General features: G+C 39.1%; 1 protein-coding gene and 3 pseudogenes across 5 annotated transcripts; 2 read left to right on the forward strand and 2 right to left on the reverse strand.

Moving 5' to 3' along the window:
* Nucleotides 1-6,291: 6,291 nt before the first annotated feature.
* Nucleotides 6,292-6,752, forward strand: LOC139007341 (ubiquitin-ribosomal protein eS31 fusion protein-like; annotated as a pseudogene).
* Nucleotides 6,753-15,043: 8,291 nt separating this feature from the next.
* Nucleotides 15,044-121,121, forward strand: PDS5A (PDS5 cohesin associated factor A). 5 transcript variants are annotated; one of them, XM_070397714.1, is made up of 33 exons: nt 15,067-15,370; nt 16,244-16,421; nt 40,395-40,598; nt 42,821-42,907; nt 43,412-43,509; nt 44,912-45,038; nt 48,275-48,355; nt 49,461-49,601; nt 58,992-59,107; nt 61,630-61,724; nt 62,839-62,984; nt 68,336-68,487; nt 70,064-70,177; nt 71,699-71,780; nt 73,251-73,299; nt 73,725-73,864; nt 80,305-80,420; nt 81,792-81,897; nt 85,411-85,571; nt 88,485-88,608; nt 89,376-89,534; nt 92,718-92,786; nt 93,970-94,106; nt 99,001-99,124; nt 99,264-99,468; nt 100,682-100,796; nt 105,362-105,494; nt 105,997-106,116; nt 109,198-109,260; nt 110,229-110,374; nt 113,115-113,223; nt 116,339-116,691; nt 118,465-121,121. In XM_070397714.1, the coding sequence occupies exons 2-33, from the start codon at nt 16,284-16,286 to the stop codon at nt 118,466-118,468; spliced, it is 4,014 nt and encodes a 1,337-aa protein (XP_070253815.1). In that variant the 5' UTR covers nt 15,067-15,370; nt 16,244-16,283; the 3' UTR covers nt 118,469-121,121. The 5 variants fall into 5 exon arrangements, with proteins under 5 accessions (XP_070253822.1, XP_070253815.1, XP_070253817.1 ...); XM_070397715.1 differs by lacking the exon at nt 15,067-15,370 and adding an exon at nt 15,484-15,584; XM_070397716.1 differs by lacking the exon at nt 49,461-49,601 and having other exon boundaries at nt 15,068-15,370.
* Nucleotides 41,974-42,557, reverse strand: LOC139007349 (small ribosomal subunit protein eS7-like; annotated as a pseudogene).
* A 4,707-nt stretch (nt 121,122-125,828) lies between the features above and the next one.
* LOC139007357 (ferritin light chain-like) lies at nt 125,829-127,183 on the reverse strand (annotated as a pseudogene).
* Between the last annotated feature and the right edge of the window lie 4,218 nt (nt 127,184-131,401).

A 131,401-nucleotide genomic window follows, 5' to 3' on the forward strand; every position in this document is an offset into this window, starting at 1 on the left:
GTCAAGGGCATGTACCTGGGTTGTGGGCACATCCCCAGTGGGAGATGTGCAGGAGGCAGCTGATCGATGTTTCTCTCTCATCGATGTTTCTAACTCTCTATCTCTCTCCCTTCCTCTCTGTAAAAAATCAATAAAATATATTTTTTTAAAAAAAGAATCTATTTATTTATATGCATTTGAGGCACAAGATTACAAGGCATAATTAAAGCAACAATATTTTTATTAAAACATTTTTAAGTTGGTGTGTAACATTCTTCTCAGTCTTACATTGGGCCAATCCATTTTCAGGTTGACACAATTAGCTAAATACTGGGAAAAGGAAAAAACATCAATAATGAGAGAGAATCATTGATTGGCTACCTCCTCCTGCATGCCACACTGGTGATCGAGCCTGCAACCCGGGAATCGAACCATAACCTTTTGGTTCATTGGTCGACACTCAACCATTGAGCCACACCAGCCAGGCTTTAATAATATTTTTAAAAATCTAATTCTGCTCCATTGTTGACCTTAATTCCTTCTATATCTGGAATGGAATTCAGGATAATAGCCATTAACATCTAATACTATTAATTGTGGCCCTTAAAGTATCTCCTGTTTTTATGCACATCACTTAACAAATGATTTGGTTCATTTCTAATGAAGCACCAGCACTATGCCTTGAATAGGGAAGGCAGGAGTGGTACAGTCCAATATTAAATAACCATCACTGTTAGCCAGTCAAACATATACACAGAGTCCAGAATCTTTTTATTTAATTGAACAAATATTTATTGAGTTCCTATAGATGCCGGGCATTTTCCCAAGCATGTGGGATACATCAGTGAACAAAATAAACAAAGATCCCTGCTTACACAGAGCTTATATTCTTTTTAAAAAATATGTATATTTTTATTGATTTCAGAGAGGAAGAAAGACACAGAAAATCAATGATGAGAGAGAATCATTGATAGGCTGCCTCCAGCACACCCCACGCTGGGGATTGAGCCTGCAACCCTGACATGTGCCTTTACCCATATGCCCTTGACCAGAATCAAACCTGGGACCCTTCGGTCTGCAGGCCAATGCTCTATCCACTTAGCCGAACTGGCTAGGGCCACAGAACTTATATTCTAGCAGAGTGAACACCATAGTGCCTTGCTTCAAGTGTGGTTCAAGTTAATGTCAGATCTCTTAACTCAGAATGACAAGGAATAAAAGTTTGGAAAGGGTTCCTCTACTCTTCATATCAACCTCACCAACCCTCAAAGGGCAGGGGTCCTGCTATCTAGACTCACTTCACTGCTCTACTTGGCTATCCCCCTCCCTCCCTCTCTCAGCCAGCACAGAAAAAACATCCTCCCCTTTAGCCCTTCCCTTGCTTTTCTCCTCCTTCCATGACACCTGCATACTTTCTCCAGGATCCTATCTCTTCTTCTATGCCTCTGGCACATTCAGCTCTATTCCGCTTTAGATGAGATCTGGGTGTGTGAAATCCTATCAGTGGAGTATATACAGAGTTCTTACATTGCAAAGACTGACCTCCCTCCTGTGTCAATATTCTTTTTCTTATTAAATTTATTGGGGTGATGTTGGTTAAAAAAATTATATATATTTCAGGTATACAATTCTACAACATGTCATCTGTATATTGTATTGTGTGTTCACCACCCCAAATCAAGTTTCCTTCCATCACCATTTATGCCCCCTTTACCCGCTCCTACCTCCCCCACTCCTCATTCTAAAAGTCTCTGTTTCTTCCTCTGCATTCAGTCACCCTGTCAAATGCCCTTTCTGTTTCCTGCAATAGGTGCTATGTTCCTTGCAACCAAAGAGAACCAACTTACAGCAATAATTAAAATAATATTAACAATAGTAGTCAATGTCATTAAGCACATACTATGTGCCAGCCATTGTGCTAAACACTTTAGGTACTTTATCTCATTAGCTGTAGATTTTGTCTGTAACGTGTTTTGTAGTTGTTGTGGTGGTGGTTGTTTTTTAATATATTTTTATTGATTACAGAGAGGAAGGGAGAGGGAGAGATAGATAACACATGCCCTACTGGGGAGTGAGCCCGCCACCCAGGCAAGTGCGCTGACAGAGAATCGAACTGTGACCTCCTGGTTCATAGGTCGATGCTCAGCCACTGAGCCACGCCAGCTAGGCACGTTTTTTAAAATAAATTTATTTTCCAATTTTAAATATTTTGGAATTATTTTATCTGGATGAACTTTTCAGAAAGTTTGGAAAGCCTATGAAAGTACAAAGAAATCCCTGTCCCATAATCCAGTTAACAAGAGATCAATGGTTGACATTTTCTTCTTGCTTACATCTAAGAAAATTTTTAATTCCCCACTATCACCCCAATTCCCTCGTCTTCCATCCATACGTCTGCTTCAAATTAGTAAATTAAGAGCACAGATACTTGGAAATATAGTAATAACATAGCAAAAACACAAGAAACTTCAAATTGCCTGTTGAATACAGGTATAATATCTTGTCTGTATCTTCATCCTCAACATTTAGTATAGAACCTGCCAGATAGTAAGTGCTAAATGAATCGATGTATCAAAACCCAGTTTGACTATTTCCACCATTTTAGAGACTGGGGAGGCCTGCAGGGAACAGGACTTCTATAATAATAAATGTGTCTGGAAGGCTGTGGTCCGAGGCCACTTTTGCTGGCTATAACCAGAACCAGAGAAAGTACATTGCTCTTCCTTTCTATCTAGGCAAAAGATGTGCTTATGTGTACAAAGCAAAGAATAACACAGTGACTCCCAGTGTCAAACCGAACAAAACCAGAGTCATCTGGGGAAAGGTAATTTGTGTTCATGGAAACAGTGGCATGGTCCGTGCCAAATTCCGAAGCAACCTTCCTGCTAAGGTCATTGGTCGCAGAATCCTTGTAATACTATACCCCTAAAGGATTTAAACTTACTGAAAAGTAAATACAAGTGGATTTGTTCTCTTGTATTTTTGTTAAAAAGAAAAACCCAATTTTAAGAGGTTCTTAACTGGCCTTTCCCCATTGTATTTTTTAAAAACCCAATACACTTGGAGACAAAACTAACTTCCATGGAAAGTTCTAGTCGCAGCAGCTGTTAGGCTCAATCAATCTCTGATTCTACAACAACAGTTTTGCAAATTTAAAGTGGCTTTCAGATTGACAAGTCCTGAGGCACTGGGGTATGTTCAAACACCCAACATTTCCTATTATGTTCACTATCTTGTGCTTTAGAAAGACTGAAAAGAGAACTGATGTAGACTAGAAATATTTTCAATAGAGTGGAAAGAAAAGAGTTTTCTGGGTAAGTTTCAATTTGTCAAAAATTCAATTAACAGGAAACTTCTTATTCCCTGAAAATCATGACAAATCTGTTATGATTAGAAGCTGAAACTGTTCTTATTATTAAATTTCCTGCAGATTCGCTGCTTAATTTTCTTTAGTCTCTGAGCAAGTCTATGAACATTTGAACTCTGAACAGTTTTTCTAAAATAGTATTTATCTAGGTACTCCACATCCAAGAACTATTTAGTTTCTGGAATTACTTGGAAAAATTCAGAAGACAGAAGTTGCGCAAATTCAGCACATTCCTTGGACAAGTCAGATAGTGCTGGCTACCAGTTCTGATATGGTTACATTTCTAGTTAAACCAGAAATTCAAAGTTCAGCTACTGGTTCTTAAAATCTGATATAGTTATTATAATGTTACTTGATGGTTATAGAGATAGAAAATATTGCACTTATAACAAATTCTTAGTTAATAAAATGAACATAAAATAATTACTTGATTATTAAATCAGCTAACTCTGCCTTTAGTGCATTGAATTTTGCACAGTCTCATTTAGAACATTACATATTCTCATTCCTAAAGTGCTTTTAAAATTCCAGTTTGGGACTTTTATATATCAGCTGACAAGTAAATACTTTGAGCCAAAGCTTGGTGGAGCTGTGTGCCAACCAACAGTTCCATTTTTTCAGTTTCTCCAATTTGCATATTGTTCTTTTCTTTTAACTTTACAACAGGTTTTTATTTTTGCTTTATTTATATTACAGCATTTGAAACCTAAAGAAATACATTTTCTCTTCAAATTTGGATGTGTATATAAATATTTGTCTGGACTTAGCACACTCAATGTCATGGTTTTTTGGCCTATGTCTGCTCTGAATTCAAGCTTTGTCGTCTACCCAGAAGCCCCGAGAACATAGAAAATAGCCAGAGTTTACAGTTCTTGGAAAATGAAAAGCAAATGAAGTTGGAAAGGAAAACCAGTGAGAAAAAGTTTTCAATTCACCTTTACAGGATCTGTACTGGGAACCGAAGTTGCTGTTGAGGGACATCTGGTTTGTCTTGGGTGGCTGGGACCTCACACCACCTTCGCTTCTGTAGTGGCTCATTCAAAGGCAGTTCCCACACAAGTTGGCTAAAAGAGTCAATACCCAACTACAGGGCTTGAGGGTTCTCATAGAGGTGGACTCTTTAAGGCCATCCTCTGAGCCAGAGGTTCCCAGTCTCAGGATCTGAGGTTTAACTTCCTTTACTACCCCCAGGGCGTGGCAAGTTGTTCTGTCCTAAAACCCAGGGGCTGAAAATCTGATCTATACAGGGGAGCAGGGCTCTAGCATTTAGCAGAGGGGCTCAGGTATGTGCTAATGTGAATATCAGCAGTCAGGCGGGCCCAGAAATAGCGAGATAGGCCCAAACTACACACTACACAAACCTTTCTTCTGTAGTGTTCTGAGCCTAAAATTTAATGCTGCAAATAGCTCAGGCCTGAGGCAAAATGCCTCCAGAAGAAATATAACAGCTTTAATTCAGACTTGGTTGGTGCCGACCTCAAATTCTTCTCTTGCTATGGTCTTAATCTGGGGCTGGAGGATAGACAAAAGGATTACTGAATCATTTATGAAGGCCTTGGTCAAAGAGCAGCTAGTGCCTATGACATGAATCCCCACAGGGTCAAAATCTCAGCTTGTTGTTTTAACAAAAGAATCTAAAAGTTAAGAAACAAAAAAAATACTGGACAAGATTGGTCTAGAATCCTAAAACGGCTATGGAAGAAACTTACTCTGAGCAATTTCTCAGTCTCACACTCACTTCTAGGAAGATGTTGCTACTGGTTATGAGCATTTTCCTGTGGTTCGATGTGGGCCTTGCACCCTTCCCCAGCCTGCCAGGGAGGCAGGCAGGCACACACATTCCTGAGGTCCCCAGCCAGCCTGTTTACCCTATAGGTCCCTGTGGGGCCTATAGGGACCTGGAGAATCTGGCTTCCTGCCTTCAATTGAGAATCCAGAATCTGAACCCACAAGACGAATCTACAGAGGAATACCCAAGATGATGGACACCAAGCTGAGGGAGTCTCAGGAGAGATGTAGCTCCAACATATGAGCTGAGGCATTCAAACAGGGGTATGTGGAATGAGGAGGGAAGTACTGCCAGGCATTCATCTTCCCTTCTAGTAAGCTAGAAACAGGAGTAACTCTAGGATGCAGGGGGAAGGCAGGCAGACACGAGAAAATGGAAACCCATTTCATTCTGTAGACCGTTTTTCCTTTTAAGCTGGTTTGGCTTGAGAGAATAAGTCTGTGCCTGAGAGCTTGCTTTTGCTCTTCCTTGACTAATTATAGTAGCAGCTATAGTCTGTGCAGTTCAGCTCCAAAAAACTGGGCTTCTGGAAAGTAGCTTCCAGGGCAAGGAGAATAAGTAGCAGGAGGTAGACCTAAGGGTCCTGGGTAATGGGGAACACCAAGGGCTCCTGAAAGCGGAGTCATTAACACCTGCTCCTTGGAAAGGCCATTTGTACCCAATGATCTAAGTAACCAGGCTGGCCAGCTGAGGTGGAACCCATGTGGTTCTATCAGAAGGTGCAGCCAACACTAAGACCAGGTAGTCACTGGGGATACCTCCGAAATGTGGTCAGGCTTCTAGGACAAGAGGCCCTGTTAGTACTGGAAGATGAATTGGGGATGGGACGCCCAGAGGAGCTGGCAATAAAGAAAAGCTAGCACTGTTCAAAACAGCATTTGAATACTATAGCTAAGAAAAAGGCTCCTTATCCCCTTAATCCACACCTAGAATTGCATATTGTTCTTCTTTCATAAGAATATGAGTAAGTGAAAAAATGAAAATGCAGATCCTAGAGATAAATTGAGATTCACAAACTTAACACAATTGAGAAAAATGTAGAAATAAGATAAGTTGTTGGTCACAGCTTTATACATGTTCTATAGGTCTTTCTCAAAGGCAAAAATGTAGGTTTTTTTCCTTTCTGATCCGCATCTGCGGTGGAGTCGCTGCCAAGATGTAGGTTTTCGTGAAAACCCTCATAGGGAAGACCACTCTTGAGGGTGAACCTACGGATAGGATAGAAAATGTAAAGGCCAAGATCCAGGATAAGGAAGGAATTCCTCCTGATCAGCAAAGACTGATCTTTGCTGGTAAGCAATTGGAAGATGGATGTCCTTTGACTACAACATTCAAACGGAGTCCACTCTTCACCTTGTGTTGAGACTTTGTGGTGGTGCTAAGAAAAGGAAGAAGAAGTCTTACACCATTCCCAAGAAGAATAAGCATAAGAGAAAGGTTAAGCTGGCTGTCCTGAAATACCACAAAGTGAATGAGAAAGGCAAAATCAGTCACCTTCTTCGGGAGTGCCGCTCAGATGAATGTGGTGCTGGAGTTTCTATGGCCAGCCGCTTTGACAGACATTATTGCGGCAAGTGTTGTCTGACCTATTGCTTCAACAAACCAGAAGACAAGTAATCGTATTTGGGTTAATAAAAGACACAAACTAACATTTGATTGTTGAATTTTATTCCAGTGAATGTTTTTTAAGCATCAAAAGTTGATGGATCAAATTAATAAACTATACTTCGGCAGAATAATTCCATTATATTTAATATCAGCTGTCTAGATAATAAACCAGTTTGTGGTTCTGTCAAAAAAAAAAAAGCAAAACTTTAGCTTCAAAAATGAGAATGATGAAATTTGTCTCTCAGAAGGCAAAATGTTTTGCTTTCTTATTGCTACTAACCAACCCATTTTAAGACAAATGGCAAGTATGGCTGGTGTATTTGTTTCCCAGAGGTGTTGTAACAAAGTACCACAAAACACAGTGGCTAAAAGAACAGAAATTCATTCTCTTACTGTTCTGGAGGCCAAAAGTCCGAAATCAAGGTGTCAGTAGAGCCCCCTTCCCTCTGAAGGCTAAAGGAAAGATCCTTTCCTTGCTTCTGATGCTTGCTGGTAGTCCTTGCTGTTCTTTGGCTTGCTGCTTCATCACTGCAAGCTCTGACTCTGTTTTTACCTGGCCTTCTTCCCTGCAGGTCTTCTTATAAGGACACCAACTATTGATTTAGGGCCCACCCTCAGTATGACTCCATTCTAACTAATTACATCTGCAAAGACCCAAATAAGGTCACATCTGGAGGCTCCAGGTGGACAGGAATTTGGAGGGCACTATTCATCCCCCTAAAGCTGGGTTCATGGGTCATGGGTGCGATTTCTTGAAGTCCAATTGTTAACTTTAAATCAAGTCTTCGGAAATTTGCTCAGATTAGGTCAAGTAAAAGGGTCTTTTAGTGTAAGGAAATAATTATGTGGAGTCCAAGGAAAACTGAACATTCAAGACAAAAATTAGGGCAACGCAAGTTTCCATAGCATATACGTATGTAGAGAGTTAAAGGCCTTTACCATTTTGCACTGTTAAAATTCAGCGGAAAGTTCCATCTGTTGCTGAGTCTTAGTTCCCAGACAGCCTCTCTCATGATATTTTGTTTGGCTCAGCTCAGCCTGTGAATGGCATTTTCCTGGTTCAGGTATCACTGCAGGCTCAGTCGGCTCTGTGCGTGTGTGTGTGTGTGTGTGTGTGAGAGAGAGAGAGAGAGAGAGAGAGAGAGAGAGAGAGAGAGAGAGAGAGAATATACAGTACAGGGCTGGGATAAGAACAACTCTCTTAAAAGCGTTTGCAGGCCCTGGACAGGTACAACCAATGAAAAGATAAATAAGTGGAACAACAAATCTGTCTTTCTCTCTCATATCAGTAAATAATTTTTTTGTTGTTAATCCTCACCAGAGGAGATTTTTCCATTGCATTTTAGAGAGAGTGGAAGGGGAGACAGAGAGAGAGAAACATCAATGTATTGGTTGTCTCCCGCATGGGTCAGGGCCGGGGATCCAGCCTACAGCCAAGGTATGTACCCTTGGCTGGAATCTGACCCAGAATCCTTCAGTCCACAGGCCGATGTTCTATCTACTAAGTCAAACCAGGTAGGGCCAGTAAATAAAAATTTTTATAAAAAGAGTTTGCAGAGGGGAGACAATGATTATCCTCTCTAATACATTTTGATAAATGAATCTCTTTTGCATTTAATGTAATATCTGTCATAAGTTTTACTCTAATTAGTTTAATCATATAAAACAATGGTTTGACACCCCAAGCTTTATAATAAAAATATGCTATAATGTGATTATTCAAAGTTTAATTACCCTGAAAATTCTTTCAGTTCTATAACTATTTATTGTCCTAACACTGACAACTTGAGAAAGGGATGCAAAGTGGCATCCATATAAAATATAACTCCAAATAATTTCTAACTTTGCTAACACAATTAGAAAAAAAGTCAGACGTTGGGGGATATTACTTCAAAAATATTAAAGTCTAATTTTTTGGAAAATTTTTGAATTTGTCTTATTATTGTTTTTTCTCTTCTAGACCTCAGGTGCCCTTAATTGGATTAATCATAATTCTTAGGTTATAATGAACATATGAGAAGTCACTAATCTGCCCCAAAATAAAGCTTTAATAAGAATATATCAGTTCAGCCGAAACCGGTTTGGCTCAGTGGATAGAGCGTCGGCCTGTGGACTGAGGGGTCCCAGGTTCAGTTCCGGTCTGGGGCATGTACCTGGGTTGCAGGCACATCCCCAGTGGGAGATGTGCGGGAGGCAGCTGATCGATGTTTCTCTCTCATCGATGTTTCTCTCTATCTCTCTCTCTTCCTCTCGGTAAAAAATCAATAAAATATATTAAAAAAAAAAAAAAAGAATATATCAGTTCAGCTGGCATGGCTCAGTGGTTGAGCATCGACCTTTGAACCAGGAGATCATGGTTTGAATCCCGGTGAGGACTCAATCCCCAGTAAGGGGCATGCAGGAGGCAGCAGATCAATGATTCTCTCTCATCATTGATGTTTCTATCTCTCCTTCTTCCTTCCTCTCTGAAATCAATAAAAATATATTTTAAGAAATATATAAATTGTTATGCCCAGATTTCAGGATCCCCAAAAGGCCATCAGGGAGCCAGCCGAGTCCGATGCAAAAGCATAAGAGTCTTTATTCGAGCTAGCTCGGGCTCCTCGTCCACCACACTCGCCGACGCAGTGGCAGGGGGCAGAGAGAGAGAGCTTTGTGGGTAGAGGGGTTTATAGGGGGGTTGGAGTAAGGGGAGGAGAGAGGACTGTGGGCCTTGCCGATTGGCCAGGTGCAAGTCGGTGTCTTGTTACACAGGATGTGGTCGTATCTATGGCGTGCACTTCCCTTGATTATCATTGGTTAGTTTAAAGAACTCCTAGGTGTGGCTAGCAGAGGCTTGGGCTTCCGGGAAGAAGCTCCTTGCTGAGCACATGGCTGCTGCCCACAAATGGAGGATTCGGGGCAAGATGGAGGGTGTAGCCCTCGCCCTTTCATAAATATCTACCCATGGCCCTGGCAGGGTAGTTTAGCTGGTTAGAGCATCATCCTGATACACCAAGGTTGCAGGGTCAACCCTTGGTCAGGGCACATACAAGAATCAACTAATGGATGCATAAATAAGTGGAACAACAAATCGATCTTTCTCTCTCTCTCTCTCTCTAAATCTCTTTCTCTCCCTTCCTCTCTCTAAAATCAATACTAAAAAAAGGATTATATCTACCTATGTATTCAGTTTCTCATCTTGTCCCCCTGTGTTTCCTGTTCCCCCTTGTACTTCAGGGTTAACCACAACCCTGAGCCTTGTTTTTGGATTTTATGAGCAGGTTATCATATTATGTCACTAAGACTTACCCATGTTGCTTGTACTGGTAGTTTCTTTCATATTTGAAAATATTTAGTTTTAGTTTGCTGCCCTTGCTTGTTAAATAATACTTAATTTTGATTGAATAACTCTAAGAAAGTTAATATAACTTATAAAGCATTTCAGACTTCACACTTTAAATTGAAAAAAGATGGCTCAGTTGGTTGGAGCATCATCCCATGAACCAAAAGATGATAGGTTCAATTCCCAATCAGGCACCCAGGATTCGGGTTCAATCCGAGTTGGGGCACATGTATTGATGTTTCTCTCACTCACATCAATGTTTCTCTCTCTCTCCCTCCCTTCCTCTCTCTAATATCAATTTTTTAAAAGTAATTAAAAAATAAATAAATTGAAGAGATATGCATGGAGACCAGGATATTAGACAGAATTCAAATAAAATCTTTAAATTACTATGACAAACAAGTTAATCATTAACATCTTGGTCATACTCGACCAAAATGATTCAGACTTCTTTTTTTTTCTTTAGCAGTCATGTCATTTTATTCAATACAGATAGATATGTTATTATCACATGCCTAAATATATTTAACTTTTAACAAATGTAAGCCAAGATGTCAGTGATATCTGGAACAACTTTAAAATTAAAGTATAAATTTTTTTTAGTTTCACTGTGAATATGACATATTGTTAAAATTTCTCTGTGACCAGTGGTACATGGATGATTCATATTTATAGTTTGTAAAATTACTCAGGATAGATTTAGCAAGTTACATTTCAAACTGAAAATCAAGTAAGTAATTTCAGAAAAATAGAATAAACACATTTTTATTTTTTATTTTTTATTATTATTTTTTTAAATATATTTTTTATTGATTTTTTACAGAGAGGAAGGGAGAGAGAGATAGAGAGTTAGAAACATCGATGAGAGAGAAACATCGACCAGCTGCCTCCTGCACATCTCCCACTGGGGATGTGCCCGCAACCCAGGCACATGCCCTTGACCGGAATCGAACCTGGGACCCTTCAGTCCGCAGGCCGACGCTCTATCCACTGAGCCAAACCGGTTTCGGCAAATAAACACATTTTTAAAAATTGCTTTAAATATCTTAAATATTTTTGCAATTTTACCTGTTTGGTTATATTTGTACCTTAGTTCACTTTCACTATAAATCACTTTAGTCTCCTAGTACCCCAATTCAGCTTTTCAATTTATCAATGTGCTCAGTATCTATAGCATTCAGTATGAACATAATTTATCTTCTACCTTCATCTTCTCTCAGTCACTCCTACAAACTCTATACCCTAGAACTGCACTGTTCAATGCAGTACCCTCTAGCCACATATGGCTGTTTAGATTTTAAAACTCGAATTAGATTAAAACTTCAGTAGCCACTTTTCAAGTATTACAGAGTCACATGTGGCTAGTGGCCACTGTATTGGACAATGCAAGTATGGAACATTCCCACTGTTCCAGAAATTTCTATTGGACAGAACTGCCCTAGAGTTTGGATCTAGAATTTCTATATAGTTAGAATTTGTGGTTAGCAACATGGTTGAAATATGGGTTTAGGGATTTATTCTGAAACTGCATTAGATGCCATTCTGTACATAAATTGTATGCTTGGATGTGTGAATATGGGTGGGAGGTCTGATAATAATTATGTGGGAGTCGAATAAGGCTCACAAAGCCATTCTTTTATTCAATCATTGTTCTAACCACACCAAACTCCACTCCGCCCCCCCTCTCAAAAATATTGCACTTAATTTCCTTCAGACCTTTGTTCACCTTGTGGTGATTTCTATTAGCTATTGCCCTTCCCACAACAACTACTCATCAAAATAACTCACCATTCAAGGCCCAGCCTCAGATGATCCTTCCTTTGGGAAGCTACCATAGCACTTCTTTTCTAGGCTCACAGACAATGTAGTTCAAAACTCTATTATCTATATATAAAAGCCTAAGCAACCATTACAACCAAAGGACCGGTCAACCAGCCGCTATGACGTGCACTGACCACCAGGGGCCAGACGCTCAAAGCAGGAGCTGCTCCTTGGTGGTCAGTGCATTCCCACAGCCCACCTTCCGCGGTCCCTCTCCCCAGCAGGCTGGCCCCAATCAGTCCCAATTGGCACTGGGCAAGATGGCCCTGATTGGCTCCAATTGCCGGCCAGGCCGAGGGACCCCACCAGTGCATGAATTCGTGCACCGGGCCTCTAGTAGAATATATTACAGACTTGCCTCATTATATGTCTGATTCCTCCAGTAGATCCCAATACTGTCAAGAGCACGGACTTTGTCTTTGTTTTTTAAATATTTCCCCAGTGCTTAGTACAATGCCTTACCCCTTGCAGGAGCTCAGTAACTGTTCGTTAAACTAACTTTTAAAAAGCTTGGATGTCTAAAAGATATCCTAACACTAAATCTGCTGCACGCATAGTCCCCCCTCCTCTCAGTTAGTGGTTACTTTATCTTAGTTACTCAGGTCTAAACTTTCTAGGCACTTTACAAATGTTAACTTATTTATTCCTCATAATGGCCCTCTGAAATAAAAACTATTATCCCTGTTTTACAGATGGGGAAAATGAGGCACAGAAAGATGAAGAAATTTGTGCAAGGTTGCCTAGCTCATAGAACCTAAATCATATCATGTCTCTTCTCTGTTTGAAACACTCCAATAATTCCTCCATTTCAGTCACAGTACAAGCCAAAGGCTTAAAAGGCTATATGTGATCTGCATCTCCCCAACCCCCCGCTCTATTTTCCTCCATAGCAATTTATTTATTTATTTATTTATTTATTTACGTTATCTCTCCCCAAACAAATTAAACTCCATGAAAGCAGGCCGGGATTTTTGTCCCCTTCCCCACTGACGATTTTTTTTCTCAGTGCCCAAAACAATGCCTTGAATACTAGGCCCCCTTAAAATAATTGTTGCACAAACTATTCTATCTCATTTACTGTAAGTGAAAACAAATGTTTAAGAAGTAAAAACAGGAATTTCAAAATTCCTGAATTTTAGAATGATACAAACTTATGTGTTGTAATTCTTGGGGATTACTATCTTTTGAGTTCATAAAAATCAAACAATATTAACAAAACAATACATTGTATAAAATTGAAATTTGTGTTCCTGGCTGGTGTGACTCAGTGGTTGCGCATGGGCCCATGAATCAGGTTATCGTTTGATACCTGGTCAGAGCACATGCCCAGGTTGCCAGATGGATCCCCAGTAGGGGGCGTGCAGGAGGCAGCTGATGGGTGTCTCTCTCTCAATATTTCTGTCTCTCTATCCCTCCCTCTTCCTCTCTCCAAAATCAATAAAAATATATTTTAAACAATAATAATAAAATTTGTGTACATATACAAACTCCATTTAATGGGTAAATTACTTACTGCAAGAATGAAAATGAAAAGCATCAGTCTTTTTAAAAAATATATATTTTTATTGATTTCAGAGAAAAAGGGAAAGGGAAAGAGAAACATCAATGATGAGAGAGAATCATTGATCAGCTGCCTCCTGCATGCCCCCTATGGGGATCGAGCCTGCAACCTGGGCATATGCCCTTGACCGGAATTGAACCTACCACCCTTCAGTCTGCAGGGGGATGATCTATCCACTGAGCCAAACCAGCTAGGGCAAAGCAGCACTCTTCATTAGCGCCCCGCTCGTTAACCAACTGAGCTAACCGGCCACCCAACAAAAACATCACTCTAGTTATTTAAATTACATAAAAAACAACACAGTGAAAGGGACAGGGTAAAACGAGTAGGTTTGGGGAAATTTAATAGTTTGGATAAAAACAATCTTGAATGGAGTCTGCCTGCTACTCTATCTAGATGCCCAAGAAAAAGCACAGACTTTTAGGCTGAATTCTAGCAAATCAGCAACTGTAGCAAGATCACTGGGGTCTCCCTTGTGAAATACCGGAAAAACAATTCAGTGAGTGCAGTACCTTTAACATTTAAGACCAAGTAGTAAAGGATGTGGGGAAGCCCAATGGATATCCACCAAGAATAATTTAAACAAATAATCGCATATCATTTTAAACTATGGCCGTTGTCAGTTTCAAGAGCTGAAAGCTATTTCATCTTACTGTGGTTTTTTTCAAGACCAGCTTCTGAAATGATGTGCTTCTCAGGTTCCTTCGCTCAACTTTGTACATTAAATTGCTCAAAGCCTGTGCATTGGGTTTTCCTCTGGATGGAAGAAAAGGTCATTCTTTGGCATATTTATCACATTTTTTTTAAAAAAAAAATGAATTCTTCCATATTCACGAGAACCATCTAGCTAACTTGTAAACCTGCTCATGTCTGGGTTCTACGGTTTGGGAGTGGAGCCCAGGAACCTAGGTTTGGACCATTCTTCGAGAAACACTCCACTCTGATATTCTTTATACTTTACAGCTTTCACAATATTAATTTTAGAAATCTAAAGAAGAGAGGGCTCAACGCCGGTGGTTGTCAGAAGGCACAAGAATGAGCAGCCCACGTTGTGCCAAGTTGCAAAACTTTTGCTCCGTTTGCCGACCGCCTGTCCCTCGGGGAGAAAAGCGGTTCCTTTTCACCGAGCAATGAACCGTTTTCCACCAGTTCCGTCCACGTCCCTCAGGACGACCCCCAAAAGCCATGCACTCGTTTCCGCGCCCCAAGTTACAGCCCTGTGCGCCCTGCGCGCCCTCGCCGGGCCGCGGGGACCCGGCGCTTCCCGCCACCCGGCTCCTCGGCTCGCCCTCTGGGCCGCGTCCGCCCCGAGGCGCTCGGCGCGGCAGGTCTTGGCGCCAACCGGCTGGCGGCGCTGTCCGCCCCACGCGCGGCGCCCGGGCCCGAGGGAGGCGGGGGCTCGGCGGGCGGAGGAAGGGGCGGGAGCGAGCGCGCGCCCTGCTCTCGCGTGCTCTCGCTCCGCTCGCGCGACCGGCCGGCGTGTGTGTGCGCGGCGTCGGATCCGGGGGCTCGGGCGTCCGGGCGCGCGCCGCTGCGAGGGGCGTCCGGGTCCGGGTCCGGGTCCGGGTCCGGGTCGGCGGGCCCGGCCGGCGCGAGGGGCGGGCGGGCGGTCGCGCCGCGGGGGTTCCGGGCGGACACACGCGCACACGGTCCCGGAGGAGCCTTCTCCGAGGCTGCTCTTCCCCGGCCGGACGGAGAGCGGCAGTGTCTCCCCGCCCAGCGCACACTCGCCCCGCGTCTCCCCCCGCGGCGGCGGCTCCTCCTCGGCACCGCCAGCCCCAGCGCCGCTCCGGGGCGGGAGGCGGCGGCGGCGGGACCCACGGAGCCGCTTTGTGTGCAGCCCGACCAGGGGCGGCGGCGCAACCACCTGACAGAGGCCCGGGCGCTCGATGCACCTTCCGCCCGCATGAGGAGGAGGAGGTAAAGGCGGCGGCGCGGCTCCCGCCCTCGGCGGGTGGAGGGAGGGGACGGAAGGGGAGATCGGAGGGGGGGGGGGGCGCGCGGGACCGAGGCCCGGCGGGGCCGCCCGGAGGTGCCGGTGAGGCCTGGGCGGCGCGGGACCCGGCGCTCAGGGGCCGGGGGCGACCGCAGCCGCCGGGGTCCCTGAGCCCAAGTTGAAGGAACAAAATGTGAAGTGCGGGGCCGCGTCAGCCTCTTCTCGGCGCGGGACTCGGGGGGGAGGGCGGCTGGTTTCCCCTCCCGCGAGGGTGGGGAGCGGGGCAGCGGAGGGGCGGCAGCGCGGCGGGGGCGCCGGGGGTCCAGAAGCGCGGCCGGGCGAGGGCGATCGTCCCTGGGAGCCGCCGCTGCGTGCGGGGCCGGTCGGGCCCCTAGTTCTGCGGCCTAAGCCGAGCCCGATAGGCCTCGCGTCTCCTTTCCCGAAGGCGGCCGGCCGTGCGGGGGGACCCCGCGTGCCTCTCCGGTGGAGCCGGGGCCTCGGGGGGCCTCGCCGGACTCCCGAGGCCGCCAAACTTGGGACCTCGGTGCTCGGGGACGGGTTTCATTGTGAGGGAAGGAACGGGGAACTCCTGGCGCTGCTCGGCGCTTCCCCGGCCGCAGCGGCGGCTGCCGGGAGGAGCCCCGTGGGCTCGGGGCTCGGGGCGCCCGCGTGGGTGGGGGCGGCGGGGCGGCCGCCACACGCTCCCAGCCCCGGGGAAGGCGCGCGTTGGCGGGGCGGCCGCCGCGTCCCCGGCCTCCGGTGCGAGAGGGCCCTTTGCAGATGAGAGGTTTTTGAAATGAAAAAAGAGGTTACAAAGTCGCCCCTTGGCCGCTGAACTTTTGTTTTCTGACCGATAGAGGCCGGTAGAGGACTGCGAGAGAAAAGTTGTCCCCCAGGATGGACTTCGCGGCGCAGCCCAAGCCCGCCGCTGCCCTCGGCGGCGTGGGGAGTGCCGATGGGAAGATCGCCTACCCCCCGGGGGTCAAGGAGATCACCGACAAGATCACCACCGACGAGATGATCAAGCGGCTGAAGGTGAGTGTCGGCGGGGCGGCGGGTCCGCCTTCCCCGGAGCGAGGGGGGAGGTGCCCTCGCGGGGCGTCCACGCGGCTAGGCCTGCCGTGGGTTCACCTCCCGGGGGTCTCTAAGAGCTCATCGCCTTCTCCCCCCCCCCTCCACGGTATTGTTCTCTCCTGGCATATCTTCGTTTTTCTGTTTTTGTGTGTTTGTTTTTTGGCTTATCTTTGAATAATAAGTTGGGGAGGGGGGCAGGGATATAGCCATTATGGGAAATTAAAAGGAGTGTTATGTGTGTGTTTTAATCTTGATTTTTTTTAAAGCATAAGAATTCAACTTTTAAAGGTTTTTTCCCCCCCTAGAAATGTTTATGAGAATACTGTTTAAAGTAGCTTGCAACCTTAAGTGTAGGTAATAATTAGTCTAAGAAGTCCCATTTTCATCAACTTCTGAAGAGACTTGATTTAAGTAAGAAAGGTATTTTTTTTTAAATTGTCACAATTTCCTAATTTCCACAAACTTAAGTGTGTATATAGTATGGTTAAACTTTGACAGAAGGTACTGACTTCAGAATTCAGGCTTGAAGTAAGGTGATGTTTTAGGTCCATATGTTCAAAGGGGTTGTAAGAAAAAGTGTTATGGCTTCTTTTATAAAGAATCATTTTTATTTAGTTTAGCAAGGGGAGGGGGGAGACCTTTTTTCCTCCCGAGGGCCATTTGGATATTTATAACATCATTCTCGTGGGCCATACAAAATTATCAACTTAAAGATTAGCCTGCTATATTTGCTCAAACGTTTAATTAACTCACCACCAGTGCCGTGGCAGGGCCAGACCAAGTGACTTCTCGGGCTGGTTGTTCTCCACCCCTGGTTTAAAGCACGGTGGTCTTAAAATCCAGGGCGTAAGTTTCAGCTTTATGTTGGCCAGTTTTTTGCTGTGTTGCATGGCTAGATTGTGGCCACAGCCTTACAAAGTAAGTTCCATTCTTGTTAAGGGATCGGCTTGATGCAGTGGTTCTCAACCAGGGCATCTTTGAAATGAAAAAAAGAGGACATTTGCCAATACTGAAAACATTTTGGTTGTCAAAATTGAGGCTAGATTGAAGCAGGGACTCCAGCTAGGAAACTGTTAATAGTAGTCTAGGTGAAAGGTATTAAAATCTTGAAGTAGGGCTATGACAGTGGGAATAAAGAAGTAGGGAATGATCCAAGAGACAATTCAGAGTTAGAATCAGACGTGGTGGGAGGTGAGAGAAGAAACACTGTTGATAGTGTTTGTACCTTGAGCAACTTGGTGAAATGTATTTTTAGGGAATGATCTTGCCCCTTTGCTCTTAGAGCTTGGTATAGTGCCTAGTAAATGTTTACAATGTTGTGAGTGTTTAATGAATACTTTAAGTATTCTTTTAGTTCATGTTTAAAATCTAATAATTTGTTACCTCTTTGGAAGAAATGGGACACAATACCTTCCATTGAAATAACTCTTGCCCTGGCCAGGTAGCTCAGTTGGTTAGAACATGGTCCCGAGATGCCAAAATTATGGGTTTGATCCGCGGTCAGGGCACATGCAAGTATCAACTAGTGGATGAATAAATAGAATAACAAATCAATCTACCTCTCTCTCCCTCCCTCCTTCCCTTCCTCCTTCCCTCCCTTGATTTATAGAGAGAGTGGAAGGGACAGGGAGAGACAGAGAGAAACATTGATGTGAGAGAGACATATTGATTGGTTGCCTCCTGCATATACCCTGACCAGGGCAGGTACATGCCCTTGACTGGAATCGAACCTGGATCCTTCAGTCCATGGGCCTGAAGTTCTGTAACTTAAAAGAAGTTCTGTAACTCCCCTGTTTTACAGATGACAAAAAGGCACAAAGTGGCCTAGTAACATTTACCAAGATCAATAGTCATAAGGCAGTTTAGTGGCACAGCCAGGGCAATAGCATTATATTTATTTTTATTCTTAGAGCTGCCTTTGTCTAAGAAATCTAAGTAGAACTAAGAAGTTGTTGCTCTATCCACTGAGCAAGACCAGTTAGGGGTATTTGTTCTTCTTAAGAGAAGTCTTTTAGATTTTCCATTATATACTCTTTTACCCCTTTCATATCACTTATAGTTAGGATATTACCCTTATGCAAATGTTTGATTTGTTTCCCCAACTTCTCTGTAAGTTTCGTGAATCAAGGTATTTATTTTTGTATCCTCCCAGTGCCATGTTTAATGCTTGGTACATAATCAGGTGCTCAACAAGTATTAGTTGAATGAACAAATGAATACTTTGTATTAATACTGGATTAGAGAAATATTTTTATTTTTGAAAATGAAAGATAATTTGAAAATATTTTGAATTACAGCTAAGTACTTTATCTGTATACCAGAGATGATAACATGAATACTTAAAATTTTAGAACTAAAAGGTAGCTTAGAGTTTATTGGATTTTGTTCTAATTTTCCACATGAAAAAACCGAGTCTGAGAGGCTGTGACCAACCCTAGTCACAGAAAGCTGAAAACTGTCATTAACAGTTTTGTTACTTAGATAAGTTCCAATTATATATTAACTAGAGGCCCAGTGCACGAAATTCGTGCATGGGTAGGGTCCCTAGCGGCTGCTGGCTGTGGGATGGGGCCTTCCTTCCCTCAGTTGGCCACCCAGCCCCGCCCCCTGGTCGAACTCCCTGTCACGGGGACAATCTGCATATTAGGCTTTTATTATATAGGAATGACAGAAATAGCCATACTAAAATTAGTTGGCTGTTGGAAGGACAGCAAATCATTTGCTACCAATGTTAGATTAAGTGTGAAGATCTATAGTTCACAAATAGCCTCCCTTTTATATAGCTAAGCATTCTGAAACTAATGCAGAGGTCATGTCTGGTAAGTTTTGTAACATTCAAAATATACCTATAAACAATGTAATACAAAGTTCCATTATTGATTTGAGAGAGGAAGGTGGAGAGAGAAAAACATTAATTTGTTGAGCCTCTTATTTATGTATTCACTGGTTGATTCTTGTATGTGCCCTGACTAGGATCAATCCTGAAACTGGTGTGTCAGGACGACACTCTAACCAACTGAGCCAGGGCAGCAGCAACTTTTTTTGTGTGGTAAATAAAAATAGATATATACTTAAATATATAGAAGTATTTATTAAATATATAAATATTTATTAAATAGAACATTTAAATATACATAATTATTTATTAAATATAAATATATAATAAAATGTACCATTTTAATCATTTTTAAGTGTGCAGTCTGTGGCATTCACATTGTTGTACAACCATCACCACTATTCTCCTCCTGAACTTTTTTGTATTTCCCAACTGAAACTTTGTACCCACTAACTTTAACAATAACTTTGTGTTGTAGTCTTAGAGCTTCTTCACATGATCTCTCCAATAAGGTAGTTGGACTCAGGGCTCTAAGACAGACAGTATGGAGGAAGTTGCCAGTACTTTTAAAGGCTTGGTTCAGAATTGGCAGTGTCACTTCTAACTTACTCTACTAGTTAAAGTAGTCATAGCCCAAAAAAGTTTTAAAAAGACAAGAACAAGCAAAAATAGTCATAGCCCATCCCACATTCAAGGGAAGAAAAATTAACCCTACTTCTTAATCTAAGAGAGAGAAAAAAATTTGTAGCCATCTTTTATTTACCACTGCAACTCTCATGCCAAGTCAAAGAATACCTTCTGTACACTTTGTAGAATACCTAAAAACTTGAAAAACATTTAATTTCCAAAACAACAGTATAGCCTGGCAGGTGTGGTTGAGCATCAACCTGTGAACCAAGAGATCCCCAGTTTAATTCTCGGTCAGGGCGCATGCCTGGGTTTTAGGCTTGATCCCCAATATGGGACGTGCAGGAGGCAGCCAATCTATGTATCCCTCTCATCCATGTTTCTCTCTATCCCTTTCCCTACCCCCTCTCTAAAATTAATAAAAACATTAAAAAAACCCAATATATATTTGCAACCAACTGGCTAGATTTGTAAAATTTATTTTAAAAACTGTATGAAAAACATTGTAGTACTTTTTTTATGTGCTAGTTAGGAAAAATTATGGGGGAGACTTATGATTTGATCTCAGAATTGTTTCTTATAGTTGAATTTTTATTGGAAATTATTACTGGCTGATTATAATGAAGATTTTTTTCATCCCCTCCTTTTTAAAAAAACTGTTACTCTCTCAACTTTTTATTTTTGAGACTTTTTTTGCCTTTAGAAAAATAGGAAAAATTTTACCTTTAACACTCATATCCTTTTTCTCAGATAGCATTTGTCACCTTTGCTTGCTTTTTTAAAAAAATATATATTTTATTGATTTTTTTACAGAGAGTAAGGGAGAGGGATAGAGAGTTAGAAACATAGATGAGAGAGAAACATCGATCAGCTGCCTCCTTCACACCCCTCACCAGGGATGTGCCCGCAACCAAGGTACATGCCCTTGACTGGAATCAAACCCGGGACCCTTCAGTCCCCAGGCCAACGCTCTATCCACTGAGCCAAGCTGGTCAGGGCACCTTTGCTTGCTTTTATGTTTCTACACATAAATACATACACACACACACAGCATACTTTTTTGTTTGAGAGTCACTTGAGACATCATGACATTTCACCTCATTCTTCTTAGAACAAAGATATTCTACTTTAGCACACTCAAGAAATTTAACATTGATTCAGTAGCATCTATTATACTGTCTATAATAAAATTCTCCCAGTTGTCCTTAAAAAAGTTGTCCTTCAGCATAGGATCACATGCTTTTATCTTGTCTTTAGTCTTCTCAATCTAGAAAGCCTTTCACTGTTTTGGGGTAGTGGAGGGGGGATTGTTCATAGCATGATATTTTGAAGCATTTGTCTTATAGGACTTCCATAATCCTTTATATTTATATATATATAATACATTTTTTTTATATCATTTCCTCATGCTTAGATTCAGGTTGAACTTTTATGGGGGCAAGTATACTATGCAAGTGGTGGTGTATAATTAGTTTCCTTTGCATTATATCATGAGGCACATAATGTTATTTTGTCCAGTTGGTTATGCTAAGTTTTATCACTTGGTTACAGTTGGCCAGCACTCTCCATTGTAAAGGTACCTTTTCCCCTTTGCAATTAATAAGTAATGTTTAAGGTGACAGCTTGTAAAAATAACTTGTTTTTAAACAATTCATAATTAACCATTTTAGCATCCACTCTAATGATTATAAAATGTTGACTTTGTTTATACTATCATTCCTTCTACATGTATTAGCTGACATTCTGTAAAGAAGAGCCTGCCCCTCATCCTAGCTAGTTTGGCTCAGTGGATAGAGCATTGGCCTGTGGACTGAAGGGTCCCAGGTTCAATTCCAGTCAAGGGCACATGCCCTAGTTGCCCATTGGATCCCCAGTAGGGGCATGCAGGAGATGGCTGATCAATGATTCTCTCATCATTGATGTTTCTATCTATCTTTCCCTGTCCCTTCCCCTATGAAATCAACAAAATATATTAAAAGAAAAAAAGAAGAGCCTGCCCCCATTTAAAAAGAAATTGCTCATGGATTCTTCATTCAGTGTATTATTATCCACTTCTGTCTTTATTTCTTTTGAGAGTCAAATTGCACCAAATGAGCATGCTGGGTTTGGGTGACTTTTTGAAACTTCTTATATCTTTTTGATGTGTCTCTCTGAGTCTTTGAGCATTTCTTTGTTTTCTGGTACAAGATGGTCACCTCGTACTTCCCTGCCCCAGATTTGGATAGGTCATTTTCTCCAAAGAGCCCTATTTCCATTTTAGTAGGGAGTGGTGTTTATAAACCAAGATCTGGGCATGGACATTGTGTTCACATTGTCACTAGGATGTGATTTCTTCAGACCCTTTCAGTATATAGAGCTAGGAAATACACACATATACTTTAAATCATGAGTTCGTTCTGTTACCTTCAGTTGAAAAGTAGCACCACAAAGTTTATCCTAAACTTCCTCCATTCCATATTTGTATTCTTCTCATACAGTGTAAACCCTGCTTATCCTTAACTTTGATAAATTTATTTGCACTACCTACTGTTAAGTAAAAAAATTCAGACCTATACCAGTATCCCTTGCAAGATTTTTTTGTAGTTCTTTCTGTCCCATTAAGGTTATATGGCGCAGTGGTCGGCCAACCTTTTGGACCTCATGGACCACCAATGGTCCATGGACCAACAGTTGGCGACTGCTGCTCCAAAGGTTTCCTTAAAACCAGCAGTCGCGTCCTGGCCGGTTTGGCTCAGTGGATAGAGGGTCGGCCTGCGGACTGAAAGGTCCCAGGTTCGATTCCGGTCAAGGGCATGTACCTTGGTTGCAGGCACCTTCCCAGTAGGGAGTGTGCAGGAGGCAGCTGGTCAGTGTTTCTCTGATTGATGTTTCTTACTCTCTGTCCCTCTCCCTTCCTCTCTGTAAAAAAATCAATAAAATATATTTAAAAACAAAAAAAAAAAACCAGCAGTCGCCAGCCTTTCAGACCTGGCAGACCACTGGTTGGCGACCGCTGGTATAGAGTACCATGTTTGTTAGTTACTTGAATTTGAATTCTTTTGTCTGAGTGGCTATGTTATTAATTTATAGGCAGTTTATTTCTTTCTGTTTGTATTCTATCAACTTTTTATTTCCACTGACAAATATATCCTTGCTTGATTTTTTTACTGTAAAAACACATAATATAAAATTTATCACAGCCATTTTTTTAAATCACAGAGCTATTTTATTTTATTTTTATACTTAAACTAGAGGCCCGGTGCACAAAAATTTGTGCACTGGGAGGGGGAAGGGGAGGGGGTCCCTCAGCCCGGCCTGTGCCCTCTCGAAGTCTGGGACCCCTCAGGAGATAACGACCTGCTGGCTTAGGCCTGCTCCCGGGTGGCAGAGGGCAGGCCCAATCCCTAGGTGCAGCCCCTGGTCGGGCTCAGAGCAGGGCTGATTGGGGAGCTGGGGCGCCGCCCCCTGTCATGCACAGAGCAGGGCGGATTGGGAGGTTGTGATGCCACCCCTAGTCATGCTCAGGGTATGGCGGGTTGGGGGGGGGTTGGGGCACCGCCCCCTGTCACACTCAAGGCAGGGTCAATGCGGAGGTTGCGGCGCTACCCCCTGTCACGCACAGAACAGGGCCAATAAGGGGGTTGGGGCGCTGCCCCCTGTCACTCACAGAGCAGGGCCCATCAGGGGGTTGGGGAGCTCCCCCCTGTCATGCACAGAGCAGGGCCGATCAGGGGGTTGAGGAGCTCCCCCCTGTCACGCACAGACCAGGGCCCATCAGGGGGTTGGGGTGCCGCCACTGTCACACTCAGGGCAGGGCTGATGGGGAGGTTATGGCTCTACCCTGTCACACACAGAGCAGGGCCTGGGGGGCGGGGGGGGGGGGGGGGGGCGCCGCACCCTGTCACACACAGAGCTGCAGGGCGATCAGGGGATTTGGGTGCTGCCCCCTGTCATGCTGATCTGGTGCCAGGAGGCCTCGCGGCTCCGCTGATCCCAGGGCTGGGAGGCATATTACCCTTTTACTATATAGGATAGAGGCCTGGGGGCTGGCTGGTTTGCCCTGAAGGGTGTCCTGGATCAGGGTGGGGGTCCCCACTGGGGTGCCTGGCCAGCCTGGATGAGGGGATGATGGCTGTTTGCAGCCGGTCACACACCCTTCAGGGTGGGGGTCCCCACTGGGGTGCCTGGCCAGTCTGGGTGAGGGGCTGAGGGCTGCTTTCAGGCTGGCGGTTGTTGACTGAAGCTCCCAACTGCTCCTTTTTTTCTTTTTTTTATTCTGGGCCAGCTTTAGCTCTGGCTCTAGCTCTGAGGCTTCCGCTGCTGATTGTGTTCTATAATCGAAACAATGTGTAACTCCAGCTCTGAGATCCCGGCTGGCTGAAAGCTGGTTTCTGGGGTTTTGTTTAGCTTCTATATTTGTTACAAAGTTTCTTAGAGTTGCAGCTCAGAGGCCGGCAAGTCAGGCGGGGAACGTTGGAGTCTGCAGTCACTGGAGCAAGCAAGCCTTCTAGCTGCCTGGCTGCCGGCCGCCATCTTGGCTGACAGTTAATTTGCATAAGGATATGCTGAGTAGGTAATGGGAAGGGTAGTGGTCGTATGCTAATTACCATGTTTCTCTTTTATTAGTGTAGATAATTTATTAAGTTTTTGAAAAGTCTGTTTTATATTCATTTGATAGTCAACTTTCCAGTAAGAATTTCTATCAGCTTTGATTTTATCTCTGAAGCATACTCTATTTCTCTTTACTACTTCTTTTAAGTGGATATATTAATTTTCTACTTTAGATTTAATTACATTCTTCTTTTTTTAATTAAATCTTTATTGTGAGGATTATTACAGTTGTTCCTCTTTTTTCCCCCCATAGCTCCCCTCCACCCGGTTCCCCTCCCACCCTCCGCCCTCACTCCCCCACCACTGTCCTCATTCATAGGTGCATGATTTTTGTCCAGTCTCTTCCCGCATCCCCCACAACCCTTTCCCCCCCAAGAATAGTCAGTCCACTCCCTTTCTATGCCCCTGATTCTATTATAATCACCAGTTTATTCTGATATCAGATTATTTATTCACTTGATTTTTAGATTCACTTGTTGATGGATGTGTATTTGTTGTTTATAGTTTGTATCTTTACCATTTTCTTCTTCTTCCTCTTCTTAAAGAATACCTTTCAGCATTTCATATAATAGTGGTTTAGTGGTGATGAACTCCTTTAGCTTTTTCTTATCTGTGAAGCTCTTTATCTGACCTTCAATTCTGAGTGATAGCTTTGCTGGATAAAGTAATCTTGGTTGTAGGTTCTTGGTATTCATTGCTTTGAATATTTCTTGCCACTCCCTTCTGGCCTGCAAAGTTTCTGTTGAGAAATCAGCTGACAGTCGTATGGGTACTCCCTTGTAGGTAATTGAGTTTCTTTCTCTTACTGCTTTTAAGATTCTCTCTTTGTCTTTTGCCGCACTGCACCTCCTCTGAGTCTCGGTATGCTTTTCTCTTTCCTTGTAGTTGTAGAATTTCCACTCAGCCAGCCTTCCTGTGGTTCTGGATGATGTCCGTTCCGTCTTTTAGTTGTATTTTTGAAGTGGTTGTGTGAGGCAGCAATCTCCGGTGTTCACCTATGCCGCCATCTTGGTTTCTCCCCTATCACAGCCATTTTTAAGTGTACAGTATAGTAGTGTTAAGTATATGCTCATTGTTAATGCAGTAGATATCTAGAACTTTTTCATTTTGCAAAACTGAAAGTATATACATTGAACAACTGCCCCTTTTGCCCTCCCAGTCCCTGGTAACCACCATTCTATTTCTAAGAGTTTGCCTACTTTAGATCCCCCTCATATAAGTGGAATCACAAGGTATTTGTCTTTTTCTGACTGGCATATTTCACTTAGCATAATATCCTTAAGATGTATCCATGTTGTAAGCATACGACAGGATTTCCTTCTCTTTTTAAGACTGTATAATATTACATTGTGTATATATACATATCACACTCTCTTTATTGATCAGTCCATTGATGGATGCTAGGTTGCTTTCACTTCTTGGCTATTGTGAATAATACCTCAGTGAACATGGGTATGCATACATTTCTTTAAGATCCTATTTGAATTCTTTTTCATATAGCCATACTATATATTGCTGGGAGGGTTGTTGGATCATATGATAATTTTATTTTTAATTGGATTTTGGGACCCAATTCTACAGTGGCAGGGGCGGATTGGTTCCCCCACACCAACAAACAATTCTTAGATACCAGCCAGGTGTCCCAAAATTCAACTCAATTCTGATTCTATCTACATGTAGGTAACATCAGACTCCACAGGTTGCAGTGGTTCTCAACCTTCCTAATGCCGCGACCCTTTAATACAGTTCCTCATGTTGTGGTGACCCCCAACCAGAAAATTATTTTCGTTGCTAATTCATAACTGTAATTTTGCTACTGTTATGAATCCTAATGTAAATATCTGATATGCAGGATGTATTTTCAGGGGTCGCGACCCACAGGTTGAGAACCGCTGAAGGGTTCAGTCCTACAAGATTGTCTCCTCCCTCCCCAGATAAACACTTTAGATGCCATACACAAAACCAGGTTATCTGTACTTCTGACCAACTGGCTGAAAATCAGTGGTTCCCCAAACCCCCTCCTTGGGTTCAATTAAGTTATTAGAATGGCTCACAGAACTCAAGAGAAACGAGTTGCTTACTAGATCACTGGTTTATTGTAAAAGGATATAACTCAGGAACCCCAGATGAAAGAGATGCTTAGGGCATGTATGTGGGATGGGGCGTGGAACTTCATGATTTTATACCACCACAACATACTGTTTTTCTGTAGCAGTTGCATCATGTTGTATTCCCACCAGTGCACAAGGACTCCAACTTCTCCACATCCTCACTAATGCTCGTTATTTTCTGTTTTTGATAATGACTGTTCTAAATGGTGTGGGGTAGTATTTCATTGTGTGTTTGGTTTGCAATTCCTTGATGATGAAATTTTTATGCTTATTGGCAAATATTTGTATATCTGTGGAGAAATGTCTGTTGAAGTTATTTGTTCATTTTTAAATCGGGTTATTTTGTTGTTTAGTTATAGGAGTATTTGTATTCAGGGTTAGGGATTACTTTTCCATCCTTTTTAATTTTATATGGTTCAATAGTCAGAACTATATACAAACTTACAGTTTTCAGATGTCTTACTCCCATCTTATCCCTTATCCCTTCCACTCCATTTCCACCCACCAGCCACTACAGATGATCATTTTCATTAATTTCTGGTTTATCCTTTCTGGGTTATCTGCTTTCTTACTCAAAAAATAGACTACTGCAACAGATGAGTGGATTAAAAAATTGTGGTGCATCTATATAATGGAATACTACGCTGCTGTAAAAAGGAAAGAACTCTTTACCATTTGCAATAGCATGGATGGGCCTGGAGAACATTATGCTAAGTGAAATAAGCCAGTTAGAGAAAGATAAATACCACATGATCTCACTCATTTGTGGAATATAATGAACAACATAAAACTGATGAACAAAAGTGGATACAGAGACATAGAAGCATCGAACCGATTGACAAACCTCAGAGGGACGGCAAGGGAGGCTTGAAGGGGGTGGTAAGAGACCAACCAAGGGACTTGTATGCATGCATATAATCATAACCAATGGACACAGACAGTAGGGGGGTGAGGGCATGTGCTGGGGAGCGGGAGTGGGAGGGGAGAGGTCAATGGGGGGAAAAAGATATCTGTAATACTCAACAATAAAGAATTTAAATTTTAAAAATGGACAGCTGTATGTACTCTCTTGCACTTTGATTTCTTCACAACATATCTTGGAAATCACTTCATGTCTGGAAATCTTTTTTCATTCTTTTATCGTGGTTTTATAGTATTCCATGTATAGATGTACCATAGTTTATTTAACCTGTCTCTCATTGTTTCATTTGAGACTGTTTCTAATGTTTTGCTATTACAAATAATGCTAAAGGGAATAACCTTTTTCACAGGTTGTTTTGTATTTGTGGAGGTATATCTTTAGGGTAGGCGTGGGATTATCGGGTTAAAAGGGTAAATCTGTGAGTGATTATGTTAGAGGTGGCCAAATTCCCCTTCCGTGGATTACTAAGTAATACCTACTTTTAAATTAGCAGTCAAATTGGAAAATTAGTATGTTGGAAATAAAGCCATTTTATTGCCTCCTAGCAACAAGAGAAATTCTTCATGTGAATGATTAAATAAATGTGTCACATGAAGTTCAGAGGGGTAAGAAGTCTATTTAGATTTTCCTAAAAACTCAAAAGAAATTGAGTGATTTTTTTTTTAGTTTGTTTAACAAAATGCGGCGGGTGGAGATGGAGACAAAATGTTAGTAGCAGATGATGTTGGAATCAAGCCTTACCTAGGGTCTTAATTCAAGACCTTGAGTTGAATAGAAGTTACGTGAGGGCTTATTAAAAACTAGAGGCCCAATGCATGAAGATTCATGCAAGATAGGCCTTCCTTCCCCTGGCTGCTGGCACCACCTTCGCTCCTGCCAGAGCTGCCTTTCCGCCTTCCCACGCTACCCAGAGGCCTGGAGCAGCTGGGCTGTGTGAGACACCTGTGCCATTCAATGCCTGCGTATGCAAATTAATCCACCATCTTTGTTGGGTTAATTTGCATACTCCTGATTGGTTGGTTGCGAAGGTAAGGGTGTCACAAAGGTGCAATCAATTTGCATCTTTCTCTTTTATTAGTGTAGATAATATATGAAATAAGTAACATTGGCAAATAGAACACCAATAACAGATTTATTTTCCCTATATCAGAAATCTGTAGTTGTCCAAGGAAAAACCGATTGGTGCTCATAGGAGAATAGATTTAAGGACATTATGAATTTTATTCTATTATCTTCTATTTTCAGAATTAATTGTTTAATTTAAACACTACTTCAGCTGAGGTTGTTGGCACCTGGAAGTATGTCTAGTTGAATCCTCTGCTCAGAAAGATAAAATGAGTGGAGTTTACACATTATATGAAAACCTAGCAACAAATCAGGACGTTTCTATATAACATTTTCAATGGAAGACCAAACACAAACATAACAAAGGAATTTACTAAATTTATTTTCCTTGCTGTTGCTGTTTGGTCTTTTACATTAAAGCAGAGTTCTTCCCAACTTGTGTGCTTCTACATAGTTATAGGTGTGCCTAAATAGAGAAACCCTCAGCCTTTGAAGGTTACAAATATATCATTTTTTGAATATTATGTGGTAGTTTAAAAGTTGGGAACTGCCATAGTATTTGTTGGTTTGTGTGTGTGTGTGTGTGTTTTACTGTTTTTCATGTTATAAAGTTATTGTTAAATCACATTTAAAACTCTACTATACAGCCGTAACCGGTTTGGCTCAGTGGATGGAGCGTCGGCCTGCGGACTGAAAGGTCCCAGGTTCGATTCCAGTCAAGGGCATGTACCTTGGTTGCAGGCACATCCCCAGTGGGGGGTGTGTAGGAGGCAGCTGGTCGATGTTTCTCTCTCATTGATGTTTCTGACTCTCTGTCCATATCCCTTCCTCTCTGTAAAAAATCAATAAAATATATTTTTAAAAAAACAACTCTACTATAGTAGGGATACTATAAATGGTATTGATAAAGACAACTTTTATTTTTATTTATTTTTTTATATTTTTATTGATTTCAGAGAGGAAGGGAGAAGGAGAGAGATAGAAACATCAATGATAAGAGAGAATCATTGATTGGCTGAGAGAATCATTGATTGGCTGCCTCCTGCAGGCCCCACACTAGGGATCCAGCCCACAACCCAGGCATGTGCCCAGACCAGAAATCGAACCGTGACCTCCTGGTTCATAGGTAGATGCTTAATCATCGAGCCCTGCAGCCAGGCTAAGACAATTTTTAAATAGCATTTTTTAAATAGTTCACAGGGGAAATTGAATTTATACTAGACTAGCACTGAAATGGATTTCCATTTATATGAACAATGTTTGAAATGATATAACTTATAAGTTAAATGCCAATTATGTGCTAGTATTGCAGCTTTTTCTTTGGATAAACAAATACTAAGAATTTTGATGGTCAAGAAAAGTTTCATGGAAAAGGTGATGGTTGGACTGGGATTTGAAGGCTCAGACTTTGATAGGCAAATGGGTGGTAAAGCAGGCCAGACAGATGAATAGCAAAACAAAGATTGAGAGGCCATAGCAGCTTGGTGTGTTTGAAGAAAATGAATAGAACAGTTTTGCCAAAACATCTTAAAAGAGAGTAGTTTGGGAGAAAAAAAGAGGATAGTACCTATGATACTAAAGTCTTTAAATGTCAAAGAAACAAATTTATATTTTAAAAAAATCTCTCAGGTATTTGAACTGAAGAGTAATGTGTCTAAGCATGACCAAGCAGTTTCTAAAGCACATGAATAAACCACTTTCTTTGTAGTTAATTTGTGGAGTCTTTTTATCCTCATGTCTAGACCAGATAGGATCTTCGGTTGAACAGTAATCCATTTCTAAATGATACAGTCTGAAGAGTTTCGTCACATGACATTAGCCTTGAAGGCTGCAGATGAATAAAATTTAAAAGCATGGTAGGCCCAGCCGGCGTGGCTCAGTGGTTGAGCATCGACCTAAGAACCAGGAGGTCATGGTTCCATTCCTGGTCAGGACACATTCTTGGGTTTCGGGCTTGATCCCCAGTGTAGGTCATGCAGGAGCAGCCAATCAATGATTTTCTCTTATCGCTGATGTTTCTATCTCTCTCTTCCTCTCCCTCTGTGAAATCAATAAAAATATATTTTTTAAAAAGTTTGGATTCTGATGAGGATTACATTGAATGTGTATGTCAACTTGAGGGTTATTGCTGTCTTTTAAGAATATGTGTTTATTGATTTTTAGAGAGAGAGGAAGGGAGAAGGGGAGAGAGAAACATCAATGTGAGACAGAAATACAAATCAGTTGCCTTCCATATGCATCCTGACTGGGGGATTGAACCTGAAACCCTGGCATGTGCTCTGATCAGGAATCCAACCAGCAACCCTTTGGTGAATGGGATGAAGCTCAGCCGACTGAGCCACACCAGCCAGGGTGGGACTGATGTTGTCATAATAATGCTAAGTCTTTTTGTCCAAGAAGATGGGATGTTTTTCCATTTATGTAGATCTTATTTTGTTTCTTTCAACAGTATTTTGTAGTTTTCAGGGTATAAGTTTTATACTTATTTTGTTAAATTTATTCCTAATTTATTCTTTGATGCTATTGTAAATTGAATTGTTTTCTTTATTTCATTTTCAGATTGTTCATTCCACATATTTAGAAATTTGATTGAGTATTGTATATTGATCTTGTATCCTGTAACTTTGCTAAACTTATTTATCATTAATTCTAATTGGCTTAAATAGATTTCTTATGAGTTTTTATGTGTAAGAGCATATAATCTATGAATAGAGGTAACTTCTTTTCTAATCTGGATGCCTTTTATGTCTTTAATATGCCTAATTGCCCTGGCTAGAACCTTCAGTATAACATTAAATAGAAGTGTTGAAAGCATATATCCTTGTTTTGTTCCTGATCTTAGTGGAAAAGCATCCAATTTTCTACCATTAAGTATTATGTTGGCTGTGGATTTTTCACAAATGCCCTTGAACATATTGAGAAATTTCCCTTCTAGTCCTAGTTTCTTTCTTTTGTTTTGTTTTGTTTGTTTGTTTAACTCTTTATTGTTGAAAGTATTGCATATGCCCCCTTTTCCCCTTCCAGTCCTCCCCCACCCCAAGCCTTCAGCATCCTATTGTCTGTGTCCATAGCTATGCATATACGCATACAAGGTTTTGGTTAATTACCTCCCACCCTCCCCTGCCTACCCTCCAAGATTCCACAGTCTGTTCCATGCTTCCATGTCTCTGGATCTACTCTGTTCATCAGTTTATTTTATTACTTAGATTCCACATATGAATGCGATCATGTGATACTTGTCTTTCTCTGACTGGCTTATTTCATTTAGCATGATACTTTCCAGGTCCCTCCAGGCTATCTCAAGGGGTAAGAGATACTTCTTTTTTACTGCTGCATAGTATTCCATGGTATAAATGTACCACAGCTTTTTTATCCACTCATCTACTAATGGGCACTTGGGCTGTTTCCAGATCTTAGCTATTGTAAATTATGCTGCTATGAACATAGGGGTGCATCCATTCTTTCTGATTGGTGCTTCAGGTTTCTTAGGATATATTCCTAGAAGTGGGATCACTGGGTCAAATGGCAGTTCCATATTTAATTTTTTTTAAATTTTGTTTTATTGCTTAAAGTATTACAAAGACTATTTATTATATATGTCTCCTTTTTTCCTCCTTCTTGACATTCCTCTAGCTTCCCCTATCCCCCAGTGTCTTATGTCCATTGGTTATGCTTATATCCATATTTAATTTTTTGAGGAAACTCCATATTGTTTTCCATAATGGTTGCACCAGTCTGCATTCCCACCAGCAGTATACTAGGGTTCCCTTTTCTCCACATCCTTGCCAGCACTTGTGTTTTGTTGATTTGTTGATGGTAGTCATTCTGACAGGTGTGAGGTGATACCTCCTTTTCATTTTAATTTGCATCTCTCTAATGTAGTCCTCGTTTCTTGAGTATCTTTGTCATCAAAGGGTGTTGGACCCTGCTGGTATGGCATGGTGATTGAGTCACGTGAACAGGAAGTCACGGTTCAATTCCTGGTCAGGGCACATGCCCGGGGTGCCAGTTCCATCCCCAGTGTGGGGTGTGCAGGAGGCAGCTGGTCAATGATTCTCTCTCATCATTCATGTTTCTATCTCTCTCTCTCCCTCTCCCTTCCTCTCTGAAATCAATTTAAAAAAATTTTTTTAAAGGGGTGTTGGATTTTGTGAAATGCTTTTTCTGCACCTATTAAAATCATATGATTTTTGTTTTTTATTTATATGTATTACATTGATTGATTTTTGAATGTTAAACCAACCTTTCATTCTTGACATAAATCCCACTTGGTCATAGTATATTATTCTTTCTATATGTTCCTGGATTTGATTTGTTAGTATTTATTGAAAATTTTTGCATTTATATACATAAGAGATATTAGTCTATAGTTTTCTTGTGGTATCTTAGTCTAGTATTGGAAACTGGTTAATACCTCATAGAATGAATTGGAAGTATTTTACCATCTTTTATTTTTTGGAAGAGTTTCGGGAAAATTAATATTCTTGAAATGTTCAGTAGGATTCAGCAGTGAATCTGAATTAAATCTTGGTCTACGTTTTTCTTTGTGTATAGTTTTCCTTTATAATCCTTTTTAGTGAAGTCAGTAATATCCCCTCTTTCATTTATTAATCTGGTCATTTGAGTCCTCTCTTTTTTCTTGGTCAACCTAGCTAAAGATTTATTAATTTTGTTGATGTTTTCAAAGAAGCTGCTTTTGATATTTCCTTTCTCTAGCAGTCTTCAAGTTCTTCTGGGCAGAGGTATTTTCTGGCAATTGATACAGGGAACCTTTGCCCAGTTTCACTTCTCTGCGGCTATCTACTCTTTCCCACCTTTCCCTTTTCATCTTGTCCTTAGGGAATTTCCCTGGACTTACTTTTGCTTATCCTCTGGCTCTCACTGCTTTTGTACAATAATTAATTCCATCTGTGTTTCCCCCCCACATTTATACACTTGTCTGCTTGAACCCCATTTTTCCTTTCCTTCTTTCTTCCTAATTCTGATTCATTTAACCTTAAGAAAAGCCAAAAAAGAAAAGCCAACTGCTTTTCATTGCATTTTTTAGTAAAGTAAAAAGATTTTAAGTAATAAAGATTGATCATTTTAAGAGTAGGGCAAATGATCCACCTTTATCAAGAAAAAGGAAAGCTAGAACACTTAGTTAAATTAATATATTAAAGGCATCCACAGGGTGTCCAAAAATCATGTATACACATTTTAACAGCTGATAGCCCAGTTGGTGTTTCTTTCTTTACAGCTAGACTAAGCTTTGAACAAGGGAAATTCACCCTAAAACATTACCAGAAGTTTAAAAATGCAGTTGAAGTACAGACACTGCCTTTATAATTATTCAAAATGTGTATACATTTTTTGAGACACAGTGTCCCAAAAACAATATACACTCTTTTTAAAAATATATATTTTATTGATTTTTTACAGAGAGGAAGGGAGAGGGATAGAGAGTTAGAAACATCAATGAGAGAGAAACATTGATCAGGTACTTCCTGCACACCCCCTATGGGGGATGTGCCCGCAACCAAGGTATATGCCCTTGACCGGAATCGAACCTGGGACCCTTCAGTCCACAGGCTGACACTCTATCCACTGAGCCAAACCAGTCAGGGCAATATACACTCTTTAACAGCTAATAACTCAATTAATTTTTACTCCTTTTCAGATTTAACTGATTTGAAATGATGGATGAAACCAGACTAAGCTTTCAACAAAGAAAATTTATCCACTAGACTTTTTATGGGGATACATAGAAGATAAAGTTTATGGTAGAACATCGGCAGTAGTCAACAAATTGAACATGGGAACATGACCACTTAATAGTTATAGCACTTAAAAAGTTATAGTACTATATAATATATAGATCTATATATTTCTTATTATTTTTCTCTAGTCATTTTGCATTACCCCTTGTCCTACTATACTATACTATGCTATACTATACTATACATATATAAAGGCCTAAGTGACCATTACGACCGCACGACCAGAACAACCAGTCGGTATGATGTGTACTGACCACCAGAGGGCAGACGCCCAACTCAGGTGGTCAGTGCGTTCCCACAGCCAACCTCCCGCGGCTGGCCAACCTCCCACGGTCCCTCTGGCCAGCCAACCTCCCACAGTCCCTCTCCATGGCTGGTCCCTCCCCCCGGCCGGCTGGCCCTGATCCACCCCAGTCAGGGCTGGCTGGCCAACCTCCCACGATCCATCCCGTAAGGCCAGCTCCAGCCAACCTCCCCGGCCCTGATTGGGACTGGATGAGACAGCCTCGATCAGCGCTGATCGCCAGCCAGGCCTAGGGACTCCACCCATGCACAAATTCGTGCACCGGGCCTCTAGTATGTGATATAGGTTAAGAGTGGTAAATGTACATAAGAGTAGTTATCACATTGCCTGGATTTGATTTTTTATGCCTGTGAGTAATCAACTTAGCCTCAGTTTCCTCATCTATTAAATGGGGATGGTAATAATCATCCCACAAGGAATCATTGTATTAGATGAATTAACAGTACATTTGAATTACTTGAAATATGTCTGGCACACAGGAAGAGCTCAAATGATATTACTATAAAAAGTACTATTATAAATATTTCTCCTACACAAAATATGGTTTCTGAATTGAAATTTTTTCTATAATATAAAGGTCAAACTGTAGAATTAATTCATTGTTTTACTTGTCAAAGTTGCCTTTACTCGTTTTATCCTTCTACCTCACTAATACTTAAGTTAGAGAACATCTAAGGTTTTGTTAAAACCAAAGTCAAAACCTCTGAAACCTCAATGTAAGTGTTAGAATTTATAAGGCTTTTTAAGGCTACTCATAATTTTAGGACCTCAGAAATTTCTCTTGAAGCTAAAAATAGCTTTTATGATGACTGTCTCTGTTGTGATCATTATTAAGGTTCTTTTTAGAACCCTAATAGTACTGGTTATCTCTAAGGTAAAATAAATGGGGTAAAACATATCCTCTAATTTAGAAACTTTCAGTAATTATTAAAATTGTAGTTTTGTAGCACATGCTTATTAAGTGGTTTGGGTCTAAATAGAATTGGGTTTGGAGTTCAGGAAGCAGATAGTGAATGTGTAACATCTAACTTTTCCATACCACACAACTTAGGTATGAAATAATAAATTTGCTTCATTAAAGAACACTAAACTTGACTATGTTAGTAGCAAAAGAAATTAATGTTCAGGTAGTCTCTAGTGGTTTATTAGAAAAGCAGATTATTGAATTTTACCCAAACAATAATTTAATTTGTTGAAATGGAATGAAATAGCTATATTGAAGCTTTGCTGTTGTTTATTTGTTCCTCCTGTTCAGATGCAGTGTTTCTTTGTTTCTTTTTGAAAATTATAAATTTTTTAATTTATTTAAACAGAAAAACAACTTACAAATAGTTTATTCATTTCTCCCACCCCTCACCCTCTGCCTCTGTCAACCACCAATCTGTTCTCTGTATCTATGAGCTTGGTGTTTTGTTTTGTTTTTAAGATTCCACATATAAGAAAGATCATACAGTATTTGTCTTTCTCTGTCTGGCTTATTTCACTTGAGGACATTACAGTATAATGTCCTCAAGGTCTATCCATGTTACTACAAGTAGCAAGATTTCATTATTTTTTATAGCTGAGTAATAATTCAACGTGTGTATATTCACTGTGTGTGTGTATGTCTGTTTCTGTGTGTATAAATCATTTCTTTACCCATTTATCTGTCAGTGGACACTTCAGTGAGTGTTTATATATTCAGTGTGTATATACACACACACACACACACACCACAATTTCTTTATCCATTTATCTGTCGATGGACACTTAAAGCGTTACTTTGAAGTACTTCATTTGATTTAAACTAAGTGTGATAATAATGCAATGTAAGTTTTTTTTGTTTGTTTGTTTGTTTTTTTGTTTTTTGTTTTTAATCTTTATTGTTCAGATTATTACATTTGTTCCTCTTTTTTCCCCCCATAACTCCCCTCCTTCCAGCTCCCACCCCACCCTCCACCCTCACTCCCCACCCACTGAGTTCATCCATAGGTGCATGATTTTTGTCCAGTCTCTTCCCGAATCTCCCATTCCCCTTTCCCCCCGCAAGAATAGTCAGTCCATTCCCTTTCTATGTCCCTGATTCATTATAGTCACTAGTTCATTCTGTACATCAGGTTATTTATTCACTTGATTCTTGGATTCATTTGTTGATAGATGCATATTTGTTGTTCATAATTTGTATCTTTACCTTTTTCTTCTTCTTCCTCTTCTTAAAGGATACCTTTCAGCATTTCATATAATACTGGTTTGGCGGTGATGAACTCCTTTAGTTTTTCCTTATCTGTGAAGCTCTTTATCTGACCTTCAATTCTGAATGATAGCTTTGCTGGATAAAGTAATCTTGGTTGTAGGTTCTTGGTATTCAGCAATGTAAGTTTTAAAGTTGTATTCAGTATGGAGCTAACTCACTTGAAATTAGCAGTCTGGGCCCTTAATATTGGGGGTTTCTTTTTAAAAAAAATTTACAATCTAATACTAATTAGAAAAGACAATACTAATATGGATTTGGTCAGTTAGTCGCTTTATCTTTGATCTGTAGATCCAAAAATTGCTATAATGTGTTGAACTCCAAAATTAGAATGTTTATTGGGTAGAGTTTTAATTTTTGTAGTTCTAATGGCATATGCATTAACTGCCCCTGCTTCATTTGCTTCTCTTAGATTTCACCTCAAATGTATATTAGATAAAATAATTTGTTACAAATAATTATATGAAACTAGCAAGGATTATATTTTGGCAAATAGTTCAGTGCTCATTCTTATCTGGCAGTCCATAAGTATATACTTTGTGAGTGAACCATCACTTAATATAAAAATAGTAAGGCTTATTAAACTCCAGAATTTACATGTTTTCACCCCAGATGGGTGGATTGTGTTATTGTTGAAAGATTAGTGTACATTTAGAGATTATCTGAACTAGTTATTTCATTCATAATTCAGCGAATCAACCCTTCAGATGACTGTAACCTTGACTGATTATACAATTTCATGAGAGATTCCAAACTAAAACCACCTTGCTTAAGCCACTCTCCAATTCCTTTTCCACAGAAACTGTGTGATAAATAAATACTTATTATTGTTTATTATTGTTTGGGGGTGTTTTGTCACAAAGCAATAAATGACAAATACCCATCTTCCATCTTTTTAACTGACCAAAAAACATTTTGTATGACTATATAATCTTATTTAAGGCTCCTTTGTTGTAGCATTTAGGAGTACCATTTGCCTGTTTCACTTCATCTCTCACCTCCCTCTTGCTCTGACTACTTCAGAATAGTTGGTTAGATGTCTCTAATGACTTGAAAGTCTTGCTAAATTAGCTTTCATGTATCCATTAACCTTGTGAACGAAGCATTCCTTTATTGGCTACCTCTTACCGGAAGATTAATTTTCATGAAATGCAAATCTGACCATATTATGGTATTGCTTAATAACAATTAAGTGGCTCTTTCTTATAAAATAAGGGCCAAATATCTCTGGTTTGTGTGCTCTCTCCTTTTACTTTTGTCAACTTGCATTAGGATTTAAACCGATTCTTAGTTTGCTCATCTGTAAATACGAGTTTTGTTGGTTGAGGTTAGGTGAATTATGTCTGAGTAGAAGGGTTCTATATAAGATGATTTCAGGTGGCCTGGCTAGTCCTACCAAAGTGAATGTTATGATTATCTTTGATCTCTTCACAACTTCCATTTTGATGCTCTTTATTCTCTAAGAATTCCTAAGTTTCAGGTATTTATCTTCTATATCGTTCTCTTTTTCTTTTTTTTTAACTTTTTAAAAAATATATTTTTATTGATTTCCGAGAAGGGAAAGGGGGGGGGGGGGCGGGCGGGGGAGGGAACATCTGTGATGAGAGAGAATCATTGTTCAGCTGCCTCCTGCATGCCCCCTACTGGGCTTCAAGCCTGCAATCCAGGCATGTGCCCTTGATTGGAATCAAACCGGGGACCCTTCAGTCTGCAAGCTGATGCTCTAGCCAAACCAGCTAGGGCTCTTCTATATCATTCTTAATTCCAACTAGATAACAGTCTCTACCAAAATGTTAATAACCAAGATATAAGGCTTACTAGCTATTAAATCTCACAGGGATGTGTGTAACTTAAAAGCAGACTCTCAACAGACTGTGACTTATGTAACTAAGCCAAGATACGAAGCTGCAACAGCAGAATGTCAGGGGAAGGCTTGATATTATTGATGTTTCTCTCTCCCTCCCTCTCCCTTCCTCTCTGAAATCAATAAAAACCTACTTTAAAAATAAATAAATAAACAAACATTTAAGGAAGAAAAAACCAGTCTCACTATAAACTTTATAAAATGGAAAAAAAAGGATCACTTACAGATTTGTTTCAAGCCATTATAAACTCAGTGCTAAAATTGACATGGTTGTCTTAAGAAAAGAAATTATAGGTAAATTTTTTTTATGAATAGAAGTTCCAAAATTGACACAATACAGGGTGGCACAAAAGTAGGTTTACAGTTGTGAGTACATGAAACACAGAGTTTATTCTTATATATTATTTATTCTTGTATTATTTTCCATATAAAAAATTGTAAACTTACTTTTGCCCCCACCCTGTATAATAGAAAATCACATCTAGCAATACTAGAATTGGATTTTGCAAATGCAAACTTGGATTAAAATTAGGAAATCAGTCAGTAGGATTTACTCTATTAACAGAATTAGTGGGAAAATTATCACTTCAGTAGGCACAGAAAAATATTTGATAAAATTCAACACTGACTCAAGATTAAAAGTGTTGGCAAAATAGAAACAAATGTATAAATTTAGTGTTTTGACAATGGTGACTGGTTAAAGTCTATTTAAAGAAATTCGAAAGCATGAGGAAATGATTTGAGAAATGAAGAATTATGGGATGCTTATTTGCATCTTTACAGAGAAAACAAGCCAGCATAAAATACACAAAAATGTAAATAGTGGTAATTTTCTGAGGCTGAGAAATTATGGATTTCTACAGTTATACTTTTTTGGCTTTTGAGTAATTCTAAAGTGTGAATTTGTTAATTTTTGTAAACATAAGTAACAGCAGAAGTTATTTTATAATTAAAGCTTTTAATCAGAAGTACAACTACATAAAAATATTTAAACATGGCTTTCTGTTGCGAATTGCAAAACTCTTAAAGTGTGAAATAAAATAGCAGTTTTAAGGAGCCTAAATTAAGGCAACTTTGATAATAAAAGAACCATCAATAATATTGCAGAATATCAAATGAATTTGGTTGTGCACATGAGGCCCGAAATATTTTACCTGCACTAGATATAAAATGAAAAATGAGAATCTTAAATTCTTCATAAATCTGGTGCAAATGTATATAATGTGTCTATGAGTAATCCAAAAGTTGATACTTGTTCATGCTCATGTCTTTACCCAAATTCTTAAGTGGATATTTATAAAAACTCATTGTGAATCCTCTGATACTAATTGATTATTCAGTTTGTGTTGTAATAATAATTTTTTAAAAATATTTTTTTATTTATTTTAGAGAGAGGGAGAGAGAGAGAGAAACATCAGTGATACGAGAGAATCATCAATCGGGTACTTCCCCCCTTAGCATATGCGTTGACTGGGAATGGAACTGTGACCTCCTGGTACATGGTTCAATGCTCAGCCACTGAGCCACATTGGCCAGGCATAATGATAATTTTTAAAAAATGTATGTCCACCACTGATTTCTAAATATCAGATGTTGATTATATTTTTCTTTTATACATTTTTACAGATGGTAGTAAAAACTTTTATGGATATGGATCAGGACTCAGAAGATGAAAAACAGCAGTATCTCCCACTAGCCTTGCATCTTGCATCTGAATTTTTCCTCAGGAATCCCAATAAAGATGTGCGTCTCCTTGTAGCATGTTGTTTGGCTGACATCTTTCGAATCTATGCCCCAGAAGCTCCATATACTTCCCATGATAAACTTAAGGTAAATGCAATCTTTACAGAATTGGTTTACTTTTATAGTTTATCTTACCTTTAGGAACATAGCTTTAATATTGTTCGTCTTGTCATAGTAAGATTATGCCATACGCCCTGACTGGGTTGCTCAGTTGGTTTGAACATCATCCCGATACACCAAGGTTGCAGGTTCGTTCCCCGTTCAGGGCACATACAAGAATCAACTGATGAGTGCATGGATGAGTGGAACAACAAATCAGTGTTTTTCTCTCTAAAAAGATGCTTTAAAAAAATTTAAAAACAAAAAAAGATTTTATTGTAAGTTGCAAAACCAGCTTTTAATTCAGTTACTTTTTATAGAATATCTACAAAAAATGCCGGGCATTTTTATGAGATGTTGAAAACATCAAAGCTAGTCCATGTCTGCTCATATCTAACATTCGAGATTACTCATCACAAAGCCCAGATGGCTGAATTGAAGGGATAATAATGTATTAATGAAAAAAATAATAATAATAATGTATTAATGACACCTTTTAAAACAATAGTATAACAGACCTTGCACATTCAAATGATTATCTTCCCTGCAAGTTATTCTACATGCAAAACTATGTTCATCTTGGTGGTTCTGCCTTTGTTTGAAATGTTCGAGGAGCTACTATTTCGAATTAATCTTGAGCTGATTTCATATTTTGAACAATTTTATTCTGGGCAAATGTTAATCCTTCTCACTGCTATATATATATATATATATATCACACACTTTTTGATTTCGGAGAGGAAGGGAGAGGGAGAGAGAGATAAAAAACATCAATGATGAGAGAGAATCATTGATCAGCTGCCTCCTGCACGCCCCCTACTGGAGATTGAGCCTGCAACCCGGGCATGTGCCCTTGACCGGAATCGAACCCAAGACCCTTCAGTCCACAGACTGACGCTCTATCCACTGAGCCAAACTAGCTTAGGGCCTGACTGCTTTCTTTTAGTAGCCCTAAAATGGATCTGTCCCATATTAATAATATTTTGGATTAAAACTTCTAAAGAACGCTTATTAAATAATGAAGCGCTATCATCCTGAAAAGTACAACCTTTGGACCAGTCTTACTGCTTTTGTTCCACACAACTTTGAAGTCACACATCAAATTCAAAAGTAGGTACTGAAAATTATTATTTACATGTAGGCAATAGTAACGGAAAGACTTGTGTCCAGGTCCTCAAAATGAAAATAATTGTTTGTCATGATGCACACTGAAAATAGTAAAATGGAAGTTCTGTTGTAGAAGAAGAGTAACAACACATAGAACCTATGGTTCTGTCAGAATGAGAAAGCCTAATAATTTGTAGTGGTAATAATATTTATTTTTTGCTTCTACTGAGAACAATATTTTATTAGTCATTTTTGTTTACAACTGAAATTCTGGGAGTTCAGAATTAACATTCTTGGCCGTGAGCTTATAGACACCAGAAAAAGTTTCAACCTTGTGCTCCACCTTGCTCTGCTGGGCTTTATCCAAATGAACCTTTAATGAGCCGGCTGCTATCCAGTTTCATGCGAATTCTCTTGCCCACAATTTTACTTTGGAAAACCAAGTCCTCCAGGATCGTGTCATGCATGACTGTCAAGAGTGCAGCTCCTGGGATGTTTTTGCTTATTCTTTGTACAGCTTTTTCAAGTTGGCTTAGGCAGAATTCTCCTCCGAGTGATAAAGACAATGTGCTTCCCACTGAACTTTACTCCAGCTCTCATACCAGCTGGACTTGGATTTTTTGGGAAGACTTCAGTTGAGGAACCAGAACAAAGATTATAAATAGCTTTCCAACTGCCACCAGCTTCAATATCCTTGGTCACTGTGATGTTCAGCTCCCTTACTGGTCCTTGAGGTCCTACTTTATCTCCAGCCTCAGGCGGAGCCTGGGAGCTGCTGGACATGAACTCTTCTGGCTTATTGCCATTGAGCTCCATGGTCTTGGTGCTCAAACTGAACATGTCCTTCTCCCTCAGTGAGTTCTGGCCTGAGAAGAGGCCTACATCTCACTAGAGTTCATCAAATCTGCTTTTAAGGGGTAATTTTATATGATTTGCTCTTTTCCTGTTATTTTGAATAGGCTAGTCTCAAGTCATTTGGCCAAAGGAGAATTTTATTTTATTGTAGTTTGTAAGAGAGAATAAACACACACACAAATAGTGTATTGTGAAATAATGATATGTATTTGTATCTAAATTAATATATTTTATCATTTTTTTAACAGGACATATTTTTGTTCATTACCAGACAGTTAAAAGGTTTGGAGGATACAAAGAGTCCGCAGTTTAATAGATACTTTTATTTATTAGAGGTAAAAAAAAATTTTTTATTTTAAAAATATCACCCTATTTCACATAGTAGAAAATTCTTAATAGTAATTTCATAATGTTAAGTGAATCTTTATTTTATCAAAACTCACTTAATAAAATGTCTTTTATTTTATTTTTTTGCTCCTCATGTCCTGAAAAGATAAAGTATATTCTACTAGGAAAACTGTTATATTATTTGAGACTTTATTTTCATACTTCTTTTTTTATTTTTTTCTAATCCAAAAAGGGATTAAGTTGAATTAATTTTCACTGCTTTTTATATTTTGTATGTTATATATGTCTTAACTATTTAGTATTTTTCAATTAGAGAAGATTAATGTCTTTTTAAAAGTCAGAGTACATGACTACTTTAACAGTTGTAATTTTGTATGTTGGACTTTTATAAGCTTTAAGTAGATTTTTAATTCTAAAAATTAAGTTTTAGTAATGAGTTTGCTTTTGTATAGCTTTTGTATGTGTAAATAATTTTTATTTTTTTATTTAAGAATTTAGCTTGGGTTAAATCATATAACATCTGCTTCGAATTGGAAGATTGCAATGAGATTTTTATTCAGCTTTTTAGGACTCTCTTCTCAGTGATCAAGTAAGTTATTTTTGAAGCATTTTGTTTGGCTTTTTTCTTGCTGTGCATATACACTAAAATCTTTTAGAGTTACAAGGAAATGTTTTTCTTAGAAGACTTAACATGAAAATATTTGGAAGGACTTGCAAAAGGGGTGTCTTTCTAAAAGTTATGGAAAGCTGTATGTAATGACATAATTTTTCCACCAACTTTTAAATTTTTCATCTGTACATTTTACCACTGAATGCCCAGGATGTCCATTATACATTATTTCAAAAATTTTTAAAAATTATAGGTGATAAATACATAAATTATATTACAATTTAATTCAGTCTTTTAAAAAATATTTTTATTGATTTCAAAGAGGAAGGAAGGGAGAGAGATAGAAACATCAATGATGAGAGAGAAATCATTGATCACTGCCTTCTGCACGCCCCACACTGGGGATCCAGCTCACAAGGTCAACACTCAGCCACTGAGCCACACTGTCCAGGCTAATTTGGTCTAGATTTAAATTTTCCTGTATCTATGGCAGTATAGCTAAATTACAACATTTCTCTTGATTTGTCTTTGCATATATATTTTGTCAAGTGTGAAAATGGACAGGTTAAGTCTTGAGTTAAGATGCAGATATAAGGAGAGAAGTCTAGATGTTCTACTAGTTATAACATTTTTATACCAATCTCTTTAGGTAAGCTTGTATCAGCAGTACATGTATTTATTGAGGACTAGTTGACTCTTCAACTGGTTAAGGAAGCAGGACCAAAACTGATTCTTGATTTTATACCTTGTTGATTTTTTTGATTGTTTAGAATTCTTTGAGAAATACCAGGATGACATTTTTAGGACCTTCTAGTCATAAGTTTCCATAAGTATTTTATATCAAACTTTCGATTTTCAGTATTGGTGAACTAAAACTTGTCGTGGCAAATGTATGCAGCATAACTTACTTGCATGTAGTTTATGGCTTAGACTTTTTTGTGTGTTTATTGTTTTATTTTGGGGTATTAAGATCTAAAAGAATGAAAAACTGTCTGCCTTCATTATCTTGTAATATTTTTGTTTTCATACTTAAAAAATTTTTAAATCTGGAGCCATGTAAACATGGATGGTCTTTCTTTCATGTTGACATTTTTGTTTTATGAATTTAACTCACTGTTTGAATCCTAATTGTGTAAGGACTTAATTCATTTTAAAGTTCTTTGTTTCCTAAAATACTTTACAATACCTTAGGGCTATTATAATAAACAACAGAAGAAGAAAGTACATAGAGCAGCCAAAATTCCTTTGCCATTATTGGCATGGTTCCTTCAACTGAAAATCCTTATATATCTGACACAGTTGTTTTAAATTGGTAAGTTTTAATTTTCTTTTTGTATGCCTGGATTTTTTTCATTTCCTTTTGTTTCTTCCTCTTTTTTAGCAATAGCCACAATAAGAAGGTACAAATGCACATGCTAGACTTGATGAGTTCTATCATCATGGAAGGTGATGGAGTTACTCAAGAATTATTGGACTCCATTCTTATTAACCTCATTCCTGCACATAAGGTCTGTATATATGAAAATATTAAAGGTTAATATTTAAAGGTAGTACTATGACCATAGGGGTGCACATATCCTTTCTGATTGGTGCTTCTGTTTTCTTGGGATATATTCCCAGAAGTGGTATTACTGGGTCAAATGGCAGTTCCATTTTTAATTTTTTGAGGAAAAGCCATACTGTTTTCCACAGTGGCTGCACCAGTCTGCATTCCCACCAGCAGTGAATAAGGGTTCCTTTTTCTCCGCATCCTCTCTAGCACTTGTCATTTGTTGATTTGTTGATGATAGCCATTCTGTGAGATGTTACCTCATTGTTCATAGCAGCACAATTTACAGTGGCTAAGATTTGGAAACAACCTAAATGCCCATCAGCAGATGAATGGATTAGAAAAATATGGTACATCTACATAATGGAATACTATGCTGCTGTAAAGAAAGAAGGAATTCTTACTATTTGCAACAGCATGGATAGATCTGGAGAGCATTATGCTAAGTGAAATAAGCCAGTCAGTGAAAGATAAATACCACATGGTCTCACTTATTAATGGATGATAAAGAACATTACAAACTGTTGAACAAAAATAGAGGCAAAAAAGCATCGAGCAGACTGTCAAACTACAGCAGGAAAGTAGGGGAGGGTTGTGGGGTGTAAGAGATCAACCGAAGGACTTGTATGCATGCATATAAGCACAACCAACAGACGCAAGACACTGGGGGCGAGGGGACAAGGGCAAGTGCCGATGGATAGGGGAGGCCGGTGGGGAGGTCAGTGGCGGAGAAAAAAGAGACATATGTATACTATTTGTAATACCTTAAACAATAAAATAAAAATAAATAAATAAAGGTAGTACTACACATAAAATAATTATTTTCACCATTTGCCATCCCACGTAAATATCCCTACTATCATTATCTAGCCCAAATAAAATGGAGTGACACACATCACTCTTGGAGCTATTATTTTTAGAAGATACATTGATTAACATGTATTTTCAGTTAAGTGCTCTGTTTTCTGGAAAATTAAAAATGTTTCAAATTCACTACTCATATCTAATCTGGTAATTATAAGGGGTTATAGTACTGTCTTGGCTAATTTGTTGTTTTTTTAAGAAAGAAAATTTTCTCCTTTGTAATGTAGGAATTTGTATTTCTTCTTAGAACCCATACCCTACATTTTTCTTAGGCACTTGCAGAAAAAGATTTGGGCAGAAGCAGGAACTATGGATAATGTTAATCATCGTTATTAACATTAGTTAATTAACATTAGTGGGGTTTTTTTGTGTTTTTTGTTGTAGTAGTAGTAGTTGTTGTTTTTAATATATTTTTATTGATTTTAGAGAGGACGGGAGAAGGAGAGATAGAAACATCAATGATGAGCCCTGGCCAGTTTGGCTTGTGGATAGAGTGTTGGCCTGCAGACCAAAGGGTCCCAGGTTTGATTCCGGTCAAGGGCACATACCTTGATTGCAGGCTCCTCCCTGCTTAGGTCCCGGTCAGAGCTTGTGCAGGAGGCGAGCAATGGATGTTTCTCTCACATCAATTTTTCTCTATGTCTTTCCCTCTCTCTTCCACTCTCCCTAAAAATCAATGGAAAAATATCCTCAGGCGAGGATTAAAATAAATAAGTAAATAAACGAACAAACATCATGATGATGATGATGATGATGATAGACAATCATTGATCAGCTGCCTCCTGCATGTCCAACACTGGGGAGCCAGCCAGCAACCCAGGCATGTGCCCTTGACGGAATCAAACCATGACCTCCTGGTTCATAGGTTGATCGATGCTCAACCACTGAGCCACACCAGTCAGACTTAACATTATTTATTAACATTAACTGTAGATAAGGAGAAGGGATGATTCACAGCTGTGTATTCCTCCCTGTTCCTTTTTCGGTTTCTCTCTGTTATTGATTTTTTATTGATTTTTAGAGAGAGGAAGGGAGAAGGGGAGAGAGAGGAAGGGAGAAACATCAGTAATGATGAGAGAGAACCATTGATCGGCTGTCTCCCACATGCCCCCTACTGGGGATTGAGCCACAACCCAGGCATTTGCCCTTGATTGGAATTGAACCTGGGACCCTTCAGTCCACAGGCCAATGCTCTATCCACTGAACCAAACCAGCTAGGGCAATAATATACCACTTTAAGAAATATAAAGGTTGCCTTAATTTTGAGCTAATCTTATCCTTTTGCCAGTGGAATAAAAGCAAGGGTCAAAAGTCTGGCTCACTGCCTATTTGTGCAAATAAAGTTTTATTTGAGCACAGTATGCTCATTTCTTTCTATTTTGTCTATGGCTGCTTTCACCCTACAGCAGGAGAGTTGTATAGTTGCAGCATTGACCATTTTTACCATCTGGCTCTTGGCATAGTCTCTTTTTGGGAGAGGTAAAAAGTGATGTTCAATGAATCTCGGTTTGGTCTAAAACTTCAGAGTATAGAGATGTTAATAGGTATTCTCCAAAACAAGAATTCCATTTTCAGTAAGTTTTTAAATATTAAATGTATATTTTTTTCTAGTCATTTTTAGACCCTTTAATATTTTGTAGTGCATTGGGAATCTTGAAGAGTGAACATAGTATTCAGCATTTCAGAATTATAATTTATTGGCAGTTTTACTTGGAAAACTTTTTAGGTCTACTCTGCCTCATAGCACATGTTGATCAGACAATGAAATACTGAGATCATGAGTTAGAGAGGGGTGTGTGTGTGTGTGTGTGTGTTTAGGATACATGGGTATAATTGCCAATTTAAGTTGGTTAACAAAACCAAAAGCCTTTGATTTTTAGTTTAATAAAACTAAACTTGATATAGTTTATGACTAACTAATGTACTATTTTAGTTTTTTATTCATAATAGTGCTATTTTCAAATTCTGCATTTAAGACCACTTGACTAACGGATATTGGGTAAAACCTTAACTGGGATTCCATTGTATTTCTTTTAATATGTTTTTATTTCAGAGAGGAAGGGAAAGGGAGAGAGAGAAACATCAATGATGAGAGAGAATCATTAATCGACTGCCTCCTGCCATGACCCCTACTGGGGATTGAGCCTGATCGGAATCAAACCCAGGACCCTTCAATCCGCAGGCTGACACTCTAACCCCTGAACCAAACCAGCCAGGGCCCATTGTATTTTTTGCTTTATATTTTGTATGTTTGAAGACTGTTGTGTTCTAATGGTGCTAGGATAAATTCACCAAATCATTTGTAACTTTGCATATTTGTATTTTTTTCAGAACTTAAATAAACAGTCCTTTGACCTCGCAAAAGGCCTATTGAAAAGGACAGTCCAGACTATTGAGGCCTGCATTGCTAATGTATGTATTTCAGCTTGTATTTATTCCATAATTGTGTAATTCTTAATCCATGTACTGATTTATTAGAAACTTACACATATAGGTTTATTTAGCCTATAAACAGCTTCATTTACAACAAAATTATGTTGCCTTTCAAAACAAATATCTTTTGATGATACTATCAGAAAAGTATATGCTTGTATCAGTTGCATACAATTGCCTTTTTAGCATTTTTAAATTTAATTTTTTTTCTAAGTGTGTATGTGTTGGCAGGAAATGGAAGTTGCATCTAATTGTGCTCTTGACATTGTATTATCTTTGTTTTTTCCTAACATTTTTTAAATGATCAGTTTAACTTTTATATCACGGCTTTTCCTTCTCTGTGTCCTCTGACTCACAATGTATTTGACTTTCTCTGAGTATTTAAAAAAAACTTATCACTACCTTTAAATTGTCTTTATTACTAAAGTCATGGAAAAATTGGACACACTCAAAAAAGAGTAAGACAAATTTTTTTCTCTGCTATTAGGAAATTTCTCTATAAAGTGTTCTATGATGAATTACATAAACTAAGTTGTTCTGTTTTAATGAAAATTAAGATTCCTACAAATGTCATTCTAAATTTTTAAAAAATATATCTTTATTAATTTCAGAGATGAAAGGAGAGGGAGAGAGAGAAACACCAGTGATGAGCGAGAATTATTGATCGGCTGCCTCCTGCATGACCCCTACTGGAGATCCAGCCAGCAATGTGGGCATGTGCCATTGACCGGAATCGAACCCGGGACCCTTCTGTCTGCAGACTGACGCTCTATCCACTGAGTCAAACTGGCTAGGGCTGTCATTCTAATTTGAAAGAAAGCTAACAACCAGTTCTTTTTTACCTTTCTCTTCCATGTAACATTCGTAATTTGATGTGTAGAAGTTCATTTCATTTGTTTGGGTGACTGTCATATATTGATGGAAATATCTGTTCTGTTTCAGCCCCTTCAGTTGTATATATAATGCCTCATTATATAGTTGTTGTTTTTTAATTATATAGCTTTTTAAACCATGTTTATTAAAAAACCTATCCAAGTTTTTAAATGAAATGGATATTTTATTTTTGTTTTAATATCTCCTATAGTTTTTCAATCAAGTCCTGGTGCTGGGAAGATCGTCAGTAAGTGATTTGTCAGAACATGTATTTGATCTGATTCAGGAGCTTTTTGCTATAGATCCTCACTTATTATTATCTGTCATGCCGCAGCTTGAATTCAAACTGAAGGTAGGACTAACTATAATTTTTAAGCCTTTTAAACTTTAAGAAAAAAAAATATGTATATATATCTTAGTTTTTCTTTAGCTGTAAAATATGAGTTCAATTTATCCTTTTAATATTTAGTTAAGGTATATATTTTGGAATCATTTGAATACAGCAGTATCTCTTATCTGGGTCATAGGAGAATATACATTGCAAAATTATAACTTACCTAGTTGTTAAATATTTGATGAACACAGTGACACAAAGATATGAAATATAGAGTATCCCAAAAACTTATGATTCATGTTATTAAATGGTATAGTATTACATATGATTTTTTTATTTTTAAAATATTTCTATTGATGTCAGAAAAAGAAAGGGAGAGAGAGAGAGAGGAACATCAATGAAGAGAGAGAATCATTGATTGGCTGCCTCCTGCACACCCCTCCTGGGAATGAGCCTGCAACCCGGGCATGTGCCCTGACCAGGAATGGAACAGTGACCTCCTGGTTCATAGGTCAACGCTCAACCACTGAGCCATACTAGGTAGATATATTTTAAAACAACAAAAGATTTCAGATTGAGTGCTCACAGGGTCTTGATTACAACTGTTTTACCCTTTCATAGTATAGAATAAGGACAGAAATTTTACTGTATGACTTGGGAATGTATTTTTTTATAACTAAGCAAGAAATTTATGACTCCTCAAAAAATATGAAAAACTTGACACTTGATCTTCTATTCTACCTTACACAAGATAACACCTTACGTTTGCTTGATGTTCTAGACTTTTTGAAAGGCTTTTTATATATAATATCTTAAATTTTTTTTTAATAAGATATTTCATTTCAGAAATATATTTTATTTTTATTTTTTTAAAATATATTTTATTGATTTTTTTACAGAGAGGAAGGGAGAGAGATAGAGAGTCAGAAACATCGATGAGAGAGAAACATTGATCAGCCGCCTCCTACACATCTCCTACTGGGGATGTGCCTGCAACCCAGGTACATGCCCTTGACCGGAATCGAATCTGGGACCTTTCAGTCCGCAGGCCGACGCTCTATCCACTGAGCCAAACCGGTTTTGGCAATATATATACAATATCTTATTTGATAGGTAAACCAAGCTATAGTATAATTAATACCAACATTACAGTTTATATTTTTGAGATAACAAGCATAAGATAAAATGTTTTGCTCAGTTATACAGTTAAAACAGATAAGAATTGTCCACACTATCTTTATTACAAGCATTTATCTATATATACACAAGGCTAAGTGTCCATCCGACTGGTGGCTATGATGCGCACTGACCACCAGGGGGCAGACGCAAAAAAAACAACCGGCACCATGTACCTGGCGCCAACAAACCAATACTTGGCTAGCCCCAAGTGAGACACAGGCCCTGCCACCACCCTGGAGCAACACCCCACCAAACCACAGCTGACACTGCCAGTACCCCATGGTGCAAAATGCGGCCCACAGCCCAGCCCAGCCCAGCCCAGCCTGGAAACAGTGGCTGTGGGCGCCGGGTAATGACATCACGTAGCGGTGCCCAGCTTCCTCTCCCTAGCGACTAGCCTCCTTGGAGTTTCTTCAGCCTAGGAACCCGACTTGCTTTATAGCCAGATGCAAACATTTTACACTTTAACCAAATGTGTGTGAAGCGTTTTCCCGTGCCTCATCTCATTTGATCCTCACAGAAGTCCTGGAGTAGGTAGATAGGAGAATCGGCAGAATCCTATTTTCTTTTCATTAGCCGGAAAATGGAGATTTAGAAAGTTTAGAAACTTGACCTGACTGAAAAGAAGTAAGAAATGGTGGAACTTGAAAATGACTTCAGGTTTTCTCACTTCGCAGAATATAGTCAAACACTGCTGCGGTTAAATATTTTACCCTTTTTTTCTCCCTGCATGATCTATGATAATAATCTGCTTCGTGTTGATATTTACTGCTGTGTTGCTGACAATTACCTGAAAGAGAAGTTGGGGTTCTTCACTGGGCTGGAAAAAGTTTAGCTAAATCAGAAAGCAGGTCTAATTAAGCAAGTTTATATATATATAAATATGTATAAAATATAAAATATATGTGTGCATACACACACATATAAACAACAGATAAATATGTAAATTGACACCTCCACGACACCCCACAGCCAATCAGGAGGGAATATGCAAATTAGTGGGACAAATATGGTGGCAGCCACAGAGCGGGCAGGAGGCTTGGGTCGCCCCTGGCGAGGAGGAAGCCAAGCTTCCAGCCCAGTGCTACCACAGAAGGAGGGGCCTGTGGGCGGTGGCCACGGAGCTGGCCTGAGAGCGTGTAAGGCTTGGGTTGTCGGGCCGGCTACCAAGGGAGGAGCCTGCAAACGGCCCTCAACCCCTTACCCAGGCTAGTCAGGCACACCAGCAGGGACCCCCACCCTGTAGGGAGTGTGGCCAGCCTGAAAACGACCCTCATCGCCTTACCCAGGCTGGCCACGCCCCCATGGGGTGAGGGTCCCCGCTGTGGGGCGTGGCCAGCCTGCAAACAGCCATCAGCCCCTCATCCAGGCTGTCCACAGCCCCCCAGTGGGGGCCCTAACCCCATGGGGGCGTGGCTGGACTGCAAACTGGCCCAGCCCCTTGCCCAGGTCAGCACCATCCCCAGTGGGGACCCCCACCCCAAAGGGGGTGTGGCTGGCTTGGAAACCACCACAGGCCCCTCACACAGGGTGCCCTACCTCCCAAGGGAACCACCACCCTGATTCAGGACACCCTTCAGGGCAAAACCAGCTGGCCCCCACCCATGCACCAGGCCTCTATACTATTAAAAGGGTAATATGCTAATTGGACTGGGAGACCTTCCAGGAGGCCTTCCGGACGTTCTGGACAAAGCTATGGTGGTGGAGCCGAGGTAGAGGCAGTTAGGGGCAAAGAGGGGAGGGCAATTGTGGGTAGTCAGGCCAGGATGGGACGGCAGTTGTGGGTGATCAGGCGATTGGGGGTGAGCAGGTCGACGGGGAGGGCAGTTGGGGGTGAGAAGGCTGGCAGGGGGTGGGCAGTTGCGGGGAGCAGGCTGGCAGGCAGAGTGGTTAGGGGCAATCAGGCAGGCAGGCAGGTGAGCGGTTAGGAGCCAGCAGTCCAGGATTGCAAGAGGAATGTCCCACAGGAATCAGGGCTAAACCGGCAGTTGGACATCCCCCGAGGGGTCCCAGATTGGAAAGGGTGCAGGCCAGGCTGAGGGACACCCCCCCCCCCCCCCCGCACGAATTTCATGCACCAGGTTACTAGTATGTATGTATATATATATATATATAAAGGCTAAGTTGACTCATGCCTGCACGATACATGCAGAGCTCTCGCTGGCGCCAGTCACACATGTGTGTTTCGATCTGTCATTGTCGATCGTGAATTTGGTTGACACTTCTATAATAAGATAAAGGGCAAATGGCAATATTAAAATACTTTTTCTAATTAATTTCCTTTCAATGTGCATGAATCCGTGCACCGGGACACTAGTTTAGTATAAGGGACATTGATACCAGAAACTCTATTTGGAAAATGTTATATGGAGAACATCGTCTTGTTTGTTTATTAAGAGTTTATTTTAACAACAGCCTAAAGATGTTTACATGTCAAGTTATTTCTAGATATAAAGTATTAAAATATTTTCTCCCAGGATCTCAACATGAAAAGTCAAACCCATTTAATCCATAAACAAGATTGCCATGATAGGTGATGGATTTAGAAACTAAACTTTCAGATTTCCATGTATGGACCTTTTTTTTTTAAAAATTAAATCTTTATTGTTCAGATTATTACATTTGTTCCTCTTTTTCCCTCCATAACTCCCCTCCACCCAGTTCCCACCCCACCCTCAGCCCTCACTCCCCACCCACTGTCCTCAAAAATCGTATAGGTGTACGATTTTTGTCCAGTCTTTTCCCGCATCCCCCACACCCCGTTCCCCCCAAGAATAGTCAGTGCATTCCCTTTCTATGTCCCTGATTCTATTATAATCACCAGTTCATTCTGTTCATCAGATTATTTATTCACTTGATTTTTAGATTCATTTGTTGATAGATGTGTATTTGTTGTTCATAATTTCTTTCTTTATCTTTTTCTTCTTCCTCCTCTTCTTAAAGGATACCTTTCAGCATTTCATATAATACTGGTTTGGTGGTGATGAACTCCTTTAGCTTTTCCTTATCTGTGAAGCTCTTTATCTGACCTTCACTTCTGAATGATAGCTTTGCTGGATAAAGTAATCTTGGTTGTAGGTTCTTGGCATTCATCACTTTGAATATTTCTTGCTACTCCCTTCTGGCCTGCAAAGTTTCTGTTGAGAAATCAGCTGACAGTCGTATGGGTACTCCCTTGTAGGTAATTGAGTTTCTTTCTCTTGCTGCTTTTAAGATTCTCTCTTTGTCTTTTGCTCTTGGCATTTTACTTAGGATGTGTCTTGGTGTGGTCCTCTTTGGATTCCTTTTGTTTGGGGTTCTCTGAGCTTCCTGGACTTGTAAGTCTATTTCTTTCACCAAGTAGGGGAAGTTTTCTGTCATTATTTCTTCATATAGGTTTTCAATATCTTGCTCTCTCTCATCTTCTGGCACCCCTATAATTCTGATGTTGGTATGCTTGAAGCTGTCCCAGAGGCTCCTTACACTATTTTCGTATTTTTGGATTCTTTTTTCATTTTGTTTTTCTGGTTGGGTGATTTTTGCTTCTTCGTATTTAAAATCTTTGACTTGATTCTTGCGCTCCTCTTGTCTGCTGTTGGGAGTCTGTATAATATTCTTTTTTTCAGTCAGTGTATGCTTAATTTCTAGTTGGTCCTTTATCACAACATCGAGGGTCTCACTAGATTTCTTGAGGGTCTCATTGATTTTATCGGCGGTTTCTAGAAAATTCTTGAAAAACCTTAAAAGTTTGGTTTTGAACTCTATATCCAGTAGTTTGCTTTCCTCCATTTCTGTCATTTGTGTCCTCTTTCTTTGTCTCTGCATTTTTTATGTTTCGCTGTGTCGATAGAGTGGTTTTCTGTGCTAAGTGTCCTATACGGCCCAGTGGCTCAGCCTCCCCAGTTACCTGAGGTAGACACTCTTGGTGCACCCCCTTGTGGGCTTTGTGCACAGTCTTGTTGTAGTTAAGCCTTGATTGTTTTTGGTATCACTGGGAGGAATTGACCTCCAGTCCAATTGTCTGTGAGAATCAGCTGTGTCTACAATGGGAGAACTTCTGTGCTGAAGACACCCTTATGGGGCAAGACTTGCTTCAGTGAGGCTTTGGTGCTCACTGAGTGTGCCCCCTGAGTGTGTCCCTTATGGATCTGAGTAGTAATTGGATGGTCCCACTCTGACCACTGGGTACACTGGCTCTTGGATCTAAGGAGGTGCTAATCTAGCCTCTGTCTGAGGCTACCCAGCAGAAGCCAGCTGTAAAGCAATGCTAGTTGCCCTGGGGCTTTGGGGCAGCTGCAGTTTGTTAAGTAATTTTCAGATTACAAAGGGCCGGGCCTTTCATATGCAAAAGCCTCAGTGCAGGGCTGGGCGGGGTGGGGTCCCAGGGTGCTCTCAGTCTTCCCCTCAGAGGCCCTGGCAATCCCTGTGAGTGCCTCCGAGAGAAAGCTGCCCTCGAGTTCCGACCGATGCCATACAGTCCCGTTTCTCATGTATGAGTCTGGGTCTCCGGAGATCAGAGCCTGAGACTCCCTCCCTATTGAAAAAGACAGTCGTGTCCTCTGCTGCCAGCCCTCTCCGAATGCACCTCCGCACCTTTGTATTTTACTTCCGCACTTCACCTCCTCTGAGTCTCGGTATGCTTATCTCTTTCCTTCTGGTTGTAGAATTTCCACTCAGCCAGCCTTTCTGTGGTTCTGGATGATGTCCGTTCCGTCTTTTAGCTGTATTTTTGAAGTGGTTGTGCGAGGCAGCAATCTCGGGTGTTTACCTATGCCGCCATCTAGGTTTCTCCTCCATGTATGGACTTAATGTAAACTGAGGGAAGCTAAATGTAAACTGAGGAAAGCTAAACTGTAGTGGTTGTTCATACCCCATACTTCAGAAAGTTCTTTTAATCTAAAGCAGAGGTTGCTAACAAGCTGAATCCAGCCTGAAAATAGGTTCTATTTGATTTTTTTTTAATCTCATAACAAAGGCTCCTCTCTTAAGTTACTAACATTGAATGAATATGTAAGTTTAAAGGTCAAATTTCGTTTAAAAGTTCGGATGAATGCATTTTCTTTTCTTTTTTTTAAATATATTTTTATTGATTTTTTACAGAGAGGAAGGGAGAGAGATAGAGAGTTAGAAACATCGATGGGAGAGAAACATCCATCAGCTGCCTCCTGCACATCTCCCACTGGGGATGTGCCCGCAACCCAGGTTCATGCCCTCGTCCGGAATCGAACCCGGGACCTTTCAGTCCGCAGGCCGACGCTCTATCCACTGAGCCAAACAGGTTTCGGCAAATGCATTTTCTTTTATGAGGAACATCTGTAATAGTAGCAACAATAAAAAAAATCAGGTGATATGGCAACATTGGGTCCATATTTCTATATGACAACAAAATGGCTAAAACTGAGCAGTAACACCTTAAATGAATTATGAACTTCTCAGTTTACCCCAGTCCCCAATTATTCTTAATTCCTTTTTAAACTTTATACTGAACTCAAGACTGTGTCTAGATCAGTGATGGCAAACCTTTTGAGCTCGGCATGCCAGCATTTTGAAAAACCCTAACTTAACTCTGTTGCCGTGTCACATACAGAAATTTTTTGATATTTGCAACCATAATAAAACAAAGACTTACATTTTTGATATTTATTTTATATATTTAATTGCCATTTAACAAAGAAAAATCAACCAAAAAAATGAGTGTCATAGGTTTGTCATTACTGGTGTAGATAGTAATAATGATGGAATATTTGTTTATTGTCTTAAAACAGGTGCCATCACCTGTGTTATTAATTGCTTCTGGCTGCAGCCCTATACTGTACCAGTATTACTTTTCTCATCCTGAATAAAGAAACTGAAATTCAGAGTAGTTTAGGTACTATCTATATATAATTAGGGTGCCCCTTTTTAGTTACCAGTATTTCTGTGGTGATTTTTCTGTAGTTATATCTCTGAATATAGCTACAACTTTTAATAGTTAAGAGTCACAGGTTACAGTTTGTTTGATTTTAGTCTGTACTGGGCTACTGCATGCAACTATATATACTGTCCACTGTATGGGTCCACAAAGTGCTATTCTCTTAAGTTTCAGGGGTACCCTGGAGTTGTCCTACTTAGCAGTCTTGGCTGTAGTTATGAAATTTGCCACATTTTACATTTAAGCCTTTTTTCATGGCATGCAGAGAGAGAGATTTATATTTATTTCCCAAATTTGAAAGTACTGTAAAAACAGTTACTATATTGCAGTGGCTAGTGTTGCTTAGTTTGTTGGGTATTGTCCCATGCACTGAACGGTTGCTGGTTCGATTCCTGGTCAGGGCACATGCCCAATTTGCAGGCTCCATCCCCAGTAGGGCTGGTGCAGGAGGCAGCCGGCCAATGTTCTGCCTTCACATTGATTTTTCTTTCTCTCTCTCCCTCTCTCTCCCTCTCTCTTCCTCTCTCCTTAGAAATCTTTTTTAAAAACACACCAAACCCCAGTTACTATTGCCTTATTTTGGTTAGAGTGAAGTTTCCGAGAATTATTCTCAATCAGTTAAGAGTTAGGTATCTTTTCTAGTTACCATTTCTAAGAAGAAATGAAAACTACGAGCAGCCTTTTAAGGTGTATGGTTTTTTTTAGAAAGTCACTGGCAAATTGTTGATGCAAAATCTCTAATATTTGTCCACTGTTTTAATTATTAAGATATATGTATTTATAGTCAAACAATGTATTATGTAATATCTTAATGAGATAATTTTACACTTTGGGATAGATTAATAATATAGTTGTACATCATTTTTGCATCAAAAAATTATACCATCACTATAAATTATATTCTAACTTCACTCAAGGAATTTATTTTAAACAGTGGTTTTTTTCATTTTTAAAAATGTTTTATTTGATTTAGAGAGAAGGAGAGAGAGAGGGAGGAAGAGAAAGAAAGAGAGAGGGAGGGGGAAAGGGAGAGAGAGAAAAAAATATCACTTTGTTGTTTCACGTATTGATATATTCAGAGTTCTCACTTATTTTTATTTCAGTAGTTAAATACATAGATGTGAAATATAACATCATTTGAAATAATCACTAAGCTACTAAAGTAGTCTCTTGTAAATAGAATAAGACTTCCCCTTATTCTAGTGTTTGACATTTAAGAGATAGATTGATTTCTTTAAAAAAATAAATCATGTTGGCTAGTCAATTGTACTTACTAAAAGGCAGCACTGATCTGCTTGTCACATTGCCTGAGAAAAACTTTGCCAAAGTAAGTGGTTTTGTGATTATAAGTATTCAGTAAAGCTTTATAACATTTTCATTTTTCATGTTTGATACATGTGCCCATTTTATCCATAAAATCCCTATTCCTGAAAGTGAAGATCAGGAATTATAAAGAAAAGATTATATCTCATGCTCCTTTTTCTTTTTTAACTTACTGTCTTTTCTCATGAATATTTGTTTATTGAATTTCTGGTATTGCTTTAGACGTTGTATTTGAACATTTAAAAAATCAGCAGTTGCTTTTAATCATTGCCTTTATTTTCCTAGTGAATATCTGATTTTTAAAAACACCTTATGGTTTCAGAATAACTTAATTTATATTAAGACATGACATCACTAGTGAAATTGGAACAAAATTTTCGTAACATTGATTCAGGACAAGAAAATAGGAAGCCCCTATCAAAAACAACTTTTAAGTTTTGCTTTTTGTAGTACTCAGTTTAATATCTTCTTATTAACATTCTTGTTCTTCTATTAAAATGAGTTTCCCTGAATTATGACATTCTTCTGTGTCTTATTCTCCAGTCAGCAGAGGATCGATCCTTGTTTAAAACCTTACATATCAAAACCTTAATTGACATGGGTTTATTTTGGAGCTCAAATTATAGGAACGATTTCTTGTAAAAAAAAAAAAAAAAGGCTTATTAGGATGGGAATTATTTGCAGCTTCTCCTTTCATAGAATTTTTTTCTAGTAGCCTTAGGGAACGTTAGAATTGAAGATTACCTTACTTCTGTAACATCTGTGTAGACTGCAAACAAGCAGGGAAGTAGGCATATATTAGCAGTTGCAAGGGTTTGAAGTAAGAGCAAAGAACCAGATATGATCTAACATAGAATCAAAACAATATCAGCATAGTAAAGGAGAGCATGTATTTTAAAGTTCTCATATCACTATAAGCAGAATATGAAACTGTAGCTTTTGGGGAATGTTTCATTTTATTTTCTGTGATCTAATGAATAAATTGCCAGATTCATTTATTGTCTCTTTTCCCTTAGAGCAATGATGGAGAAGAGCGATTAGCCGTTGTTCGACTTTTAGCTAAATTGTTTGGTTCTAAAGATTCTGATTTGGCAACACAGAATCGTCCTCTTTGGCAGTGTTTTCTTGGACGGTAAGAGAACACATACAATTCTATGGATTCTTATATTTTGGAGACCATTCAATATGGTCCACTAAAACCACACATATATCAAAACTTTAATTGATAAGTGTTTGTTTCTTTAGTATCTGTGTTGCTATCTTTCTTGGAGAACAAATTAGAAGACAGATTTTTATGAAGAAAGCTTATTGCTTATCTACATAACAGTTTTAATTTTTTTTGTGCTCAATAATGTCATTAGAATAAATAGGAAACATCTAAGAGTGTTCAGAATCTTAAGATTTTTAAATAAATCATGTAAGTGAAGACATGCTTATGCCATTTTTCAGTCCAGCAATTCATTTACTGGTGCTTATCTTTTAGGTCTGTAGCATGTCTAATTGCATGGTGTATGTTTTGAACTAATTTGGTATTGTCTGATTTTGAAATTGAAAATACCATTCCTCTTCACTCAGATAGTTTTTAATGTTCCCTCTCAAGAACTTAGAATTATTACATTCTATCAACTTGATGTTAAGGTTGAAAAAAATCTATGCAATGTATTAAATTCCCCTTTGCATTCCTGTACATATTTCTTTGTTTCAAAATTTGATTAAAAGGTCAATTTTTACTATTAGTATTCTGGAGAGCATTTGAGATTTACCATTGTTTAATTTAACCTATTCAGAAAATGTGCTCAGAAATTTTCTTAAAGTAAATTCGATATAATACTCCTTGTAATAATAGTCGTAGGTTAAACACTAAAATAGAACAAATCAGAAATTTCGGACACTGACATAATGATAACTTACTTACACTTGGAAGGTCTTAATAGGATTAAGTAATATTTAAATAACCAAGCTTGAATTTATAAGAATTAGAGTAGAAAGAATGAAGTAGTGTACTTGTCGATATGTAGAGGGGTAATTCTGTCCTTGTGATTGACATCAATATTTATAACAAAACAAAATTCAAGAATCCTTTTTTTACTTGTGTTACTTGTAAAAACTAAACCATAAGAGTGTTCTTTTTTCCTTTTTTTAAAAATAATTTTCTTTTTTTAAAATATATTTTTATTGATTTCAGAGAGGAAGGAGAGAGAGAGATAGAAATATTAGTGGTAGAGAGAATCATAGATCGGCTGCCTTCTGCACGCCCCACACTGGGGATCGAGCCCACAACCCAGGCATGTGCCCTGACTGGGAATCGAACTGTGACCTTCTGGTTCATAGATCGACACCCGACCATTGAGCAACACCGGCTGGACAGAGCTTTCTTTATAGTTTTAGATTCACTGCTATTGCCCGCAGTGGGTTTCTGATTCATGGAAAAGTATTAACAGTCTGTTTTATTTTCCTTAATTATTTAGCAATAAGTATTTTGATACTTTGTATTTAACTTGGTCATAAATAGCATTTTTATTTTTCTCTGGCAGTTAGAAAATTATAAGCCCTAAATGCAAGAATTTATTAAAATATGATTGATTATCTCTGGATAAGAAAGTAGGCATGGACATTAAAATTAAAACATTTATTAAATAGCTTTAGTTTAATTGGTTGTGGAGTTTTTTTGTTTTAATATGTTTTTTGTTTGTTGTTTTTTGTTTTTACTACTGATTTCGGAGAGAGTAAGGGAGAGGGAGAGAGAGATAAAAACATCAGTGATGAGGGAATCATCCATTGGCTGCCTCTTGCACTCCCCCTAGTGAGGATTGAGCCCGAAACCCGATCATGTGCCCTGCTTGGGAATCAGGGAAATCAAACTGTGACCTCCTGTCTGGTTCCTGGGTCCACACTCAACCATTGGGCCACACTGGCCAGGCTAATTGGTTGTTTATGAGATCACTTAAAAAGTAAAAATATTTCCTGCTATTTAAAATCACATTATTTATCATTAATAGTTGGTTTTCAAACTGTCCAAAATTTTAAAATTTGAGTTATTCAGCTTATTATTATTTTATATGCAGTCTTTTACGTGCAGTTTTGAATTCACATGTGGTATTTCATAGGTGTTGAATTCTTACAATATATTATACCTTTAAAAGAGCATTTTAATGTTGGTCCTGTCCACATGGAACTTTGTGAGGCAGTATGACACATGCACTTCATGTACTCATCTTTGAACTTCTGGATCTGCCTCATATATGATTTCCTTTCTACCTCACATCTCCCTGGTATTTTCCTCATAGAAAAATGTTTTCAAGTAGATTTTGTGTGTTTCAAATATTTATTTTTTTTGTTTGTTTTATAGAATAATTTTAAACTCTTAAATTTTGGGCTCTACAAAGTTGTTGGTAGTGTGGGTTAGGAGATGTGTTTAGACTGCTTTTTGTTTGTTTTAGAATGGTAAACAAATTCTGTTTTCAAACTGTTTTTGTGAAATTATTGTTTTACTTTATATTCTTCCTTCAGAACATGTTAATTGTCATAATAATCACACTTTCTAATCAGTAATTTCATGTTTATAGGCATTTACATCATGTTAGATATGTGTACCTTATTTGAAAATAATTGTTTTGCCTTACAACTAATATTTAGCAATCTTTTCATATGTAGATTTAATGACATTCATGTTCCTGTGAGATTAGAAAGTGTGAAATTTGCCAGTCACTGTTTAATGAATCACCCAGATTTAGCAAAGGATCTCACAGGTAAGGTAGCTGGTTTATATTATTTTAGATGTGGCCTTTAACCTTAACTTCAGTTTTTGAATTAGATTTTAATTCTGGCAGGCACTATTTCAGGTCTATATCAGCCATGGAGTAGTAAATGATTTCATGTTAATATAATAAAAGTATATTTGAAATCTTCATATTGTAATCCTTTAGAATTTTTTGGAAATCATAGTTTGAGGAAGTAGGCTTTTATGATATATTATTATGAAATCACTATACCTATGTGAAAATTAAACATAGTAACATCAATTAATAACTAAGAAAGTGGTTACCTTCTGGACTAGACTAGAATTTCTTCTTATTCACTTGAACATAGAGCATTTGAACCTATTTATTTGGTAATGGCAAATAAATGGCTTCTATCAAAATGCTGTTCACCAAAAAAGAGGAAGTAACATTTTTTTGTTTTGATTTTATTTATATTGTAAATATTCAGGACTTTTTTATAGGCTATAGAACAGGGGTGGGCAAACTTTTTGACTCGAGGGCCACAATGGGTTCTTAAACTGGACCGGAGGGCCGGAACAAAAGCATGGATGGAGTGTTTGTGTGAACTAATATAAATTCAAAGTAAACATCATTACATAAAAGGGTACGGTCTTTTTTTTTTTTTTTAGTTTTATTCATTTCAAACGGGCTGGATCCGGCCCGCGGGCCGTAGTTTGCCCAGGGCTGCTATAGAATGTTAATTCTGTATTTTATATTGTGTAATGTGCAGATATATACCTATCGGCAAACTTACTATAAGCCTTTTTTACTGTTTTTCTTTTTTCAGTCTTAATTTGTACTGTAACTTAAATTGTAATGTTTAATCAGATACTGCATTGTGATTTGACTTTTCCAGAATAGTTGATGTAAAATACATTATTTATTAAGATATGATTGTTCAGTAGTAAATACTATGGTATAGTTTATTTTGTGTTTACATAGGATATTGCCACCTCAAAAATAAAATGCTTTAAATTCATGCACATTTTATAAATATTGTAAACATTGTGGACAAAAGCTTAAAGCATTAGACTCTTCGATCATTCTGAACATGACAGATATGATAGCCAACATTTATTTTTAGTTTTTTCTCTTATTACAGAATATTTGAAAGTTAGATCACACGACCCAGAAGAAGCTATTCGCCATGATGTCATTGTTACCATAATAACAGCTGCCAAAAGAGACCTTGCCTTAGTAAATGATCAGCTACTTGGCTTTGTAAGGGAAAGAACACTGGATAAACGGGTAAACTCTGAGGAATCTTACTCTTTTGTAATTTACTTTGTTTAAATTGTTTACTAATAGAATTTACTTTCTATTATATTTAAAGCTTTTTTTGTGAAAATCAAATTAATACACTGCCAAATAAAGAGCTAATAATTTGTATTTCTGTGTATTTTTAAATTACCTTCATAAATGAATACAGTGTATTCTATAGCTTTTCAGATCTTAGGCATGCATGGTTTGCTTCTAGCTTACCTTTTTAAAAAGAATAGCTAGCCTGGCCAGTGTGGCTCAGTGATTGAGTGTCAACCCAAAAACCAGGAGGTCACAATTTGATTCCCAGTCAAGGCACATGCCAAGGTTGTGGGCTCCACCCCCATTAGGGGGCATGCAGGTGGCAGCTAATCGATGATTTTTTGTTACCATTGATGTTTCTATCTCTCCCTCTCCCTTCCTCTCTAAAATCAATATAAATATATTTTTTAAAAGCTAAATTAAAGTTTTATTTTACCTTTTCACTTGCATGGTGAGTTTTGAAAGAGCAGTGATTGATTATATTTATCACCTGTAAATATTTTCAAAAGGGACTGTATTCTATAATTTAGGTGGATACGCTGTCATTCATTTAACTAAAAGATAATCATACTTTCTCTGACTATGATGTTTTCATATTGGTATGCCAATCTAAGGGCAGAGATCATAGTTGTGTGTTTATTTGCTCTTTTTGTGTGGTGTCCACCATGTGGAAGCAGTTAAAAACATGGGTTGCCCTGGCCAGATAGCTCAGTTGGTTAAAGCGTCATCCCCATGTGCCAAGGTTATGGGTTCAAACCCCAGTCAGGGGACATATAAGGATCAACCAAGGAATGCATAAATAATAAGTGGAAAAAAAATACCTCTTTCTCTTATTTTCTCTCTAAAATCAGTACATTTTTTAAAAATTAAAACACACACGTGGGTTATATGGAAAAGTAGTATTAAGAACAGCAATAGCAATTGCTAAGGCATAGTGTCACCCATGAGCAAAAGACAGACATGCAAGACAGGCTGATTAGATGTGCTACTTATAAACGTCTTTAACAAAGGTTTGTCTTTTCACTGTGCTATTTTATTGGGGCGTAGTTGAAAACCTGCTGTTCTCCCAAATCCCGTGTAGTTTAATTATAATTTCAGGGTAGAAGTGATATTTATTGGTTATGAAATAAAGCAAGCTGTATTCTTTAAGTCCTTTTGAAATAGTCAAAGAAGGCAGTTATGTAGCATAGACACTGTTTAACTTGTTCAGCTATGTCAGTAATTCTGACTTTGAAAAGTTTTCCCCTTGACTTTAATTTAAATGAAATGATACTCTCCATAGTGGTAACTTGATAATTGGCCCACCCCACAGCCCACACATACCAGTTTAAAGTATTGCTGTTTGTTTTATTTCCTCTTTTTAGGAACATTTCGTTCCTATTTCTGTCAGTGTTTGTTTATAGTTTCAGAAAGAGTGACTGAATGAATCTTCCTGAGACTGCATGATATGATATGCTCATATTAGCACTACTGGATATTTTAGGAAAGGAGAGGGAGAGAGACATAGAAACATCAGTGATGAGAAAGAATTATTGATCAGCTGTCTTCCTGCACACCCCCTACTGGGGGTTGAGCCCACAACCCAGGCATGTGCCCTAACTGGGATTCGAACCGTGACCTCCTGGTTCATAGGTCAACGCTCAACCACTGAGCCGTGCCGGCCCAGCCTTATTGGATATTTTACTTTATTTTATTTTTTTTTTCTTTTGTGAAAATCTAGTTTTATTTTTTTAATTAAATCTTTATTGTTCAGATTATTACATTAGTTACTCTTTTTTCCCACCATAACTCCCCTCCACCCAGATCCCACCCCACCCTCAGCCCTCACTCCCCACCCACTGTCCTTATCCATAGGTGCACGATTATTGTCCAATCTCTTCCCACACCCCCACACCCCTTTCCCCCCAAGAATAGTCAGTCCATTCCCTTTCTATGTCGCTGATTCTATTGCAATCACCAGTTCATACTGTTCATCAGATTATTTATTCACTTGATTTTTAGATTCACTTGTTGATAGATGTGTATTTGTTGTTCATAGTTTGTATCTTTACCTTTTTCTTCTTCCTCCTCTTCTTAAAGGATACCTTTCAGCATTTCATATAATACTGGTTTGGTGGTGATGAACTCCTTTAGCTTTTCCTTATCTGTGAAGCTCTTTATCTGACCTTCACTTCTGAATGATAGCTTTGCTGGATAAAGTAATCTTGGTTGTAGGTTCTTGGCATTCATCACTTTGAATATTTCTTGCTACTCCCTTCTGGCCTGCAAAGTTTCTGTTGAGAAGTCAGCTGACAGTCGTATGGGTACTCCCTTGTAGGTAACTGACTTTCTCTTGCTGCTTTTAGGATACTCTCTTTGTCTTTTGCTCTTGGCATTTTGATTATTATGTGTCTTGGTGTGGTCCTCTTTGGATTCCTTTTGTTTGGGGTTCCCTGAGCTTCCTAGACTTGGAAGTCTATTTCTTTCACCAGGTAGGGGAAGTTTTCTGTCATTATTTCTTCATATAGGTTTTCAATATCTTGCTCTCTCTCTTCTTCTGGCACCCCTATAATTCTGATGTTGGTATGCTTGAAGCTGTCCCAGAGGCTCCTTACACTATTTTCGTATTTTTGGATTCTTTTTTCATTTTGCTTTTCCGGTTGGGTGTTTTTTGCTTCTTCTCATTTCAAATCTTTGACTTGATTCTTGCGCTCCTCTGGTCTGCTGTTGGGAGTCTGTATAATATTCTTTATTTCAGTCAGTGTATGCTTAATTTCTAGTTGGTCCTTTATCACAACATCGAGGTTTTCACTAGATTTCTTGAGGATCTCACTACATTTATCGGCGGTCTCACCAGTCTTTTCGATTGCCTTACTCAATTTATCGACGGCTTCTAAACAGTTCTTTAAAGACCTTAAAAGTGTGGTTTTGAACTCTATATCCAGCATTTTGTTTTCCTTCATTTCTGTCCTGTTTCTTTGTCTCGGCATTTTTTTATGCTTTGCTGTGTCGATAGAGTGCCTTTCTGTGCTAAGTGTTCCAATTACCTGAGGTAGACACTCTTGGTGCACCCCCTTGTGGGCTTTGTGCACAGTCTTGTTATAGTTAGGCCTTGATTGTTGTAGTTATCACTAGGAGGAATTGAACTCCAGGCCAATTGGCTGTGAGAATCAGCTGTGTCTGCAGTGGGAGAACTTCTGTGCTGGAGACACCCCTCTGGGGCAAGACTTGCTTCAATGGGGCTTTGGTGCTCACTGAGTCTGCCCCCTGAGTATGTCTTTTTATGTTTCCACGGAGCTGCAAACTGGATGGTCCCACTCTGACCTCTGGGCTTCCTGGCTCCTGGATCTCTAGGCAGGTGCTAATCTAGCCTTTGCCTGTGGCTATTCAGAAAAAGCCTCCCTTCAGGGCCTGGGTGGGGCGGGTCCCATGGGATCAACAGGGCGGGGCTAGCAGTTATGGCTCCTCTGAGTCCTGCCCTCAGAGGTTTGCTTCTCAATGTCCTGGTAATCGCTGCAAGCCCCTTGGAGAGAAAGCTGCCCTCGAGTTCCGACCGATGCCAGACAGTCCCGCTTCTCCCGTATGAGTCTGGGTCCCTAGAGACTCGCCTGGAACTGGATCTCAGAGCCTGAGACTCCCTCCCGATTGAAAACGACAACCGCGCCCTCAGCCTCCAGCCCGCTCCACATGCACCTCCGCACCTTAGTATTTTACTTCCACACTGCGCCGCCTCTGAGTCTCGGTATGCTTTTCTCTTTCCTTCTAGTTGTAGGATTTCTACTCAGCCAGCCTTCCTGTGGTTCTGGATGATGTCCGTTCCATCTTTTAGTTGTATTTTTGAAGTGGTTGTTCGAGGCAGCAAACTCCGTGTTTACCTATATCGCCATCTTGGTTTTTCTCCTGGATATTTTAGATGTAATAAATTAGATGGCCTTGGGTATAGCCTTTCTGAAATTTGTTTTCTCTATAAAATGTTAGGATAGGACTTAATCTTAGGTTTTACTGCTAAAATTATTTGGTTTTGTGTAACAAATGTTACAAACCATCTATTACCTGTTGTATGGGACCAAAGTCTCATTCCATCCACTACACAAATTTTATTAGGGAGTTTAAATTTAAACTAAGGATAGTATTCTCTGATTTGTTATTGAGACAAATATATTTTTTGGTTATTGCTTTATTACATTTTACTAACATGGTTCTAACTGTGTTTTTATAGTCTCCTTTTCTGTCCACCCTCCTCCAACTACCTTTATTTCCAACTAGTAAACCATCCCAAACCCCTGAAGTCCCACAGAGTCTTTCACTGACTAGGGTGTGGCTAGGTAAATCATTTGCCCTCAAAATCTCTAAGGTAGGGAAGTTCATCTAAGAAGCTCTCCAAGGTCCTTTCCAACTTAGTAATTCCAGGATCTTGGTATTAAATTTTGCTCTTGTTCTGAGCTAACATCAAATGTGATGTAACTCGGATAAACCATTCTTTTTTGTGTACGGAGTGCATTTCATATATTTTTACCCTTTTTTAAAAAATATATTTTATTGATTTTTTACAGAGAGGAAGGGAGAGGGATAGAGAGTTAGAAACATCGATGAGAGAGAAACATCGATCAGCTGCCTCCTGCACACCCCCTACTGGGGATGTGCCTGCAACCAAGGTACATGCCCTTGACCGGAATCGAACCTGGGACCCTTTAGTCCACAGGCCAACGCTCTAGCCACTGAGCCAAACCGGTTAGGGCTATTTTTACCCTTTAATTGCTTCTAAAACTTGGCCAAATTTTTTTTAGACAGAATTGAATGAAATCTTTTTAAGATTTACAATTGCTTGGCTTTGAGGAAAATAAGTTGGCAGACGATTTAGCAGAATTTGCATTGGATAATTTCTTTTTAAAAAATATATATATTTTATTGATTTTTTACAGAGAGGAAGGGAGAGGGACAGAGAGTTAGAAACATCGATGAGAGAGAAACATTGATCAGCTGCCTTTTGCACACCTCCTACTGGGGATGTGCCCACAAGCAAGGTACATACCCTTGGCCGGAATCGAACCTGGGACCTTTCAGTCCACAGGCTGATACTCTATCCACTGAGCCAAACCGGTCAGGGCATTGGATAATTTCTAAAGTGGCCTGATTTTTAAGTCAGAGCATATTCAAAATTGTTGGTTAAACAGTTTGTCTGCCTCTTATGAAAAATATTGTGCTGTTTTTGTACACATAAGTCTAATAGTACAACCTAGTAAAGAATTGGCAATTTTTGCAGATTGGTATACTAAAGTTTGGTATCTAGCTCATTCAATAAACTTTATACTTTCTAGTGGCGAGTAAGAAAAGAAGCTATGATGGGTTTGGCTCAGCTTTATAAGAAATACTGTCTTCATGGTGAAGCAGGAAAGGAAGCTGCAGAGAAAGTCAGCTGGATAAAAGACAAACTTTTGCATATTTATTATCAGAATAGCATCGATGACAAGTGAGTAATATGTTGCTAGAATGGTTGAATATAAAGGTGCTTTTAATTTCTAAAAAATACAAATTCTATTTAATTTTTTAATAACTTCTAAGTTTAGAAACTATTTTCCATATATTTGTGCATGCTACCCCATATAATAAAAGGTTAATATGCAAATTGTCCCCTTGACTGGGAGTTTGACCAGGGAGTGGGGCCAGCTGGCCAACTGCCCGCAGCCCCTCCTCCCAGCCGGCCTGGCCCCACCCATGCACAAATTTGTGCACCGGGCCTCTAGTGTTTGTGTAAGACTCTAGCCAAGATTGTAAGATAGTATAATAATAGTGAAATAGGCATAGGCTTTGGAGTCAGACTAGAGACCAAATGTTCATTCTGCCCTTTAATGGGTGTGTGCTCTTGCACAACTGACAACTTCTATGCCACTTCAGTTTTATCTAAAAAGGAATAATAAAGCCTTCCTTAAAGAATTGTCATGTGGATTAAATAAAATAATGAATGTAAAGCCCCCTAGCTTTATGCCTGGCAATACAGCACTATTTAATAATTATTAATTATTATTTTTCCTTTTTACAACACCGTAAGTACCAATAGAGGTATTACTGTGTTATTTTTTGATTGCGGTATAATTGACATAATTATATACAATATAGTGGTTCCATCTTTGTATATATTGAGAAATGATTGCCACAGTAAGTCTGGTTAACATTCGTCCCACATACATAGTAGTTATAATTTTTTTCATGTGATGAGGCCTTTTGTCATTTTCATTGTTTGAATGTTACTTATTATTTTATATTGGATTGTAATAATGATTTTGGTTTTTGTAAAATACTTGGTAATGTGTTATTGAATTAAATTGACTGACTACTTTGTATCACTGTATATGTATTTTATTGATTAATGAAGAGCCCTTGTATTATCTTATTCCAATGATATTGAATAATAAATATAAGCTTAGCAAGATCATGGGAAGAAGAGATATCAACTGTACACAGGAAAAGCTAAATTTTCAGGAAGTAGTATGAAGATAGAACTCCCTGATTTATTTATTTATTTTTTTAATGACAACATGTGAAAGGAGCTGAACTGTAATCAAAGGAAATTAAATTGGGGTTTTCGTAGGTTGTTTTGTTTTAGAATTAGCTATTCTTGAGATCATAGCTTTATATATTAGTATTAGTCATTTGTTATAGCTCCAGACCATTGGAAGAATAGGTGACTTAGTACCTTAGCACCCTGTGTTTAGGAATGACATACAGCCCTTTTAAAACACCTATTTCATACTGACAAATTAGAAATTAAAGTCACAAATAGCTAGCATAGCTATAAATATTTAAAAAATAAAACTATCTCCAGGGAAAAGAACTGGTCACATACTGATCATTTTCATTGTATTTACACATATTCATACTACCCTTGGCATGTTATCTTTGCAGGATGTGGTTCTAACAACAAAATGGCTATTTTTAAAATACAGAACAGTGTTATCTGGGAGGTTTTTCGTTTGTTTCATAGACTATAGATAAAAATCTCTAAAAAGTAGAATAATTGTGTTATTGGGGGTTTGTTTGTTTCATAGGCTGTTGGTAGAAAAAATCTTTGCTCAGTATCTTGTTCCCCACAATCTGGAAACGGAAGAGAGAATGAAATGCTTGTATTATTTATATGCTAGTTTGGATCCAAATGCTGTCAAGTAAGTTACTTTTTAATGATTGTTTGGATTACTTTCTGAAAATTTTATAAAATTACTTTATCTGTTCTAATTAATTGTTCATGATGGGGTTATTGCTTCTGGTTGAATCGAGAACCTCAGATAAATATATACAGAGAAAATTTTTATAAGTTCAGACTTAGTCAAAAGCAAGAATATGCCTATATGCATAGGCATATTTGGCAACTGAATCAGTAATATCGTTTTGGGGATTCAATTAAGTCCCCATGTCAAAATTACCTATTGTCTACCTCTTGACTGAGGTGTAAATCACACTGTTGGAGCTTTACCATACTAAACCTCAGACTGGTTCTTTGTCAGGCAAGTATATCCAAATCACCTGTATGTAGAATGTCCGTATACATATTTCTTCTGAACCATTTGGAGTAATTTGAAGACATTGGATTTCTTCATCACTGAATACTTCAGTCTATATCCCCTAAGAACAAGGATATTCTTTTATGTAAACAGAGTACCCTTATCAAAATCAAGAGGTTTAACATTGATACACTATTATTTTTTAATCCAATATATATTCATTCAGATTTCCTCCATTGTCCAAGTAACATTTTTTATAGATATTTATTTTCTCATTGTAGGTTTACACATTGCATATTTGGTTGTCATATCTCTAGTCTCTTAATGTGGAACGATTTCCTTAGTCTTTTTTGTCTTTTATGACTTTGATAGTTTTTGGAAGAATATTGAGCATGCCACTTATTTTGTAGATTGTTCCCTCAATTTGGGTTCACCTGGTATTTATTAGATTGAGATTATAGTTTTTCAGCAGAAATTCCACAGAGGTACCATTGTATCATGTTAGGAGGCATTATCTTTTTTAAAAGATTTGCAAGTGGATCCTAATTATCTAGATAGTAAAGCCCTGAACTAAAGTTTGTTCTCTGTTTATATTTCAGAATATTTGGCAAAGAATACTTAGAGTTAGACTAATTTCTGAGGTCCTCTGGGCACCTGGAATTATGGAGTGGGTTTATGAGAGAAGAAAATTTGCTTCGTTGAGAGAAAAGAATTCTGAATAAACACACTCACATTTTAAATGTGACACCTTGGATCTACATCATTTCTGAGAAATTCATATTTTGAAATAGTCTACTGACCTTTATGCATATCCCCTTAGCCTGGCATAAAAAGGCCTTCATCATCTCATCCTTTTCTGTAGTATATGCCATGCATTTTGATAACATTTTATCTTTCTCTATACCAGCACATTCTAGCTATCTCTATTTAGAATGTCTTTCAATTCCTTCATTTACCTGTCAGATGCTGTTTATCTTTCTATATTTTCTCTCATAAGAAACCTTATATTTATCATTTTACATTAAACTATCTTAATACTAATAATTGCATTTTTTGGTGCTTAAAATATTAGGTAAGTGTAGAAGAATGATGAATCTACATCATGCAACAAGAAAAGTAATGAAATTAAACACTTACCAGTATTGTTATATTATGCACTTTTCATATTTATAACTTTATTTTCAGAGCTCTCAATGAAATGTGGAAATGTCAGAACATGCTTAGAAGTCATGTACGAGAACTCTTGGATTTGCACAAGCAGCCTACAGTAAGTTCATGATTTGTTTAAATTCATTGTTATAGTCATTATCCAGATTTTCTGTAGTTATATATAATGAAGCAAATAGGAAGTATCTGAATTGTTCTGTTTACCAAATGTCAGTTAAACATAATTTCTGTAGTTATCCAAGCAAAATTTCCATTACACATTAGTATAACAAAATTTTATTTTCCACCACAAGGAAAGAAATCGTGTTTTCTCATTTATCAAGTATTTAGACACTAATATATTATGCATAATTTTTCAAAATTCAAATAATTAAAATTAAAACTCAAGATAAAATTATATTAGAAGTAATAATATTTTTTACTCCATGTTTTCTGGTCCTTCAGTGGAGAGTCAGCATCAAATCAGGTATCAATCCTTTAAATATGCCAAATTCAAATTAACAAAAGAAATTCTGTCCAACATTTTCTGGAAGGTGGAGTAAAGAAATTTAATGATCTCTTAATATACTTATAAATGTGTTTGTTAGAATACATGTTCTTTTTTTAAATTATATTTTTTTAAAATTTATTTCAGAGAGGGCGGGAGAGGGAGAGAGATAGAAATATCAGTAATGAGAGAGAATCATTGATTGGCTGCCTCCTGCATGCCCCTCAACCCAGGCATGTCCCCTGACCCGGAATTGAACCATTACCTGGTTCATAGGTCGACCACTGAGCAACACCAGCCGGACTAGAATACATGTTATTAATCAGGGAACCATTGACTGAAACCTTTCAAGGGCTCATGGACACTAAAGCAAGAGTTGACAGACTTTTTTTGTAAATGACTAGGTAGTAAATTTTGGGCTTTGCCAACTATACACTCTGTGGTGAACTCTCAACTCTCTCTTTGTAGTGCAAAAACAGTTTTACACAATATGTAAATAAATGGTCATGATTGTGTTCCAGCAAAAGTTTAACAAAAACAGGTGGTCCATGGAACCATAGTTTACCAATTTCTGATACAAATTACTCAAGTTTCATACAAATTTAAGTCATCTTTTTTGTAATGGAGGAAAGGGGAGCACATTTTGAAGGGAGGTGATATTCTGAGGTTATTTATGTAAGGCCACACAAAAGCTAATAGAATTCTATTCAGAAAGAAAACATTTCTAGTCTTCACATTATTAGTTTATTTTCTTTGGTGTATGGTTTCATAGTAATTTCCATATAATTGCTTTTTATCAAAGTTATCCTGTTCAATCTTCTGGCAAGATAATTTCCGTATGAAAATTATATACTCTAAATTTTTAAATACCTGTTACTGCTGACATCTCCTTTCCTTCTTTTTGTCCTAACTTAATAATTGTTGCTAGTACACAATTTTTTATTATCAACTTAGGGTGTGGATATGATAATAACTAGATATGGTAATATTTTTAACTTAAAAAATATAATCCTGAACATAGATTTTTTTTCCCAGAAATTTAGTAGCACATATCACTTCTTTTGTTTTTGTTTTAAATTTCAGTCAGAGACTAACTGTTCTGCCATGTTTGGAAAACTGATGACCATAGCAAGTGAGTATGTTTATTTACTCTGTAGATATATAATAAACATCAAAACAGACAAATAAGTTTCCCAATGGTGCTATCAATTTAAATAAAGGAAAATGATCCTTTCCTTAGTAGTTTTATTTCGAAGTCCCAGTGAGGCTGATATTCTCTTGCTAGCTCAAGAGATAGAGGGATAGAGATATAGAAACATTGATGGGAGAGAAACTTCATCAATTGGTTGCCTCCGGCATGCCCCCCACTAGGGATCGAGCCTGAAACCTGACAATGCGCCCAGACTGGGAATGGAACCAGTTAGTTCCTGGGTTGATGCTCAACCACTAAGCCACACCCGAGGGCACTCAGCATTATTTTATTTTTAAGACAACTTTCTTTTAGCTTAGTAGAGTAGCTTCTCTTAATGTATTATTGATGCTCTTTTAATTTTATAGAGAATTTGCCTGACCCTGGGAAAGCACAAGATTTTGTGAAGAAATTTAACCAGGTTCTCGGTGATGATGAAAAACTGCGGTCTCAATTGGAGTTATTAATCAGCCCAACCTGTTCATGTAAACAGGCAGATGTTTGTGTGGTTAGTAAATTATACTTTTACATTTGTTCTTCTAACTTTGCTTTTAGAAATTTATATTTTATTAAAATCTACTTTACAGAGATTATTTTAGTTGTGTGAATTTACCAGTATTGTGAGCTCTGGCTTACCTAGGGAATATATCCGTGGTCAACTTAGTTCTCTTTACTTACCACTCTTCAGCCAAAATTCCAGGAAAAACATTAGAACTAAGCCAGGGAGATTGGTCCTAGGAACTGAGCAAGATAAAATGCTTTGTATTTAGTAGACATTCATTAAGTGAATAAGAATTTTCTAAATGCTTATTTGTGTATACATTTTCTTCTACCATATATTAGCAAGGAGATAGCCCTTGTCAAGAAATCAGCAGTAGTTACATTACTGTATAGGTATTTATAGATAAGGTAATTCCTATTTAGGCTTTTGTCTTCATTCTTTTCTTGGACTCTTTTATTTTATAGAAAATCAGTATCATTGAAAACTTTATTTGTTCATTTATTTAGCATTTTATGAGCCATGCTGGCCAGGCAAGCCTCATTTTTCTCATCTCTAAATTTTAACTCCTTCATAGGGTTGTTAGAAGATTTTGCATATTTATTTATATATAGATAGATAGATAGATAGATAGATAGACATAGATAGATAGATAGCATATTAGATCTAATAGTCGAATGACCTACAGACGAAGCCAGGGCTGGGAGGGCCACACCCCATGCACAAATTTCGTGCATCGGGCCTCTAGTCCTATCTAATAAAAGAGAAACATGGTAATTAGCCGTACCTCTGCTACCCTTCCCATTGGCTAATCATCATATCCTTATGCAAATTAACTGCCAGCCAAGATGGCGGCCGGCAGCCAGGCAGCTGACGCAAACAGGGAGGCTTGCTTGCTCCAGTGACGGAGGAAGCCAGGTTCCCCGCCTGCTGCTACCGGCCTCTGAGCTTGCAGTTTGAAACATTGTTACAAATATAGAAGCTAAACAAAACCCCAGAAACCTGCTTTAGTCAGCCGGGCTTCAGCCAGCAGGATCGCAACATTGTTTCAAATACAGAAGGTAAACAAAGGCCAGAAACTTGCTTTCAGCAGCCGAGGCTTCATAGCTGGAGCCGAGCCTCAGAGCTAAAGCTGGCCCAGAATAAAAAAAAAGAAAAAAAAGGAGCGGTTGGGAGCTTCAGTCACCCGCCAGCCTGAAAACAGCCCTCAGCCCCTCATCCACGCTGGCCGGGCACCCCAGTGGGGACCCCCACCCTGATCCAGGACACCCTTCAGGGCAAACCAGCCAGCCCCCACCTGTGCACCAGGCCTCTATCCTATATAGTAAAAGGGTAATATGCCTCCCAGCACCGGGATCACTGGAGCCGCGAGGCCTCCTGGCCCCTGGAGCAGCGTGACAGAGGGCAGTGCCCAAACCCCCTGATCGCCCTATGGCTCTGTGTATGACAGGGGGCAGGGCCACAACCTCCCTATCCGCCCTGCTCTGTTCATGACAGGAGAAGGCGCCCCAACCCCCTGATTGGCCCTGCTCTGTGCCTGATAGGGAGAACTCCCCAAACCCCGGATCGCCCTGCGGCTCTGTGTGTGACAGGGTGCGGCGCCCCAACCCCCTGATCCGCCCTGCTCTGTGTGTGACAGGGTACAGCGCCCCAACCCCCAGATCGCCCCTGCTCTGTGTGACAAAGTGTGGCGCCCCAGCCCCCCCCACCCCCCACGGGCCCTGCTCTGTGTGTGACGGGGTAGAGCCATAACCTCCCCATCGGCCCTGCCCTGAGTGTGACAGGGTGCGGCGCCCCAACTCCCCTATTGGCCCTACTCTGTGGGTGACACGGGGGAGCTCCTCAACCCCCTGATGGGCCCTGCTCTGTGTGTGACTGGGGGGAGATCCCCAACCCCCTGATGGTCCCTGCTCTGTGCGTGACAGGGTACAGAGCCCCAACCCCCCTGATGGGCCCTGCTCTGTGCATGACAGGGGGTAGCGCCCTAACCCCCTGATCGGCCCTGCTCTGTGCGTGACAGGGTGGCACCGCAACCTCCCCATCGACCCTGCCTTGAGTGTGACAGGAGGCGGTGCCCCAACCCCCCAATCGGCCCTACCCTGAGTGTGACTAGGGGTGGCATCGCAACCTCCCGATCCGCCATGCTCTGTGCATTACAAGGGGTGGCGCCCCAACTCCCCAATTGGCCCTGCCCTGAGCCCGACCAGGGGCTGCACCTAGGGATTGGGCCTGCCCTCTGCCACCCGGGAGCGGGCCTAAGCCAGCAGGTCATTATCTCCCGAGGGGTCCCAGACTGCGAGAGGGCACAGGCCGGGCTGAGGGGCCCCCCCCCTGCTCTTCCCCTCCGGAGTGCACAAATTTTTGTGCACCCGGCCTCTAGTATTATAATAAAAATGTAATATGCTAATTAGACCAGACGTCCTACCGTCCTACCGGGACGAAGCAAGAGCTGCAGCTGCGGGATTGAGGCAGCCATAGCGATTGCTAGGGAGGAATCCAGGCAGCCATGGCTGCAAAGGGCCTACTCTTGCATGAATTTCGTGCATCGGGCCTCTAATATATGTGTGTGTGTGTGTATGTGTGTGTGTATATATATATACACACACACATATATATACATCCTTGTCCCTACACTACCCTTTAAGATTTAAGTAAATTGTATTTCTATGGTATTACACATAGATAACAACCACTGTGTATGGGACCAATCCTTAATAGATGAAAAAAAGAAAGAAAAATTTAAATAATTGTGTCTAACTTTGTTCTAGAAAAAATAAGGATGGGATAATTATTTAAATATGTAATAAGGTATAAGAACTGTAATATATGTTTACAAAGTTGTTTGAGAGCATGGAGTAGGTATTTTTTTATTCAGTCGGGGGATACAGGATATCTACGTGGATCTAAAAAGACCAATAATTATTTCTAGTATTATTGTTTATATACTTGGATATATTTTATATAGCCGTGATATGGAAGCAACCTAGGTGTCCATTGATAGGTGAATGGATAAAGAAAGTTGTACACACACTGGACTATTACTCAGTCATGAAAAAGAATGAAATCTTGCCCTTTGCAACAACATGAATGGACCTAGAGCAATGATGGCGAACCTATGACACACGTGTCAGATGACACGTGTGTCAGAGATGACACGTGTGTCAGGTGACACGTGAACTTATTTTTTTTGGCCTGAGTGTGACAGGGTGCGGCGCCCCAACTCCCCTATTGGGAGCAGCGTGACAGAGGGCAGTGCCCAAACCCCCTGATCGCCCTATGGCTCTGTGTGTGACAGGGGGCATTTAAATGGCATTTAAATATATAAATGGCATTTAAATATATAAAATAAATATCAAAAATATAAGTCTTTGTTTTACTATGGTTGCAAATATCAAAAATTTTTTTTTAATTAAATCTTTATTGTTCTGATTACATTTGTTCCTCTTTTTTTCCCATAACTCCCCTTCTCCCAGTTCCCGCCCCACCCTCCGCCGTCACACCCCACCCACTGTCCTCATCCATACATAGGTGCACGATTTTTGTCCAGTCTCTTCCCGCATCTCCCCTTCCCCCCCCCCCCCCCCAAGAATAGTCAGTCCATTCCCCTTCTATGTCCCTGATTCATTGTAATCACCAGTTCATTCTGTACATCAGATTATTTATTCACTTGATTCTTAGATTCACTTGTTGATAGATGCATGTTTGTTGTTCACAATTTGTATCTTTACCTTTTTCTTCTTCCTCTTCTTAAAGGAAACCTTTCAGCATTTTGTATAATACTGGTTTAGTGGTGATGAACTCCTTTAGCTTTTCCTTATCTGTGAAGCTCTTTATCTGACCTTCAATTCTGAATGATAGCTTTGCTGGATAAAGTAATCTTGGTTGTAGGTTCTTGGTATTCAGTACTTTGAATATTTCTTGCCATTCCCTTCTGGCCTGCAAAGTTTCTGTTGAGAAATCAGCTGACAGTCGTATGGGTATTCCCTTGTAGGTAATTGAGTCTCTTTCTCTTGCTGCTTTTAAGATTCTCTCTTTGTCTTTTGCTCTTGGCATTTTAATGATGATGTGTCTTGGTGTGGTCCTCTTTGGATTCCTTTTGTTTGGGGTTCTCTGCGCTTCTTGGACCTGTAAGTCCATTTCTTTCACCAGGTGGGGGAAGTTTTCTGCCATTATTTCTTCAAATAGGTTTTCAATATCTTGCTGTCTCTCATCTTCTGGCACCCCTATTATTCTGATATTAGTGCGCTTGAAGCTGTCCCGGAGGCTCCTTACACTATCTTCACACTTTCGGATTCTTTTTTCATTTTGCTTTTCCAGTTGGGTGTTTTTTGTCGAATCTTTGGTTTGATTCTTGTGCTCCTCTGGTCTGCTATTTGGTATAATATTCTTTATTTCAGTCCGTGTATGCTTACTTTCTAATTTCTTTATCGTAGCATCGAGGGTCTCAGTAGTTTTCGTGAGGCTCTGCTCAAGTTTATAGCAAGCCCTCAAAATTGCGATTCTTAGCTCCATATCCTCCATTTCTGTCATGTTTTTTTGTCTCCGCATCTTTTATGCTTTCTTGGTGCACCCCCTTGTGGTCTTTGTGCGCAGTCTTGTTCTAGCCAAGCCTTAATTGTTGTAGTTAACACTAGAGGGATTTGACCACCAGGCCGACTGGCTGTAGGAATCAGCTGTGTGGAAAACATCTGTCTTCTGGGGAGGCGCTAATCCAGCCTTTGCCTGAGGCGATCCGGCAAATGGCTGTGCGCAGGGTTTGGGCGGGGCGGGATCAACAGGGCGGGCGGAGGGAGCAGTTATGGCCGCTCTCAGTCGCGTTCCCAGAGGCTCTGCTTCTCAGAACCCCGGCAGCTGCTGCAAACCTCGGAGAGAAAGCTGCCCTCAGGTTCCAACTGATGCCAGACAATCCCGCTTCTCCCGTTTGAGTCTGGGTCCCTAGAGACTCGCCCGGATCTGGAGCCCAGAGTCTGAGACTCACTCCCGACCGAAAACGACAACTGCGCCCTCAGCCACCAGCCCGCTTTCGCGTGCACCTCGGTACCTTTGTATTTTCCACACTGCGCCTCCTCTGAGCCTCGGTTTGCTGTTCTCTTTCCTTCTAGTTGTTCTCTTTCCTTCTAGTTGTGGAGTCTCTCTTCAGCCAGCCTTCCTGTGGTTCTGGGTGATGTCTGTTCCGTCTTTTAGTTGTATTTTTGAAATGGTTGTTTGCGGCAGCGGTCTCCGGTGTTTACCTACGCCGCCATCTTGGTCTCTCTCAAAAAATTTTTATATGTGACACGGCACCAGAGTTAAGTTAGGGTTTTTCAAAATGCTGACACGCCGAGCTCAAAGGTTCACCATCACTGACCTAGAGGGTACTATGCTAAGTGGAATAAGTAAGAAAACGACAAGCCTGTATTGTTTCATTTATATGTAGAATATAAAAAACTAAACAAATGAACAAACAAAACAAAATAGACTCATAGATACAGAGAAGATTCTGATAGTTGCCACAAAGGTGGGATGGTGGGCAGATGAGCAAAAAGGTAAAGGGAATTATGAGGTACAAACTTGTAAGTCGTGTGGATGTAAAGTATATCATAGGAAATGCAGTCAATAATATCACAATAACTACAGAGACAGATGATTACTAGATTCATGCTATCATTTCTTAAGTTATATAAATGTCAAATCTCTGTGTTGTACACCTGAATCTAATATATTACTGTATGTCAACTATAATCTTAAAAGAGCTTTACATTTAGAATAAGCTTATAAATAGAGTTACTACTTTATAGTTTGAACGCACTTAATGTGTTTATCTTCTTGGCTAAAATTTACATTTACTCCTCAGATACTCAATTAAAAGCCTTGTCATTAGAGTAAATTTCTTTATCCAGTGCCCAGCATATTGTAACTTTGACCTTGTCTCTAGGTGGTTCAGTCCCTATAATCATTAATTGCTATATTCTTTAGACATTTACAGCAATGTCTTTTCTTTGTAGTTTCTATTTGACGTAATGCCACCATCTTCGACTCAGCTCTGTTTATCCAGAAATGAAGATCTTTATAAAAATATTTATACACTTATGAATCTCTTTTTTAAAAAACAAATGATTGACCTAAAACACATTATTCTGTCAAATTATGAAATAAACCAAGAAACTTATCCATGAAAGTGCACATTGTTTTGTTTTTTCAAAAGTAAAGCATCAAAAATTTTATGGGAGAAATATGAGACAAAGGCATAAATCACACCATATTATTTCTGTTTTGTTCTCCACAGTCCAGATTCTGCAGTGATTGCCTAAGGAGTGCATAATTTCAATCAGAGTCTAAAGCAGAAGAGTGTGTGTGTGTGTGTATTCTGCTGGTTTTGAATCTTTAAATGCTTTTGATGCATATAATCATATTTATTTTGAAAAACATGAAAGTGAATCATACTTATGGTAAAACTCTTTGCTTTTTAGAGAGAAATAGCTCGGAAACTTGCAAATCCTAAACAGCCAACAAATCCTTTTTTAGAGATGGTCAAATTTCTGTTGGAAAGAATTGCACCTGTGCATATTGATTCCGAAGCCATAAGGTAAGCTAGGAAATATATTTACTCAAAAATAAAATATAATCTAAAACTACAGTGTTGTGAATTTAAATTTTTGGTTTCTAAGTAGACCTGAAAATATTCCCTGTATACCTTTCTAATAGAAGCATGAAAGAATGGCCTGTTTATTTTCTAGTTTTTGGCTTACTTCAATGTTTTTTTATTTTTTAACAGTTCCTGTGTTTATTTTTAGTTTATATGTGGTCATTAAAGAAAACCTAGGACATAAGAACAGAGAAGAAAATTTAAATATATAGACTATCAATCAATCTTTGAGTTTTCTTTTTTTAATTTAAAGAATGAAATCTTATAACACCAAAAGCCAAAGAATCACAGATTTTACTATATAAACATCTGTAACTTCTGTATGTTTAAGCAGATAAAATAAACAACAACAACAAAGAAGTCTTTAGAAGTTTATGGGAGAACAGAACTTGGGGACAGAGACTCTATTTTTTAATCCTCACCGAGGTTATATTTTTACTGATTTTGAGAAAAGGGGGATTTGGGGAGACGGGTGGGGGCCATCAGTCATTTGCCTCCTGTATTCACCCTGAATGAGAATCAAACCCACAACCATTTGGTATATGGGACAATACTCCCAACCAACTGAGCCAGTCGACCAGGGTTATCTTTGGGGTTTTTTAACCATTTTAATGATTACATAATATTCTTCAGTATGTATTACATCACTGTTCACTTGAGGTATGTGAAAACAGAATAATGTTTTGAAAAGAGCACTAGATTACCATCATACTGGTCTGGTTTCAAAACCTGTTTAATACTGCTTTGTGGCTTTTAGAAAAAGCCCTCTAATTTATGAGTTTTTAATTTTTTTTTTACTCTAGTATGGGTGTAATATCTCCTTTGGATGATTGTGAGATTTAGCGATAACATATAAAAAGTAAGGAGCCTGGCCCTGACTGGTTTTGCTTAGTGGTTAGAGCGTTGGCCTGTGGACTGAAGGGTCACAGCTTCAGTTCCAGTCAAGGGCGGGTACCTCGTTTGCAGACTTGATCCCTAGCCCGGGGTGCCTGTGGAAGGCAACCAATCAATGTGTCTCTCTCACATTGATGTTTCTATCTCTCTGTCTCTCACCCTCCCTTTCCACTCTCTGAAAATCAATGGGGAAAAAATATCCTTGGGTGAGGATTAACAAAACAAAACAAAAGTAAGGAGCCTGGCATAATTGATAGCTGTTTTTTATTAACTGTTCCCATAGTTTCATACATTTTACTTGTTTCCAATGATTTCCTGTTGTACTTTTGTGAATACTTTTCCCTTGCACTAATTATTTTTCTAGTTGATAAGCTGTATACTATGGTGTTACTAATTTAGATTTTCTTGTATTAATAGTGCACTGGTAAAACTGATGAACAAATCAATAGAGGGGACAGCAGATGATGAAGAGGAGGGTGTAAGTCCAGATACAGCTATTCGTTCAGGACTTGAACTTCTTAAGGTATTTTTGAAACAATTTTGTCTCCAGCAGTTTAGTAATCACTTGTTTTATTAAAAACTTTTCATGTTGACATTATTACAGATTCCCTTCTCCCCCTTTGCCCACCTCTACCTATCTCCCCCTCTTTTCACCTTCACACTATTTTTCCATGTCCATGGGATATGCGTGTATATGTTCCTTAGCTAATCCCTTCAACTTCTTTATCCAGTCACCTCCACCCCCACCCCTCCCCTCTGGCTCTCTCCTCTCTGTTCCATGTATCCATGCTCTGGTTCCATTTTGTTCATCGGTTGTTCATTAGATTCCACAAGGAATCAAAACTTGAATTTTGTTAAGGATATGCAAGAGTTAGGCCTTATTTCATTGGAAACTATTCAAAAGATTTAAACTTTTTGTAGCGATCATATTTTATAAAAATACGTTTTTACATTTAGAATAATGTAATTATTTTACATTATAAAATAACATTTTTGAGCCCTAGCCTCATTGGTTAGAGCAGGGGTCCTCAAACTACGGCCCGCGGGCCACATGCAAATACAAATATTCTATTTGTTCCCGTTCTGTTTTTTTACTTCAAAATAAGATATGTGCAGTGTGCATAGGAATTTGTTCATAGTTTTTTTTTAACTATAGTCCGGCCCTCCAACAGTCTGAGGGACAGTGAACTGGCCCCCTGTTTAAAAAGTTTGAGGACCCCTGGGTTAGAGCATTGGTCTGCGGACTGAAGGGCCACAGTTTCAATTCTGGTCAAGGAGACATACCTTGGTTGCAGGCTCAATCCCTGGCCCTGGTCAGGATGCATGCAGGAGGCAACCCATCAATAGATCATTTGCATGTCTGCTGTGCTTGTAACAGTATATGTTAAATGATTTAGTACCTTTTAAAGAACCTGCATCTGAAGTAGTAGGGTTGCTCATGAGAATATTATATGACAACGTTTGTCTGATTAGGGAATTTTTAAACTATTGGTTATTGTAATAGATGTCAAAATATTCAGAGAATTGAGCCAATTAGTAAGGTCAGGCAAGACTTAATAGAAAAGATAGGACTTAATCTAGGAGACAAACATCATCAAAGAGAATAATTCTTGGCATATTTTAGGGATCATTAGGAATCTAGCCTGACTAGAGAAAAGGATTGTTTTGGGGCGTAATGTGAGACGAGGTTGGTTCCAGATTGTGAAGTGCCTTTGGGGCAGAAAGATATTATCAGGGCTTTTTTCTTTCCTTTTTTTTAAAAAAAAAATTATTTTTATTGATTTCAGAAAGGAAGGGAGAGGGAGAGAGAGAGAGAAACCTCAGCGATGAGAGAGAATCATCATTGATCGGCTGCCTCCTGCACACCACACACTGGGGATCGAGCCCACAACTTGTGCATGTGCCCTGACGGGAATCGAACCATGACCTCCTGGTTCATAGGTTGATGCTCAACCACTGAGCCATGCCGGTCAGGCTTATCAGGACTTTTTAACCTTGTTTTTAATATGATATCAACATTTGATAGAGCTTTTATTGGATGGAGTAAAGAGAAGAAATTGAAGTCAATGAAACATTTAGACCACTACAACATGTAAACTAAGGGAGAAGATGCAAACCAGTGCAATCAATTGACATTAGAAAAGAGCATTGTGCCTTAGCCAGTTTGGTTCAGTGGAAGGAGTGTCGGCCTGTGGACCAAAGAGTCCCGGGTTCGATTCTGGTCAAGGGCTCCTCCCTGGCCCAGGCCCTGGTTGGGGTTTGTGCAGGAGGCAACCAATTGGTGTGTTTCTCTCACATCGATGTTTTTCTCTTTCCCTCTCTTCTTCCACTCTCCCTGAAAATAAGTAGAAAAAGATCCTTGGGTGAGGATTAAAAAAGAAAGAAGAGAGGGTGGTATTGGAATCGCCTTAAATATTATATCATGGAAAGAATTGATATGATGCTTCATGAGAATTATTTTAATTATACTTTTAATAATAGGGTTATATTTTTTAAATAGTTTTAAGAGTAAAATCATCTTTAAGATAGACATTTTTTAAAACTTTTTTAAATTGATTTTTTAGAGACAGAGAGGAAAGGAGAGAGAGAAAAACATCAGGGTGAGAGCAAAATATCACTCAGCTGCCTCCTACACACCCCCTACCAGGGATCGAGCCCACAACCTGGGCATGTGCCCTGACCAGGAATCAAACCAACAACCTTTCCGTACGTGGGAGGATGCCCAAAGATAACATACAAATTAAGAGAGAAGAGACAAACCAGAGACATTAGAACATAGATTGTTTGATTTGGTTTTTCAAGTTTGATTCTCCATTTTTCTATGAGTTATTAAAACCTCATAACTAAATATCACTGTAAATCTCACCAAATGAGACAATCTCTCCACTCTATTGCCCATTAAATAAATGATTATTGTATAAGTTACTGAAGACTATATAATCCATTTCCCCATCTCCCTGCCTCTCAACTTTAACTCTTATTTCCAATATTATGCTAACTAAATTGTTTCAATAACATGTAACTTTGTAGACATGTTATTTCTAACTTGCTGTAAATTCCTTAAGGATAGGCTGGAACTTAGGTCATAATAAATAGAGAATAATTATATTTTTGTAGTCACGATTAAAAGTTATCAATAATTGCCCTAACCCAGTGGTCAGCAAACCGCAGCTCGCGAGCCACATGCGGCTCTTTGGCCCCTTGAGTGTGGTACTTCCACAAAATACCGACTTCTGTGCATGGGCCACGAAGTTTCAATCACACTGTACGTGCGCACGGGGTATTTTGTGGAAGAGCCACGCTCAAGGGGCCAAAGAGCCGCATGTGGCTCTCGAGCCGCAGTTTGCTGACCACGGCCCTAGCTGGTTTGGCTCAGTGGATAGAGCGTTGACCTATGGACTAAAGGGTCCCAGGTTCGATTCTGGTGAATGGCACATGCCCAGGTTGGAGGCTCAATACCCCGTGGGGAACGTGCAGGAGGCAGCCAATCAATGATTCTCTCTCATGACCGATGTTTCTATGTCTCCCTCTTCCTTCCTGTCTGAAATTAATAAAAAAAATTTTTTTAATGGGAAAATTCTTTAAAAAATTATCAATAATGTCTTTTTTGTTTATAGTTATGATGAGTGAACTTTTTGTGATGGATTTCACTTAAAATATTTCCTTGTAGAGTATCTTTTGCCATGAAATAAAGCTCTTGGTTAGCATTTTGTTTACATCATAACATCATACACTATGAATGAGGAGCCACATTTTCTGCATTTCCAGTATCAGAATAGACTCTCAGATAAGAAAAAAATTAAGCAAGGGCCGGATATCAGCTGTCTTAAGGAATCTACTTCATAGTATTTCTGTCAGTTTCTTTTTTTTTTTTTTTCTTTCAGTTTCTTATTAGCCATGCCTAACTACTAGATATAAATCATAATTCTGTGTAGCCAGCTCGTGAAGCCCATATTTTAAATCATATTTATAGTTATCTTCTTTTAATGGATTAAAACCATTGTCTGTACTTCTAAAGCTATATCTGTTCCTCCAGGTTCTGTCTTTCACACATCCTACCTCGTTCCACTCTGCAGAGACCTATGAGTCCCTGTTACAGTGCCTCCGAATGGAAGATGACAAAGTAGCAGAAGCTGCTATACAAATTTTTAGAAATACAGGCCACAAAATAGAAACAGACCTACCCCAGATACGATCGTGAGTATATTTTTTCTTGTAGTAAACACAAGAGGCTTCTAAGTGTGGGAGCCATAGGATCTTTGTTTCCCTTTTACATAGGAAGACAGGAGAGAGGAAAGACAACTTGTATTTCGAAGCTACTTCTCTGTATTCTTTGTTTCATCTTTTCTCTGCCTCATTTCTCCCCTACCTTTAGAATATAGGTAGAGGAAGAAACTGAAACTTTGTTTATTACAATATGATTTTAAAATAGTAATATTAATGATCAAGAGTTATCACAGAATTTAGAATTTGTGGTTAATATATTTTTCTAACCTATGTATGTTCCCCTTTTTCTTTCCAACTGGTTATAAATTAAAAAGCTCCTACCTTCATAACCCACCACAGAATGGGATAATCAAGTAGTGAGCTTAATAAAATATTTCTTAGTTGCATGGTTTTTGACAGAGGTGCTTTTTATTGTTTTGATCCCTTCTCATAAGAATGACGTACATTTTGTTCATTTTGGCATCTTAAAGAGGTTTCTTAGGATCGGAATTGTGCTGAGACTATATTTGGACATAAAATTTAGGAGATAAATTTTGGAAGAATTATAGCTTATAGCTGTTGAATCACATGTTCAGAGTATATGCAGATAGTTTGGGATATATCCAAATCAAACCAGTTTTTCTCAGAGAGTAATCATAGAACAAGAAGCCTCATGACTCCTAAAGTTTGTATTAAATTTGTGAACTTATGGTTAAATTTGAGAAATAATTAAATATTTATTGTACCTTTTCTTCATTGTCAGTGCTGTACTGGCTAATCTGAAAGAATTACCACAGTCAGTTCCTGCTCTCAAGGAGTTTATAGTCTAGAGATAATACTCTTTATATTTGTATATTATAGAAAAAAAAAACATTGAAGAAAATAGAGCAAGAGCCAAATATCAGCTGTAGAATAAAGTTTCTCATGCATTTCCTGAAAGTAGGAAAATCTCTGTATATTTTGGACACAAGAAATAAAACCTTTTTTTCTAAAAGACTAATGGGGAAGGAAGGAGAGAATCACTGAAAAGCAGGGAAGCATAACCCTATAGACCTAAATAACAACCCAGATGCATCATAGAATTATAGCACACTAGGAAAGCAACGAGAAAGGTTAAAGTTGACTTATGTATCATCACTTCATGAGGCTAAGAAGAATTAATAATGCATTTAACAACAATTGAAACAACACATCTTCCTTTGTTACTTGTATTATTTACAGGAATTGTTACTCTGGTAAATTATTTTGTGAAAGAAAAGACTTAAGCAGTACTCTATCAAAGAGGTTTTTTGGGCATGGAAATCCTTGTTCCAAACCTGCATGGAGAGAAGCATGGCATATTCGGATCAAATCAGACCTACAGTGACTAGCCTATGTTCCCATTTTGTTGTTGTTGAGGTGCATGACATTGAGTCTAGCCTCCCATTACCATAAGAGGACCCTTTGTCAGCACTGTGTTTAATACCACTGACCTTATAATCTATACAATAGGATAATTGCATTACATTTAATTATGACAAGTATCTTTCCTTTTATTTTTCCTTATAGATTTTCTAATTAGAAAAATACCATATATATATATATATATATATATAGTAAAAAGCTCAAACTTTAAAAAATATAAAGAATAAGTCACTATTTTTAATGAAATGTTTTGTCTATCTACTTGATGTATATGTCTATTTTTTATAAGTTGATACAAACATGCTTCTTTCTTCATTACACTTGTTTCCCATATCATCAACAGTTAATACTTTAAGACTAATATGTATTTCCACATTGTCCTATAGAAAGATTTTTTAATTTTGTTCTTCATTGTCAGTATGGAGGTTAAATATAGGGATTTTGGAGCAGAAATGCTTATCTTCAAATCCCAACTCTACCATTTCCTAACTCTGTTACCTTAAGAAGCTTAACTAATATTTTTGTGCACTGTTTTTTCTTCATCTGTTTATTGACTGTAATAATTAATCCTCTTTGAGTGATTTGAGGATTAAACCACGTAAAAATACTTAGAATCATAATTGGCATCAAGTACTCAATCATTGTTAGATGTTTCTATTACTCTTCTACCAATATACACTGAGTGGCCAGATTATTATGACCACCTGACGTTTGTAGGCAAATTAGCTATAATTTTGCGCTGAAGTTGCTAGAGGGCCAGATCATTATAAACATCTGAATAGCACAACATACCTAAGTATAGTTGCTGGTCAAGTTCATCCTATCATGATAATGGCGTATCCCAATGGAGATGGCTTCTTCCAACAAGACAATGCGCCATGCCACAGTGCTTGTATTGTGCAGGAGTGGTTTCAAGAACATGAGGGAAATTTTACCTTGTTTAGGTGGCCCCCACAATCACCAGATCTCAATCCAATTGAGCATTTGTGGGATGAAGTTAAAAGAGCCATCAGGCAGCTGGTTCCACAACCATCAAATCTCACAGAACTGGACAGTGCTATTCATCAGGCATGGTGTCAGATTCCTCGCATCACCTTTCAACATCTCGTGGAGTCAATGCCAAGAAGAATCGCCACAGTATTGAAGGCAAAAAGGTGGTCCAACGAAGTACTGATGGGGTGGTCATAATAATCTGGCCAGTCATAATAATCTGGCCACTCAGTGTATATATGTCTATGTCCTTGCATACTTTCTTTCACTGGTATAATAATTTCAGCTTTTTAATAAAACTTGGTCTTTTGCTACTTGTATTTCTTGAATCATACTTGGAAACTGAGAAGGAACTTTAGATCTTTTTATAAATCTGATAGTTTTTAAGAGAGACTTTTCTATCAGCATACATCCAAATAATTATGGAAGAGAACATAGGAGGTAACCAAAAGAACTACCTGTAGTTTATGGACTTTTGTTTTTTTTTAACTATGATATTATTTTTTACAGGACTTTAATTCCTATTTTACATCAGAAAGCAAAGAGAGGTACTCCACACCAAGCAAAACAGGCTGTTCACTGTATACATGCCATATTCACAAATAAAGAAGTCCAGCTCGCACAGATTTTTGAGGTATATATAATATGTAGGGTGTCTTTATGTTGATTTTTATTGTCTGTGAAGGTAGGTTTTTTGTTTGTTGTGGGGTTTTTTATTTTTGTTTTTAAGGGATTTTTTGTTGTTTTTTTATCCCACCCTAGACTATAAATTCCATAGGAGCAGGGACTCTCTCTGTTTATTCAGCAATATATTGCCAGCCTTTAGATCAGATTATATATTTAAATACTACATATGGAAGGGTGTTTTGTATGTTTTTGTTAGGACATTTTACTTAATTGGGTCAGTGATCCATTTAATCCTCAAAAAGTATTAGTTAGATGACTTTGAACCACCAAGTTAAAAGTACCTGACACCCCTACCTAAAAATTAGTCCTGTTGGCCTTTTCTTATGTATGATTCTTGGCCTGATTCCATTACTAGAAAGGTCGTTTAAAATGTTCCCACAGAATAAAAAATCCTCTAACATAACAAAACTATTGTACATGGCTCAAGAAATAATGCTGATTTGATGCAGAAATGTCCTTGTTTTCACTCCTACCTTTAATTGGGCTTTATTTTTTTCTATTATCTATTTTCTGCATTCTTCAGACTTGTTAAATTTTAGTAGGTGAAATAAGAGTCAAGTGTCTGATATGGCTGAAGTTACTTTTGATCATATCATTAGAACAGATTTGTTTGAGCATGATAAATTCAGGAGGATTTGGGAACATTTACTCTTCCGTAGAATGTCTAGCTGTTTACAAAACAAACTGGTAATTTTGACTGTTTTATTTTTATAGCCACTCAGTAGGAGTCTGAATGCTGATGTACCAGAACAACTTATAACTCCATTAGTTTCATTGGGCCACATTTCTATGTTAGCACCAGATCAATTTGCTTCTCCAATGAAATCTGTAGTAGCAAATTTTATTGTGAAAGATCTGCTAATGAATGACAGGGTAAGTTTCTCACTTAATTAAATTTAGAATCATGAAATTAAGACTTATCTATCTACATCGTTATCACATTTCTGCTTCTTTATATATAATTCTTTTAAAATTATTGTATGCTTTCCCTCCTTATTTATTTACTTAGTTTCCTAATGACATTCTGACTTCTGTTTAGCTATTACTAGATATTAACATTTAAGAAAGAAAAAATGAGCCCTAGCTGGTTTGGCTCAGCGAATAGAGCGTCAACCTGAGGACTGAAGGGTCCCAGGTTTGATTCTGGTCAAGGGCCACACGCCCATGTTGTGGACCCTACCCCCAGTGGGTGGCGTGCAGGAGGGAGCTGATCAATGGTTCTCTCTCATCATTGATCTTTCTATCTCTATCTCTCTCTCCCTCTCCCTTCCTTAATAATTTTTTTAAAAAGAAAGAAAAAAATGAGAACATGAGATGAATAAATTATGATGTAAAAAATATAAGTCAAAGGACAATTTATTTGAATGCCAGAATTTTGTTTTATCAAGCATTGTTAAAAATCTAAGTGGAATTGTATTTGACTAGCATTTTGAAATATAATTACATTGCTCTTTGGCCCTAGATTTATGTATTCTATTTTAGTTAATGAATTGTGTGTGTAATGAATTGCTTGTGCGCGCACACACGCACATGCTAATTTATTAGCTCTCAGTTGGAGTCCGAACACACCTCTGATTAAGAATCTCTAGTGGTGGTGGGGATCAATAGCATAGAATGACTATATGACTCAGGAGTTCCACTTCTAGGTATATACCCCAAAGATCTGAAAACAGGGACTCAAATGTTCATATCAGCATTATTCATATAATCAAAAGGTAGAAAAAAATCCATATGTAAAAAGGAGACATATGTAAAACTTTAGACAATAAATAAATTTTTTTAAAATCTCTATTTTATTAAATGGACCTAAATTTAAAAGTTATTTAATTGATTTTAGAGCTAGAGGAAAAGGGGGAGAGAAAGAGAGTAACATCGATTTGTTGCTCTACTTATTTATACACTTATTGGTTGCTTTTTGTATGTGCCCTGACCAGGATCAAACCCACAACCTTGGCATATGAGGACGAGACTCTAACCAACTGAGCTAACCGGCCAGGGCTAAAGAGTTATCTAATAAAGACAAACCAGTCTTACCTGCTGGATCATTGTGGGTGCCTTTCAGTTCAGTGCTGACTTCCACATGGTCCAGTGGTCTTCAAGTCCTCAGTATTTGAGCTTAGATAGAAAGATACTTGGCAGTGCACGCTTTCTTTTCCCTTCCCCCATTTGGATGTAATAGACAAGGATGGAAGAGCATGGCCAAAGTCGCATTCCTATCCCACATTTTTGTGCTGTTTTTTGAACTGTTGCTAGATGTGGCTGGCAACAAATGTGAAATTTAAGGCACCTCTTAGATGATGACTTAATTGTTGATGGATCCTAATTTAAAATGGCTCTTTTTTGTGTGATAAAATATATATAAAATAAACTTTGCCATTTTTACCATTAAGTGTACAGTTTATCTATGCTATATTCACCCACATTCTTATTCTTTTTGTTGGATGTTTTTGTTTTGATTCATTTTAAAAAACAAACAAGTTTAATAACATATATATACCTCCTGTATACCAGTACATGGGAGATACTCAGGAAAGCCAAGTAACTCTTCCGAAATGGCCCAAACTACCAGCTAAAATACGCACCCACGTTGTTGTGTAACCATCACTACTATATACTTCCAGAACTTACCATCTCAGATGGAAACTGTATTCACTAACCAATGACTTCCCATTGCTTCCAACCCCTGGTAAACTCTCTTCTACTTGCTGACTCTATAAATTTGCCTTTTCTACATACCTCTTATCATACAGTATTTGTCCTTTTGTATCTGGCTTATTTCATTGAGTATAATGCTTTCAAGGTTGTGTTATATTGTAGTATGTGTCAGAACTTCATTTTATGCTAGAATAATAATCCATTGTATGTGTAGCCTACATATTGTTTATTCATCTGTTGATAAACACTTGGATTTTTTTCTACCTTTTGATTATATGAATAATGCTGATATGAACATTTGAGTCCCTGTTTTCAGACCTTTGGGGTATATACCTAGGAGTGGAATTCCAGAGTCATATAGTCATTCTGTGTTAAACTTTTTGAGGGATCACCTGTTTCCCACAGCAGCTCTATTCCCACCAGCAATGCACAAGGCTTCCAGTTCCAATACATCTTTGCAACACTATTCTTTCCTGGGTGTTTTTTTAAAATAGGTATACAAGAAGCATTATCTTGTGGTTTTGATTTATGTTTCCCTAAAGACTAATGATGATGAGGATTTTTTTTCATGTGCTTGTTGGCCATTTATATATTTTCTTTGGATAGTCAAAATCCTTTGCCCACCTTTAATTGAGTTGTTTGTCTTCGTTGTTGAGTTGTAAGAATTCTTTATATAACCTGAATATTAACTTTGTCAGATATTTGCTAAATCCAAGATCATAAAGATTTCCCTCTATCTTCTTGAGAGTTTTATAGTTTTCTAGCTCTTAAATTAGATCTTTGATCTATTTCAAATTCATATTTTATATGATATATGGTAACAGTTACCCTTTATTCTTTTGCCTGTGGATATCTAGTGCCATTTGTTGAAGAGACTCTTCTTTCTTTAATAATTGATTTTAAAAAATCAGTTAAACATATATATATATGAGGGTTTTCTGGTTTCTCTTTCATTTCATTGGTCTAAATGCCTGTATTTATGTCAGTACCAATCACACTATCTTGATTACTATAGATCTCTAGTAAGCTTCAAAATAAGGAAGTTTGAGTTCTTCAACTTTGTTCTTTTCTAAGCTATTCTCTTTTTTTTAATATATCTTATTGATTTTTTTACAGAGAGGAAGGGAGAGGGATAGAGAGTTAGAAACATCAATGAGAGAGAAATATCGATCAGCTGCCTACTGGGTATGTGCCCGCAACCAAGGTACACGCCCTTGACCAGAATCGAACCTGGGACCCTTGAGTCCGCAGGCCGATGCTCTATCCACTGAGCCAAACCGGTTAGGGCCTAAGCTATTCTTGATGACTTTCCTATAGCGCTACATTGTTCAGCATGAAAAACTTAATGAGAAAAACTTTAAATTTTTTTCTAAAAAATTAAATTTATTCAATTGACTATAGTCAACAGGTGAGAAGAATGGAAAATTGTGGTCTCCAGATGAAGAGGTTTCCCCAGAAGTACTAGCAAAGGTAAATTTGTGCAGGTCTTGATAACTTTTATGTTGAAATAATAAACATTCATAGATAACCTTTTTTTAACCTAATAGTTAAGAATCAATTTCAAATGAGTTGCTTTATTTTTAAATCAAAAGTTGTGTGTTTCTCAAAGAAACCATAGTTTTCACTGAGTTATTTATATATAGGTAATATGTCTGCATCTTATGTAGACCTTCCTGCCGCTAAAACATTTTCAGTGAGGCTGTTTTACTCAAGTGACTGCAGAATGTTGATGCTCAAAATCTATATCTCAGATCTAGCCTCACCACCGTTATCTACCTACCTACAAGCATATTAATATTAACTTGGCAAAAACAGATGGCTGTCATCAAATTGGTAACTTTCAGTAGGTGTAAATTGTACCTCATCACACTAATTTTAAAGTGGTAGTGTTGGGATTTAAAACAAGACTTCTCCATTATCACTTTCCTTGATAATCTGTTTCACCTTGTGTGACTTCAGAGTCATTATATATTCCGTCAGTTCCTTTTTCCAGGTTGTCAGTAAATATATTAAATAACACCTAGATCCTTTAGCTAGTGCTTTCACATATATTGGTAACAGTCTTTTGAGTATAAGCTTCCAAGTAATTATGACCACAAATGGGATCTCTAGTGTTGGTTGTTTATTTTCACCAGAATGTTAAATGAGACTGAATTAGATTTGATGGTTTCATCAAAATAGTTTTTCAGTACTACAAAAAATATTAGTCTATCTAAATAGTTATAGTTATTTTTAATCACTATAATTGGCATAGTTTAAATAGTTATTTTAAACAATATATTTCCACATACTTTTAAAACACTGGGCAAGTGTCAGGGTGTGAAAGGCGTGCGTTCAGGAGCCACACCTTGGGCAAGTTATCTGTCATGATAATGTCTCAGTTGTCTTTACTGTGGAAATAATACTTCCCTCATAGAGTTGCTTGGAGATTAAATAAGTTAATACATTTACAGCCCTAGGAAAAGTGCCTGGTGGCAGATTAAATGGAATAAATATTAGTCCTTATTGTTATTGTTATTATTCTGCAGACTTGTTTAATAAAATATGTCTGCTGGCAATTAAGTATTCTCACTTATCTAATTAACTTAAATTAATCTTCCATTAAATGGTATTTTAGGTTGCTTTCTTTTTTTAGCATGTTAATATTTTATAGGTACAGGCAATTAAACTTCTGGTAAGGTGGCTGTTGGGTATGAAAAACAACCAGTCTAAATCTGCCAATTCAACTCTTCGGTTATTATCAGCGATGTTGGTTAGTGAGGGTGACCTGACAGAGCAGAAGAGGATCAGGTGAGATTTTTTTCGTTTTTAATTTTTTTAGCTCAATGTTGGTAGAGCTTACATAGGAATTATTTACTTAATTAATATTGAATATTGTAATTGTGCCATGTACTTTGGAATCAATTTTCATGTACTCACTTGGGTTTTACATCTCAATAGTGATGCTATATTTATCTTCACTCCTAAAGACTAAACTCTTCCCAATACATTTTTAGTCACTATCACTGTAGTAATGTTACAGTTAGCATCAGCATTTGTTTCAACATCAATTATCTGTTGAATACTACTCTTTGCAAACAAAACACTATGAAAAACATTGCAGCAAAAACAGGTAAGATTCAGTTCTTTCCTTTAAGGAACTTACCATGTATAGTATAGAGATTTAAAAAGTGGAGTGACTTGGTAACATGAAAGGAATAAAAATTTCAGTGTAGATTCCAAAAAAAGACGACTTGCAGCCTCCTATTGCAGTGATGGGCAAACTGCGGCTTGCGAGCCACATGTGGCTCTTTTGCCCCTTGAGTGTGGCTCTTCCACAAAATACCGACTTCTGTACATAGGCCACGAAGTTTCAATTGCACTGTACATGAGCGCCCGCACGTGGTATTTTGTGGAAGAGCCACACTCAAGGGGCCAAAGAGCCCCATGTGGCTCTCGAGCCGCAGTTTGCCGACCACTGTCTAGTGCAGGGATGGGCAAACTTTTTGACTCGAGGGCCACAATGGGTTCTTAAACTGGACCGGAGGGCTGGAACAAAAGCATGGATGGAGTGTTTGTGTGAACTAATATAAATTCAAAGTAAACATCATTACATAAAAGGGTACGGTCTTTTTTTTTTTTTTTAGTTTATTCATTTCAAACGGGCCGGTAGTTTGCCCACGGCTGGTCTAGTGGATTGCAGAAGACTACAAGGTCCTGCAAATGCAAAATAAATGTTTTCATTTCTACACATTTTTGCTTTTCAAATCTGTGAAATTACCATCTCTACTTTCTGTTCTTTCTAAGATGAAAATAAAACCCAAAGTTTTTATGATCCTAGCTTATTTCAAATTCTTGATATACTACATTTCGAAAGCACTAACAGAAATAACTAAAGAATTTGCCGAACCGGTTTGGCTCAGTGGATAGAGCGTTGGTCTGTGGACTGAAAGGTCCCAGGTTCGATTCCGGTCAAGGGCATGTACCTGGGTTGCGGGCACATCCCCAGTGGGAGATGTGCAGGAGGCAGCTGATCGATGTTTCTAACTCTCTATCTCTCTCTCTTCCTCTCTGTAAAAAATCAATAAAATATATTTAAAAAAAAAAAAAAGAAATAACTAAAGAATTCTACTGGTGATGCATCCTACTTTAAAACTGGTGTTAGAGGACAGATTTTATTATTCATTTATTCATAGAGTATTTATTGAGCACTCTCATATCAGGTACTGCTATGCTTTTTAAACATACAAAAATCTCTCCCTCCAAGGAATATGCATTCTGGTGGAAGAGATAGGAAATGAGCACTTACAGTAGAGATGCTGAATGTTTTGATAAACTGAAGAAAATCATGAAAAAATTATTTTTATCATAGAATAAGCCAAGGGCAGCTTTGTATGAACAGATTGAAGATTAGAGCTGAGTTAGGAATAATAAGTTTTAAATTTAGGGAAACTATGTATAGTGCATGGCAAAGGCTTAATAAAAGGAGCTTTTACAAATCAATGATAAATAGGCAGGATCCCCAGAAGACTATGTATCAGTTTACCTTTAAAAATGTCTAACATGCCCTAGCCGATTTGGCTCAGTGGATAGAGCCTCAGCCTGCAGACTGGAGGGTTCTGGGTTCGATTCCGGTCAAGGGTACATGCCTGGGTTTCGGGCTTGATCCCCAATAGGGGGTGTGCAGAAGGCAGCCGATCAATGATTCTCATCATTGATGTTTCTGTCTCTCCCTCTCCCTTCCTCTCTGAAATCAATAAAAATGTTTTTTTAAAAATGTTTAACATCACTAAATATGATTTAAACCTAAGTGATGCATCTTGTCTATTAGATCAGCAAAAGTATATATTTTATATATTTGTTTTAATTTCTATTTTATTGATTTCAGAGAGGGAGAGAGAGATAGAAACATCAATATGAGAGAGAATCATCGTTGATTACCTGCCTCCTACATGCCCCCTACTGGAGATCAAGTCTGCAACTCTGGCTGTGCCCTGACCCAAATCAAACCGTGACCTATAGGTCAACGCTCAACTGCTGAGCCATGCCAGCTGGGCAAAAATAAATATTTTTTTATTTTATATTTTTAAATATATTTTATTGATTTTTTTTTTTTTTTTTTAGAGAAAGGGAGAGGGATAGAGAGTTAGAAACATCGATGAGAGAGAAACATTGATTCAGCTGCCTCCTGCACACTCCCCACTGGGGATGTGTCCACAACCAAGGTACATGCCCTGACTGGAATCGAACTTGGGACCCCTCAGTTCACAGGCCGACGCTGTATCCACTGAGCCAAACCAGTTAGGGCTATATATATTTTTTAAAGCAGTAGTTCCATGGGATCAGGGAAATGGATTCCCTCATTATTCCAGTAAATATATATTGGCACAGTCTTGTCAGGACAGTTTGGCATTTTTTGTCTAGATTCTTAAAAATGTTATCCTTTGACTCTATTTTTACGCTCATGAAATAGTAAAAGAATCATGCTCTTTCCACCATTTTTTATTATCACAAAAAAATAGGGGAGTGGTTAATTATAGAACACATATATCACGCAATATTAGGTAGATTATAATTTGATATTACATACCTATGGTATAACTTGGGCTATAGAATCAGAAACTTAATATAATTATATAATCTGTTTACTAACTGTGAACTTAAATCACTTTTCTAAGCCTGAATTTCCTCATCTTATGGAATGAAAATTAAATGAGATCAAGCCTGTGAAGTGTTTCTCTTGCTGCCTCAGAAGCCAATTAAGGGTCCCTCATTGTTACCAGTGCTCACTTTGACAGTCCTGTTACCCAAGAGTGCCATGCTTTCTCTTCTTGTATGCTAAACTAGCGGTCGCCAACGAGTGGTCTGTGAGGTCCGGAAGGTTGGCGACTGCTACGCTAAAGAATAGTCCCTTATGAATTCTGACCAGATTTTCACATTTCCTAACAGTCTTCAAAGCCATGCTATGTTTCGCATAGAAGTTGAAGTGAGAAGATCGTCCTTTCATCCCATTCAGTGTCACTTTTTACTATTTAGGATCAGGAGTAGGGAACCTTTTTCTGCCAAGGGCAATTAGATATTTATAGCATTATTCACAAACAATAAAAAATTATCAACTTAAAAATTAGCCTGCTATATTTGGTCAAACATTTCATGAACTCACACCTAATAACTTGGCAGGGCCAGACCAAATGATTTTGCAGGCCTTATATGGCCTGCAGGCCAGACGTTCCCCACCCCTGATTTAGGTGATAAAAAGTCCACTGGGTGAGAGTGCATGGACCTCCCAGTTTCCCTTTTGAAACTGATGGTGCAAAAGAAAGTCTCCTTGGAGATCGGTACCCAAGATAGACTGGTTCTCATCTCCATATCCTTTCCTTTAAATTTTGTTGTTAATCCTCACCCGAAGATTTTTTTTCCAATGATTTTTTTTTTTCTTAATTTCAGAGAGGATCATTGATCAGCTGTCTCCTGCACACCCCCTACTGGGGATCTAGCCTGCAACCCAAGAATGTGCCCTTGACCAGAATCGAACTTGGGACCCGTCAGTCCTCAGGCCCGACGCTCTATCCACTGAGCCAGACTGTCTAGGGCCCAATGATTTTTAGAGAAAGTGAAAGGGACTGGGGGAAAAAGAGAGAGAAACATCGATGTGAAAGACACATCGATTAGTTGCCTCTCACATGCACCTGACCGGCCAGGGATCAAACCTGCAGACCCAGATACGTGCCCTTGACCAGGAATCAGACCCTCGACCCTTCGGTGCTCAGGCCAATGTTCTAACCTCTGAGCCATGCCGGCGAGGGTGGTATCCTTTCCTTTTAGATATTTGTCTGATACCTGCCCTTTTCTGGTACAAATCATTTCCTAATTTCTAGCCCTTCATTTCATCAGACAATAGGCTTAACCGTTTGAGTCCCAGGGGGTATTGAAAAAACACTGTCGAAGAATCCCAAACAGCACAACCGCGCTTTCTCTAAATGAGTACGGAAAGACCCAAACAGCGTGATAGCGCTTGTTTTATTTTATGTCGAGAAATACCAAGCAGCGCAATTGCGCTGCTTGGGACTCAAACGGATATTAATTAAAAGGAGCTGTGTGATGTACTTGCATCAGTAAATCTGAGCGCGCGACTTCGACAATCGGTAACGCACCGTCAGGTGTCCACAATGTTCGAAATGTGCTGGGTTTTCTCGACATAAAATCTCAGCAGCGCGATCGCACTGCTTGGGACTCAAACGGTTAAGATAGAATTCTATTAAACGTGTGTATACAAGCATGTGCATTTAAAAATTGTTGGAAATATATTTTAAATAATAGGTGATTTTAATTTGGTGGTTTTTTAAATCAGATTTTCTACAATGAACGTGTATTCCTCTTAAAATGAGAAGTATAGTTCCTGATGTTCTTCCGAGAGCTGCAGTTAGTGTGGTTGTGATCATGAGCAAAGTTTATTGGCTGTGTGTAGAATCTAAGCTAGACCATAAATAAAAGTGAAAGCACATGAATATATTATCAGATAGTCACAATGAATCGAGCCTTTTTATCTATATTGAGTTCAAGGACTCAAAGTAGCTTTCCCATATTTGTACATTGTCATTTTAAGCATAAATTGTGCTGAATACTTAATACTCAAAAAAGGGATCAAAGTATTTTTATGAATGATAATGGTTATAGGAAATGTTTATTTCTTTTTTGTTTATAGTAAATCTGATATGTCTCGCTTGCGATTAGCTGCTGGTAGTGCCATAATGAAGCTTGCTCAGGAACCTTGTTACCATGAAATTATAACCCCAGAACAGTTTCAGCTCTGTGCACTTGTTATTAATGTAAGTAACCATCTTATTTTTGTCAGTTACTTAGCCTTCAAAGTTAAATACATAGAAAGTATTCTATATAGATCCATTTACTGTGTGGATATGTGTATAAAAGAGATTGTATTTAAGTATTTTTGGTTTTCTGCTGTAGGATGAGTGCTACCAAGTAAGGCAGATATTTGCTCAGAAACTGCATAAGGCTCTTGTGAAGTTACTTCTTCCATTGGAGTATATGGCGATTTTTGCCTTATGTGCCAAAGATCCTGTGAAGGAGAGAAGAGCACATGCACGACAGTGTTTACTAAAAAATATCAGTATACGCAGGGAGTACATTAAGCAGAACCCCATGGCTACTGGTAAGTCACCGGGAAAGTTTCTAGTGTGCAAGCATATCCTGTCAATATGTCATTGAGGGGAGTAGTTTATATATTTCTATTGTAATTTATAATAACACTGGGATTTTTATAGAATGCTCTCTTTGCAATTATGATGTACCTACAATCTAAAGTTCTGGTTTCTGAGTCCTCTATAGTGCATGATACTGTTTGAGGAAACTGCATTTTTCTTATGGGGTCAGCAGTATGGCTCAATTAGAACACTTTGCTCAAATGTCAGTGAGTAAAGAATTATTCTAGCTTTGCCAGGGACCCTCTATATCAGGGGTGGGCAACCTTTTTGTGAGTGTGTGCCAAAACCAGCAAAATCTCTGACTCAAAATTCTTCTGCATGCCAACCCTAATTTTTTGAGAACATGTTACGCCTGCTTGATATCTCTTAAGGTGTACGTATGTGAAGAACCTTGAAGAAATAATAAAATTCATTCGAGCGACAAAAACACAGTATATGATGATGAAAAATACATTTATTTTTTAATGTATACATGTACACTGATAGTCCACCAGAAAACTTTATGACTCTGTTTGATATTATCAGTGGGACTTTTGCTGCTGCATCACTGATGACAGAGATTTTATATCAGGTTTATATTTCGTGACCTTCAGAGATATGCACAAGCTACTACTTTCATCCGTCAGGCTACTCCTATAACGAGACTTAACAAAATTCATCACTGAGAACAAAGATCACAAGCGTATGTGGATGAAACCAAAACACTGGTCGGATCTAGGAAGGCAGGGAGAGTTAAGGCAGAGGCATAGAAATTGCTCTTCCCCTGTCTCGTCAATCCATGTCTCTGGTCTTTAAGATAACTTGTTATGTAAAATTATTTATTTATCTAAGATGCACCTACACTGAATTTATCTGAAAAATAAAAAAGTCGATATTAAGAAAAAAATTGTAAATGGAAGATTATAAGAGAGGGTTTTGCGTGCCAGCAAAAGTTACTGGCGTGCCATGTTTGGCACACGTGCCAGGGGTTGCCCACCCCTGCTCTATATCATCTAATTTATTCTTTTGGTTTTATAACCTTTAAAATTGAAATAAAATATTTTAGTATTGGGTTTTGTGTTGCCTTTAATGTAGAATAACTGAGGGGGGAATAGAAACTGAAGTAGAGGGATTTTATAAAAGCTACCATTACTGTTGTTAATAATAATGTTTTCATTTTAGAGAAATTATTATCACTGTTGCCTGAATATGTAGTTCCATACATGATTCATCTGCTAGCCCATGATCCAGATTTTACAAGATCACAAGATGTTGATCAGCTTCGTGATATTAAAGAGTAAGTCATGTTGATTTTCATTAATTCTTAAAATTATTTTTACTTTTTAAAAAATGCTTAGCCCTAACCGGTTTGGCTCAGTGGATAAAGCGTCGGCCTGTGGACCCAAGGGTCCCAGAATCGATTCTGGTCAAGGGCATGTAGTAGGGAGTGTGCAGGAGGCAGCTGAATTGATGTTTCTCTCTCATCGATGTTTCTAACTCTCTATCCCTCTCTCTTCCTCTCTGCAAAAAAAAATTAATAAAATATATATTTAATAAATAAATAAAACAATTTACTTAAAAAAAATGCTTAATTTTTTCTCTTACTATTCCCATTAGAATAAAAACCCTTTTATTCTAATAAAAGGCTCTTTTAATTAACTCTTTTAATCCTTTATTTCCTACTTGAATGATTAAAGGTGCAAAATAATTACAAGAACCAATTTAAATATATATTTAATAAATAAGACAGTTTACTAAAAAAATTGTAAAAAATTTTACAATTTTTACAAACTAGGCATATTGAGATAGTGCTAGTGAGGCTATAGTATATCTTCATTAATAAAATAAAGGAACTTTGGTGCCTAGTGGCTCCACCACTGAGCCACGCTGGCTGAGCTAGAATGAGTTTTTTTTGTTTGTTTGTTTGTTTTGTTTTTTTTATTTAATAATTTTATTTTTAATTATAGTTGACATTACAATATTGTATTAGTTTCAGGTGTACAACCTAGTGATTAGACATTTATATAATTTATGAAGTGTTCACCCTGAAAAATCTAGTAGCCATTTAGTACCACACATAGTTATTACAATATTATTGACTATATTCCCTATGCTATATTTTTTTATTAAATCTTTATTGTTCAGATTACATTTGTTCCCCTTTTTTTTTTCCCCATAACTCCCCTCCTCCCAGTTCCCGCCCCACCCTCCGCCCTCACTCCCCACCCACTTTCCTCATCCATAGGTGCACGATTTTTGTCCAGTCTCTTCCCGCATCTCCCATTCCCCTTCCCCCCCCAAGAATAGTCCATTCCCTTTCTATGTCCCTGATTCATTATAATCACCAGATCATTCTGTACATCAGATTATTTATTCACTTGATTCTTAGATTCACTTGTTGAAAGATGCATGTTTGTTGTTCATAATTTGTATCTTTACCTTTTTCTTCTTCCTCCTCTTCTTAAAGGATACCTTTCAGCATTTCGTATAATACTGGTTTAGTGGTGGTGAACTCCTTTAGCTTTTCCTTATCTGTGAAGCTCTTTATCTGACCTTCAATTCTGAATGATAGCTTTGCTGGATAAAGTAATCTTGGTTGGAGGTTCTTGGTATTCATCACTTTGAATATTTCTTGCCATTCCTTTCTGGCCTGCAAAGTTTCTGTTGAGAAATCAGCTGACAGTCGTATGGGTATTCCCTTGTAGGTAATTGAGTCTCTTTCTCTTGCTGCTTTTAAGATTCTCTCTTTGTCTTTTGCTCTTGGCATTTTACTTAGGATGTGTCTTGGTGTGGTCCTCTTTGGATTCCTTTTGTTTGGGGTTCTCTGTGCTTCTTGGACCTGTAAGTCCATTTCTTTCACCAAGTAGGGGAAGTTTTCTGTCATTAGTTCTTCAAATAGGTTTTCAATATCTTGCTGTCTCTCATCTTCTGGTACCCCTATAATTATGATGTTGGAGCGTTTGAAACTGTCCCAGAGGCTCCTTACACTATCTTCGTATTTTCGGATTCTTTTTTCATTTTGCTTTTCCGGTTGGGTGTTTTTTGCTTCTTCTCATTTCAAATCTTTGACTTGATTCTTGCGCTCCTCTGGTCTGCTGTTGGGTGTCTGTATAATATTCTTTATTTCAGTCAGTGAATGCTTAATTTCTAGTTTGTTCTTTATCACAACATCGAGGGTCTCATTAGATTTCTTGAGGCTCTCATCAAGTTTATCTGCAGTTTCTAGAAAATTATTGAAAGCCCTCAAAAGTGCGTTTTTTAGCTCTATATCCTCCATTTCTGTCATGTTTTTTTGTCTCCGCATTTTTTATGCTTTCTTGGTGCACCCCTTGTGGTCTTTGTGCGCAGTCTTGTTGTAGTTAAGCCTTAATTGTTGTCGGCAATACTAGGGGTGAATTGACTTCCAGGCTAACTGGCTATGAGAGTCAGCTGTGTCTGCAGTGGGAGAACTTCTGTGCTGAATCTCTAGGGCAGTGCTAATCTAGCCTTTGCCTGAGGCTATCCGGCAAATGCCTCTGAGCAGGGCTTGGGTGGGGCGGGTCCCAGGGGATCTTAGTATTTCACCTCCGCACTGCGCCTCCTCTGAGTCTCCGTATGGATTTCTCTTTACTTCTAGTTGTAGAATCTCTCCTCAGCCAGCCTTCCTGTGGTTCTGGGTGATGTCCGTTCTGTCCTTTAGTTGTATTTTTGAATTGGTTGTTCGAGGCGGCAAACTCCGGCCTTAACCTATGGCGCCATCTTGGTTCCTCCCTAGAATGAGTTTTTATGTGCCTCATGAAACTCATATTTTCTCATTATTAGCTGTCTTTAATATTTTGGTAATTTAATTTCCCATTTGAATTTAATATTAGGATATTTCTATTAATCATTAGGGTTTTCTTTATATTTTTTAATTTAAATTCTTTATTGTTTAAAGTATTACATAAGTCTCCTCCCCCCCCATTGTATATTTTACTCTTATTATATTCAAGTATCAGAACTTTCCAAGAAGATATTTAATCCATTTAAGCAAAAATTGGTTCTTGTAATTATTTTGCACCTATTTTCACCCATTAAAGTAGACTTCAGAGTCATATCTTCCCCCTCCCCCAACCTCACACACAGTATTTTACAGAAGAACATTCCAGGAAATGAAGCTTCCTACTTTGAATGCCATACTTTGACAAAAATTTTGTCAGAGATTTTGCTGGTTTTGGCACACACTCACAAAAAGGTTGCCCATCCCTGATATAGAGGGTCCCTGGCAAAGCTAGAATAATTCTTTACTCACTGACATTTGAGCAAAGTGTTCTAATTGAGCCATACTGCTGACCCCATAAGATAAATGCGTTTCCTCAAAGATCCTGCTTAAGCCAAACCAAGGGCAATGCATAGTACATTTATTCTACTATCAGCAAATTAAGTTTTTTCGTGTAAATAAGTTTTCCAGCTAACTCAATCTGGTTGGTCCTTTATGTGCCTTTTATTGTTTTTTTTATGTTTTGTTATTTTTGCTGTTTATATTAATACATACTTCAGTTACTTAGTTTGACAACTTAGAAAGAAAGCTATGAAGTAAAAATTTCTCTGCTTTAAACGATCTTTATTTTCAACCTCAAAAGATAATGCCTGAGAATATGCGTGAACATGCAAAATACTCTGTGGCAAAACTGGGGTAATACAAATGGGATTTGTTACACCAGGTACATATTTGTCTCTAGAGGAAAGACAGGCAAGTAAACGATCACAAAACACTGGTTCCAAGAGTATTCTTATGTAAACTGGAATTTGGTATGTGATGCAGGGTGAAAGAGTGAGAGATGGCCTAGGATTGTCTACAAATGGCCTCCAAGAAACTTCAAAGCGATATTTACTTTCTTTTCCATTGCTGGCTTTTGCTTTGTATTCTTTGTGTGTATGTGGGGTTTGTTTTTTTTTGTTTTTTAATATATATTTTATTGATTTTTTTTTTTACAGAGAGGGAGGGAGAGGGATAAAGACTTAGAAACATTGATGAGAGAGAAACATTAATTAGCTGCCTCTTGCCACACCCTCTACTGGGGATGTGCCCACAAACACCCTTGAATCCGCAGGCTGATACTCCATCCGCTGAGCCAAACTGGTTAGGGCTACTCTTTGTTTTTTTAATCCTCACCTGAGGATATGTTTATTGGTTTTAGATAGGGGAAGGGAGAGAGAGAAACATCAATGTGAGAGAGATATATCGGTTGCCTCCCATATGCACCCTGACCAAGGATGGAAGCCAAAACTTAGGTGTTTCTCCTGACTGGGAATCAAACCCAAGACCTTTCAGAATACAGGACAACACTAACCATTTGAGCCACACCAGTCAGGGTTAGAATGAGTCTTTCCCCTCCTCCCCCCTCAAGAGGAAGGGAGAGGGAGAGAAATAGAAACTTCAGTGATGAGAGAGAACCATTCATTGATTGGCTGCCTCCTGCTCGCCCCACACTGTGGGGCATGTGTCCTGACTGGAAATCAAACTGTGACCTCCTGGTTCATAGGTCAGCGCTCCACCACTGAGCCATGCTCGCTGAGCTAGAATGAGTCTTTATGTGCCTCATGAAACTGTCACATTTTCTCATTATTAGCTGTCTTTAATATTTTGGAGATTTAATTTTCCATTTGAATTTAATATTATTAGGATATTTCTATTAATCATTAAGGTTTTCTTTATATTTTTTTAATTTAAATTCTTTATTGTTTAAAGTATTACATAAGTCTCCTTCTCCCCTCCCACCCCCATTGTATATTTTACTCTTATATTCAAGTATCAGAACTTTCCAAGAAGATATTTAATCCATTTAAGCAAAAACACCTACATTTAGTCTCTGTAATAGGTGAATAATGTTTACCATTTAGGTGCCTATGGTTCATGCTTGAAGTTTTAATGACAAAGAATGAAAACAATAGCCATGCCTTTATGAAGAAGATGGCAGAGAACATCAAGTTAACAAAAGATGCCCAGTCTCCAGATGAATCCAAGACAAATGAAGTAAGATGTTGGTCCCGTAAGATGTCACAGGAAAAAAAACTATTGTCCCATTATTTTTGCTATTACATAATACATTGATTACAGAATGTTTGTACCAATATATACTTATAGTCAGTTTTTATTGTGTTTCGTTACTATTGAATTCTATTATTTGAGGCCTGTTTATTACTCTGAAAAGACATTAAAACTTTTCCAAAGCAAGGGGATGAGAACTAATAAATTTTACAAATGTACTGTCTCACAAACTTTTAGTGAGATTTACAAACAAGTAGATCTTACTTTTTTCTGTTTCCTTTGGTTTACTTTGATTTGGTTTGTTTGCTGTTGTTAATGCATACTTGGCATTAACAGGAGACATTTAAATACAAATGCAGAATGTTCAAGGAATAAATAATAACCACACATTCTTCTTTTGATTCCATTTTATGCATTGGGTAGAATTGGTTCTTGTAATTGTTTTGCACTACTGAAAGCTATATATGACCTTTTTTTTTCTCCCTAGAAACTTTATACTGTATGTGATGTGGCTTTGTGTGTTATAAATAGTAAAAGTGCTTTGTGCAATGCAGACTCACCAAAGGATCCAGTACTTCCAATGAAATTTTTTACACAACCTGAAAAGGTAATTTTCTTTCCCTTCATTTTTCTACCACACAAACTGATTTAAGATTCAGTTACCATCAACCCTAGTGGCAAATATTAGATTGTCTTGAAGATAGAGTAAAAAATAACACTGTGGGTTTATGAAGAAATGGTGGCTTGTCTTCCAGAGCCCTGAACAGTATCATTGTCACCTTACAGGGTGGGAGAGTACAAATCCTGCTCAGTGGTGGTGTTCTTAACACATTTCCTACCACTCAGGAGTTTTCTCATGTTTCGCGCGCCATCTGTTAAGGACCGCTCACGAGTGTTCTTGTTTTTCACGCCCATGGAAAAAGGAGTGAATCTAGATACTTATGTAAATTTTGTTTGGTCCCTCTTCATAGAGGAAAATGTTTTACGCAGCACCATACGTTAAAAAAGTACTAGGAACTTTAATTGTTTTATTGTTTTTGTAAATAAAAATGTTATAATTATTGCCGGAACCGGTTTGGCTCAGTGGATAGAGCGTCGGCCTGCGGACTGAAAGGTCCCAGGTTCGATTCCGGTCAAGGGCATGTACCTGGGTTGCGGACACATCCCCAGTGGGAGATGTGCAGGAGGCAGCTGATCGATGTTTCTCTCTCATCGATGTTTCTAACTCTCTATCTCTCTCCCTTCCTCTCTGTAAAAAAATCAATAAAATATATTTTTTTAAAAATGTTATAATTATTGAAAAACAACACCTAAAGTGCATTATGATGATTTAAATAACGTACAGTTTGCCCAAAAACGTGCGGTCCCTGGCGTATGTCTTAGAGATTTCTATGCGGTACGCAGTGTGTTCAGTGAGCTTTCTGGATGTTTCTAGTATGTAATGTTTGCACAGTGTAATACATTTATTTCATATACTGCATATGTATGAAAAAAAGAGTAAGAATTAATGGAACTGGCCTTGATAATTGATAAACCTGGATTCTAATCAACCACTTTTTAAAATACATTTTTATTGATTTCAGAGAGGAAGGGAGAGGGAGAGATAGAAACATCAATGATGAGAGAGAATCATTGACCGGCTGCCTTCTGCACGCCCCCTATAGGGATCAAGCCCGCAACCCAGTCATGTGCCCTTGAGCAGAATCTAGCCTGGGACCCCTCAGTCTGCAGGATGACGCTCTATCCGCTGAGCCAAACCAAGGGCAATGCATAGTACATTTATTCTACTATCAGCAAATTAAGTTTTCCGTGTAAATAAGTTTTCCAGCTAACTCAATCTCCTTTACGTTTCTCTAGCTAACTTTTTTTAAAATATGTTTTTATTGATTTCAGAGAGGAAGGGAAAGGGAGAGATAGAAACATCCACAATGAGAGAGAATCATCGATTGGCTGCCTCCTGCACGCCCCCTACTGGGAATTGAGCCCACAACTGGGCATGTGCCCTGACTGGGAATCAAACCATGACCTCCTGGTTCCTAGGTTGACACTCAAATACTGAACCACTGCAGCCAGGCTCTCTAGCTAACTTTTTTTTAATTAGTCACATCAAAGAGAGAAAGAATATTGAGTAGGGAATATTTTTCTTTTGACTATATCCTTTAATAATGATTTAGTGTTAACATTCTTAAAAACTCTTTTAATCCTTTATTTCCTATTTTAAGGTGGTATTTTGAAGTTTGTTTAATTTTCCTGTGCTTTATAATTGGAAAAAATACAGCACTTAAAAATTTTTTTTTTTTTAATATTTTTTTATTGATTTTTTACAGAGAGGAAGGGAGAGGGACAGAGAGTCAGAAACATCAATGAGAGAGAAACACCGATCAGCTGCCTCCTGCACATCCCCCACCGGGGAAGTGCCCGCAACCCAGGCACATGCCCTTGACCGGAATCGAACCCGGGACCCTCCAGTCCGCAGGCCGATGCTCCATCCACTGAGCCAAACCGGTTTCGGCTTAAAAAATTTTTTTGCACATTTTTAAACCTGAAGATAGATTTCAGAGTAATATCTTCCCCGTCCCCCAACCTCACACACAGTATTTTACAGAAGAACATTCCAGGAAATGAAGCTTCCTACTTTGAATGCCATACTTTGACAAAAATTTTAATCAGATTTTCTTTAATGATTAAGTATTTGGCATTTATTGTGCCTGGTTTTTTATTGGAATAATAAGGATTATAAAGTTATTTGCCCTTTAATTGAATTTACTCATCTTTACAAATATTCTTAAGTGACCTCTTGAATTTAAATTTACTTTATTGTTGACCCAGAACTGTCATGACTGGAATAGTACCCAAATAGAATCTTCATATAGTAGTGATCCTGTTCTCAACAATTAAATTGTTTTGTCACTACACATAATTTTAATAGTTTTTTTAATTTGATATTTGAAACTTGGTGTTTTTTTCCTTCATAATAATAACTTGGTTTTTTTCTGTTTTAAATGAAACACTGGAAAACTAGGCATATTGAGATAGTGCTAGTGAGGCTATAGTATATCTTCATGAATAAAATAAATGAACTTTGGTGCCTAGGCTTTGTAACCTGTAATATCGCTACATAAAGCCTTTGTGCAAGAATAAAAGAAAAAAGATAGAGCTTTGCCTAGAACACATGTAAAAAGTGATTTCTTTATGGGCACATATAAGCTCACTGCTCTTTCCTGTAACACTAGTATGAAGGTAAACATAATAAAAGAAAATGTTACTTTAATGAACTTCTTGATTGTAGTAAAGCATTTGCTTCTTTGACACCACTGTGGATTATTTGTGTGCTATTCCCAGGATATTTAACAGAAAAGCATGGAAGTATCAAATTTGAACTCTAGATACAATTTTCAGGAAAGTATTTTCAGTGTCCACATTTGGTTTAATTCATTTAATTATATTTTGATGGTATATTTACCTTTTTGATTTGGACAAAATCAAAATATGAAAAAATGCAAGCGTTTCATTTTAAATATGATTTAAGTAATTTATCTCTGACATTTGCCTAAGTCTTATGTGCCATGGATTTAATTTTAAAGCTAGACTTATGATATGGTTCATTAAATATGCTTTATTTGATTGATATGTAAACACAAATGTAATGAAAATACACATGTTCACTTTGATTTTTTTTTTTAAATAGGATTTCTGTAATGACAAGAGTTATATTTCAGAAGAGACGAGAGTACTTCTGTTAACAGGAAAGGTATTATGTACTAGATAATTTGGGGATCTTTATTTCATGTATATATCACTTCTGATACTCTGAGATATAACCATTAACTGTCCCCCAGATTTTATACTTTTTGATTCTTAGGGATCATGTTGTGGATTGTATCATCTAAAGCATTTGTTCTCTTGGGCTTTTATTTATTTATTTATTTTAATATATTTTTATTGATTTTAGAGATGAAGGGCAAGAGAGAGAAACTGATGAGAGAGACACATCGATCAGCTTCCTTCTGCCATCACCTCCCCCCTTTCTGGGGAATCAAGCCCAAAACCCCCAGGCATGTGCCCTGACTGGGAATCAAACCAGGGACCTCTTGGTTCATGCGTCTGTGCTCAACCACTGAGCCACACCAGCTGAGCTCTGGGGCTTTTATTGCCATGAACAACGCTTTTGAATTATGATCATGTGTTCTCATCAGTCCTGATTCTAAAGTTTAGAATCCACCAAGCAGATTTTCCTGAAAAGTAGTATAATAAATTTAGATGTGTAAGATAAAGAGAAGAAATAATTTCAAAGTATTAATGAGTTAGAGTTTATTATATCAAAGTAATATGACCCCTAAAAGAGCAAAAGTAAATATTTAATTTTCAGTTAACACTATTTGAACTATTACTATATACCCTCAATAGTTTATTTGTAATACATTTTATTATGTCTTATTTATTATATTCACTGTGTTTATGGGACACTTTTATTTCAATTGAGCAATACGGAATAATTAAATATTGCCTAATTATTAAGTACAGGTAATACTTGACTTGTAATTACTATATTCAAATAAATGTAGTTTCATAGAATTGTCTTTTCTACGAAATTTAGGATAGACTTTATAAAATAACAATAATTCCTTGGCTTAAGCTAAACAATATTTCTTATATGTGCCTAATTGTGTATGTATTCTTTTCAGTAAGGTATAAAATAACATGTATATTTAATTTTAGCCAAAACCTACTGGAGTACTAGGTGCAGTAAACAAGCCTTTATCAGCAACGGGAAGGAAACCGTATGTTAGGAGTACTGGAGCTGAGACTGGAAGCAACATTAATGTCAATTCAGAGCTAAACCCTTCAACAGGAAATCGGTCAAGGTAATTTTTTTCCCCATTTGTTTTTGTTTCACAGCTTGATTTATCTTTTAATTTTTCCTAAAGCACTATATCATAAAAATAGCCTTTAGGAAATATTTTGGTACAAAATAATAGTGCTAAATTGGCACTAATGATGTAAATTGAGAGTGTACTATAGCATTCTAAGTATGTAGAAAAGTTAAATGGAAAAAACACAGGGTTTATAATATAACTAATTTACATGGAAATGTCTTCTATATATATCTATATGTGAAATTTTAACATAGGAAAATATAATTCTTTTTTTCCTTTTTTTAAATTTATTTCATTGAGGGAGGGAGAGAGATAGAAACATCAGTGATGAAAGAGAATCATTTGATTGACTGTCTCCTGCACACCCCACACTGGGGATCAAGCCCACAACCTGGGCATATGCCCTGACCAGGAATCAAACCATGACCTCCTGGTTCATAGGTCAACACTCAGTCACTGAGCTATACCAGCCAGGCAAAAATATAATTCTTTTTTCTTTTTTTAAAATATATTTTATTGATTTTTACAAAGAAGAAGGGAGAGAGAGTTAGAAACATCAATGAGAAACATCAATCAGCTGCCTCCTGCACACCCCCAACTGGGAATGTGCCCGCAGCCAAGGTACATGCCCTTGACTGGAATCGAAACTGGGACCCTTCAGTCCGCAGGCTGATGCTCTATCCTAGTGGTTCTCAACCTTCTGGCCCTTTAAATACGGTTCCTCATGTTGTGTCCCCAACCATAAAATTATTTTTGTTTCTACTTCATAACTGTAATTTTGCTACTGTTATGAATCGTAATGTAAATATCTGATATGCAAGATGGTCTTAGGCAGTCCCTGTGAAAGGGTCATTCGACCCCCAAATGGGTCGCGACCCACAGGTTGAGAACCACTGCTCTATCCACTGAGCTGAACCGGTCAGGGCAAAAATATAATTCTTAATTAAATTGAATTTATATGCATGAGTTGAGTGAAAATAACCTTTCCACTTATAAAAATATTCCTTGTTGGGGTAGATACAGAAGCAGACCAACATTGAACAGAATGTTAAACTACAGTGGGAAGCCTGGGGAGGGTTGGGGGGGGGATTAAGAGACCAACTGAAGGACTTATATGCATGCATATAAGATTAACCAATGGACACAAGACACGGGGCGGGGGGGGGCGGGGGGTAAGGGCCGGGGGAATGTCAAGGGGGGGAAAAAAGGAGACATATGTAATACTCTTTGTAATACTTTAAGAAATAAAAATTATTAAAATATTAAAAATAAATAAATAAATAATAAAAAAAATATTCCCTGTTTATTTTAACACTAGAGGCCCGGTGCACGAATTCATGCACCGGTGGGGTCCCTCAGCCTGGTCTGATCAGGACTAATGAGAACATAAGATCTTTGGTTAATCTCTTCCCGCCCTCTCCCCTCCCCCCTTCCCTCTGAGATTCATCAGTCTGTTCCATGATTTCATGCCTGTGGTTTCCGCTCCTGCGTTGAGCATCTGCCCCCAGGTGGTCAGTGTGTATCGTAGCTACTGGCCAGTCTGCTGGTCGCTTAGGCTTTTATATATATAGGTTGTTGGATACGTTGTGGTAGTTTGGATGGTTTTTGAGAAATGAGTCCATTCATACATGTTGTCAGACTTTTGTGTGTACCAGGGGTCCTCAAACTTTTTAAACAGGGGGCCAGTTCACTGTCCCTGAGACCATTGGAGGGCTGGATTATAGTTTAAAAAAAAAAACTAGTCGGCTGCTAAGCAACAGGCAGCGGAGGCAAAAACACCCGGTGGGCCGGATAAATGTTTTCCGCAGGCCATAGTTTGAGGACCCCTGGTGTGTACAGTTGGCTGGTCGCTTAGGCTTATATATATGTAGATGTCAAACATTTGCTATTGTAGCTACTGCATAAGAATTTCCAGCTCACTCTTATCAACACTAAATATTGTGACTTTCAGAGATGTTCTTAATTGTGAATTTTTTAAAAATATGTTTTGATTGATTTCAGAGAGAAGTGAGAGAATTATCAGTAGAACTCAAAATTATAGAATAAATTAATGTGAAATCTATGGTTTCCAGAGATGGTGGGGCTCAGTCACCTCCCCTGTGGCCTTTTAGAGCCTCCACCTTTGCAAAGCATTAAGAACACAGACTAGAGCCCTAACCGGTTTGGCTCAGCGGACAGAGCGTCGGCCTGCGGACTGAAGGGTCCCGGGTTCGATTCCGGTCAAGGGCATGTGCCTGGGTTGCGTGCACATCCCCAGTGGGGGGTGTGCAGGAGGCAGCTGGTCGATGTTTCTAACTCTATCCCTCTCCTTTCCTCTCTGTAAAAAATCAATAAAATATGTTTAAAAAAAAAAAAAAAGAACACAGACTAGAGATAGCTATACTGGAGACAATAATAATCTATCATTATATTTTTGTTTTGTTTTAGGATTTTTTACCCCCAAGAGATAGGCTTAAAATAGTTGTGTTGTTTTGTTTTTTGACAACTAATCTTTCTCTCGGGTGGTTTTCGATAGTCATTTCTGTCTTATATTAGTAAGATTAAATGGAAATCAATAACCTTACTAATAAGAGACCAGTGAGTGGTCTGTAACCACAGATCTGAATCTTGCTAACATTGCTTCTTCTAAACCAGCCTGAACATTTGTTTCCTTGTTGGTACGGTGAGAGAGCAAACTTTCTATTCATGTGGTGACATAAAGAAGCTTTGGTTTATTTTTCTTCCACAGGGAGCAGAGTTCAGAGGCAGCAGAAACTGGAGTTAGTGAAAATGAAGAGAACCCTGTGATGATTATTTCTGTCACACCTGCAAAGAATATTGACCCAGTAAAGAATAAGGTAAATTTTAAAATTTAACAAGTAGATTTCTCGCCCCAACCGGTTTGGCTCAGTGGATAGAGCGTCGGCCTGTGGACTCAAGGGTCCCAGGTTCGATTCCGGTCAAGGGCATGTACCTTGGTTACGGGCACATACCCACTAGGGAGCGTGCAGGAGGCAGCTGATCGATGTTTCTAACTCTCTATCCCTCTCCCTTCCTCTCTGTAAAAAATCAATAAAATATATATATAAAAAAAAAAAGTAGATTTCTCTCATGAAGATCCTTATTATAAATTTCATGGTAGGGGCAAGAAACCCACAGTCAAGAAGTTAATGTGTACTACATATCTCACATGTGTGTGTACCACCCCTTGCTGCATTTAGTATGCTTCACTCTCCAACAATGATTCTGCCCACATCCCCTGACTTCCTTTTACAGGAGTTTATGTGGTTGCCCATTGTGATGATGGTATCCTTCTTCCACCCTCTCCCAGGCCTTGAAAGACTAGGATTTGACTTTTTAGGATCTAACTTTGAAAGTTTATTAACTCCTGCTGGGTCACCATTCTTTTGTATCTGTTTTATTTTTAAAAGTTAAATTTATGAATTAACTTTTTATAATGTGTACGAGTTTTTGTTTAATAGCTGCAGTCTTTGTTGTTGACCTTTTAACTCTGGCACCCAGTTTTCTTAATTTTTTGGTAGGATAGAAAGGAGTATAATATTGTAGGATCATCAGACACACCTGAGTCTGAATCCTGGCTCAGCTACTCTCTGGCTGTGTGTTTACTTAGGCAGATTGCTTGATTTCTAAGCTTCCATTCAACTATAGAATGAAATTAATAACATTCCTCAGTAGGAAACACATGAAGATACTATTATTTTTCTTCACACAGATTATATTCTTTTTTTTTAATATAGATTTTATTGATTTTTTACAGAGAGGAAGGGAGAGGGATAGAGAGTTAGAAACATTGATCAGCTGTCTCCTGCACACCCCCTACTGGGGATGTGCCTGCAACCAAGGCACGTGCCCTTGACCGGAATCAAACCTGGGACCCTTTGGTCTGCAGGCCGACACTCTATCCACTGAGCCAAACTGCTTAGGACCAGATTATATTCTTGATGTACTTATCGTTGTGTTGCCTACCATATATTTATGGTATTTATCAAATTTTTAGGAATTACCTTTGGGGACATAAAATAATGACTATACAGTTATCCCATGGTAGCTGAATTTTTTCTGTCCAGATTCATAGTGGTTGGACATTTATATAGTTAACAAAGTAATCCCCCAAGGATACATTTTAGATCAGTCTCTCCTCCAAACCCTTGCCGTCTGCTGTTTGACATTCACTATGTCAGTGGATTTAACCAATATAAGGAATCTCTCAACATTGTTGGAACTCAGAAAGCAATAGATTTGAATATTGTTGGATCCTTGTATAGAATTAAACAGTCTTAATGTAAACAAATTTAGATGCAAAATTGCATGTTGCCACCGTCATTCAGTGAAACATACTTACAATAAATATTAAGAGGTAGTACAGGTACAAGTGTTTAGTCAAACAGCTATCCATGATCTTTCCAGCCTCATTGCAAAATTCTATATAAGATAAATAGGACATTGAATTCTAATTTTTCTGAGAGACTAAAATGATATGTTTTAATTGATTTATAATATTATATTGTTCCAAACCCTTATTTTAACTCTTTCACACTTTCAAAGAATGCTTTAACAAATGCACTGTAACCTGAGGAGATGGATTGGTTATATTTTGACAAAAGCCCAATAGATAGCCTCCTTATCAGGTCTCCTGTAAGTTGATAGGGTCATTTCTTCTTAGGGTCTGGTCCTCAGTCTTATAAGCTCAAAAAACTATACTGTTAGTATACTAAAAGAAGATAAAGATCTAAGGGAGCGTTTCTTGCTTGCCAATTTCTCAAAGAGATTGATGCATAAGCCAGTTTTTTAGTTATGTATATAAAAATTAATTCAGCAGACTGAATATGCATGGTTATACATTAGCACATTCTCTCCTGATATTTTCTTATGAGAGAAATCAGATTGTAATATAAAGGATGAATAAGGGAGTTGGTTAAAAGAAGAACGAAGACACATCTCTGGATTCAGGCAAGCAGTACTGCCAACGTCATCCTTTAGGAATCTTCTTAGTTGTTGTTGTTAATCCTTACCCAAGGGTAATTTTTTCCATTGGTTTTTAGAGAGTAGAAGGGAGGATGGAAGGGGGAGGAAGAGGGAGAGATACATATGGATTGGTTGTCTCCAGCATGTCCCTGATGGGGGCCAGGGATGGAACCTGCAACCCAGGTTCATGCCTTTGACCTGGAATTGAACCTGTGATCTGGGTGCATGGGCCAACGCTCTATCCACTGAGCCTCACTGGCCAGGGCAGGAATCTTTTTCTTCATACCTGTAGCTAACCAACTGGTTTCCTCTTCATTTGGCCTTTCCATGAGTTTTTTATGCATATGCACATGTTCATAATGTTCATGCATGTGTGAATATGCTAATGTGTGATTTTTAATGCAGTCTTTTTTTTCCCTTTTAAACAGCCTTATTTCTGTTCATTTTTCCCCTTTACAATGTTATTTTCACTAATTATTTTATGTGTGTGTGCACATAAATACTGTCTTTCCCCCCTTTTCCCACTACAAACAGTGTGGCATTAAATACTTGTGGTTTTATTTCTATGGGCTAGGTTCCTAGAGGGGGTTACTGGGTCAAGAGTAAATATTACAGATTTTAGATATTTCCATATGGCTTTCATAAAAAATTGGAACACTTAGGTCATTTTGAAGAAAGCTTATTGGACCAAATCCAGGAGCTCTTTGCTTTCCTGGGGAGTATAAGATTAAAAAAGAAAAGAAAAGAAATTTTGGAACATTTGACATTTCTACCAGCAGGGTATGTGAGTACGTTTTTCTCTACATACCCGCCAACAAAGGTTTTGCAGTTCTGAATTTTTTTCATTTTCCTGTATCAAAACTAATGCCCAACTGTTGTTTCAATTTGCATTTCTCTCACCACCGGTATTTTTGTTGAACACTTGCATGTGTTCTGTGAGCTGCCTGTTCATATTTGCTCATTTAGAATTGTCTTGTGCTCTTTTAGGAGATTAATTCTGATCAGGCTACCCAGGGCAACATCAGCAGTGACCGAGGAAAGAAAAGAACAGTAACAGCCGCTGGTGCAGAGAATATCCAACAAAAAACAGATGAGGAAGTAGATGAATCGGGACCACCTGCCCCTTCAAAGCCCAAGAGAGGACGTCGACCCAAGTCTGAATCTCAGGGCAATGCAACCAAAACTGATGATGTCAGTAAACCTCTTAGCAAGGGAAGGAAGAGAGCCGCGGGCAGCCAGGAAGGCCCCGGCGGCCTGGAAGCAGGTAATGCCAAAGCACCCAAACTGCAGGACGGAGCCAAAAAGGCAGCACCAGCAGAGAGACAGATTGACCTGCAAAGGTAACGCATTGTTCTTCCTGAACTTGTCCTGTGCTTAGTAGGTGTCAGTCACCCCCAACCACTTGGCATTGGGGAGTGTACACAGTCCTTGGTCTCCTGAGTAGGTTATGATGGCATGTTTTGATTCCATAACCTCCAGGACATCATTTTGAAAAGATTTCCTTTTTCCCTTTGGTTCATTTTTAATTAGGATATGGTATTTTGATATTTCTATATATCAAGAACAGTATAATCTTTTGTTTGGTGTCCTTAACATACTTGTACAGGATTTACTTAAAATAAATAGCTATCTTTTAGATATAAAAGTCCCAGAATGGGGAAAGTAGTAGTCTTGACACATGAACAGGGTATATTTCTACTTTTTAATTCCTCTCGTTAGAGTTAATTTTAATATAAATCAACAACTTACCTCTTCCCCACCTGCCCCAATGAAACAACCTCACAGGCTGCTCATCTTTGATCGCTCAAAGATGATTCCTACTTATATAATTTATTTACTGACTCAAGAATGGATATTTTATCCCACCAAACATGGATTGTCTGTACAAAAATTTACTGGCATAGATTTTACTTCTTAATCTGGGAGTTGATGCTGAACGTTTTAAGTTGTCACCTTAATTAGAATTTTTAGATCCCTTTGGATTTTTATAGTAAATGTGTTCCCTTAGCTACTTGTGTGTGTGTGTTCATGTGTATGTTCCAATAAATGTTACTGTTTATATTTTGGGCTGCATTTGGTATTGTTAACTTATGAGAAAATCCCTTGAATTCACTCTATACATCTATAAAAATCAGCCATTTGTATAGTATGGTCAAGAAACAATATCTGTCTGTGTAGTAATGGGGCTATAAGTAAAAAACTCCCTTATTTTTCTCTCCCAAGTTTGAAGTTGTTGAGGAGACACAGTCTTAATACTGATCTGGCCGAAACCGGTTTGGCTCAGTGGATAGAGCGTCGGCCTGTGGACTGAAGGGTCCCGGGTTCGATTCCGGTCAAGGGCATGTACCTTGGTTGCGGGCACATCCCCAGTAGGAGATGTGCAGGAGGCAGCTGATCGATGTTTCTCTCTCATCGATGTTTCTAACTCTCTATCTCTCTCCCTTCCTCTCTGTAAAAAATCAATAAAATATGTTTAAAAAAAAAAAAAATACTGATCTGGCTGATTTCAAGGGCGGAATTGCACAGGCCAGGTGGCTACTAATGCCTTGCCCTTGAATTGGACAACTGCAGGCAGACCAGAATCACGATCTGGGAGCAGAAGAGAACACGTCCAGATGAGGCCAAACCCTGTGTGTCCTCCCTCCCTCACCTATTAGATGGGCCCTCCAGAAGCATGGGAGATTCTGCTAACTTAACAGAATTAAGCTAAATTTTCTCCTTGTTCTTTGAGTACGCTAAAATGTATTTGTTTACCCATTTCAGGAACCAAAACTTATTCTGCTGCTTATAATTTATTTTGCCATAGTATCAAGTAATTTTCTTCCATAACAATATCATTTTGAAAGTATTAATTTAAAATGACAATTATTTCAAATAACAGCTCCTATTTTATTGTAAGCATATCGGACATTGGGTAGCAGCACTTAATAGTTGAAAAACTTCTTCATTGGCATTTTGTTTTTTAGAGTTAGGGAAATATTTCTTAAACCAAGTAAAATCTCAGGTGAAAAATATATATTTTCAGGTTTTAGCTTATAACTATAGAAATGAAATAATTCCAGTTTATTTTCATGTTGACATACTTTCTAACGTTGCTTTCGTCTGTCCCCAAGGTAAAAGAAAACTCATTTGCAAAGGGAGAAAATGAAGGCCAAACAGAAGTAGCTTCAACTTCTGCAAAAAATTGAATTCAAAGTGTCCCTGAACAGAAAATGAAGTTAACTTCAGACACACTCTCTGCCTTGAAAACTGAAAGAAACTATTACTTCCTTTTCTCATGAACACAGTCCTCTGGTGGAAATGTACAGCAGAAACTCTTGAGAGAGAGAGAGAGAGGGGCTAAAAGCAACTCTGTTCTACACCCCCTCCCCCCAGACTTTTCTTATGAAAAGTCAATAATTAAGCAAATTGCTTAACACTTGGTTCCAGTTCCTGCATATCTGGAGTTTAAAGGCGTAAATACACCATTAATTTCCATGCTGCATATTTTTATGTTAAAGAAAGTAACAGGATGTCCTTACACTGACACTGAAAAATTCATCAATTTTAGAGCCAGGAATTCCCGTGTTACACAAGAAAAAAGTAGAAGCCTACTGAATTTAATTTTTTAGAGGAAAAGAGATCAGATGAAATATTTGTTTTTCCTTTTGGAAACTTTTATGTATAATTCTTTCTGCCTGCCTACTTTTCTGCAAAAATGAGATGTACAGATTTCAGTTCCCTGCTATGAAAAGTGATGTGGTGGCAATTTTATAAATGTTGATTTCTGATTTTTATCAGAATGAGAAGATAATTAAAATTATTAATTCATATCACTTCATATTTTGATTCCCCCCCTCCATTTTAGTTTAATATAATTTGCAATAAATGTACATATTGTTGTTTCATAAAGCATATCATTTTAAAGTGGTTTTTACTCCTATGATTATGTTGGAATATTTGAAATTTTAAAGGAGTAAAGACTGTCCAGCATTTGGTTTTATAATGTTTGTCACCATATTTTTATTGATGTAAAAAAAGTCAGTTTTTTAAACAGTTGGGGTTGGGCGGCTCTGTGAGGAAGCTGGGGGTGTGGGATGCTGTTGACCTCCAGCATGTGCTATTGGGAAAGAAGTGTGTTGCTTTTGTCGGGCAGTCTGGGCTCCATTTTAATGTTTATTTTAGAAAACAACTGTTGCATCGATATATTGTTTCTTGGTATTGTTCAGCATAGGTAATGTGTGCACTTCTGTGTACACATAATCATATTTAAGTTTTTTGCATAAAATAAATGCTTCTAGATGTCATATGGTAGTCTTTTTTAATCTTTTTATCATATGTTGTGAAATTTTTTTATGTGAAAGGGCTAAAGTCGTTAAAAAACATGATTATAGTCAACTCTCCATTATCTATATAAAATAGTGACTCTGCCTCAGGTTTTGGATCTTGTAGTAATCATAAACTTAAAACAAAATAATGAAGGCATATTATAAGCGATAAGTCAGGAGCGACTAAAAACTTGTCCTTTCTCACACTCAGAGGTGGAGCCTGCCCCTTCTCCACATTAGGCTCCTTCCCAAAGCCCTTGCTGAATGTGTTCACCCAGGCTCCTCGCATCCCCAGCGTGGTTAGAGAACGTAAACAATTCTGTGTGCTCTCTAACTTGGTCTTGATAGGCTGTGGCCTACAGGGGGTGTAAAACAGTGAACGTGAGCTGTGTACCAAAAGGATGATTATGTTAAATGTGAAATTTACTTGTAGTAAATGTCACTTATGTTCTAATAGATAATCAAGAGTTGGCTGTATATTGACTGAGTGAAAGATGGGTAATTCTTTTAAATATGCATATACACACATTTAGGTATCAGATGATGGTTAGGGAACAATGGATGCCAGTGATAGAAAAATATCTTAAGAGGGCAGAAAAAGCCCTACTCTTCCTTATTGCCTCTTTTTATAACCCTTTAGAAGTAACGTATAAAATATTGCCTCCAACACACTGAAAAATATCTATGCATAAGCATCAGAGAAGTCCCTCAAGCAATCAGTGGGCGTGTTCTGTTTAGAAAGATTTTAAAGTTCTCTTAGCATCAGACAACTTGATTCTTAACGCCATGAATTTGTCACTAGTGAAAAGCACACTAGGTAGGGACCTCCTTTCTCTCCACTCCTTTCGTTTAGTGATTCAGCATCACAGCTGACTAGATCACCTAGTGTTGTCCTATTGAATAATGAAGCATTTGCATCAGCTCTGCCTGCATAGATTTTTGCAGGAGAGGAATTAATGGAAAGGATCTGGTCCACAAATAAGCACGTAATACCCTGATTTGTAATATCATGCAAGTGTCTGGCACTAAGGGAAGGGACAGTGGGATGGTAGAGATGGAGCTGGTGGAGAGGGACTTGTGTAAGGGAAGTTGGTCAGTTTTCCTTTGAAAAAGGAAAAAGTAAAATCCCTTAGGAATTTGGTATTTACATCTCAGAGAAATACAACACAAAGTGCAGACTTATATTTGAGAATTAATGTTAATTAACCCTTTGTGTCTAGTTTGAAGCTTCTTGTATTTGTCTAAAACTACAAGCCAGAATTTTGTATCTCCTTTGATAAAAAGTGTGTATAATGTAAAGTAGTTTTGCATATTATTGTGCTGCACATGGGCCGAATTTTTAAAATTTTTTTAAAGACTTGAAGCAGAACCTTGTAATTTGTGTAAATGACACATGTAAAATCCTACCATAAAGTGATAAAAAATATGCATTGTTTCAAATAAAATCAAGAAATGCAGCATTATATAGTAGTGTGGAACCCTGAATATTCATGTATTTCCTGGTATGTTACAAGCTGGTGAAATGTCTGTGTATTTTCTGTTTAGATTCTGGAGTCTACAGATCTTCCTCAGAAATTAAATGCCACCTTCAAACTTCCTACAGTGACTGAAGGAGAGCATCATAGGTGATAAATTCTGATAACATTTGGGAAATTTTAGAAGTTGCTTTTAACCTAAGAACTTAAAAGTGGCCTTTCATGTGTACTATGTGTGATACATCTACTTATTGTAAATTCCAAACATGCTTATTTAGTTAAAAGCTACTTCATGGAGAACAAGTAGATTACATAAATGTGTCTGGAATAAGAGGTGAATAGAATGAGAAGCTATTCTGCCTGCTCCCCTATTTTACCCTCAATGGGACTATGATACCACACCTTGATACTTATATTGATTGTCAAGACTTTTCTGTCTTCACTTTCACATGGATAAACTATCAGTAGAAACCACTGGAGACCAAGAGGTCTCCAGCAGTCTGACAAGGAGCTTTGCAACCTGCCTAGATAGTAATAGTGGCATTGCCTACAAAGTCAAAAGTGCTGCAAGCCAGCGACAGTGTAGAGCAGTGATGGCGAACCTTTTGAGCTCGGCGTGTCAGCATTTTGGAAAACCCTAGCTTAACTCTGGTGCCGTGTCACATAGAAATTTTTTGATATTTGCAACCATAGTAAAACAAAGACTTATAGTTTTGATATTTATTTTATATATTTAAATGCCATTTAACAAAGAAAAATCAACCAAAAAAATGAGTTCGCATGTCACCTCTGACACGCATTCGCCATCACTGGTGTAGAGCAATGGAATGAGCATGCGTAATCACACACCACCTCCACCTGCAAACTAGAGCTCCAAGTCCAACAGGAACATGTACAAGGCTCCACTTGTAAGGACCGGGCTGGTGCTGAGGACTTCAGTGTTGGGCACAATGCCAGGGGCTGACACTGGAAACACTAGACTGGTTGGTGCCTTTGAAGGACTCCCAAGAGAGAACATTAGGACAACGCAGGGAGATGTGACTTCAGGTGAAACATCAAGTCTGGACTTCAGACCCCTGATAGATGCTTGTAGAAGCAGAGAAATCCCTACCTTTTCGATAAGAGAAGTGCAATTTGGACAATTGTGAGTGTAGGTCTGTCCCTAAAGAAATTGGGCTGAGCAGGTGCCACCTCAGAGATGAGCTGGACCAGGACACAGGTCTCCAGGTTTAGGGCCCCCTGGGTGGAGATGAGCATGAGGGTGGGCAAACCCGGCTGGGGAAGAGCCAGGAGATGGCTACTACTTCAGCAACACAAACCCCGCGTGAGCACTGTCATGTCAACTCGCAGACTAGAACACCTGGTCCCAGCCTCCAAACTTCTTGCTCATCCACCGTCCCGAGTGCACCCCATCCCAAGCACAAACGGGTGTGTTGATCATTCCTATGGCTCCTTTGGACAAACTATGTACGTTGAGGGACTTACTGGGCTTCTCCAGGAAGCAAGTTTGTGGGACCCAAGCACCCATTTCAGTCTTGCTGTGGGCCTTCTTTAGAAGATGTTCACCCTGGTGGCCACACACCACCTCCCCCTCCCCCTTACTGAACCCTTTTCCTCAGGAAGGTGTGGGCCGTTTTGCCATCTGGTTTCCCTTGCCTGTGATGGAGTGTACTCTCCAAGAGAAAGGTCAGCTGCAAAGACAGAGGAGGCCCTGCCCTTTTCCATCCCACTTCAGGCTGCACACTGAAAGGCAGACCATTTTTACTGGGGCTCTCACAGTTAGTATGTAGAATGGGCCCGGGCGTCTGGGGCTCTGCGTTCATTAACCGTTTGGCAGCTTGGCTTATAATTATGTGCAGCAGATCCTGCTGCCTCTTTTTAGAAGTCATGGCTCATCAGGATCAAAACTAGACAGATCACTTTCTCTTCTCACACCCACTTAACTGGGATCTTTCCTTGCTCGCCAGGGATCCACCACACCATGGCAGTCGAGCAGAACCCGTCTCCAAAGCTGACCCAGAGGAAAACTTCCACAAAGATTTTATAAACTCAAATGTTAGACCCTGCGAACCCCACTTTTTCCTAACAATGACCACATATATGGCAGTGGAGTGTTTATTGTCTGAAGGCCTGATCTTCGTCTGTGCATGATTTCTGTCTTACTGATAATCTTGGCAGAGGCTGAGAGTGACCCGGAGTTTACCCTTCCTCTGGCACAGTGGTTCTCAACCTTGGCTGCACATTAGAATCACCTGAGGTCCAGAAATCAGGATTTTAAAAAGATTCCCAGGTGATTCTAATGTGCAGCCAAGGTTGAGAACCACTGCTCTGGCAGGATGAAGGAAATCACAAATTCCCCACAAGTGGAAGCAAGGCGAAAGCCACTGTGCGCATGCATGTCCATTGCCCTTTGACTTGGGAGGACAGGGTTCTGAAAGTGGGAAGGAACAGATTAAAAAAATTTCTGCCTGAGCTGAGTTTCATCTTAATATCCCGGCTTATGATTAATATTTTTCAACAATAACAATTGAGAGAGAGGCTCAGAAAGGGCTGGAATGGCAACTCGATGACCTGCATTTTAGGAAAACTGAATCATGAGAGCACAGATTGCTCAGACTCAAGACAAGCATTTGCTCTGTGAATTCGGGCAGAAAGCCTGGAAGGCTTGGCTTGAGACCTCCCAGTGTCAAGTACTAGCAACCAGGAGGTGATGGAAATGTGCCTTAAAATAACGCCAAGTCCACGACCTGGCCAGCGTGCCTCAGCTGATTGGGCTTCATCCCATATACCAAAAGGTTGCTGGTTTGATTCCCGGTCAGGGCACATGCCCGGGGTTGTGGGCTCAATCCCCAGTAGGAGGCATGCAGGAGGCAGCCAATAGATGTTTCCCTCTCACATCGATGTTTCCGTCTCCCTTCCTCTCTCTAAAAATCAATTTTAAAAACTTAAAAAAAAAATTTTTTTTTAAATAATACTAATGTAGAGTCCAGGAGGCCAAACCTGGTTTTGCTGGAGAAAAGGGTTTCCTGAAGACCTTAACACATCTCCTGGATGCTCAGCAGGGCAATGCCCCAAGGGAAGCCCAGTAAAGGAGCTCCAGAGGCTGTGAAGGGGCCCCACCCTGTAGGTGTGAGCTTGGCACCTAGGCCTTCATTTGTGTTGGAACTGGTTGATTGTGTGGAGGAGATCAGAATATTAAGAGTTGCTTCATTGAGCCTGGCTGGTGTGGCCCAGTGATTGAGCATTGCCCCATGCACCAGGAGGTCGCTGGTTTGATTCCCAGTCAGGGCACATGCCCGGTTTGGGTTGTGGGCTCAATTCCCAGTAGGGGGCATGCAGCAGGCAGCCAACCAGTGTCTCTCTCCCACTCCCTCTCCCTAAATCAGTACAAACATATTAGAGGGGAAAAAGAATTGCTTCATTGGGCTTCATAAAGCTCAGCACCACTGATGCTTTTCATTTTCTCACACCAAAGACCCCTTCCTCTCCTTGGAAATAGCCACACAGCACCTCTCCCACAGGAACCATCAGATCAGAGTGCTGGGCCCTGCTTGCTTGTCTGCCCTGGCTGTTTCAACTGTGAAGAAAGTGAGGCACAGAAGAGGCTATTTGTTCTACCTAACATCTAGTCTACCACTCCACAACAAAAGCTAGTAAAAATGACTTTAGCCCTGGCCGGTTGCTCAATGGTTAGAGCATTGGTCCTTGGACCAAAGGGTCTCAGGTTTGATTCCCGGTCAAGGGGCACGTACCTGGGTTACAGGTTCAATCCCCAGTTGATGTATCTCTCTCACATCAATGTTTCCCTCTCTCTCTACCCCCTTCTCTTCCTCTCTGAAATCAATAAAAATGTATATTTTTTTAAAAGTGCCATTTTTGCCCTAGCTGGTTTGGCTCAGTGGATAGAGCATCGGCCTGCAGACTGAAGAGTCCTGAATTCAATTCCAGTCAAGGGCACATGCCCAGGGTTGTGGGCTCGATGCCCAGTAGGGGGCATGCAGGAGGCAGCCGATCAATGATTCTTTCTCATCATGGATGTTTCTCTCTCCCTCCCCCTTCCTCTCTGAAATCAATAGAAATATGTTTAAAAAAATAATGATAATGGCACTTTAAAAATATATATATTTTTATTGATTTCAGAGAGGAAGTGGGGAGAGAGATAGAAACATCCATGATGAGAGAGAATCATTGATCGGCTGCCTCCTGTAAGTCCCCCACTGGGAACCGGGCCCACAACCTGGGTATGTGCTCTTGACTGGAATTGAACCTGGGACCTTTCAGTTCACAAGTCGACACTCTACCCACTGAGCCAAACCGGCCAGGGCAGAACGTGCCATTATTAACAGTAATTGAGTTTCCAGGCCAAGTACCCTTCCCATGGGCGAGTTCCACCTCCCACAGGCTTCCCTGCTGGCATCAGTCTGGTTCTCAGCCAGGAAGGTCTGACACAGTTTCATCCACTATGGTCACGGGCCCAGGGCTGGTCTTAGCAAGCAGACATGAGTAACAGGAGGCCCACAGGTTCACGTGACTGACAGGTCTGCTCTCTGCCTGGGAAGCCCTGTGGGAAGCCGAGTGTGAAGGAGGTCTGGGAAGTAGGCTCTGCAGGGAGAGCTGGCTGGGTCACCTTCATGACCAGCCTCTAGCTTCACCCTGTGGAACCCACCTCTCTTCTGATACACCTGCAACAGTGGGATCTTGGAAATCTTATAGGCCCTCCTACCACTCAGGGTTTTTTGTGTGTGTGTGTTTTGTGTGTGTGTGTTTTTGTTTTGTTTTTGCAAAAAGCCTTATTGTTTCCATTTGGTCCAAGGCATGGGAGACGGCTCCAGGTGGTTAAAGGAATGGCTAGTAGTTTCGGGGAGAGACTCAGGCAAGCCAGACACCAGGGGGATGCCGAGGGGTCCCTCAAAGGTCTCTGGCTCCAAAGGCTCCTAGTTGTGCCTGAGGGTGAGCCTTTCGAAGAGATACTCGCCCAGCCCAGCCTGGGGGCTGGCAGCCTGCGGAGGTGAGTCAGGTGCTGCCCATCTTCTTGATGAGTTTCACCTCCTTATCCCGGAAGTGGTTCTCCCGGAAGTCACAGAGTTGAGGGTCTGAGCGGGTAGAACCCAGGCCTGCAGCTCCCAAAGGGCCTGGGTCAGGCTCCTCTCCAACGCCTTGGCGGCTTCCCTGGCGTCCTGCGTTTTGCTCACTCATCTGGGGAGGCTTCAGCACGTCCTGGAAGAGGGTGAGGCCACGGCACTGGTTTTGCATCTTTAAGAGACGCTCAGAGCCCTCCAGCTTCTTCACCAACTCTTGGAAGAAGTGGCCGGGCCCTCGAGAGCCACATAGTCAAAATAGAAGCCCAGGGAGAGGCAGGTGTGGGACAGAAGCCCAGGGAGGGGCAGGTGTGGGACAAGCCCAGGGAGGGGCAGGTGTGGGACAGAAGCCCAGGGAGGGGCAGGTGTGGGACAGAAGCCCAGGGAGGGGCAGGTGTGGGACAGAAGCCCATGGAGGGGCAGGTGTGGGACAGAAGCCCAGGGAGGGGCAGGTGTGGGACAGAAGCCCAGGGAGGGGCAGGTGTGGGACAGAAGCCCAGGGAGGGGCAGGTGTGGGACAGAAGCCGAGGGAGGGGCAGGTGTGGGACAGAAGCCCATGGAGGGGCAGGTGTTTGACAGAAGCCCAGGGAGGGGCAGGTGTGGGACAGAAGCCCATGGAGGGGCAGGTGTGGAATAGAAGCCCAGGGAGGGGCAGGTGTGGGACAGAAGCCCAGGGAGAGGCAGGTGTGGAATAGAAGCCCATGGAGGGGCAGGTGTGGGACAGAAGCCCATGGAGGGGCAGGTGTGGGATAGAAGCCCAGGGAGAGGCAGGTGTGGAATAGAAGCCCATGGAGGGGCAGGTGTGGGACAGAAGCCCAGGGAGAGGCAGGTGTGGAATAGAAGCCCAGGGAGGGGCAGGTGTGGGACAGAAGCCCAGGGAGAGGCAGGTGCAGGAGGTCAAATGCAGGTTGGCCAGGCGGTTGACCACAGCCTCCACCGGGTGGAATAGTTCTGATGAATTTAGGAGCTCATGGTTGTTCAGCAATAAGGAATTAAAGTAGAAAATAACTGGTTGTTGGCTGGTCTTGGAGGTGGTTCTGAAGGTGGTGACTGGATAAGATGCAGGAGAGTGGCCGGAGGCTGGAAGAAGGGGTGTCCCTGGGTCTGTTCCCTCCGAATACCGTTGAAGCAAGAGACAGAACCAGGACCACGGAGGGCACTATCTCTCCTGTTAAATAATAACGTCATAGATGGTCGTGAGGGTAAAATGAGGTAACTGTGGAAAGCCCCTCACACAATGCTGGGCCAACAGTAAGTGCCCGCCTGCCCACAGCGGCTGCCACCGGTCAAGCACACTGCAGCCCCAGCTCCCACCACGGCCTCCTTGGGCAGCACCTGCAGACGCTCCGAGACTTGGGTTCCTGTTGTTGTGTCTGTTTCCAGGCTCTGGGCCAGCACCCCCCCTCCCCCCTTTGGTTACTTCTCTTTCTTGAGCCAGGGTCCAGTTTCCACTGCCTCATGTTTCCATACAGTTCAGCCCAGAGGCCAAATCTGGGAAAAGTTCATCATTTTCTGGACAGTCAGTAAACTGAAGGCCCTTTTTGCGTTTGGGGAACCACTCACAACGGCCACTTCTGTAAGAGCTGAGAACACTCACCTCCTAACCTTCCTTGGAGCTCAGTCTCAGCCGGCACCTGAGAGCTGTCAACCAAATACTTGCCCCTTTGAGATGTGGGTTGGGACACGCTGAATGGGGACCACACCACCTGGAAATGCTGGGCAGCGGTGCCCACATCCCACCATGGGTAGCACAGGTGCTGCAGGCTGGCTGGGTGCCCCGGGCGCTGGCAAGGGAGGCCAATTCTGTGATACTATTTCTGACACTATAACATCTACCATTTCCCAGAGGGTTTAAGCTACTTAACACTTGTTTTTAATTTTTTATTGATTTCAGAGAAGAAGGGAGATAGAAACACCAATGATGAGAATCATTGATTAGCTGCCTCCTGCACGCCTCCTACTGGGGATCGAGCCCGCAACCCAGGCATGTATCCTTGACCGGAATCTAACCTGGGACCCTCCTGTCCGCAGGCTGATGCACTATCCAATGAGCCAAACCAGCTAGGGCTCAACACCTGTTAATAAACTTCTTTTCTTCTTGAATTAGCTAGTTGACTTCTTGTAAATTAGTACCAGTAGCTGTAGGCAGCACTCAGGGAAATGGGGGTCACCTGGATTAGCTCCTGGGCTTGGTGAGGGCAGGAGGCAGTGCGAATGGAGCAGGGACGAAGGGGTGGGTTTCAGCAGACCTGGACAGAGTAGTGAAAAGTTCATCAGAGGCCCTCACTTCCACATGCTGAAACCCTGAGCCCCAGGGGCTGCATTTGGAGACAGGGCTTTTAGTAGGTAATTAAGGTTAAATTAAGTCGTAAGAGGGGGGCAGTGACCCAACAGGGTTCGTATTCTTGAGACAAGATACCAGAGCACTCTCTCCGCCTGCACACATAGGAAAAGCCATGTCGACACAGCAAGGTCCTGTCCATCTACAGTCCAGGAAGAGAAAGCAAACAGCCCGGCAGAAAACCTCTCGGGGTGGGCTCCTCAGCAGGAACCTTTGGCTCCAGGATGGGTTTCTGCCCCTTCCACATGCGACAGGGATTTTTTTCTATCCCCAGCCCCACCTGATCTTCCCCTCTACTCTGGAATGGTCGCTTTCCCTCCGGCAGCTGGTGTTACTTCGGGGAGGGGAGTCGGGCAGGGCGTGGTTTCCTTCCCGCGGCAGCAGCCAGTCATCCCGAGAGCTTATCTCTGGGCTCCACCTGCACCCAGGCGCGCTCCCAGGGCCGATAAAGCACCTGTGAACAGGCATAAACTCGAGTCTGAGGGACCTTTCTTTAGATTTGTCCGTTTGTTTATTAAGTCCTCTGATGGGTTCGAGAAAAGTTCTGACTTTGTGGATTGTTTTTTTCTAGCTTTCTACATTCTAAGCTTTGGACAGAAGACCCTAGATTCAAAGTGACGAGAACTGAACTTATTTCAATTTTGTTATTCTGTGAGTTTGGTGTTTTGTTTTTGTTTTTTAAATTAAAGTCACTAGAACCTGCTCTGGTAGGTGTGGTTCAGTTGGTTGAGCGGTGCCCCGTGCAACACTAGCTCGGGCATCTCATATCTTTGCTTCTATTTTCTATCTGCCTTTGAATGTTGTTTTTCCCCCCCATTGAGACATCCTTTATTTACCACCCTTCTATTCATTCATTTACCCTACAAGTATTTACTGATGACTGATCTATTTTTTTAATGTTCCAGTCAATGTTCTGGGCATTGGAGATAAATTAATAAGACACCACCCCTCAAAAAAAAAAGTCCCAACCCTATGTTGGATAAAATTAAAAAGCAGATTAAGCCCTGCTGGTGTGGCTCAGTGTTTTGAGGTCCAGGTTTGATTCCTGGTCAGGGCCCATGCCCAGTGTGCAGGCTCAATCCCCAGTAGGGGGTGTGCAGGGGGCAGCCAATCAGATTCTCATTGGTTTCTATCCCTCTTCCTTTCTCTCTCTGAAATTAATAATTTTTTAAAAAGCAGGTTAATAGGAAGCATCATAAAGAAAAATTAAGCAGGGAGGAGAGCTGAATGGAGGCAAAAGCTATTTCAGTTAGAATGATCATTTGAACAGCAACATGAATAAAATGATTAAACAGGACATGTGAGGATCTGGGAGAAGAGCACTCCAGGCAGAGAATAGCTACTCGAAGGGCTGAGGTTGAGAAGCCTGGTGCATCTGACTACTGCTAGAGGCCAGTGTGTCTACTAGGGGGAGCAGGAAGGGATAAGACCTGAAGAGTGACGAGGATCAGAGGACGCAGATACTGTCACCATGGTAAGAAGCATAAATTCTATTGATACACTTGATGAGATGTACTCCTTGCTTCTCTTATACAAGAAATTAATTCGTTAGCTGTGGGATTAGAAGCTGTCAGAGATTCAAGGCAAGTAAGTTGCGCAACTGTCACCTCACAGAATGGAAGGCTATGATCAGGGCGACAGAGATTAAAGCTAAGTGATAATGGCCCAGTCGAAAATAGTCGTTACCAGTTGACAGTGAGAAGTCCACACAACTGTTTTCTCCAGGTAAATTGTTATGCAGGTATTAGGTGACTGGGTAGAGAAATGAGATTTTGCCAGGAATGTCAGGAAGCAGGGACAAGATGTTACAGTGATGGCCCATGGGACATACGCTGGGTAAAGGTAAGTAACAAGGAGTGCGCCTGCCTCCCCTTCAGGAATGTAGGATGTGGGGTTAAAAACAGCTGTTGAGGACTTTAAATCAACCATATCAATGACCACTTTAGACATAATCTTTCCATCTCTTCATCATTAATTGCTACTCTACTCTACTCTACTCTAAGCAGCCCCCTTGTTCCATTATACTTTCTCCTTATCTCTACCTCAGTTCCAAGCTTCTGCGTCAGTGAAATGCCCTTCACTTACATACACCCTGCCCCCAGGATTCTACATCTCAGTCCTTTTGTGCATCCAACAGCCCTCCCTCAACCTAAATCCCATTAGTACCTAAAGATAAAGGTTAGGGATAAAATTAGAGAATCAAGAGATACCACGTATAATTGATGGGACAGAAATATGACTGTTCCAAAAGAAGCCTAGAGTTACCTAAAGAGGGATAACCTAAAAACAAAAATCAGACATTTAAAAACTGTTCTCAATTAATGATAATCATAGGTTTTCAACAATGAACTCTTCCATTACTTAGTATAAAAATTTAAATGTAGTTTTTAAATGAAAACAATGAACCATGCTAATAACCACCTCAGCAGATGGTTATCCTGAATTTGTTTCCTTACCGAAAATTTTGCCTTTGGACTTTCCCTCTACAAGGTTAACCTCAGAGGAGATACACCTCTCCTTACACACAGAAATACGCCATTATGCAATTGAGAACCAAAGTATCTATAATAGAAAAAATAAATTTTAGGGCCAATGAGATGTTGCCATTTAATTTTCTATGGGTCCCCTAAACCAAGAACACTGCTATGTATTCTATTATTCCAAAAATAGGATAAAAGTATGTTTAGTGCATTTTACACTTCAGCAGAAGTCATGGAGCCCTAAATACAGCTGGCACTGCTTCACCAAAACATTCTGCTCAACTCACACCATGAAAACTGGTTTGGGTACTTTCCTTGAAGACCTCACTCCCACCTGAACTGGGTTTTCCTTTTCATGCTTGCAAATGA

This window comes from Myotis yumanensis, unplaced genomic scaffold (assembly GCF_028538775.1).
Source record: "Myotis yumanensis isolate MYYU_CA2020_CCGP unplaced genomic scaffold, mMyoYum1.0.hap1 SCAF_1, whole genome shotgun sequence".
Taxonomy (NCBI): Eukaryota; Metazoa; Chordata; class Mammalia; order Chiroptera; family Vespertilionidae; genus Myotis; species Myotis yumanensis.

What these genes read in the sequence shown, in the direction of transcription:
- PDS5A (XM_070397714.1), top strand. Translation starts at nt 16,284, where the DNA reads ATGGACTTCGCGGCGCAGCCCAAGCCCGCCGCTGCCCTCGGCGGCGTG. An exon ending in AAAGAACACTGGATAAACGG is followed by an intron (nt 62,985 to 68,335) that starts GTAAACTCTGAG and finishes TATACTTTCTAG; the next exon opens with TGGCGAGTAAGAAAAGAAGC. An exon ending in AACAGGCAGATGTTTGTGTG is followed by an intron (nt 73,865 to 80,304) that starts GTTAGTAAATTA and finishes TTTGCTTTTTAG; the next exon opens with AGAGAAATAGCTCGGAAACT.